Source organism: Aptenodytes patagonicus, chromosome 1 (assembly GCF_965638725.1).
Source record: "Aptenodytes patagonicus chromosome 1, bAptPat1.pri.cur, whole genome shotgun sequence".
NCBI classification, from domain to species: Eukaryota; Metazoa; Chordata; class Aves; order Sphenisciformes; family Spheniscidae; genus Aptenodytes; species Aptenodytes patagonicus.
Window position 1 is genome coordinate 126,938,367 of NC_134949.1, and position 137,027 is coordinate 127,075,393.

The 137,027-nt window shown below is 45.1% G+C and overlaps 2 protein-coding genes across 8 annotated transcripts; both read left to right on the forward strand.

The window, feature by feature from the left end:
* Positions 1 to 4,164: 4,164 nt before the first annotated feature.
* SLC37A1 (solute carrier family 37 member 1) lies at positions 4,165 to 42,353 on the forward strand. 3 transcript variants are annotated; one of them, XM_076354520.1, is made up of 20 exons: positions 4,165 to 4,247; positions 8,482 to 8,781; positions 10,516 to 10,597; positions 11,431 to 11,557; positions 13,419 to 13,497; positions 14,374 to 14,509; positions 16,056 to 16,132; positions 17,993 to 18,159; positions 18,913 to 18,950; positions 24,720 to 24,803; positions 28,482 to 28,613; positions 31,917 to 32,007; positions 33,497 to 33,559; positions 35,277 to 35,362; positions 36,023 to 36,071; positions 36,895 to 36,968; positions 38,475 to 38,553; positions 39,123 to 39,220; positions 41,594 to 41,646; positions 42,263 to 42,353. In XM_076354520.1, exons 2-20 carry the CDS (start codon positions 8,726 to 8,728, stop codon positions 42,276 to 42,278), a joined length of 1,587 nt encoding a protein of 528 aa, XP_076210635.1. In that variant the 5' UTR covers positions 4,165 to 4,247; positions 8,482 to 8,725; the 3' UTR covers positions 42,279 to 42,353. The 3 variants fall into 3 exon arrangements, with proteins under 3 accessions (XP_076210635.1, XP_076210627.1, XP_076210644.1); XM_076354512.1 differs by having other exon boundaries at positions 8,506 to 8,781; XM_076354529.1 differs by lacking the exon at positions 4,165 to 4,247 and adding an exon at positions 5,505 to 5,529 and having other exon boundaries at positions 8,485 to 8,781.
* Positions 42,354 to 45,386: 3,033 nt separating this feature from the next.
* On the forward strand, positions 45,387 to 115,927 carry PDE9A (phosphodiesterase 9A). 5 transcript variants are annotated; one of them, XM_076354554.1, is made up of 18 exons: positions 45,387 to 45,454; positions 79,812 to 79,882; positions 81,513 to 81,590; positions 81,913 to 81,956; positions 89,017 to 89,071; positions 89,902 to 89,972; positions 94,650 to 94,734; positions 98,813 to 98,894; positions 101,250 to 101,324; positions 104,463 to 104,549; positions 107,676 to 107,780; positions 108,919 to 109,001; positions 109,880 to 110,036; positions 111,220 to 111,333; positions 112,008 to 112,112; positions 112,873 to 113,001; positions 113,191 to 113,286; positions 114,942 to 115,927. In XM_076354554.1, exons 2-18 carry the CDS (start codon positions 79,848 to 79,850, stop codon positions 114,990 to 114,992), a joined length of 1,452 nt encoding a protein of 483 aa, XP_076210669.1. In that variant the 5' UTR covers positions 45,387 to 45,454; positions 79,812 to 79,847; the 3' UTR covers positions 114,993 to 115,927. The 5 variants fall into 5 exon arrangements, with proteins under 5 accessions (XP_076210669.1, XP_076210677.1, XP_076210660.1 ...); XM_076354562.1 differs by lacking the exon at positions 45,387 to 45,454 and adding an exon at positions 64,221 to 64,275; XM_076354545.1 differs by lacking the exon at positions 45,387 to 45,454 and adding an exon at positions 67,172 to 67,319.
* The last annotated feature ends 21,100 nt before the right edge of the window (positions 115,928 to 137,027 follow it).

Consider the following 137,027-nt stretch of genomic DNA (forward strand, 5'->3'; position numbering starts at 1 on the left):
GGAACAGGAGACTGATAGGCAACTCACAGGGTTCCAATAAACGCCATTATTCCTAATTGTCTCCTGCAGCCGTAGCAATATCTATCTTTATGTGGGAGGCCTGGAGGCAGTTTTACTGCCCCCCCGCCTCCATGTTCCACTTGCTGTAGGTTTTTTTCTTCATAAGTGGCCTGTAGCACTCGGGTACCGTCCTGCTCTGGCTGGGGAAAAGGCTGTGCTGGCACAGCGGTCTTGTCTGCTGGTCTCTTTTCCTAAAGATACCGACTGTGATTCTCACTGGCTTTCTGGCAAGCTAGATGCGATGAAAGTACCAGTCTGGAAACTATGTAGTCATATTAGTGTGGCGCTGTGCCGGCGCTAAAATTTCTCATCAACAGGCAGGATATACTGTGCTAACTCATAGAGATGGCTTCCAGACCGCAGCTGGCTTACCTCCAGCCCTTTCTGAGTATGGCCGCAGCAGGGCTACACCTGTCTATTCCCAGCCATACGGCCATATCCTTCACAGCCTCTTTCTGTTTTGGCTCTTTTGGATATTACTTTTTTTTTGCCTGCCAAAGCTCAACGGCAGGTTCTATTTGGACTGCACCCAGTGTTGATCTGAATTGCTTATACAATATCCCAGCTGCTCTGTTGGGAAAACAAAGCATGTAAAACTAATAAAGGCAACTAAAAGCCATGATTATATCAGTCCTGAGAATTCTCCTACTTGTGTGGAATAAAGTCGAAGTAAATATCCATTTTTATATAGTAAAATACTATTTAACAACCCCATTATTATGTAAAGAAGTTACGAACTTTTCTGATCCCCTAAGACAAAGAGATCACTCAGTGGCTAAACAGATTAGCCTTTTCCATCTGTGCAATTATGAATCATAAAATATACTCGTGCAATTTACTGGAAGGAAAATAAATACATTAATCAGCTAAAGGTTGCAATAGTCTGCATTCAGACCTCTGTTCAGCCAGCATGAAGGTTCAGCCTAGCAAAGGAAGGACTATGATGACATCCACTGACTTCAAAGCGTTTTGCTACATCAGGGCTTGAGGAGTTAAGAGCACCACTCTTGTTCAGTGGAAGTGAGATTTAACTGTCAACAAGGAAATTAGATTATCTTTTCTGAGAGAAGTGCCAGCAGAAGCATACGTAAGCATCTGTCAACTCATACATCTTTACTTCTGTTTGGTTTTGCAGACAAGAACACGCCCTTTTCTATTTCCTCTAGTGTGAACATTGCCAGAGGCTTAGAAAGCCAAGCTGCTGCCACGCTTGCTACCCAATACAACCATTTACTGGACCGTATCCAGCATCTCTATTTCCTTCTAGAAAGGAACTGGCAAAACGTCCTTTCTGCTGTTCTCTGTGAGGCTCTGGATTACATATGTTATTTTAAAAAATGGGGTTTTGTGTTATGTTCTTTAACCATTTACTCCTGGCTGCAGACCCCTTTTTATCTCCAACCGACCTCTGGCCCTCCTTTGACAGTCTGCGCCCGCAGGCTGTTGTGCCACCGGCAGCACAAGCTCACGCTGCTCCTCCTTCTCTCTGCCTTCTTACTTATTTGATGGCTTCTGGCAACTGCAGCTGCTGGTGGCCAGCACTGGCATAGCAGAGGGAGCAGCTGTGCCAAGTGTGGCAGCCAGCAGGTTTCTGCGATGTTAGAGGAATGGAGTAGGAGGGGCCTTTATTTTAATGGGAGATGCAGTTTCTACTTCAAATAGGAAAAATATCAGGGGGTTTTGTGGCTGCTTGGCTCGTGCTTTTTTGCAAGTTGCGTGTAACTGAAGACAGAAAGGTACTCAGGCAAGGTTACGTTCTTTAAGGCACTTCAAAAAGGCCAAGCCAACATCAATTTAAAAAATACGAGGATCCTGCATGATGACGATAGTTGTGATAATTTGGGATGGCTAATCGTGTATACAGACAAGTGCACTGTGATGGGTCTGACCTTTTCTGCTGTGAAGGGACAAATCTTCATTTGTGTGTGTGTGTGCGCACCGGCCAGAATAGATGGTGCCTGCCTGCCTTCCCGTGCTGGTGCAAAAGTGCAGCCACGATTCACGCAGATCCCTTTTCCTAGAGGAGCGTTCCCTGTCTAGTTTTGTCTCTGCTAAATGGTTGTTACAGGAGAAATTACAAACATCAACATACATAGATGCTCTGCTCTGGCTGTAGTTACCCCATCTATATCTGATGTTAGAGCGGGCTTTTCCACCCCAGGGAACAAATGCCCTCTCTGTAAGACAATGGCGTTTCCATGATACACATGCCCAGAATAACAAGGCTTGAAGTATTTCCTTGTCCGGTTCATGCACTGTCATACGGGGGACTGTAAACATGGAGAGCTGAAGCGGCTCTGGGACATGCCTGTTCGTGCTCCACCTCCAAGTGTTGAGCCGCTAAACTCACCCCTACTGCCCAGGGCACCAGCCATTTCAGCTGAGCTGATGGGGGCTTGGGGCAGATGATTTTTCTTTTGGATTCGCAACGGACATGGGACTGTATTGTCAAAAAGCCACTACGCGCTGTCCTTTCCCCGAGACACTGGATGAAACTGTGGTTTGTCTTACACTGCATGACAGTTCTGTAAAAGCTGTGCTAATGCGAGACCTTTTGATGCTGGGTAGCGGCTTTTGCTTTTATCTGTGAACCAAAATCATCTTCTTAGAAGGCAAGACTGATACTAATCAAGAGCAGTGCATTAGCTTTTCAAGTAGGAACTTTGTAGCATTTGGGGAGATGAAGTGAAGACTTTTTTTTAACCTCTGATTCACTACTTACAAATCTCAGCTAGAAGGATGTGAGCCTGAGCAGCAGTCATCACCTGCCACTGACAAGCTTAACGGCAGCAGATTGAGCAACACCCGTCTGCATTTGCAACGGTCTGGTGCAACTCCGAGACCCTGGTTCTGCAAACGTCATTGTAAGGGAGACAGGCTTGTGTAGCGACTGGGAGAAAGTGAAGGAAAGATGCCACTGGGATCGTGGAGCAAAGCCAAGCACGCATCTAAGCGTTTGAAATGTGGGGCCTAAGTAATATCCTACTGGGAGTCAGGGAGTTTCTGTTATTGGAATTACTGGCATAGGCAGTGCAAGAGGAGAGGGAAGAGACAAAATAAAACTGAACATTTTAGTGAGTGCCTTAAGCGGGTTGCTTGTGCCAGGCAGGTGATAAGACTCTACAAGGGACAAACAGTTATACAGATAAATTAAAACCTGCACAAGGTAACTGTAAGCAGCTATCCGGTTTTGGATGAAATAAACAGCGCAGTTACCAGCACTGGTGAGGTGGTCACGATAAAGAAATACACCTGCAGCTGAAAGTACGCATTTACATAACAGCTTTGAAATATATGTGGGTGCTGAAAATGGAAAAGCACTTGCAGGATCACGAAACCAGAAGGCAAATAATTAATTTATTTCTTCTTCAAAGAAGTGCCACCTAATTTTTCTGTCAGTTTTCAGATGACCTGGTGCGTGATTTCTTAACGTTTGCGGTTTGGCACCAGAAATACCTTCGCGTATTTCAGGCAGGCAGCCGACAGCGCTGCAGTGAAGCACCTGTGCACACCCACCCGGGCCGGGGCTAGCGGCCTGCCTGGGGGTCGCACTGGCGATGCCGGGCAACGCAGAGGGCGTCGGGCCGCCTGCGGGCCGCCACTCTGGAGCGCCTGGAGTGGGAGAGGAGAGGAGAGGCCGCCGGGGTGACAGGTGGGTCGGCGGGGACGGCAGGCAGCACCGGCTCAAGGAGCGGCTTTTCTCTCAGCGGCGGACCGGAGGGGGGGCGGTGTGGGCGCCGCCGAGGAGCCGCCGCCGCCGCCCCCTCAGCGGCGGGGCCCGGGGAGTCGCGGCCGGCGCGGGAGGCCGGGCCGGGGGCAGCGTTTCGCCTCGCAGGCTTCGCCGGCCGTTACAGAGGCGGCCCGGAGCCTCTGCGGAGCGCGCTGCCGGCACGGACCAGCTACCGGCCGCCGCGGCCCGGCCTGGCCGGCCCCGGAGGGGGTGCCCGGCAGCCCGCCGAGCCGAGCCGAGCCGAGCCGTGCGGAGCCCAGCCGCGGCCCGCCCCACCGCCGCGGGGCGCCCTCCTCCGCGGCGCGGCGGGGAGGGTCCCGGGCAGACCGGTCCGCCGCACAGCTCCCGCGGCCGGGCGGCGATCCGCAGCCGCGCCCGGCCGCTCGCTCGGTTCGGCGCAGGCCAGGCAGGAAGCAGGAAGCTACCGGCGGTGGGAGAGCGAGAGCAGCGGCAGCGGGTAGGCTCGGCGGGCGGGGGGCGGCCGTGCACCTGCCGTGCCCGCGGCGGGGGCGGAGCGGGGGCGTCGCCGCCGCTTCCCGCCTGTGTGGCGGCGGCCCCTTCCCCCGCGGGACTGCCCGGGGTCGGTGGCTGGGCGGGGGCTGCCCCGGGCGCGGTGGCCCCGGCTTTCCGCCGGAGGCGTTGGGAAGACGGCTGCAGTGCTGCCGGGGCTCAGGCGTTCGCCTCCCCTGCCACCGCCCCCGGCTCTCCGTTTTCTTTCCTTCACCTTTTGTCTTGCTTTCCCCCTTTTATTTCTTCGAGGCTGGGCTTGCTGTGGGACCCGCTTCCTCCGCCCCAGCCGGCAGGGTCAGGCCCCGGACCGGGGGAGGATTGTTTTGGGGGGACCCCTAGATTTTCTTGGTAGCGGAGGGAGTAATTCTATGCTTGTGCCCCGAAGGGTGCGCGGCTGCAGGCGGGAGCCCGCTGAGCAATTGTAAGCTAGAGGCAGAGACCAGCCCTAGGCTGACATTGAACTGCCTGAAACCTCCCCGTGGGGTGCGAGTGGGGACTCCCGGAGGCCACCGCACCTCGTACTGCTGGGGAACGCCCGCCGGCGGGGAGAGGCGTGTGCTTGCCACCTTGCCCTTGCTCAGCTCCTGGCCTGGCCCCGCAGGACCGCAGGGTGAGGGTGTGCTGTCCTTGGCCTGGCTAGACATTTAGGGAGGCTGGGTGGCTGCCCTGGCTTCCACTGGGTCATCTGGTGGTGTAGTAGCCCCTGGTTGCGGTGCAGTTGGTAATGCAGGGTGCTGGGATGCAGGTGTGGATTCATTGTGTATTCACAAGGACTCTTGTCCCCTGTTGTTAAGCTAGGATTAACTGTTTTCCACTTTCTGTATTAAATGGAAGGAATATGGCCATTTAAGGTCCAAAGCTGATGGATTTGGCAATTTATGGCTCAGGTGCTGAGCTGTTGGGTATTAAGCACAATATGCATTTGATCTGCATGTGTCTAAAGGCCCTTGGAGTCCTTAAGGACACCCTGATGAGGACTTGGTATTACCCACTGCCTCTGCATACACAGAATTAATGTCTGCCCTCCAGGGGAGCTGTGTACAGCGGGGCAGGGGCCAGGCAGGAGCTTCGTGCTCTGTCTCCAGCGTGCGGCACAGCTGAGCCAAGGTTTGCAGTATTTGCAGTGGTAAAGGCCAGTCATGAAAGACTATATTTTCCTGAAACAGCGAGGGAGCTATGTTTCAGCCAGTGCAGTGGGAAGCCTGAAGAAGCAATACAAAGTTTGGAAGGTAAATATGGATTCAAATTAAGTACCAGAATATTGCTTTATACGTTGCAGTACAATGAAGAGGAAGCGAGAGTATTTGTTTTCGTTGTCAGGTAAAATAGTTGCTGAAAATGAAAGAACAGAGAACCAGTTCGAGTGATTGAATTGGAGCTTGTCCTTGGGCTTCATTAGTAAAATGGAAATGTAAAGGATGTGTTGGTAGACTACCAGTTATGTGTTGTAGCCTGTTAGTGTCATTTCTGAATAATAGCTTGGTTTTAAAATCTGGTTTAATCTACAGCAGGATGCAGTCTTTATAACCTGTTACCACAAGTTTTACTGCCACAAGTTTCTTTGCTTTTGTGGGGGAAGTTTTATTTGTTTATTAAAAGCACATGAATGTCAGAGGAACTTATGGATATATGGGGACAGACATAAGCTGTTGAAGAGTAAGTCAGCCCCTATCAAATAGAGTCAGTTCTCTAAGCTAACAGAATCAGCAGTTCTCTAAACGCTGCTGATAGTCCAGTCGCCTTTGCTAGGGCCTTGTGACTCTGGATTTACAGCCAGGATATGCTGTTAGGAGGTGGTGATCTGTGCAGCAGGTGTGCAGATGTGCAACCTTATGTGGCCACTTAGCATTGAAACCTTTTTGTAAGACGCATGAAATCTTTTTCTGCTTACACTAAAGCTGTTAAATAGTATTTGCTAAACAATTATGCTTCTGTGATCACAATTGCCTTGTCCCATTATATCTTAAGGGAACTGTTTAAAGAGGTTTATGACCTCAGATTTTTGTTCTTTGCCAGCGTCTCAGTTTTTTCCCAGTAGGTATTTCTGTCACCTCACTTAAAGCGCGGTCAGTTAAATAATAGTTTCGGTGTTTGGGATAACTGTGAGAGAGGGGAGATGGGGCTTGGGATCACCCTGAAACAGATCTGTTACTGCTGGAAGAAAAGTTCGCTCTTCCTCTGGGCTGCTTGCGCCCACCTCTTCTTACCTTTCTTCTCCCACTGGAGCTATCCACACCTCATTTCAACCAAACACGAAATTACTGACAAGCAGTTCTTGGTTTGAAATTAGTTCAGCTGACCTAACTAGCTAGCTGTGGCTTTAAGGGGCAGTCCCACCTTTAGTCCCTGCCTTTATGCTCCTGCTGCTTTGGATTCATCCTACGTAGCAGTTTTGTGGCCACGGAGTGAGTTAGTATTCTCTGTTGGATCAGCTGTTTTTCAGGGCAGGTTTTCTGGTGGATCAGCCATCTGAACCATCACGGTATGACTATAAGGTCTGACACAGAGGGAGGCAGGGACCTGCAGCTGGGGGTGGGAGAGGGGAGGAGGGTGTAGGGTTGCACTTTCCCTAACCTCTGCAACCTCAGAGAGGAGGTAGGAAACTCATGTTGGGTGGGAATGATTATGGGGTTTGCTGATTAATTGCACAACCAGTTATCTGATTCAGGGCTGGGGGGGGGAGGAGGTGGAACATGCCAAACGAGATTAGCAAGTCAGTTCACTTTTAGGGGAGGAAGGTGTCAAGCTGAACCAGGACACTGTGGAAAAATTAAAGGTATGATAAAAATGTGTTAGCATAAAGGAGCAGACCCTTGATCTTTTGGTGGGATACTCTGTTATGTGAAGAGGTGGTAGTTTTCCTCCATTCCTGGGGAAAAAGCCTATGTGGATAGTGAAGCTTTCAAGTTGCCAGCTTTGACACAGCAGATACTGTTTGCTGTTGTCATTCAGCTGGCTGAGGAGGAGTAGTTTTGATTTCTGTAGTAAGATGGGGCAATAAAGATGAGAGGAGAGAGGCTCACACCTTTGCCTGCCCTGTGGCAGCCTCTAAAATTCCAAGGTTAAGATGAACCCTTGGTCTTAGCAGGTGTGTGTTTTCTTCAAAGGAGATTTTGCTTTAGCTCACCTCCTGTTGTTTACCAGGAGAGCTAGTCCCGATTCCTACCAGCTTCCTATCAGGAGCATGGCGGTGGCTGGTGCTGGCATTAAGCCCACTAGCTGGGCTACCGGGAGCATAGGGGTTATGTTGCAGACCCTGGTGTGTTATTTGGCATCCTGCTGGGGTGGCTCTGCTGTTAGCACCCAGGGAAGCTCGGCTTGCATGCCCGAGTTGTAGTCACGCCTTTTGCCTACAGTGTCTTTTGTCATCTTACTCAACAGTTGGCTCAGACTTGCTGCGAAATAACAGTGCGGCTAGTTCCTCTTGCAGTACCTGTAATAAAGGGTACTGTGCATCTTTTTCTGTTGAGGGGCTTCGGACCAAATTTGAAGAAACAGGAGGAACTCTGCAAGATTTTAAACCAAACTGAATTGATGCTGCCACAGTCTCACTCTTCCCTGAATGTCACATATGCATGTGAGCCTGCCTTCTCCCTTGTGCTGGATGAGCTGGTGCAGGGAGCTCAAGCGGTAAAAAAACTTTTTTTTTTTTCTTTTCCAAGTTTTGTGATGATGTGGTGCTTTGTGCAGCACTGATACTGGGATGGAGAAATCAGGCTGGAAGGGGGACTGGTGGCAGCATTGTTCAGCAGCACCCACTCTCAAGCTGGAGGAGTCTCTATTCTGGGCTGAAAACACTACAGTCATTTTTTGAACAAATTTCAATCTCATGAATGTTTCTGATGTGTTAAAATAGATCTTTGTAAGGTGGGGAATTGCCTATTTGTAGTCTTTCTGGGACAAAAGCAGAGTGTTTTGATGTCAGCTTGCTTTGGATCATGTTCTAAGTGCATCTTTCCCTTGTGTCCCGTCTTCTTTATACTGTGTTGACTTCTCAAAATAGATTATACGTGATAAAATTCAGAAAAGGCTGCAATTTATATTGGCTTAGAGGTCTCCGTTACATTTTTGATGTCTAGAAGGTTAGTTATGGTAATTACTTGTCTCTGAAATAGATAATTGCTTATTCAATTGTTGTGATTAGAAAATATTACAATAACTCAATAAGAATATTTACTTAGCAGCTTCTCTTATTTGAAGATCAGCAATTAACAAAGGCAGAGTGAAGAATTTGCCACGTCATGACTGAAGGAATAAGAAAAAAACCTACAGGGAGATAAACTCAGCAGCATATCTTCCAAGTTTGCTAACAGCCTACCATCGCACGGCTTTGGAAGGATCTTTGTTACGCTTTCTGAAGAGCCGATAACATTGTCACAAGTACGTAATTGTGTCGCCTAAAATTTGATACCAGCTGTAGAGTAGATGGCTCAGCTTCCTCCTGGAATTCGCTTCATCACTTCATTTTCACGAGATCAGTGGTAAGTCTTGAAGTATGGTGGTGATCTTTGTTTTGGACAATGTGAGTTTGTATCTGGGGAAGGTGATGCTGTTGCCTTGCTCTATTTTTGCTTTTTCGTTGCTTAATACATACAGCAAGAAAATATAGTCAGTTATAATAAATAAATATTGCTGACATTTAAAAAGTGAGATACTTTGTTGGGGGAAACCAGACAGACCCTTACTAGTCAAGTGTGCTAGAGAATAAAGCCTTTTGTCCTTTTCTTTGCAAGGTATGTATTTGGAGGGATAAATTTCAGATTTTTATTTTCAAACTCTTGGGTGGAGGGGTGCTTGAGGTTAGCTTTCCTTTCTTAACCAGAAATGTATTTTCTCCCCCATAATTTGATGTGTAATACAGACTTGTAGAATTACAGTTTTAGTTCTTGCTACTGTAATATTTAAAAAACACCAAACAAACAAAAAAGCAAAACAAAACCAAAACCTCTTTGCTTTAGGAAAACTAATCCTGGAAGTTGGATATCATCAGTTTTTGTGCTTTCTGAGATAGAATACCGAGTCAATTGTGTGTGAATAACAAAAAAATAACAAATGAAAGACCACGCATTTCCCATTTGAGCAGTTTTATCACATGCTTTCTCTAGTAGAGCAGCAAGGACAAAGTCATTTCAGTTCTATCATTTGTGAGGATGTTTTCAGCTGTGGGGATGAATAACTCAACTTGCAGGATAACTCACTTTTTTTTTTAATGTCTCTGTGAATATGCCAGAACTTCTTATAAAACAAGACCCTTGTTATGTAAAAGTTTCTAAGGCAGAAAATAATTGAAAAAGGTTAGTTAAAAATTAGGGACCATAGTAGGCTGTGTGATATCAGATCTTTGTATGTATGTACTTTTGTTTACAGATGTTAACGTTAAGATCAAGGCTAGAAGGAGCCAGTAGATACACTCTGATCTCTGTGTATTGTTAAAAGCACAAATCCACAAAACACTCTCCTTCTTAAACAACTGAAACGTGCTGCAGGTAGAGAATAGAATAGATCAGGTTGTTATCTTTGTTTAATGTTTGCAGTGGCAGGGAGTTTGAGATGCCCTTTTAATTCAGATGAACTGCAGAGAAAGACCCAAGGGTGCCAGTGAGGTACAAGGGAAAATTCCTTCCCAGTCCCAAAGCCGGTTCATTATGTTCATGTACTCCGGCTGCCAGTACACACAGTCAGCGTCAGTTCTCCCATCAATCTTTAGAAATGGCTGATTTCTGTTGTTAGAGGAAGGCAAAAGTAAAGAAAAATCCTAAAAGCACTAAGGAAAGAAAGAAGTAATAACCCACGGTAGCCAAACTGACAACTCACAGAGCCATCATTTATGTCCTAATCGTACCAGAAAACCGGATGAGTTAGTGAAATCTGATTATCAGTATGTTTAATGTTGAACTGCCTTTTAATAGCCCTCAAAGGAAGGTTGTAAACAAGGCAGATCGGCTCTGTGGACTCCAGAGCACTGCCACGTTGTTCCGCCTGTACCTGTGTGCTACCAAGCTCCCTCCCAAAGCCAGATCAGAGCAGGTGTTGTAAAGCAGCGTAACTGCTAGGGTGGTTCTTCAGGCTGTTAGACAACATGAAAAAAGTTGTCTTCGACTATTCCAAGATTACCAATGACTTGTGTGATGTTTTTATGTAACTTAGTGCTAAAAGTAAATCTGAATAAAATAATTTTCAAATACTCTTTTTTTTTTTTTTTTTTAATATTGTAGGTATAGAGCCTTCATTTTCTCTCTGACTTTCTTCTTGTATGCCAGCTTCCATTTATCAAGGAAACCTATTAGTATAGTTAAGGTAAGCGAGGTTGTGTCCTTGTTTAAACATTCTTCTACTCCTGTCAAACACAGAAGTAGTCATCTTTTTCAGTATTTCCTTTTGTGAAAGGCAGTGTTTAACTTAGAATGGTTTAAAAGATTAAAAACTGATAAAGCTAGTACGCAGTGACGTTTACTTGATAAACTTTAGTGAGGCCACACCTAGAACATTGCGTATATGTCTAATCTTTGGGCTTAAGACTTGAAACAGCTATGCCTACACTTAAGTCATGTGAATTAATCTAATTATAGATATTTACGAGTTTACAGGTTTACATTCATATGTGAGAAAAGTTGCTCGTAACTGATGAGTCAAATGTGATAAAATTCTACTGGCATTTACAAGACTTTTCCAAGTGCTGTTGAGCATCATAGTCATAGTTTTCTGTGCACTTGCGACTCTGTTCCCAGTGAAGCTGGTGGCAAAATATTACCTAATTCTAGGTTTGTTAGTTTAATCTTCGGCCTGTATAACTTGGCAAACACAAAACAAATCCCCCAGGGCTGTGTTGTATATAACTGATGAGTAACAATGGGCGAAGTAGCTTGATGATAGTGAAGAATTTTGAAATTCTGCAGTATCAGAAACACCAGTTCGCTATAGCATGTTGTTTCTAACCACGTAATTACTCTTTCACGTAATGGTGACTTCACCCAGCAAAATACCAAGCAATTAATAATGGCTAACAATTTTACTGATTTTGGTGGGTTTGACACAGGTTCATATAGAGCTAGAATTGTTAAATTTGTTGCTGTATGGGGATTAACAGTCACAAGTGAATTTTCTATTGTCAAATTTCCTTTCTGTATCAGGGAGAGCTGCATAAGCATTGCGCTGCTTCACATGAAGTTGAAGTCAACTCCTACAAAGAATATGCTCCCCAGATTCAGCCTGTCAAAAAGCCTTCTAATGTATCTCGGTGCGGTTGGGAGCCGTTTGGTAAGGGTTGTTTTTTTTCTTTCATAATACTGAGCTGATATTCATAATTAGATTATTCGCCTCCTGCTATTTCTTCTTCACGTGTGGAGGGATTCGGGAGATTTGTATGGGAGGGGTGTTTTGTTTTCCATGTTCTCACTGATTTTTCCAAAGGAAGTTAAGTTGTGACTTACCTTATGATGTCTTTCCTACTTAAAGTCACTTAAACAACTGACATTATTTTACCTGTTATAGCTATGAGATGGTTTCAGTAGATCGGTTTTCAGTCAAAAAATGGGGTTTGTCTTTAGAATGTCTATTAAGGAAAAAGAATAAAATAAATCATTATAATTTTCTGCTGTTTTAATTCAAGGTCCAACTATCACTTAAATGAAATTACTTGATGTTTATCAAACTGGAACTTTTCAGAGTCCTTATGTGCCAGAAAGAATATTTTTCTCCCCATTTTAATGGAGAAAAATGGGAGGCTTTATTGCAGAATAGAGTTGACAACTTACTGAATAGCTTATGTACCTGGCCTTTCACTTAAATAGAAAAAATATTTGCCTACTTACAATTAAATTTGAATTTAATTGTATTTTAATTTAATAGAGATTTTGTGTCGTTCCTTGACACTTTTATCACTACCAAGAACATCAGTGAAGTAGAATAGTCCATTCTGTCAATGTGTCAGTCCACTCCAGTCTATCTAGCCATCCATTCTAATTATTCTTTAATTACCAATTAAAAAAAAGTCCAGCTCTGTTCAAAGATAATTAAAGATCTGAGTTCTGGGTTTTCTGTGGACAAAATTCTGTGTATTAACTGCCTGCTGCAAGGTAATCCGTCTACTGAAATTAGTCCCATGGGTTTCCAATGTATTAGGATGCAGTTAAACTTGGTTGCTGTTTCTTGTCACTGGACCAATGGGAGACTGACAGTGCTTGTCTAAAACACTAGTTAGCTTTCTTAGTGGAGACTTCCGAGCTCCAGTGTCCTCCTTTTTCCATGAACACACAGGTTATTGCAAAGCTACCCCTTTGGGATGGCACTCTAGACTTTCAGCTCTGTTTTTGAGGCAACATAGCTGGTAAGCTGGGAGTAACACTGAAAGAAGGAATGCTTTAATAACTGTGACTTTATTCTCAAAGTCAATGGGAATTGTGGCTCTTTGAAAATAGACAAACTGTCTTTCTTGGTATGAGCTCAGGTCTCTTGAGACTAGTTTTGGTGTTTCTGGCTGGGCGGAGTCCCTCCTGCTCCCTCATCCTGCCTGCAAGTCCCATTTAGTTGCGATTATGGTCATTTGCTGTACAGAGCAGAACCCTGTTTGGTGTTTTTAAACAAAACTTCTATCTCTGTGCCTTATGAGTAGTTGGAAAATGAAATGCAAAAGGCTTTAACCATTTTAAAAGAAAGAAACTATATTAAGCAGATTCCTTAAAAGCCTACATGATGATGCATTTTTTTTTTAATCCATTTTGACTTTTAGGACCACAGACATTTGCAACACATCTTTCTGCTTTTAATAAAGTCTGTTAAAGTTTGGGTTTTCTTTTGTCTAAGGAGCTATAAGAAAAGGGCACCCTGTTAATAACTGATGTTTCTTCTCTTCCAAAATGCTGTTTTGAATAAGGTGTGATTAAGAATGGGCCTACCAATGTTTTCCTAATACGTTACGGACGACAGGGTCAGTTGTAGAGGGGGATTTTTTTTGGTTAACTAAAACGTGTTTTGCAAAATGGATACTTAAGTCTGAAAGTACCCACTGAAAATTAAATGTCAATGCATGTCCACTAACATTTTTCTTGTAATATGTAGAAATGTTTGGGAAGTTATTGGTACATTTAAACTGATAATTTGTTTTGAAAATGATTCTTAGATAAGAACAACTACAAACAGTTACTGGGAGCACTGGATTACTCATTTCTGTGTGCGTATGCAGTTGGAATGTATTTAAGGTAAACCTCACTCTCTTGGAAACCTGCTTTATCGCTTACCGTTAATACATGAGGTTATACTACTTCTGAGATACTGTCCTTTCCTACTGTAAAGTTTCTGGTGAAGAGAGTGAGAACTTGGATGTAATTATCCCACCTCTGTGCTAGTTGATGTGGAAGAAAATGCATCATCCTGAGTCCCCAGTGGTATCGTACCTGTTGGTATATAGGAAGCTTCCTACCCGCCCCCGCCCTGACTGCCCTGTGCAGGAACGCTTTCCAACTCGCAATCTAGCCTGTCTTTCCTTCATATGGAGTATGAAGGAATACATGCTGGAATACATGTCCCCAAACTTTATCAGTCTCCGACTTGCACATGTAGACTAAGCTGATTGTCCTGGCTTTCTCTGTAGTCAAAGGACAGAAGCAGGCACCTCCTAAAAATAATACTGCACATCTTAAGATGGTTCAGTATCAGCTGCCGTTTGGAGATGTCTCTTTTTATTGACTAAAACCAGAACCTTCATAACTAGAATCATTAGCAAGGGAGACAAGTCTCACTTTAAATGGCTGGAGACATGTCCCACCTTATGGGTCATTTGGAAAGTGACTATATAAGTAAATAGCTTCCAATGCGCTTCAGGGGAGTATCTCCCCAAAAGATGGTTGTGCAGATGTCAGCACTTGGCAATTAGTGAACAGGAAATGTTTGTTGCTTTTTCCTGTCAAGTGCTAAAAATTGCTCATGTGCTGCTGTGAAGAAAAACAGCAGTTACCAGTAAAGTTTCTCCTCAACCTGAATCAAACAACACAAAAATATTCTTTATTTGTGAAGGCTTGGGGTGTGATCTGATTTTTAATTATCACCTTTCTTTTTGTATCCTTCCGCATTCCAAGTGGAATAATAGGAGAACGGCTACCTATCCGGTACTATCTGACGGTTGGGATGCTTGCTAGTGGACTCTTCACTGCAATGTTTGGATTGGGTTATTTCTATAACATACATAATCTGTGGTTTTACATAATGGCCCAGGTAGGCACGATGTTATTTAACTACTCTGAGTTTCCATGGTGCTGTTTAGTGTTGTATTGGGGTTTCTTTCAGTTGCAAACAGTGATTAGTGGTTGGATGGGAGGATGTAAATGCTGGCATACATAGTCGTCGATGATAGGCAGAAATGATAGAGTGGATAGCCGCAGGTTTTATTTTTGAAAAATGTTTTCTTAGTGGAAGAAATCTTTCAAAACAAATTAAAGTGTTTCAGTCTGTGTCAAATCAGTGATCAAATCTTTGCAAGCTTAAGTATGGGTGAGTTTTAAAACAAATGTATTTACTTTTGTCAGTCTGCCAAGACCTGAGTGACGCATCCTGGCTTTCTCTGCAGGAGAATTACATTTATGCTGCTAATGATGAACAGTCTCCCACATTGGTGTGGCTGAGAACAGGCAACTTCTGTAACAAGATTCATTGTGTGGGATTTTTCAGAGCACTTGTAGATCTAATCAGGCGTCACAAGAATATTTACCATTGACCTGAAATGGAATTTAGGTCAGGACCAGGATATGGTTAGCACTCCTGAGTCATTTTTGACAGGTCTGCACCTTGCACTGCTGCTTTCTTTGTGTTATTGCAGTAGCACTTTCACTGCTGGCACGTTTGCATGGCATTGTGCAACATGGCATGCAGCGATACTAACTTGGGTACTGCAAGCTTTTATAACCGTTTCACCAAGTCATCCGTTTAACCATGTCACTGCCCCGGCGCTCTTGGCTTACGTGGCTTCCAAGACAGGAGATGGCTCCTTCAGGGTTCAGCTAACAATCTCTACCAATGCTGCACTGCGTGATGTGGTCAGTGAATCCTGTAATACCAAGGGTGGTCTCGCACCACCAGCCTAATTGTTTTTTGTTGGGTAGAGTGAGGTTGTTTCGTTGCATGTTCAAATGCTGATTGTACATGTGGATGATTGTATTGTGATCTCTGTGTTAATGTGTAATTCTAGATAGGGAGCTTTTTAGGAGTTCAGATGAGTTAGGGTTATGATCTGTGCAACATGGAGGCTGAAATAGTTCTTACTTCAGCCTGAATATAGTAAGTTAAGTTTCTCCTCTCAGTTTATTTACAGGTGTCTGTTAAGCATTTTAAAGGTAATGTTCAAAATTATCCAGTCTCCCCTAAAGTTTTCTTTTTTTCCGCTTTGTTTGATTGCAAACGTGCTTTGCCGTATGTTCAAATTGAGATAAGTATTATGTTGCTGTTTGAGCGTGGGGAATTCGTTTCTCTGTTCAGTTCAGTGCAATATGATTTTTTGGTAAGCATGTGATTGAATTACTTTTTTTTTTTTTTGGTTGAAATCATAAAATAATTGGAGAGATGTAGATAGAGGGAAGAATCTCTGCAAAACATCGTAACTTGTTTATTCTTGGAAAAGAATGCTTTTAAAACCCCCCACTAAATTTCTAAATTCAAAGCATTTGTGTAGGCTTCCTTTTCCCAATGCAGCACTCAGCAGGAATTGTGTAAGAACGTGACTTATTATAGGGTATGTTTATTTATTATTATTTTTATATACTTTCAGATAGCTAATGGGTTGGTGCAAACTACTGGCTGGCCGAGTGTCGTTACATGTATTGGCAACTGGTTTGGAAAAGGAAGGTAAATAATATGTAATCCAAAGTTTTGGAAATACAAATCGACACATTCTGCACTGTAATATTATAGTCAATTTAAATATCTTTCTTTTGCTTCAGTGTTTTTTTTGGGATGAAACAAGCAGTTAGGTAGATCTTTGAGAGGAGTTTCCTTTACTACGCTGATTAGTTTATATATTGGTTTGAAATAGTCTCTCTCATGTCAAAACTGTGTTCTGTGGTAGCTCTTTAGTCTGATGTTTAATTTTTCAGGTGAAATATTTCAGAATTGAATTAAGAATAATTTTTGCAAATGTTAACAGTGTGAAACCACTTCTAATAAAGGCTGTTGTTATGCCATTTTAATGTGGAATTTCCTGTGTTTTCATTTGTGTTTCAAAGCAGTTGTCAGGGTGTAACTCTAAAAGTATCTTTTTGTCTAATGTTTTTTTTCTAACACACTTACAGAATCTTGAAAATTTAATTAAAAAAAGAAAATACATATGGCAACTGATTTAACCTTTCTTTTTGTCACTTTCTTTAAATAATCTCTTTTTTTTTTTTTTTTTTTCCTTAATCCTGCATGGAGATCACTCATAATGTTTATTTTGTCATACTGTACAGGAGTTTTCCATAAATTTTGCACAAGCTGCATGCTAAATCCATTGGCTCTGGTAATAGTTGATGCATGTAGCATATAGTAATGCTACTGTAGTGCCATCCATTGTAGTTACATACCCTTGAATGATCATTATTGTCAATCGGTTCAAGAGAAGGGCATATGAAAATTAAGTATATGCTTTCTGTATAAAGTCACAGGATAGTTAAGAAGATGTAGGCTCAAACTAGTTTTCCATAGTCCCTGCAGCCTTTTTGGTGAATGTTACAAAATGCAGAGAATGATAACCGTCGTACAATACTGAACAGAATTGGCAAGTCTGTGTAAAACAAATATATTTATTTAGATTTTTCTTTGTGCAAAAGCAACAGCCTTTACTTTTAGGAGGCTGCATAGTGGACTGGTGGATAGGGCTCTGGTTTGAATGTCAGTGATCTGGTTCTTGTTTTCATTTTGTTACAAATTCTGTGAAACATGAGCAGACCTTTTAAGATTTGTCTTCAGCCAAAGGAAACCATTTAGTTCAGTTCAAATTAGGTTGCGCCAGGTAAACTCCTGCTGAGGGCAAGGCAGTTTTCCCATGACTTACCAGGAGGAAAAAAAAACCCTGCTAACTGTCATGACTTCAGTAGGATTTTTTGTGGTTTACATGAGCTCAGCTGGAGCTATTCTACAGCAGCTCTAATCTGGGATTTCCAGGCAGACAGCAGTTTGATGTGTCTGTTAGCCAAGCTTGTGCAGGTGTTACCTTCTACTAGCGTCTAGCAAGTCCAGAATGTGATCAGCAAATACTGAATTTGCTCTACCTATCCTGTACAGATTGTTTTCTTCTGCGTGATAAGTCTAACATATCCTGAAAGCATCAGATTATCAGTGCTATGTGTTTGCAGGAGGACTTTCATTCCCAGAAGCATTGGACTTAGTGTGCGCATGCTATGCAACGTCTGCATACTTGTTTTTATCGAAGAAACTCTATCCGGAAATATGCAAGCCCTAGTGGTGCCTTTAAATGCCATTAAGTGCAGGATGAGTTCTGTCATGCACAGAGAAGTATTTAGAACACTTCTATTAATATTTAGGTGCCTTGACATTGCCAGATGAAAGACTAGCATAATGAAGTGGTCAGTTAAAGAACAATAAGATTGCAAATATTTCACTAACACCACAGCTGAACAGTCATTTTTGATACACTTTTCTCAAGATAGCAATGCTTATTGTTGGAATAATAAGAAATGTTTGTGGTTTTGTTTTTTTTTTTAAATGCAGGAGAGGTTTGATCATGGGAATCTGGAATTCACACACTTCAGTGGGAAATATCTTGGGATCCTTAATTGCTGCTTATTGGGTGTCTACGTGCTGGGGTCTCTCCTTCGTGATGCCTGGTGTTATCATTGCTGTGATGGGGATTGTTTGTTTCCTGTTTCTTATTGAACGTAAGTGCTTTAATGGGATAGAACCATGGAAGGCTCATTATGGGTGAAGAACACCAGCTGTTTAAGCTAAATGACCCAGTGCAAAGTATATTCCTTAAGCTATGCCAATACTTAAAGAACTTCTTCCTAGAAAACTAGATGAAGAAGAACCTGTGTAAATCTAAAGAGTTTATACACTTAGACTCTGGCATACCTGGGAGAGTAACACTTCAGAATTCAGTCCACTGCCCTGTCATTACTTCCCTGTCTTTATAAATTGTTCAAGTGTATCTTAGCAGAATGTCCCACCTGGCTGCAATGTATGTTCTGTGCTACCGTTCAACCCATGCCATCCATATTCTGTGCTATGAAATACAGAAATCAGCCGATAGAGCAAGTTTTGACACTTTAAATTAGAAATTAAAAAGGCATGCCCTGTCTTGTCCCTATGTAGACTCAGAGATATTAGTATGAATGCTTATTTCACTGTATCTGTCCTATCTCGGGAAGTAAAAAGTTCTGCCGATATAACTAGAACGCTGTAATGAGCTGGACTGCCAGAATAGCACTTAATGTGGTCATAGGATGGGAAGGGTACCATGGAGCACCCTTTTCTTTTTCTCTAAAGCTACAGTTACACATTTCTACCAGGACTACTTCTGTGTTATCTGTACCGTTGGTTTATTGTCAGTAAATTACACTACTGCTAAGTGTTTTAAGAGATACTCATGATGCTTGTTTTCACTATTAACTATGTGTGGTATTGTATTTCAGATCCTAAAGATATAAGTTGCTCCTGCACACCATCCAGTGTAAGTGAATGCTTTTTCTATTTTAATTTTTCCTCCTAATACACATGTTTATTATGATAGTTCTGGAAATCACATAATCTGTGTGGCCCTTTTGTGCCAGGCTGTTATAACTGACCCTATACTTGAGGGAATGATTGGTCTTCTGTGCTTCACTGGTAAACCAGTAGCTTACTTTCTATCAAAGCAATATGAATCAAGACGTGAATGAGTTTGTTTTAATTAAAGTTTTGGAATAGATGATCTTACTACAGTAAAAATTGTTCTTTTTTTTTTTTTTTGAGTTTTCTTACTTTCCTCCAGTCTTCCTGGGCATCTTCAGAGCATTTTGACCTATCTCCTGGTGTTGCCTGCCTTGTTTAGGTATGGCATAATGGGATAGCTGCCAACCATATCCTGTGAAGGGTCTCGCTGTTGAGAACCCCATTACAGAAAGAGCAGATAGCCCTTTTCCTGGCATAGTGTAAATGAACCATGCATCTATGGGCTTGGGGATGGAAGGTGGGATCTTCCCTTGGATAGAGGTAAGGACGGTAGCAGCACATGGCTAGGGAAAAGAGGAAGCAAGGGGTGAGCTGAGTTGAAGAGGTTGGAGCAAACAGTGAGTCTGTGACAGTGAGTTTAGTCGTGATATAACATGGCCTTTATTTAACCAAAACTGACATTAATGAAGAGCTGTGAAAAGGAGAGAGAAATAATCTGTGCTTAGTGGTATGGGTCACATGACAAATCAATGCTTTAGTTTTTGTGGCGTCACAGAGTAATTTAGGTTGGAAGGGACGGGACCTCTGGACGTTGTATGGTCCTACCCTCTGCTTGTAGTAGGTCTAAATTTGACATAGGATCAAATTGCTTAGGGCTTGCCTGTCAAATTTTGAAATCCTCAAGGATGGAGATGCTGTTTATACATAGATGATGGGATTTTTTTAAATATACAGTGAGATTTTAGAACACATTGATTACATGTTTTACTGGCATCAAGGCAGTGGATCTTGCTATTGTATAAGAGCTTATACTTCAAGGGCTTCAATTTTGGCAAGGTAGTGAACTTCACTAAGCTGTAAATATACTCACACACACACACAAACTGTGGAACGCATACTGCCTGGATCACAAGGGTAAATGCGACTCTCTTGACACAAGAGTTTGAAAATCCAGCATCAGAGATTGACCACTTAAGGCATTGTTGAAGCAGGATTGAAGCGTGTGTGTGCAAATGTCTAAGCTTTCTTTGGGTTGCTGAACATTGCGTGTATACTTCCTTGTGCCATTGTGGCAGCAAAACTCATAACTTTTTTTATTGTTGCTAAAAGAAAAGCTTTCTCTTTAAGTATTAGTATAAGGTTGCTCAAACACTATTTTAAATGTAGGTTGGAAGTGATTAAGCTCTGGTACCAAGATGTTTGCCCAATGCTTTTGAAACAAAAGTTCGTAAGACGTTTTATGTACTCAAAATTAAGTAATGTAGAAAGCCATGTCAAAGGCGAAAAGGTGTGCCTTAGAAAGCTTTAGCTACTATGTGAGAAGATGATTCCTTTCTTGCCTCGTGTAGCTGTGACCCAAGAGGAGGGAGGCAATCAAAACAGAACGAGAGAAAAATAAAAAGCAAGGAAAGGGAACAAAAAAGAGAGCATTAGGAAGAGCAGCTGTGTATAACTTCTTGTAACAGAACGTCATTTGTAGCCCAGTTTTGTTTAGGAGTGTGTTTGCAGGTTCATCTCTGTTTCATGTTGCGTAAGACTCTGGTATGCGTTTGTCTCTACTGTAACCAAAACCTAGAGCAGCGTGTGGTTCCAGGCTGTTTGTCCTTTGGCTCCCAGGGACCTGTGGGCAATCAGGTCTGCCACATTTTCAGCTGGTTCTTTGGAAGAATAGTAGGGGGAGATTGGCAAAGAAGGTCTTAAGGTTTCCCGTGTGTGAGGGCAAATCAGGGCTGTTGGGGAAAGTGTCAGAGGGAAGGTCCCAAGGGAATCCCACATTTGTTTTCCAATGCTAGGGGATTATACATGGAGATTGTCTGCACATGTAGGTGTATGTGAACTATACCTTTTAGTTGCAAGTCTTGCAGGTAGATTGTATAGGGATGATTGCTGTTTTTTTACCACCCCCCCAATAGTTTCAGATAGATGGCTTTTTACATTTTAAATGCTCTCTTCTTGAATAGTAACTGAAGGCAACTTTTCTAGTCTGTGTTATCTCTTCTTTACCAGTTAATGGGTTTTTTTCTCCTCATATGAAGTAGTCCTGATAAAGCTTCTGAATACTTTTAATGGTCTGGAAATCCTAGTCTTAGTTTGTTACTGTGAGATAAGGTGTGGTCACAATATGCTCTGTATTTTTCATTTAATTCTCTTTCATTTCTTAAAGGTAACTTCTGTCAAGTATGCGAATATTTTAAGTGACCCTTAGAGACTCCTCACAGGAGGTGTTTTTTTCCTTAGCTTTTATGTAGTTCAGAAATGCTCCCATGAACATTTCAGCTGCTGTTTATAATACCTAGAGCATAATGTTTACAGAATTTGCTGTTAAGCTTTATGGAAGTAAATGTTTGTTATTTGTTTCAAATACACTTTTACTGGAAAGCATAAGTAAAGAGTTCTGCATAGTATGTTGCTCGTATGTCTCGAGGAGCTGGTATGGAAAAATTTGACATTCAATTTCTACTTGCCGTGATATTTTTAACAAAAATTTAGTATTTTAGGAGCTTTTTTTCCCCTTCCATTCACCACCCTTTCTCCCAGTCCCAGAAAAGGGCTAGCATTTGATCTAATCTTCTCTAGGACACCAGCAAGATCGCCGCTCCAGGCGCAGTCTCATTGTGTAGGGATGCATTTGACCTTGTTTCCTTGGAAACCTTGTTCTCCAGAGCAAAAGGCATCACTTCTTCCTGCCCTATTCCATATATTCATATCTGCAAGTCTTGTAGGAGGTTTATAAAAGTGCTTCCCCACCTGCCTTGGAGCCTTCTTAGATTAAGATTCGCCATTGTCTTGGGAAGCTGTATGCCATTTGAATTGCTCAGATACCTCTCTTCAGACCTGTATGGTCTGCAAAGTACAATGGATTCTAAATCCTTAATGAATAGGACTCACACTTTCCGTTTGCTGTGGGGAGGGTGGTTTTAGAAGTTAAGGAAATTAATAAGGTAAGAATAGAAGTTCAAGAAGATCTCCTACAAATGCAAATGTGCTAATGACAGTGTCTAACTGTAAAGAAAACTAATTGCTAATTGAGGGAAGGTTCATGTCGTAAAATAGACTGTGTTACTGCTGGGAACAAAAACTTTCAGCCGTCTTGTACAAGGGGTAGAATTTGCTGGCAGGCATAAAATGCTAGGTCTCCTTTTTTGCTCAGTCATTTCAGTGACAACCTGAACAACCTGTGTGCTTCTGCAAATATAAATGTTTTTTTGAAGACACTAAAGAAACATACGCGCTTGCTTTGCTCATAAGGCTGTAGTAGGTCACTATGGACAGATGTCTTGGCTAGGTGCAGGCAGCTCTGCCAGCTGGTGCCAAAAGCTGAACCTCACTGTGGAAGAATGAGGCCAGTTAAATTTAAGCACAACTAAAATAAATGCTGAACATGAGGGAAGGACTTAGGGTAGATGTATATTAAGATTTATAGATCAGATTCATCTCTGTGTGATATCACTATCTTGGATGAATTTGGTCTACTGTTTATTTGCAGCATGATTGTGAGCCGAATATTTCTACAGAGTTTGTAGTGGTGAGTAATCTGATTTCACTGAGTTGTCCAGAAGCACAGACGGAGAGCCAGGCACAGAGCCTTGAATGCGCGGTTCTTATTCTTTATTCACCGATTTCTTTGGCTGTGCTTCATTTGCCTATATTCACCTTGGCTCTGATTTACGAATCTGAAATTTGTTTCAAAACAAATATTTGAGTACAATAAAGTGCTTTTAAATGCTAGCATTGGAGGCTTAATCTATGACTTTCCAAAAGGCTATACCTATGACAAATGCAAGCGAGAAGTTAGTGTGCTTTATTAAGCATTAGTGCACTTTCGTAATGAAAGTTAAAGAGTAGATTTAACGGCATTTGTGAAATGTGATGATTTAGAACTGTTTTTATTGCTTCTCATCTTTTCTCCCTGTTCCTTTTTTTTTTTTTTTAAATAAGTAAACATGTTAGTTGCAGCGTGTTCATACAGACCTGTCTTTATGTTCTAGGAACTTTCTTTAACCTGACTTTGCATTTCCAGGAAACTTAGCTCTCTTAAACTCCTGTGGCAAAGTGGTTGTGCATTTAAAAGATACCAGGCTGCAATTTTTATCTTCTGAAAAGGAGAAAGAGGTCTAAGTATTAAACGTGCAGCCTCTCAGTCTAGTCCTTTTCCCCAGACATTTCCTCCTTACCACAGTAAATCTTATTTTTGACAGTCAAATGAAAAAGTCTTTCATTTTTTATCTGCTGAGCTGCTGAATAAAGATGTAGATGACTTGTCTCTAGATAATGGATTTTCTTCCCCACAGATTATTGTAAATCACTTTTCTGACAAGAGCCTAATTTTCTGTAAGATAAAATTGAAAAATCTGTTTTATCAGACCCTGGCAGTTTGAGTGTTGTTTGTTTATTTTGGGGAATGCGTGCCCAAGACTGCTTGTGCCTCAGCTCTGCACTGAGCAGCAGAAATACTTTAGTTTATCTTCAGAAGTTTTTTGCCTTTTTAGAAGGATTTGGTTGATGAATGGCAGTTTGTCTAAAGAATATTGCAATACATATCCTTGTATTTTTGTTGGGGAAGAATTACCTAGTGATTAATCTTGAATTAAAATGTTCAGTGAGGATGGGAATTCTTTTTTTTTATTTGCGGTGTGGGTTTTGGGGGGTTTATTTGGGGCAGGGTTTGGGTGTTTTGTTTTATTTTGTTCTTTTAATGTGGCAGCCAGAGTGTGATTAGGCATTTAAACAAACATCTTATCCCTGAGGAATGCACAGTGCCTCTTGTGGTCTTAGCAATAGGTTGTCCCTACCTGACTGCAAACCTACTTTGAAGCTGTATATTTAATTTGGCGGACAAACCTTAATGTCCCTGGCAAATCTCTTTAGACCAAGTATCTCAGAATGATGTTTTCCAGTGAATGCAATTTTGGTGTGAGCTGATACACTAATACACTTGTTAATAAGTAAGTATAAAAAGCAGGTCCATCTGGTGCCTAAAATATAGCTTGTTGCCTCAATTTCGGTACTGAGCATGCTGGAGGTGCTCAGACTCTTCATTAACCCTCCTCCCCACAAGAGCACAGTCCATTTCTGGGTTAGAAGAATATAGTGAGCATAAGCTAAAGGGATAAACTTTTATCGTAAAGGGATAGGGAAGAGAAGAATCAAGGTTTTCCTGAAACAAATCAACTTCTGTAATTGCTACTAGGATCATCTGCTTATGAGAAAAAACTAAGTTTGCAATGTCAATGAAAGTTCAGTAGAGGAAAAAGCAGCTAAAGATGTTAAGAATGGCATGACTGTGCTCTGAATTCAGTATGCTCTTTGTGTATAAAAACAGTATAAAAACAGTATGAAGTTAGCCTTCAAATAAATTTGTGATTGTATTTTATGTACATTGCCATAGGTGTGCATAAGAACTTTAAAAACAAAAAATACACAGTCATTAAATTAAAGATGCTTCATTTGGGGTTATGTTTATGTTACAATGCACAAAGACTTTTGTTGCAGAGAAATTATTAACACTAATGTAGTCCTTTAAAAAACAAGCAATAAAAGTATGGGGTTTTTGTTTTGTTTTTTTCAGAGTTCTAAAACCTTTCTGAATGGTGCATCTCGATTCAGGGTCCAGATGCCGACCTTAAATGCTAAGGAAACCAGCAAACCTCAGGTAAAATATAACATATTGTTGTAAAATAGTACAGAAGACTTCCTAATGCTCACATGGAATATTTACAGTAGATTTCATATTGGTAAAGATTGCTCTTCCTTTTATTATGCTGAAATCTACTTCCATCTTCATACACAAATGTAACTTCAGATGAGGGAACTAAGTGTTATCTAACGTAAATACTGCAAACCGAGCTGAATAAGATACCATGCTTTCTCAATTGGTCTTGTGATTTTCATACAATTCCAGCAAAAGTAATGCACTGCAAAATATTTTAAAGATAGCCCATTTGAAATCTTTAAACTACTTGTATCGTGTTTGTCCCCTCCTTGCAGTCTCACTTCTCTCCCTTTTTAATGTAATAGATGTACTTAGGAGATTATACAGTTTAGACAGTTCTAAATATGAGCAATTATTCACAGAAATCCTGCTTAAAATTGTACTGTAAGTGCTGGTAATTCTCACTGGAAACTGAATTCTGGATTTGCCCATTTGTGGGCAAAAAGACATTTTATCTTGTGATGGACATTAACTGAAAATTTCCATTTGAAATTTTGTATTTGTATTCAGTACACTTGGCACATCATATCCTGAGAGGATAACTTTTTTTTAAACTTATTTTAGACTTTTACAGAAAAATAGAAACTTCCTGTTCTTTTTATCCTTTGCCCATAGAATAATAATCAGCATTCACAGGGTATAATAATCAGTGTGGATGAAAAGGTTTTGAAATTTTTGTTAAGGATGCACTTTACTCATAATTTTTTATCAGTCCAGCTTAAACCCCCTCTGTACTGAGTTTATTCGTGTTCATTTTGAGCTGCCCAAGAACAGTCTCCAGCCTGGAAACCATTTGTCAATATTATTTCACAACCAGCTAGAAGATAAAGGGAGAAGATGTAAAAATATCAGTAGGTGTCTTTGGACAAGTCATGAAGACAATTAAAATATAGTCAGCAAATTAGTAGATAAATATTTCTCTTCTAACTCTGCTAGTAACTCTAATTGGCGCTCTCGCTGTCAGCCTGCGCAGGGAGTCTGCACAGCAAGTGGGCAAGGAAGACGTACCCCCTCTCAGACTGACTGGTGCTCCCTTGTGAGCAGGACAGAGAGACAACGCGGACAACAAAGCACGAGGGCACCTGCTGGCAATCCTGTCAATATTCCTTTTTTTCTTTTGTTCTCCACCCCGCCAGCTGGGTTCTATGTTTGTAGTGTGGAGTCCTAACAAGGCTTTAAGAAGAAATTAATAAAAAAATAAAAATCCTTGTCACTGTTTGGGACCCCCCCTCATTTTCTGCCAGTGACAAAAGATAATCTTTTTGCCGTCAAAGTGGAGTTGAACATCTTTCCTTTTTACAGTGGTTGTATGCTGAGCTGATTATCGCAGTCAGCTTTTGTGCCTGTACAAACAACAGATGTTTTGCATTTATGAGCTGGTCTCCTCCAGGCACACCGGAATGGCAGCTTTTACTGATTTTTCATTGACCTCCACAATTACTGTAAAAAGAAAGCAAATATTCAGGATATGCAATGATTGAAAGCAGAATGTGTTTTTGGCTGCGTGACCTGAATACCTCCGTGTGTTCATTACCGCTTATATCAGGTTGGCCTCTTAAAAATTACACAAAATCGAGGGATAATGAATCCTTCCCCAGAGATCAAGTCTGCCATATGCCTAATCACACTCTATGACAAGCTGGCAAGGCTGAACAATGTTATCTCTGCCAAACACAAACTGCTGGTTTTATTTATCATTTAGCTATGTGCAGTATAAAAATCCCATATTGTCGATAAAAGTTTCCAGCAACAGTTGCTAAATAAGTTATTTGGACTTCGGTCACTTCCACTTCAATATTTATATATTTATATATTTAACCCTCTCTTCTTAAATAAGCTTGGAGCTACCTGTCTGAGAAGTGAGCAGCATTACCTCAGACAATCCCGGTTAGGGTTGTGCAAATTGTGCAAGAGATATTCATTTAAGACACTATCTAGACATGTCTTTCATTGAATCTAGTGGGGAGCTTCACTGCTTAAGCCCTTTTTTTCCCCCTCTGTCCCTCCTTTTTTTTTTTTTTTTTGGTCCCTCTTTTTTTCTTTTATGTTAATAGCTGGTGGTTTGAATTGCTACTGTCAAAATAGTTCAAGTTTTGAAGTTGCTCCAGGAATTCAGAAGGTAAATACGATGATGATGGAGTGACTCATGTGCCATAGCATAGTTTACAGTGCTATGTCAGAGGTCTCTAGATGTTTTTCCTGTCTTCTAGTTAATGCTTCGTCAGGGTGCAGGGTCTCCTGTAAATCCTGCATCCTATCTAGCAATCCTGTGCAAACATTTTGGATGCTGCATGGTAGCTTCTAAAATTATGCTAAGTGGCTGGGCTCAGGTGCCCAGATGGTTCCCTAGCATCTTCTCCTAAATGAAGTTCTTTAAGAATGGAATTTATTTAGAATCACTGAGTGTAAAATAGCAGAATTGAATTTGTCCAGCACTTGATTATTTTTTTTTCTTTCTTCCTCCATCAGCTTACGAAATATTAATCAGAAAGTTTTCATCTTTGTAATAACTACTGGAAATGGAATGGCCTGCCGTTTTCTCCTTACTAACCTACAGCCAAATATATATTTGAGGCTTAATTCTTCACTAAGGCTTTATTGAAATGCACAAGAATTGGGAGAAAGAAGACAGTATGTAGAGTGCATCCATAGCTAGTAAAAGTACACAGCTAGGTAAGCTTCTCAGCGAGCAGGTGAAAGTGAGGATAGCTACATCCCATCCTTTTTCCAAGTTGGAAAAGAAGTACTGAGGGCTACTTATACCTGAAATTTCTTTTTCTGTGTACAGCTGTAAGATGTAAATTTCAGGTTCTATTCTGAGAGTTCACTTCAGTGTGGGGGATGGATAAAAATAACAAGATATCCTCATGGCTAGACTGGGATGGCTTGTTCTTGTTGAGTGATAACTTGCTCCACAAGTATTCTTAGCAGCCAGCGGAATTATTAGAGTAAAATCCTTCCTACTGCTAGAAAAGAACTCAAAATTCACAACTTGGGTAGTATCGGTAAACTCCAGGCTTTTATAATTTGTGAATTGCAATGCTCAAATGAAACAGATGTGAAAAAATAAGTGATTGTTTAACATAAAGCACTCAGTATCCATAATTCAATTGGAAAGATGGCCTGTATTTAAATTGGTGAATAAGATGATGTTACAGAGTCTGAAAAATGGGCTTAATATTTGTACAGAAAGAAGATAATACATGCTTTTATACAGAAATGTGTTGTAGTACTCAGTAGATTGTCAGTTTTAATTAGACCACATTTAGGTAGTGGGGTAAGGAAAGACTGGAAATTGTTTTATTCCATTGAATTGTACTATAATATGTGTTTTTTGCAGCTTGAAATTGTTCCACAATAGAACAGAATCTTGATTTCATAATGGAGCGTATGCACTCATACATAAACAGCCAGACTTGTTTCACCTGATAGTCTGTATATACTCTCTCTCTATGCTCTGTATATCCAAATCAAGAGATTTTTAAAAGCTGTAACTTTCTGTGATTAAAATAGATAAATTGTTTTAAAAATTATTTTGGAATTATTTGATTCCTTGATACGTGTTTTGATGCATTGTTCCTTTCTTTTTTCATATGGTGTTGCTGGGGGAAATTGCAGGATCCAGAGATGCAGCATTTACTTATTGACTCTGAAAATTGCAGTGTGTCACTCAACTCCAGCACTGTGGTCACTGGGGAAGATAAACATGGGACATCAGCTATCAGCTTCCTTGGGGCCTTGCGAATACCTGTGAGTACATTTGCTAGTCTTGCCTGTTCCTCTAAGAATTAAGTTTTGCCTCAGATTTCATATTTCCATGAAGTTCTAGATGGAGTGGTAGATGACATTAACTTTGCATCACAAGGTTTGATTGGCAACTCTGGTATACATAGGCTAAAGCGGATTCTGGTACACAAGACAAGGTGTGCCCCTCTCAGAGGAGGAGTGAAAATAGATACAAGAGTACTCTTTTCCCCAGTAAGCAGATGGCATAAGCTCATTTGTTGCATCTTAGAAACTACAAGCATCTAGGCTTCAGTATCCCTGTAAACTGTTTTGGGGTTTTTTTTCTTCACCTCATTATAACTAATACTAGAGCAGCCTATAATGTAAAATGCATTTCTTGCCTCAGTCTTTAATCATATTGATAGACCTTGGTCTGCATGGTCCCCTGAGTTGGAGGACCATGAGTGTAGGAACAGTGACTCTCCATTTGTGGACACTGAAATTGTAAGGGACCAGCTGTATCAGCTGAATGTTCAGAAGTCCGTGGGGCCTGATGGGATTCATCCCAGAGTACTGAAGGAGCTAGTGGATGTTATGGCAGGACCCCTCTCGATCATCTACCAAAGGTCTTGGGAGCCTGGGAAGGTCCCTGCTGACTGGAAGCTAGCCAATGTTATTCCGATCTACAAGAATGGCGTGAGGGAAGACCCAGGGAACTACAGACCTGTTAGTCTAACCTCAGCTCCTGGAAAAATTATGGAGAAGATTATACTGGGTACTATTGAAAGGCCTTTAAAGAATAATGCAGTCATCAGGCACAGTCAACATGGGTTCACAAAGGGAAAGTCCTGTTTAACTAATTTGATATCCTTCTATGATAAGATCGTCTGCCTAGTGGGTGAAGGGAAGGTGGTGGATGGAGTTGTTCTGGATTTTAGTAAGGCTTTTGATACTGTCCCTCACAGCATCCTTCTGGACGAGTTGTTCAGCTGTGGGATGAGCGGGTTCATGGTGCGCTGGGTGAAGAACTGGCTGAAGCTCAAAGGGTTGTGGTGAATGGGGCTACATCTGGCTGGTGACCGGTGACCAGCGGTGTTCCAAAGGGTTCAATTCTAGGGCCAGTTCTGTTCAATATATTTATTAACGATGTGGATGCAGGAGTTGAATGCACCATTAGCAAGTTTGCTGATGATACCAAACTGGGAGGTGCTGTTGACTCTCTTGAGGGACAAGAGGCCTTGCAGAGGGATCTAGATAGGTTGGAGCATTGGGCAATGATTAATGGGATGAAGTTTAACAAGTCAAAATGCCGGATTCTGTACCTAGTACGGAGTAACACTGGGCACAAGTATAAATTGGGAGAGGAGTGGCTGGAGAGCAGCCCTGCAGAAAGGGATCTGGGGGTGCTGGTCGACAGCAGGCTCAATAGGAGTCAGCAGCGTGCCCTGGCAGCCAAGAGGGCAAACTGCACCCTGGGGTGCATCAAACACAGCATAATCAGCTGGTCAAAAGCAGTGATTATCCCGCTGTATTCAGCGTTGGTGCGGCCTCACCTGGAGTACTGTGTGCAGGTCCGGGCCCCACAATTTAAGAAGGACATGAAGGTCCTTGAATGCGTCCAGAGGAGGGCAACAAAGCTGGTGAAGGGGCTGGAAGGAATGTCCTGTGAGGAGCGGCTAAGGGCTTTGGGCTTGTCTAGTTTGGAGAAAAGGAGGCTGAGGGGCGACCTCATTGCTCTGTACAGCTTCCTGAGGAGGGGAAGTGGAGAGGGAGGTGCTGAGCTCTTCTCCCCAGTATCCAGTGACAGGACGCGTGGGAATGATTCAAAACTGTGCCAGGGGAGGTTTAGACTGGACATTAGGAAGCATTTCTTTACCGAGAGGGTGGTCAAACACTGGAACAGGCTTCCTAGAGAGGTGGTCGATGCCCCAAGCCTGTCAGTGTTTAAGAGGCATTTGGACAATGCCCCTAACAACGTGCTTTAACTTGGTCAGCCCTGAATTGGTCAGGCAGTTGGACTAGATGATCGTTGTAGGGCCCTTCCAACTGAAATAGTCTATTCTCTTCTAAAGTCTATTCTAAAAGTTTACTGGTCTTAGTTAATGACACATGGGTATTAAGGATGGAATAGCAGGCTGAGTCTATAAGCACTTCTCTGTATCAGAACTTCCTTCCATGGCTTCCCTTTTACACTCCTCAACATTGGTTTTAAGAGCTTTAATTTTAAAATCTCTTGTATGGCTTATATTGAGAAGTTTCAGACATCCCAAACATTCGGACTGCTGGTAAAAGGAACGGAAGTTTCCTTTAGGTCAGGGACTACCATTCTTGGTTGTCCTCTCAGCTTGAAGCCTCGCAGCTTCAGTAGGTTGCACAGGTAGAATTATATGCAAATTGATTTGGACCAGGTGTAAAGGTAGGGGAGGAAATCCCCAGCACCCAACCACTGTATTCCTGCATCTTCTCATCCTGTCCAGTCTGATCCTCTGTCTCAACTGTTTTTCCTGTGGCAAGTGGAAGTAATGGGTAGAAAAAACTGCTGCTGCTGCCACCTGGAATCTCTGTAACTGTAGTATTTTTCCTGCCTGTTGTTGGGAATGGTCACAGCTGTATGTGAAGTAGAGCCAGCTGTGTATGTGTGGTGTCCATGCAGATAACTGCAGTGCTCTGTACCAGGGATTTAGGAAATCCGGTTTCAAACAAAAAGATATCAGATGGTGAGGGGAATGAAGATAGGTTAATTTGGCAGGTTAGTTGGAGCTCTGTGCAGTAAGTATACTTTTCATGTACCCAGCAGGAAAGAGGATGGAACAAATTAGTATTTTAAATAGGCATATGCCCTGTCTGTAGTGTGCTCTTGCCACATACTGATTCGAACTGTCATACTGGTTAACTGGCTTTTTGTAAACAGTTAAACAGTAAGGGAGAAATCTTAGACCCATCTGAAGGAAAGATCTAAAGAACACAAAAATATGCCAATTTCTCTGGAATACGTTCCAAACCTGCTATAATGCTATATAAAAACTCTTTACATGAGGAAAAGAAGTGATGCAGATGTCCCAAACAGTATCAAATCCTTCCTGTTCATTTTAGTGTTCTCTCTTTGGTCAATTCAGTACAATTAAGAGAAGAGAAAATACGTCAGTAAAATACCACAGTCTGCTCTGATCGTAAGCTTTGTGCTCTTGGGGAAGAATGCTTCTTGGGAATTCTTTAGAGAAAAAGAAAAGCCTAAATGCTTCTTAGAAACCATTTTCATAATGGTCTTTGAAAGCAAGTAGCAGCCTCTGTCAAGATACTAACTTCCTATTTTCTTTATTCTCTCAGGGAGTCATAGAGTTCTCTCTTTGTCTTCTGTTTGCAAAGCTGGTGAGCTATACTTTCCTCTTCTGGCTTCCCCTCTATATCACAAATGTAGGTAAGTATCACAGTAAGGGGATACAGAATTATGACTACAAAGTGTCTGGAAATATGAGCTTGAAATAAATAAGAAAATAAACATTACTGCTTCTGAAATAGGCTATCTTTGCTACAGTAGCAGGAGAGTTGTAAGTCACCAACTGACATATTTCTCAGTTTTATGAATTCAGTATTATGAGAGGGCATTTTCAAAACAAACAAAAAAAGAATCTGGCTTATCTTTAACAATTCCAAGCATAAATGCTGTGTCTTGGCTCTTGCAAACAAACGAAAAAGTTTACTGTCTAATAATGTTTTTACATGATTGAAGTGCCTTATTTAAATGTATACAAAAAAATCTAAATTAACTTCTTTATCTGTTCAGTGCTGCTTTTTTGTTTGTGCTGTAGAGAGCAGAGAAGGGAGTTCTCCCTAGCCGGACAAATTCATGTTCTTGTGAGTCACGATGTGACCTTTAAACCCCCAGCTAACAAAAAGGCTGTGCTGGACAAGTATGGCAGTAACAACCAGCAGAGAGAGACAGGTTGAACACCCTATGAAAACACATAGAGCTGCAGATCCTATGGCTAAAGGCTGTTGTGTGTGGACTCCAAATAACCAGTGCTCCTGCCGGACTGGGTACCTTGAAAGCAGTGTGCTTTTAATAGAAAGGTTAATGATACTTAGCACAGTGCTGCCATCTGTGCTGTGGCAGATGTTGGTGAGGTTATGGTAGTGCCACTGACACCACTGTTTTAGCACATACTGCTCTTTCAAATGTATTTCAGAGACTTTCAAAAAAAATACCAAAGGTGTTTAGAAGTCCAGCTCCTTTTGAAACTTCACACTTAACACAATAGGACTGGGTTTCCCCACTTTCTGATGTACTTTTGGAAATCTGACCCTGTAGCATATCAGTAACTACATTAGACTAAATGTAAGTATGTGCAAACAGTGGTCTTCACTGCCCATGCCAAACAGTGGAGTTAAGGAAATCACTGTCTCTTCATAGTACCCATAAACTGCACAGTGCATGTTGTGCCAAGCAGGGTTGCCAGACGTAATTTAATGATGACTGTTACTGGTCGTGTGATGGAGACCTCCAGGATGAGGCTCTATAAGTGATCCAAATGTACGCTAATCATGCTTTTAGAGCAAAGAGCCTCACGAGCATTTGTTAACGGCTTATGAATCTGTGGCTGTTCACAAATGGGAATATTGTTAGTCCAGACTTTAACAATCGACAGCTCTATTGCTTGGACTGTATCTATAGTTAAAGTGGTAAAATGTCCAGCCATGAGTGTCATTGCATTCAAAAGACTGTGTCCCTGAATACCCAGTTATGATACACTCTTATTTGTCATATACAATGACAGCTTATGGTAGCTTATTCCTGTGAACAAACAATAGTGCTGTAAGATGCCTTTACCCTAGCATGACAAGACTGTGTTGAGATTTCTACGTTTTGTAGTCTGGAAATGAGACAAATGTTTTTCTTCTCTCACTAGAACATCTTGATGCCAAAAGAGCTGGGGACCTTTCTACACTGTTTGATGTGGGTGGAATCTTCGGTAAGTTTTATATATTAATATTTCATCCTTAATCAGACCAGTTTAGGAAAAGCTGTGGTACGCACAGCTTACATATTTTTAGTCCTTGTGCCTTCCACCCACTGAAGAAGAGTGGCAGTAAAGGTACTAAGCTGAGAGCTGGGTTGGTTGTTGAAAACCTAGCAAAATATCTTTCAACTGAAAACTCAGAGCCAATGATATTGTCCAGTACAGATTGTTAGAGCCAAATATTATGGAATCTTTTAGCTCCATCAGCTCTGGCCCATGAGTTTTGGTCATGCCATCTGTCAAAATATCTTCCTTTTGTCACTCGAACATAACAGAACTATCCCAGCTTGTACAGTTGTGTATTTTTTGTGGGCACAGAGGCGAATGGCCGCAGGTGTTTTGTTTTTTTTTTTCTTGATGCCTCATACAACTGTATGTGATAAAATTGGGAAAATGTAATAAGGATGAGACTATTCCTTTGTAATTTGTGAGGTGACCACTGAATAATTAAATTTTTATGCCAGTGCAGACAGTATAGCTCACAATAAAACAAGCGTCATCATCTTGATGCCCAGCTGATTTTATGTGACCCGCTGTCCCCCTCCATTTCCCTCAGTTCCCTTATGGAGGTAAGCCTTGTATCAGTCTGTTGGAAAATGACGCTCATGCTGGACAAGTTTCACTAGATCAAGAGCTATGTAGGCCCTGGTAGTTCAAGATGCAGGTGTCAAGGTGTCTTTCAGTTACTGTTCCAGTCTTGTGCTGGATGTGACTTTTGCCATTTCTCATTGCTCATTTCATCCCAGATAGCTGGAAGCCAGAGTTAGTTACTACCTTAGAGATGTGGGTGACTTCTTTCAGCAGTATCTTATTCCACTGTGAATACAATCTTAACAAGGTGCTGGGTGCTGCTTAGACCTTTGGCATTTACATTTAAATTCAAGTGCGACGTGAGCACTTTGGAAATGGGCAGCTGGGAAGGGAGAGGCAGGCCCAGTGATATTTAGGAATCTGGAGAATCCGGAGAACATCCTTTCCTTCGCCCCATACCAAGTTCCCTTTATGTCACTTTGGCAGCTCTTTCCCTCAGGCCTTCCAGCCCCCTCCTGCCACACGCTCCGATTAGTACTTCTGTGTACAGTCGTTGGCAAACACAAGAAGTAGGGAACAGTAAAGAGCCTGGAGTGACTGCGTGGAGAGAAAAACAAATATTTCATTTGCCCCAAGATCTAGAATAGCTCATTCCCCCTGGTTGCAGTGCAACATGGACAGAGCAGTCGAGAGCCAAGTTTATTGGCGCATGTGAGGAGTTGAGACCCATGAGTAGCTGGGCACAGCTGGATTCCAGAGTGCCAGCAGTGGGGCCACATGGCACCTGGTGAAAAGGCTTTTTGCATTCAAAAGCAGCAGAACAATGATTTCTAAATATTTCTTCCATCTCTGTTCCGCCCCTGCTCCATCATCTTGGATATTTGGTTGGCATAAACAATGTGGAAGAACAACTGTCTGCTTCTGTTATCTTCCAAGTCAAAACCGGTCGGGTTAATAAGGATATTGCTAAGTGCGAATTATGTTGTCTGTCTCATGCTCTGTGCTGCTGTGTATAACTGTACATTAAAAGTCATATCCTATTGTTTTAATCTGGGTTGGGTTTCATTAAGTATAACTGATGTCTTTTGTGTAAAACATGCACTGAGTGTTTTCCTCACACACCTATCTCTTCTTTCAGGTGGAATTTTGGCAGGCCTTATTTCAGACAGGCTGGAGAAGAGGGCATCAACCTGCGGAATGATGTTGTTGCTTGCAGCACCCACAGTAAGAGTTTGCCCCTCTCTTACAGCTGCGGCTGAGACTTTGACAGCATTCCTTGGGAAATTCTGCAAACAGCATCTTCTAACTTGGATATAAAGAGTTCGGGCCAGGTTAAAAGCTGGCGTGAAAAGTTGAGCGTGTGAGCAAGTATAGACGTTGGGGCTGCCTTTACTAAACAAGCAAACAAGTCTAGTGCATTGCTTGTTACAGGACTATATAGAAATTTTATCACTGTTTGGTGTCTGTTCTGGCCAGAATTTTAGCTGCTCAAAGGCTAAAATTTCTGTGCTGTAACTATTGGTAAACTGGCAGTTGGACATACGAGGTGCTTTTTTTCTTTAAGTTTTGATTCTTTTGTGAACAGTATTCTGCGCTGTGTTGAAGCTGGCAATTTGAGAGTTTAAAACTGAGTGGTCTCATAACACAGCCCTTTCCTCTGGAAGGACATACTGAGGAACAGGAGCACATCCCTTACCTCCCTCCTCTGTCTAATCAAACAACCATCCTGCTGTCGTCTAAAAAGGTTTAGTAAAACCTCGGATGCTAGAACTAGTTTTCACGTAATCCCAACTAAGATATTTTTTAGTTAGCCTGGGGAACATGGGGAACCTAAGATTAGTACATATGTTGGTATTCAACATGTTTGTTTTTTCATCTTTACAGTTGTACATGTTCTCTGCAGTCAGTAAAATGGGCCTTGAGGCTACTGTAGGTGAGTGTTTTTAAGTTATTTTCTGCCTGGCTTTATGTGAACTTTTCATTTATGATCCTTTGATGCTCTTCCCTTTTCTTTTTATTTTATTTTTTCCCTGAGAGGAGGAAATATGGAATCAAATTCCCTAGACTTTGTCTTGCAGGCTTTTTATGGGGTAAGGAAGAGGCCAGGAAATAAGTAAGGGGTGGCATGAGAACAGTGATTTAGTTAATATCATTAGTCTTCTTTCTGGAACTTGTTGTGTCAGCACAGGCTTTATTATATTCTCTATTCCCAGTGTCAGAGGTATTTAAAGACTACTTGTAGTACTTTTGACAGCAACGTTAACTTTACTTGTTTAGTCTGAATTAACTTGTCTTTCTATCTGTTACCTGAAAACAGAAGTTGAAACACAACTGCTGACAGTAGTGTCTCATCTGCCTAAAGGCCTTGTTAAGTTTTAGGGCCCTCTGGTGCTCGGTGCTGTACAAGCAGAGAAGGGGCTTATGGGTGGGTGCCTGTGAGCATCCCCTGCTCTTAGGGCCAATTTGGTCAGACTTTCCCCTTTCTCTGACCTACCAGGATCAGTAAAGGCCCTGGGAAGTGTCTTTTGACTCAGCCCTGTCTCCTCTTAAATTTGAGAATTCACGTCATGGAGTAAGCATTGCAGGGAGATACAAATACGTGTTGCTTTTCCTCCTTTCCCAATTCTGTAATGGGGCCAGGGAAGCCAAGGAAGGATTAAACCATTTGAGAACCACAGGCTATGATGTTTCCTGTTGCTGTGGTTGACAGTCATGCAAACAACTCACATTTTCCATTTCTGTCCCACTTGCCACAGTGATGCTGCTTATCAGTGGTGCTCTGGTGAATGGCCCTTACGCGCTGATCACCACTGCTGTCTCTGCCGATTTGGTGAGTTTGGCTCCCCCTCTGCTTCCAGTGTAGTAGCTTTGGCCTCCAGAGAGAGCCCTTTGACTTCTGCAGGGTCATCAGTGAAGGGGCTGCGTTGTCCCAAAGGAAAGGGATAAGGAGCTGGGTAGGCAGTGCTGAACTCAGCCATTGAAATTGTTTTAGAGTTCGTGTATTAGTATGAATGAGTGTCGTGCTTGTGAGAGGCTTCTGAATTATTGTTGGCTACTAACAAGACAGCCCAAATCTTGTAGATGACAGCCCAAAGTGAATGTGAAGGTTGCATGCAAGGTCAAGTGTCTGTACAGGTGCCTTCTCCCCTTCTATACTTTGCATTTTTAAATGAGGGGAGGGGCTGAGTCTGCATGAGAGGTGAGTTGGAGACCTAATTCCCATCAGTGTGGAAAGCTATATATGGCACATACCCTTACTTTTGTCCATGCTACCCTCTGCCATTTCTTGTACTGTTATTCTGGTTGCTGGCACTTCCAGCTGGATCAGGTCGGTCAGTCACAAATGCCGTGTGAAAACATTGACCCTGGGTACCTTTCATTAGGTAGGCTTTGGAAGGTTGCTTTCAAAGGTCCTCATTCCTTAAAGCACCAAGCAAGAGGCAAAACTCCTCTAACAACAAATGTTCTAAATATAGGGAAAGGAGCAGGACAGAAATCTCTAGACGTCCTCTGGAGTCCTATCCTTGGCCTGGAGGTGACAAAGAAGGCCACCATGCATTGCCCATTTTATCCTTAGCCTTGTTGAAGGGGCTGCTAGCTAGAAAGTGGGGCCTGACATGCAAGATCCCTACCTGGCCCTTGGGAAGAGGGTTGAAACTGCCAACCAGTTCCTAGGATGTCAACCATCAAACATCTGACACAAGCAAATGTAAATTGCTGATTACTTGACTGTATTCTCCTCAGTGTACTGGAGATAAAGGACTGTCTGTCTTAGCAGTTCTCTGAACTATTCAGTTTTTCTATCTTTCTACTAAGTCACTCCCTTTATCAATTGGTTTTTTTCTGAAGACCCGGCTTCTAAAATTGGGACTGAACAGCTTCTTTTGGCTCAAGAATTCTCTGAATTAGCATTTTGGTATATATCCATAATTCCAGTACTCTAGTATTCCTATCACAGCAGTGGGTTTTTTTTTTTTTTTTTTGGTTCCACAAAGCTTTGCTGTATTAGCAGGGGAAAAAAGGGCCATGGAAACAGCCTTGCAGCATAATGCAAATCTGAAGTGCTGTCCTTATTGCTTGAATCCAGAGTGTGCAGAACAGAAAGCTTCTTGGCTCCTGTGGTTTAAGTAACATGATTTAATAGAGGAGAACACTGTAGGCAACAGGTTGATGGAGTAGACGGCTTCTTTAAGTTGTGATAAAAGGGTCTGAGCTAGGATTTTTAAGGCATCTTCACAATGTACATCTAATGTGGAGGGGTGTGAGCTAGATGACGCTCTAAGGACTTTTTCAGAGTTTAGCTCAGGATGGGTCTAAGCAGTCTTTGTCACTCTAGGGTACCCATAAAAGCCTGAAAGGGAATGCAAGAGCCTTGTCCACAGTGACAGCGATCATCGATGGAACAGGATCTGTAGGTAAGCCAGAGCTGTAAGGTAGCCTGCTTTAGCTGTGGTAGGTTAAAACAAAGGATCTTTGAGAAACTAGGCTGTCTCCAGTTCACATTTTGCCAGGACTCGGTACAGCTTTGGAAATGGAGAGTAGAGCAAACTTAGCCTTAAACCTCTCTAGTGGTCCCACTGAGGTGGGGGGGAAGGAGGAGGGTGGTAGACTGATACTGGGCACAGACAGCAAAAGTAAATGCCATTGGGCTGTTTCCGAGATCAGGGATATTTTATTCATGGCCTCCGCACTGGTATGTGGAAGGGAAAATTGAGTAGGATTCAGCTTAATATTGGACGGGCATTTTGTTGAGCCAAAGACAGGCGTTTCACAAACTTCTAGTCTCCCAGCTTCCCCTGTGTTAGGTTTCACATTGGCTTGCAGCTGTACCAGTAATGTTTTGCACTTTCTGCGACCTTTTAATACATAAGGTAATACTGAGTTAACTAGGTGGAGAAATTGATATTCTAACCCAGAATAACTATCTTTCGGCATAGTAAATCTTACGTTGCATCATTCTGACAATATCAATATTATATTTTAGGTGCGGCTTTGGGGCCTCTCTTAGCTGGTCTTATTTCCCCATCTGGTTGGAACAACGTGTTTTACATGCTCATGGTGGCAGATGCATGTGCCTTGCTAGTAAGTCTAAAAATACTATTTAGTTGCCGCGTATTTCCTTTGTGCTAAACTATCTTAAAATGCAAGTTTTCCTTTTGCAATTTCAATACTCCATCTTACAAGAAACTTCCAATTGTTTAGGAGATTTTCAATTAAAGAGCAAATTTGCTCATTTTGAAATTTTCATCTAATTTTAATCAAAAGTGCAGATTAGTTCTGATGCACTTCAATTCCTAAGCAAATACACATCTGTTAATTGCTGGCTGAGTAGATTACAGCGGGCATAATTGTAAGCAAACCTTCATATATAGACCTAGAAGATGCCTCAGATTCCACTCACGGAAGAATTACTTCCGTTTTCTTTAAAGCCAGTTAAGCAAAGCAGTAACAAATGTTTTGCTACATTGCTGTATCACCAAAAGCACCGTGGTAATGAAGCTGTTGAAAGTTAATACATCACATTCTCCAGATGGGCCCTAAAAATTCAGTACTAGGTTAGACGAAAAACTGGCATCCTAACTTTTGACAGTAACCGGGAGCAGATATTTAGGCAAAAGGAATGCAATGCACGTGGTGGCTTGGTACAAAGCCCGCCCATTTTCTTTTTTTCTCCTGTCTGAGATCCTGTATGATTGATAAGAAGATCTGAAAAGGTTGGGTTTGTTGTTTTGGGTTGTTTTTTTTTTTTCCACTTCTGACTTGCCCTGCTTTGCTTTTAAAGACCAAAGAAGACACAAGATGAGGCAAGGCGAGTCTTGCTGTACCTTTGAAGTCAGTCTTGCTGCACCCACCTGTAGGTTAGCCTGTAGGTTACGTTTTTGCATTTGCCACGGATTTCCCTGGCTGGCGTCTGTACCAGCTTTGTTCTCCAGCAGAGCAGAGTGCTGCTATGACCACCTCAGACATGTCCTGAAGTGTCACCCGCTTCTCCTCTCCTTTTGAAGTCCTGGGTAGAAGTGGTCATGAAAGGGTAGGGTGACTGTGAAACACTTCAGAAATACTCCTTTCTCCGTACTGGCTGTGCCCAGACAAAGCCCCGTGCCTGCACGGTGTTGCACTGAGCTCTCTGCTCCTGCAGAGGAGCTAATGCTGAGTGTGTCAGATCACTCTTTCCTGACACAAGAAAAGCAGAAAGTCTTGCTTTGAGTTACGATTGAGGCTTTTTTCCTAAATTCAAGTTAAACCCAAAATTTTGAAGTAAATTTTTCCACATTTAAGATATGAAATCTCTGGAAATTAAGTAAATAAATTAGGTAGGTTAATAATTGAAGTATGTTGCCACCGGTGGTCAGCAGCTCTATAAATCCTGATTTGTGCTGTTTTCAGTATTAGGTATTCCATGCTGCAGAGTGAGGTTTGGGAGATTGTCGTAGTTTTCCCAAGTAGACTTAAAGCTCTGCTTTTTTTCTTTTATAGTCATTTATTAAAACCAAATGAAAAAATCCCACATTTATTTGCTGCATCAGTTAAAATGCCTTTGTAAAGCTCTGTTTTTGGGAGGGTTGACTCTGTGCTGTTGTAATAAATCCTGGTGTTTGTAACTGTTGTTCTGCTTTTCCTGTTCTTTGCAGTACAGCGCTTAGATGTCTGTGTTCAAATGTTATTTCTTCAAAGATATCTGGAGGGGCTTTAGCCTCACGTGGCATTCAGTTCTGTCATTCTTGGCCACTCCCATACCTCTGAAATGTTAGATTTAGCTTCTTAAAACACCAATACTTGTAATAGTAAAGAAACTTCCATTTATAACAGTGAGACTCTGAGGATAAGGAAACCTGTAACAGTGGGGAACCCTGGAAGTTCTAATTCTGTCTTTAATGTACGTGGGAATCATCACAATTTATTTGTAAAATCACTTTCCTGGGTACTATCTTAGTACACTTTTTAAAGCGACTTGAAAGTCCTGATCCTGCACAGGCAAGTAAACGTGACTGACTTTACTCATCTTGACTAATTGTGTGATTAAAGCTTTTCACACACACAAGTGTTTGTCAGAATAGCAGCTAAAATACTTTTATGCTCCAAAGTTTTTATCTGCCATGTTTTCCTGAAGTCTTGGGTTCCCTCTGCTGGTTTCTTTACATGTCTGCTAGTTTCTTTACATGTCTGCTGGTAAAGTAACTTTGGAAAGCCATTCTGATTTTTACAAAGAAATCGATCTCTCGGTTGTGAAAAGGAAATAATTTTCCTCTTGCCTATTCATTGTGAAAACTCCTCTTCCAAACATTGAGCATCTGTAAATCTTCTAATTTTTTTTTTTTTTAAACTGAGTTCATCATTACAGGGTAATGTTTCAAATGAGGAGCTCTGAGTAACAGTGAACATCTTATCCTGAAACTGAGCTTATTTGTATATCTGTATAGATATTAACACAGATACTGTGACTGTTGTTTACAGTTCTTACTCCGTCTTATTCAGAAGGAACTTCGGTGTAATGCAGACCATACCCTGTAAGTGTTATGCATGGCTGTTGCTCTTTAATAACGGTTTAGAAACATGTTACTAAGCCTTTGCCCCGTAATACCTAGATGTAGACTGAACGTGTTAAGGTTTCTGTATGTCCATTTCTGTCTGTTTTAATTTTGCTTCAAAAGAGTAATCTCAGTTTGATGTTTTCAAATCATGAACATTTTTCTTTAGAACATCTCATTTTGAAAAGTATCTGAAAATACATCTCTGTCACGGTCTCTTAGTTATGGTTTGTTTTTTCCCCAGGATGTTATCTTCCTGGGTTTCATGATGGAGCGTGCACCTGGGGAATAAGAAGCTACTCAATTGCTTGCTCTGTGTTTATTAATAGTTTCAAATGTAACTTTTTCCAAAAGGTCTCCTTAAAGGAAAGGGTAACTCTGAATTTAGTGTTTTGAATCGAGGGGAAAAAATGCACTGAATCCATGGGGTTACACTTGCATATGCAAAATCTAAATTGAGACCCTTGGTTGTAGTTTTGGAGAAGTAAAATGGACAGAGAATAGCATGGCAAGGGATGGATCCTGCATTTTGAAGTTAGTGGCTGTTAATGCCTTACACCTCAATTTTTCCTGCCTGGTTGCTGTTCTCTCCCAGGTTTAAAGAACACTGAGCTACGAGACCAGATTTGGAATAAGGACTGCGTCAGTGATCAGAGCTCTTCCCTGGAAAACAAACTTCATAGAATGCATTATTCTATATTTAAGAGATTCTGTTTGGTGAAGAACTTTGCATGTTTACTGGAAGCAGTGTGAGAAATGCAACTGATAAATCCCTGAAGCTCTTATTTTTGCACATGAATAAGTACCTCAGGATGGCAACTATTCATCAGATGAAGAGACAGGAACTTTGGGAAGGTTTTAGCAGCACGCCTCAACTGAGCCAAAGAGAAATACCAAGTGCCTTTTTATTTCTTTTGATAGGATGTTTTTAATTAAAATGCTGAACTGTGTATTTTGCAAAAACAAGTCAAAACTAGAGCAGAAGGAAGTTGAAATCATAACAGTCTAGCAGTGAAATGTCCCAGTGTCAGTGAGCAAAGTATGTATCCCTTATGTCATGTTGCGCACATCAAGGACATCACTTCATAGAGGACAATACCAGCTGGTTATTAAGATGCACTGCTATTAGTATTTTATCATAGAATGGTTTGGGTTGGAAGCGACCTTAGAGATCATCTAGTTCCAACCCCCCTGCCATGGGCAGGGACACTTTCCACTAGACCAGGTTGCTCAAAGTCCCCTCCAACCTGGCCTTGAACACTTCCAGGGAGGGGGCATCCACAACTTCTCTGGGCAACCTGTTCCAGTGCCTCACCACCCTCACAGTGAAGAATTTCTTCCTTCTAGCTAATCTAAATCTGCCCTCTTTCATAGAATCATAAAATCATAGAATCATTTAGGTTGGAAAAGACCTTTAAGATCATCAAGTCCAACCGTTAACTTAGCACTGCCAAGTCCATCACTAAACCATGTCCCTAAGCACCACATCTACACGTCTTTTAAATACCTCCAGGGATGGGGACTCAACCACTTCCCTGGGCAGCCTGTTCCAACGCTTGACAACCCTTTTGGTGAAGAAATTTTTCCTCATATCCAATCTAAACCTTCCCTGGCGCAACTTGAGGCTGTTTCCTCTCCTCCTATCACTTATTACTTGGGAGAAGAGACCGACACCCACCTCGCTACAACCTCCTTTCAGGTAGTTGTAGGGAGCGATGAGGTCTCTTATCACTGAGCCTCCTTCTCTCCAGGCTAAACAACCCCCGTTCCCTCAGCTGCTCCTCATAAGACTTGTGCTCTAGACCCTTCACCCTTCAGTTTAAAGCCATTACCCCTTGTCCTATCACTACATGTCCTTGTAAAAAGTCCCTCTGCAGCTTTCTTGTAGGCCCCTTTCAGGTACTGGAAGGCTGCAATAAGGTCTCCCTGGAGCCTTCTCTTCTCCAGGCTGAACAACCCCAACTCTCTCAGCCTGTCTTCATAGGAGAGGTGCTCCAGCTCTCTGATCATCTTCGTGGCCCTCCTCTGGACTCGCTCCAACACGTCCATGTCCTTCTTGTGTTGGGGGCCCCAGAGCTGAACGCAGTACTCCAGGTGGGGTCTCACAAGAGCGGAGTAGAGGGGGAGAATCACCTCCCTCGACCTGCTGGCCACGCTGCTTTTGATGCAGCCCAGGATACGGTTGGCTGTCTGGGCTGCAAGCGCACATTGCCTGGTCAGACAATAATAACCTTGCCATATTATTAGTTTTTAACTACAGTACTACTTCTAATCCCAAGGACAACATCCAGCCTTTTGGTTGGTGATGAAATGGAATTTACTGTTGCGGTGTACCGCAGTTAGCAGTTTTCACAGACTCTCTGGATGGATGTTAGTCCTCAATTAGGATCGTTGAAAAGGGAGTCCTAAGCAACAAAAAGTAGATTGAGTCAGAATTTCCAGTGGGGGGCTCTAATGATTTTCAGGGCATTATAAACTGGTTATGCAAATGTCACATAATTGTTGTGCTGCTCCTCTAGGCTGGGTTGAAATGAGAGGTTGTTCCTTTGGGGTGGCAGAGAACTGTGAGCTGTCATACTTTAGCACTACAGGATTCAACAGATCAGCTGCTTTTGTGCCCACTGCCACAGTGATCTCTGTTGGGTACTCCCTGATTTCAGTGCTAGTGTGTGCATGTGGAAGTCATTGTCAGATCAGGGCTTTAATAACCAGGAATCTCTTTCAAGTAGCTAATTTCAAGTGGCTCTGAATTTCAGATTTGCAGCCAAAATATCAGAAAAGAAAAATGACCTAGGTGGTAGGTTGTAGAACATCTCAGTAACTGGTGTTACCCACCAAATAGATGGTTTAATGTCTTCAAAACATATCATTTCTTTGTATAGCTATCTCCTTTGCAAAACAGGTGTTTCTGTGATTTTTTTTTTTTTAAAGATGCACAAAGTAAAAAGGAATTTTTTTTGTATGAGGTGTTTATACTTAGATCACGAAGGCTAGATAATTTAAACTGTGTTATTCTTAACTGTATTTATTAAAGCTCTAGGTATATGTCTTGTTCTGAACTATACTCTGTTTTGTGAAACAATGTAGTAGTCTTTACACTTGAGTAACAAAACAGCACACTCTAAAATAGTCCTGCAAAACATGGAGAAATGTCTCATCAGCTGCTGGTGTTGTGTTCCATGTGCTGGCACAACACTTAATTTCCAGGGCTGTTTTGTAATTGTTCAGTCTTTGATGAGTTATTTCACTGGTTTGATTGAGCACATGCTTTATGCTTGACTTGAACAGTATAAGAACGTGTTCATTTTTAACTGTTTTGCTGAACAGAGGTACAGGAAAGACCTTGGTCCCCCAAAGACTTAAGGAAGGTACCAAAGTCCTTGCAAGTGAATGCTGTGCGTAGGCCCTGACCCTGCAGTCACCTAGATGAATGGTTAACTTCACACATTTTTGAATAAACCTGTTGAGACCCATGGGGATACTCAACATGTGAATTCATAAATCTGTGCTGCGTTTGGGCTTTAGGCTGTAATTAAACGCGACAGAACTCTGCAGCAATGTTACTTGAAAGGACTTCCATCCTGGTGGCGTGGCACACTGCCCCTCTCTCAGCCAGGCTGACTCTGGGGGACTGCTAGCCAGACCGAGGGACTGGTCTAGCCTCTGATGGGGGAAAAACAACATTGCGACCAAAACAGCTGTACTGGCACAACTTCAATGGCTGTGCGAGGAGGGAGGGATGGAGGACTTCTTTAGCTGAAGATGACAATCCCTTCCCCCAAAAAAGGTATGTAGAGCTGTATACTAGTTTATGGAAACAATTTCAACTCTGCTGCGCTCAGATTTTGAGAGGCTGTTCCCTATGGGCTGAAGTCTTAGGTTAAAATGCTTTCAGTTGTATTTAACAGTTACAGGTTGTAAAGATATTTAACTGTGTTTTGGGTTTTACTTTTTGAGGCTGCTGCTGTTATTTATTTATTTATTTGAATAGCTTTTGCACTGCAGTGGCTCGGGTATGGGATGACGACAATGTTGGAGGTGCCAGGCTGAGTCCTTCCTTCCATCGATTGTGGGAGGGAGTTTGTTACTCTTAGTGTGCTGATGTCTCCTTCTTTGCGAATGTGCAGCATTTCAGTTCCTTCCAGCTACGAATTTGTTGGACAAAAAGATTTGCTTTTCTTTCTTAACAACCCTAAAGGTCCCCCAAGTTGTGAATAAACTGTGTGGTTTGTTAGTATCGGGTGTCAATATCCATTAGTCTGGAAATGAGCAAGACTGACAAAATTTTGTATGTAGAAACGTGAGCGACCAGTAGGTAGAGCCAAATTTAAATATGACTGCAGGGTTGGTTTGGTTTTTAATGCTGGCTATTGTGAATTTTATCCATTTACCATCTTGTGTTGAATAAAAATAGATTCTGCTTTAAAGTGAAAAATGCTGATTGCTTCATCTTTTACATCTCCATGAAGAAATGCTCCATTTATTGGTTGAAAGGATAGACAGCCCTGCTGGGACAGCACTCCTATCTCTTGTGAGGGTAATGAAAATGGATCATTAGGAGAACAAATTAGAGCCTTTATTTTGAAAACAGTGCCCTTCTCAACTTGAACGTGTAATTTTTTTCTTTTCATGGGAATGTGGGTTGTACAACATCAGTATTTCCAATCAGCTGCATCAGATGGATATATTCTGCCTACTTTGGTCTAGTAGGGAAGGAGGACACTCATCTGAGTCAGGGACTGAGTCCAACTCCTACAGCATAGTTTTAAGGTGACTTTTTTGTTGTCTGCTTCACTGCTCTTCAATTTATACGGAATTGAAATTGAAAAGCTTCATCTTTTCTCTCAGGCTCTAATCATCTTGAACATTTATTGTCTTGATTCTGTTATCATAGAATCACAGAATTGTTTAGGTAGGAAAAGACCTTTAAGATCATCAAGTCCAGCCGTTAACATAGCACTGCCAAGTCCACCACTAAACCATGTCCCTAAGCACCACATCTACACGTCTTTTAAATACCTCCAGGGATGGGGACTCAACCACTTCCCTGGGCAGCCTGTTCCAATGCTTGACAACCCTTTTGGTGAAGAAATTTTTCCTCACGTCCAATCTAAACCTCCCCTGGCGCAACTTGAGGCCATTTCCTCTCGTCCTATCGCTACTTACTTGGGAGAAGAGACCGACACCCACCTCGCTACAACCTCCTTTCAGGTAGTTGTAGAGAGCGATGAGGTCTCCCCTCAGCCTCCTCCTCTCCAGGCTAAACAACCCCAGTTCCCTCAGCCGCTCCTCATAAGACTTGTTCTCCAGACCCTTCACCAGCCTCGTTGCCCTTCTCTGGACACGCCCCAGCACCTCGACGTCCTCCTTGTAGTGAGGGGCCCAAAACTGAACACAGTATTTGAGGTACGGCCTCACCAGTGCCGAGTACAGGGGGACGATCACTTCCCTACTCCTGCTGGCCACACTATTTCTGATACAGGCCAGGATGCTGTTGGCCTTCTTGGCCGCCTGGGCACACTGCCGGCTCATATTCAGCCGGCTGTCGACCAACACCCCCAGGTCCTTCTCTGCTGGGCAGCTTTCCAGCCACTCTTCCCCAAGCCTGTAGCGCTGCATGGGGTTGTTGTGACCCAAGTGCAGGACCCGGCACTTGGCCTTGTTGAACCTCGTACAGTTGGCCTCGGCCCATCGATCCAGCCTGTCCAGGTCCCTCTGCAGAGCCTTCCTACCCTCGAGCAGATCAACACTCCCACCCAACTTGGTGTTGTCTGCAAATTTACTGAGGGAGCACTTGATCCCCTTGTCCAGATCATTGATAAAGGTATTAAACAGTACTGGCCCCAGTACTGAGCCCTGGGGAACACCACTTGTGACTGGCCGCCAACTGGATTTAACTCCATTCACCACCACTCTTTGGGCCCAGCCATCCAGCCAGTTTTTTACCCAGCAAAGAGTACGCCCTTCCAAGCCACGAGCAGCCAGTTTCTCCAGGAGAATGCCGTGGGAAATGGCGTCAAAGACTTTACTAAAGTCTAGGTAGACAACATCCACAGCCTTTCCCTCACCCACTAAGCGGGTTACCTTGTCACAGAAGGAGATCAGGTTGGTCAAGCAGGACATGCCTTTCATAAACGCGTGCTGACTGGGCCTGGTCACCTGGTTGTCCTGTACGTGCCAAGTGATGGCACTCAGGATGATCTGTTCTACAACCTTCCCCGGCACCGAGGTCAGGCTGACAGGCCTGTAATTCCCCAGATCCTCCTCCGGCCCTTCTTGTAGGTGGGCGTCACATTTGCTAACTTCCAGTCAACTGGGACCTCCCCGGTTAGCCAGGACTGCTGATAAATGATGGGAAGTGGCTTGGTGAGCACTTCCACCAGCCCCCTCGGTACCCTTGGCTGGATCCCATCCGGCCCCATAGACTTGTGTGTGTCTAAGTGGTGGAGCAGGTCACTAACCTTTTCCCCTTGGATTATGGGGGCTTCATTCTGCTCCCCGTCCCTGTCTTCCAGCGCAGGGGGCTGGGTACCCGGAGAACAACTGGTCTTACTATTAAAGTCTGAGGCAAAGGCAGCATTAAGTACCTCAGCCTTTTCCTCATCCTTTGTCACTATGTTTCCCCCCGCATCCAATAAAGGATGGAGATTCTCCTTAGCCCTCCTTTTGTTGCTAATGTATTTCTAGAAACATTTTTTTATTGTCTTTTACGGCAGTAGCCAGATTAAGTTCTAGTTGGGCTTTGGCCCTTCTAATTTTCTCCCTGCATCACCTCACGACATCCTTGTAGTCCTCCTGAGTGGCCTGCCCCTTCTTCCAAAGGTCATAAACTCTCCTTTTTTTCCTGAGTTCCAGCCAAAGCTCTCTGTTCAGCCGGGCTGGTCTTCCCTGGTGGCTCGTCTTTTGGCACATGGGGACGGCCTGCTCTTGTGCCTTCAAGATTTTCTTCTTGAAGAATGTCCAGCCTTCCTGGACTCTTTACCCTTCAGGACTGCCTCCCAAGGGACTCTGTCAGCCAGGCTCCTAAACAGGCCAAAGTCTGCCCTCCGGAAGTCCAAGGTAGCAGTTCTGCTGACCCCCCTCCTTACTTCTCTGAGAATCAAAAACTCTTACCATTTCATGATCGCTATGCCCAAGACAGCCTCCAACCATCACATCACCCACAAGTCCTTCTCTGTTCACAAGCAACAGGTCCAGCCTGGTGCCTTCCCTAGTTGGGCCACTCACCAGCTGTGTCAGGAAGTTATCATCTTCCACACACTCCAGGAACCTCTCTGCTGGATTATATTTCCAGCAGATATCTGGTAAGTTGAAGTCCCCCACGAGAACAAGGGTAGCGATCGTGAGACTTCTCCCAGCTGCTTATAGAATATTTCATCCAACTCTTCATCCTGGTTGGGTGGTCTATAACAGTCTCCCACCATGATATCTGCTTTGTTGGCTTTCCCCCTGACTCTTACCCATAAACACTCGACCCTTTCATCACCATCATTAAGCTCATCATTAAGACAATCAAAACACTCCCTAATGTACAGGGCTACCCCTCCGCCTCTCCTTCCTTGCCTATCCCTTCTGAAGAGTTCATAGCCATCCATTGCAACACTCCAGTTGTGCGAGTCATCCCACCATGTTTCTGTGATTGCGACTGTATCATAGTTTTCCAGCTGCGCAATGGCTTCCAGCTCCTCCTGTTTGTTGCCCACGCTGCGTGCATTGGTGTAGATGCACTTCAGTTGGGCTATTGATCCTGCCACCTTTTTTGGGGGAGAAACCCTAATTCCTACATGACTGTTCTCAGGTGACCTGCTTCCGTGGTTTCTAACAAACACATCAATAACTCTTGTGTCTTTGCTGCTACGTGGATCTCCATCCCCTCCTTCCACTGAGATGGCAGAGTGAAGGTCCTCGCTAGCACACTGTCCCTCAAACATTGGCGTGCCGCCCCCAGGCTTATCTCTCGCGAGCCTGGTTTTATCCCCTTCCCCCTTCAAATCCAGTTTAAAGCTCTTTCAGTGAGCCCTGCTAAGTCCTGTGCAAAGATCCTTTTCCCCCTTTGAGACAGGTGTACCCCGTCTGTCGCCAGCAGACCTGGTGTCGTGTAGACCCACCCATGATCAAAACCCCCCAAATTCTGCCGGTGACACCAGGCTCGGAGCCAGGTATTGATCTGCTGGCTCCTCCTGTTTCTTCCCCCATCATTCCCTGCAACTGGAAGGACAGAGGAGAACACTGCTTGTGCTCCTGACCCCTTAACCGGTTGTCCCAAGGCCCTGAAGTGTCTCTTGATTGCCCTCGGACTTCTTGTTGCAACTTCATCGCTGCCCACCTGAAAAATCATGATGTTTGATGGGGTTTGTGTGCCTCTACCAGAGATACAATGTCCAAACGACAGATACGCTGGGGAAAAGCTGCTTGGAAAGGAAAACAATTTCTGGTTAGAAAAAGGTGTCTGAGGGTCTTGGACAGAATTTCTGATCAAAATGTGCCCAAAGTGCCTCCCAGGAATAGGCAAATAATAGCTGGGGCATCTTATAAAAGAAGGGAGACTCAGATCCAAGCTTCTGTTCTGCCTGATTCGGAGCAGGAGCCTCCAGCAGAGCACTTGTGCCCTCATGAGCACCCTGGCTGTTGCCGGACATGCTGCAGTGGAGGTTTGTCTCCGTTATGCGTAGGAAGGGTTTACAGGGCGGGAAAAAGATGAATAGGTAGCAGGGAAGCTGGTGTTGTATTCACAGGTCACTTTGAGACTTCTTTTGCCTCTAGGTTGAACTGCTAACCTGCTCCGTGCACTGATACACCTACTCCTATATGTTTTGCCAGTTAGGAAATTCCAGAAGAGATTCTGCCATCATCCGCTTCGGGAGGTTATTGCATGTGTTTCTGGCATAATATCCTTCAAATAACAATGGCAGTCCTCCATGTGTGTTTGTGTCAATGTCGCACTGCCTCAGGCTTTGGCTGACCTCATCATGTTTACACTTGGGAATCTGTTTGGTTGCTGCTGGTAGGTTTCTCCAGTGACTGATGTGTGGGGTTGTTTATATGAGAAGTGCTGCTCAAAATTAGGTAGACTTAAGATGGTATAAATGAAATCAGAGGATGTTTAGAGCTGTTGGAGGTGGCTGTGCTTCATATGGAATTAATTTGAGGAAGATTGTTTACAATCCCACCAAATGATGAGGCCCAGAATTGGTAACGGTGGTGTTGTCTGGTCTGAATGAAATTTTTTGGCCTGCATATTATATAGGAGGATAGATTAGGTTATTTCATGATTTTTCCCAACCTCAGAGTTTATCTGATATGATGTTCTGATTGCTGAACTATGTCACTTCACCTTACAAGTCTGTTTTGATTTTGTTTCGCTCTCTGCTAAACCAGCCACGCGAGGGTACAGACTCTTCCTCCTGCCCTCCTCTGGCAGCCTGCTGTGCCTGTGGAGGGACTGTAGACAGTTTGCTGGGAGGTTTGCCCCCGTGTGCTCTGGGGCTTTGGTAACCTTGAACTACATTTTCTACCATGCCGAGTGCCCTGGTTTCGGCAGGGATAGAGTTAATTTCTTTTCTAGTAGCTGGTACAGTGTTTTGGATTTAGGATGAGAACAAAGTTGATAACGCACCGATGTTTTAGTTGTTGCTAGGTAATGCTTACACTAGCCAAGGACTTTTCAGCTTCCCATGTTCTACCGACTGAGAAGGCTGGAGGTGCACAAGAAGCTGGGAGGGGGCACAGCCAAACTGGCCAAAGGGACATTCCATACCATGTGACGTCATGCTCAGTACATAAACTGGGGAAAGCTGGCCGGGGGGGCCGCTGCTCGGGGACTGGCTGGGCATCGGTCGGCGGGTGGTGAGCAATTGTACTGTGCATCACTTGCTTTGTGTATTATTATTATTATCATATTATTATTATTATTATTATCATTTTATTTCAATTATTAAACTGTTTTTATCTCAACCCACGAGTTTTTCTAACTTGTGCTCTTCCAATTCTCTCCCCCATCCCACCAGGTGGGGGGGAGTGAGCGAGCGGCTGCGTGGTGCTTAGTTGCCGACTGAAGTTAAACCACGACACCGAGTTAAAAATCTGACTGTCATTCTTAAAGCTGGGGAGGGGGAAGGAGAGGATTTAACTGCTGGTATGCTTCAGCCTCGTGTCCAGTGACCTTAACATTGTGTTATGTCGTGCTGCCTCAGAGTTTATTAAACTTGATTGCTATAAAATGTTGGTTGTTTCCTTCTTTGCCTCCCTTCTTTTGGTTAGTTTCCAGTTTGGAATAAGGAGAGAATTAGTTAACGTCACCGGCTGATGCTTGGGGTTTATTTTTATTTTTTCCTCTGTATTTCTCTTTTGGTGTGGTATACCAGTTGTCCTTCTGCCGCAGTGAAACTTTTGCAGCTCTGTAAACTATGAGTACAAGAGCCAAACTTTCTTTAGGCGTATTTCAGGGAGCCTGCTTGTCTCCTGCATCAGGAGATTAGCTGTCAAAAATGTGTTGAAAGTCTCTTTTGATGCTGTACTTAACTAGAGGATTCGAAGGATGTTTTCTTCACCTCCTGATGATACTGGGGGTAGGGTTTCTCTCCCTCCTTCTCTTATAAAAGCAGCTGACAAATATTTAGCCACATTTCCACAATACTCCCTTCGGTCCAGTTGTCTTTTTCAGGCAGAGGACACTACACTGACTTCACATGTACTGCCATGTAAGTCTAAACGTTGAAACACTGTTAAAAGGCTGATGCACCAGGTAATGTGTCTCACTTAGATGGGATTGCAAAAACATTTCATAGAATCACAGAATCATAGAATCGTAGAATAGTTTAGGTTGGAAAAGGCCTTTAAGATCAAAGATTTCCTTCCTGGTGGTTGATTGCAGTCTTCGCGCCAAGCTTTCCCAGCCATTCAGAAATGGAAGACAATTAAGAACTCTTTTCATGAATTATTTACGCTGAGACTGTACATCGTAAGGGACTGTCTTTCTGGTTGAGAGTTGTTGATATTTGTATTCTGTGCCATACAATAAGGGTACATACACACACATCCATAGAATATCCTTGCTTGTGACTGTTAAATAACTCCAGATGTAAAGAAATACAAATTAGTCTGGTTTTTTGTGTCGGTCCCTGCCCCCCTGAGGTATATCTGCATGTCAGTAAGGTTTTAAAACAAACAAAAAAAAAAAGCAAAGGGAAGTAAAGCACCCGTTAGCATAAGTCAGCAGAAGGCTGCAGTCTAGAGCTTGAACAGATTTCATCTGAAAAAGAGCAAGGGCCTTTGTGTATGAAAAATTGGCTACAGGTAAAGAAAGGAAGTGCAAAGACAGAAAGGTGGTTCAGTTTTGGAAATTAAAAGAAAGAGGAGGACATCAAGTGGTGATGCACAATTAAAATGCAGGGTGTAATTGGGGTGCTACAGAAATGTGAATGTGGGATGGGGTAATGGTAAAAATGCAAAGGCAAAGCGCAAAAGACTGAGCTGACTGGGAAACTAGGAAGAGAGGTGAAAATCTGGTGTTGGGATAAAAAAAGGGGGAGGGGAAGAGCCACCTCACCCCAAAGGTCCTGCGTGCCGAGCAGTGTTTGCAGGTGGGAACAAGGGGGCTGCTCTCCCCATCTGCCTCTGGTGGGCACCAGGCTTGGCCTCAGGAGGGCCTGGGACCCCCAAGGACATATCCTGAGAGTAGAGGGCTGCTGTGGCTGGATGTGGAGCTGGTCAGCTGCTGGGTCCCTTCCCACATGTTATTCAAGTGTACGTAACCTGTAAGATAAATAGATGCTTTGGCCTGAACAACAAATCAACTGATTTTTCAGTTGACAGAGGGTTCATGTGAAGTTTGGCATTTTTGTGCTCACATCTGTAATTTTTATTTTTATTTTTTTCTCTCCAGGAACCAGTTGGTTGCTGTGCTTGTAAGAAACGCCTGTGAGGGTTGAGGTGATGTCCTATCTCAGTGCTGTAGTGACTGAGGGCTTCTGCAGGTCCCTGTGGAGCCATCGCAGGACTTGCATCCAGTAGCGTTCAGTTGATTTTTCACTTGTTGGCATCAGCGTGCTCCTTTGCTCGTGTGATGGCAGGTTGGACCCAGGGTTGGATGAGCAGCTAGTGGAGAACCTGAGTGGGGCTGAAATTTTGGATGTCTTTTCCAGGCAAGGTGTAGGCCCGTCCCTGTGCAGCCCACTTCGAATTACTTCCATCATCTTCAGGTTACTGTAGTTATTTGAATCTAGGCTTGGGGCTAGAGTTAGCGCTTCGAAAATAAACATCTTAGAACCTGAATTACTCTGATATTTGCATTTATTTACAGTCATACTGATCGATTCTCCTGCTCTAATCACATTTATAGTGTGTTTTTAAAAATACAACAGAAAAATTTGAGCTAAAACTTAGTTCTCATTTTTCCTCACCCCTACAGGTCACTTTCTTGCATAAACCTGGCCTTGCATTTGTAGGGTTTCTCCCAATATTGCAGGGTGCAGATTTCATATTTGTTAGAAAATTGGCTCTTTGTGGCCTGCCATCTATGACTGAGTTAATTTTTTTGTTTGTTTCACATAAAGATTCACAGAAGGCAAAACCTTGGCGAGGTGGTACTGGATAGATGAACTGTGGCAGAGCGGGGTGAGGTAAGTTGCTTAACCTTTCCCAACTGTGAGTACTCACAGGCTGCAGCAAAGATGTAATCCCTCCCAGCCTTTACTCCTAGGAACTGCTTGCCCTTTGGCTTGTGCAGCTCAGGAGGAAGTGTTTGGAAAACCCAAAAACTTTATTTAAGTCCTTGCTGTCTTGGGCACTGAAGTTTTTTTAGTTTATCTGGTACCTAAATCCCTAACAGGTGGCCTGAATTTCTTAGGTTATTCAGAAACCAGAAGCAGCTCCTTGCATTGAGGTCAGAACTCAAAGCAGCAGCCTGAGTTCGTATGCTAAATCAAGAGGGATACAGATGTGTTGGTGTGTGTATGTGTATATACATGTATACACACGTGAGTTGCAGCACGAGTTGGGAACAAGCTGAAGGGGCTGGATTTCACTGCCCAATAGGTACGGGGAGTCTAGCTCAAAAGAGAAGCGACAAAACGATCGATAACTCCCGAGTTCTCACCTTCTCATTTTTGTGATACGAAGGGTAGTCGGTATAGGCAGCCCATCATAGCCGAGTGACGTACAGGCAAAATTTTTGAAGGAATGCGTTTCTTCTGAATCTTCTGCCAAACACAGTGATGTTATTTCTGCTGCAGAGGACGGAGTATTATATTTGAGTCTGAGTCACCCAATTTCGCCACAGGCCACGTGAGACTTCAGCTTAATAAGTACAGCAGGTTCTGAATCTATTATTAAATCGCTCTGATCATCTGGTAGGAAACAGCTGAATGTTGCATCGTTCTGTGGCAGGATCTGCAGGTTTGGTTTTATGCCGATAAATGTAACAACGGGATTCGATTTAGCCAGCCCTGTTAGAAGTCTTTATAAAGCTTCCTCCCCCTTTTCCTCTGGCTGCAGCTTTCCAGTTATGTGAAAGGAAGAAAGCACGTCAACAAAGAACGGAAAAGGTCACAAAAATGTATCAAAAGCATATTCTCTCTCCCAAATAGAAGAAAGAGCCGAAACGGCATGCAGGGTCACCCGTGCTGGGGTGACCATCACCCTACCCAAGCGTGCATGCATTCAGCTCGGCACCAGCTCTTTACTTTCCACTTGGCCGTGTTAGCGGTTGGAAGTAAGAAAGTTTGCAGCTTGCTTGGCACTGGGGGGAATCCACTACCACAGCTGGTCTGCGTGTCTGCTTGCAGAATGGTGCAGTTGCTGAAAGCGGAGAGAAATAGAGAGAAACCTTCTGGTTCCCTTGCTCTGATTTTTACACTGGCAGTTCTCAAAATAGGGGTCACCAGCCCAGAAAGGCAGAACTGGGCTGACGGACAAATCCGGGGTGCAGGCAGAGAAGCCTGAGAATGCGCGGTTTAGGGCTGGTATCTGTATTAGAGCTACATTAGACAGAGCTTCCCATACGCTTTGCTGTCAGGCAAACCACGAGACTCTAAACTTACCCCAGATTTCAGCATATAATTTTTTCAGGAGGATGAAATCCCACTCCAACAAAGCACCTAGAAATGGTGAATGGATTAAATCCCCTGAACATCTGAAGTAGAACTAACAAATCTAGTTCTCAGCACAATTTTCACCTTGTTGTCATTTGAAATGAGACCTCTTTGTAGAAAGGTTACAGATGATGTAAGTCATACAGTAACAGGGAAGGCAAAGCTCCTGTATTTGCCTGCTTGAAATCCTCTAATAAAATAATGCATCTGTTGAAGCAGCATCTAAATGTCATTTCTGTGTGTCATCAGAAAGGAAATGTTATTCCTAAGCGCAGACTGGTTCCTATACACAGTTTTTTCAGCCTTCCCAGGCCCATAAAAGCAGTCAAAATTAATGATTAGCAGCTCCAGTACGTTCACCTTATGCATCCCTGTAAACTGCCTTCCAAGTTGTTTTTCCTGTCTCTGTTTTTCAAGCACAGTTGAAATTGTCCATGTAAATGTGTTCTGCTGAGAACAACAACAACAAACCACCTCGTGGTAAACAGCTAGTCTTATATTTTAGGCCAAAAAATGGATCTAGCAAGCGCTCGGGTGCTGCGTGACTTTCCAGCAAGTTTAGTATTCTGTGGCATGAGTCTATTTTCAAGCAAGTTTGTCCAAGCAACTACTTTGTGAATTACAGTTCAACTCACCCAGAATCAAATCCTGGATCATTTCGGAGCGTGCAGCCTTTGCTGGGCTCTGCCCATACAGGTATCCAGACTGTCTGCGGCAGCTAATGCTCCCTGGGGGATGCGCTGGCTGGGGGAGGGGAGGCTGGGCCGGGATACCAAGGGCAGGATGCTTTCACAAAGTGATCCGTGGTAATGGATTTTGTGTCTCGGGAGGACTCAGCCGAGTTTAAACCTCCTCACCTTTAGAATATGAAGCAGAGCTGGTTGCTGAAGCTAGCAGGCTCTCAAGCGATCGTGTCAAAAGAAACACGGAGCAGATGCACCCAGAGACCAGCAGCGGCAGCACTGGGGAGAAATTGGACTCCAAAGGCACGAGAAGAGTGTGCAGCTCCTCTCAGGTAGCAGTGGGATGTCTCAATCTTGTAGGAGGTTTGGATATCCTCGTGGAGGACTCCATGTTCCTACAAAAAATATTCAGCAGTGCAGAAACAGCCATGTTCTGCATATCGCAATATGATGCTATGGCACGCTAGCAATATTTAATTCATGGTAGCCACCACATGTCTCAGGGGGGTGGGTGTGTTTGGGGGGGGGGGGCATGTTCATAACGCACGCCATACTTTAAAGATTTATAGAGACTCACACAGACATGCATGTGCACACAGGCATGTGCACACGAACCAGGCACACCTCTGAACAGCAGCTCTTCAGCAACAGGCACAGTTCTTCAAATAAAACTCTGGTTTCACTCGCTCACTCTGGGAACATGCTGTGATTGGGTTGGGGGAGGGGAGAGGGATGTGTAGAAGACAAATAGACCAAAAGCACCATTTTATTAAGAGAAACAAAGTGATGTGTTGCCTTTGGCCTTCTCCCTAGCAAGAGCGAGGGTCAAGCACTCATACGCTCCAAAGCAAGCAGGGCTTGGCGTGTCTAAAGGAGTCCTGTTTTGTTGGTAAGTGATTCTGGCTCTGTGGCTTTTCTGCTGCTTGTCAGCACCGTCCCTTGGGCAGAGGGAAGGCGGAGAGCTGGTTGCACTGCTGGCAGGAGAGCCAGATGGCAAACGGTGGGGACACTGCGCCCCTTGGATGAAATGGGGCAGGGGGAAAAGTGTGGAGCCCCTTCGGCCATGGCAGGTGAAGACACTGGGGCAGATAGTGGGGAGCAGACCACTGGTCAGAGATGATGATGGAAGAGCAGCAGCAGAAACAAAAAGTAAGAATAAAAGTGCAGGGAAAAGGTGTGGGGTTGGAGAGAAGAGCTGGGCACAACATTGTGCCCTTTTTAGTGGAGGGCTGCTGGGTCTTTACTTTATTTCTGTGTGTTTACTTCATTTCTGTATGTTCTTGATCTTCTCAGTCTCTTGTCCGAGAACTTGTTTGCTGCCTACAGGAAGCTTTTAGACAGTGGCTAAGAGCCAACAGTGCATTTTCATCAAATGCTTGGGCAGAGGGAGAGATCCAAGGAGGGGAAAACCTTCACATCCAGTCTCCAGGTTGTAGGGAAGCAGCTGAAGGTGGGAGGATAAGGATTAAAAAAAAAAACAAACGGGCGAATCCAGTGAAATCCATTCAAAGAAGGAGGAAAAAGAAGGAAGAAAGAAGGAAGAGGAGGATGAAAGACTAGGAAGGAGACATGGCTTCAGCTGTGTTGGAGTGTGACGGGAGAGGATCTAGCCACTAACAAAGCCCCTCTGGAAGAAGCTTCCCACTAAAAGCCAGCAGCTGTCACGCCAGGAGCCCTCGGTGATGGCCGCAAGGGTTGTCCCTGGTGATGGTCCCTGAGCTGCTCTCCTCAATTCTGGGGCTAAATTCAGGATGTAGACCTAACCTCAATGTGGTGACGTTGGGTCCTTCCCTGTGCAGGAGCTAGGAAGGTAAGCACTGGCTTGAGCTTGTTTTCTTTACCTTTTGCAGTATCTTGGACTTTAATGTTCACATCTCAAAACGTATGTTACTGGTCTCAGGGTTCACCTGGGGCCACTTCTAAGAAAGGGAGGGTGCAGGAGGAGAGGGGAGGTGTGGGCTGAGACCCAGCTCTGTGGTAAAAACTTGGGTTGTGCAGGGCAGAATCAAATGGAGGATGGAGAAAGGGTAGTGAAAAATATTTAAAAAAAAAAAAATCAGTTTTTGTGTGAGGCACTTCCTCCCTCCATAAGCTACTTCCATTTCATTTTCTGTAATACTTCAGTGCTGCCCTTTCTTCTGACCATACCATTAATTTATGATATTTACTGTTTTACTCGGGAAATGGAATCGTCTTATTGCGTGAAAATCTCAGTTCAATTTTGTTCCTTAGTGAAAGTTTCTGGCTTTCAAAGTTGTAGAGGAAAGCTCACGTGTGTGACCTGGATGAACAGTCAGGTTCAGAAAATAGGAGACAAGTAAAAAGCAGAGCCACAAATGTGTTCTTTGAAAGCAGATGCTAATGATTTCTCATCCAATCTTTTGAGTTCCTTTGGTCGTGACCTATGATTTTTAGAAAAGGTGATAATGCTAATAGAGAGACGTGTGACAGGTGATTGTCTAGGTAACGCTCCCAGGGAAAAGCGTCACTCAACTCAACGTAGTTTTGGAAACCGCAAGAATAGTTAAAAATTTCCCCATTTCATGCAGCCTTCAGTATTCTAGTGGAGCAGATCAGGTACTTCCAGTGCTATCTGAGGCTTTTGTCATCCTTTTCACACAGTGTCTATGGCTCTGTTCTGGCCTCCCACCCTAAAAGCTGAGACTCTTTAATCTCTTTTCTTGAGAAATTTTGCTTCTGCCCGTTAATGAAAACAGCACTGAATGATCTGTGCTAATAGAACAAATATGAGAAAATACGTACAATATAGAAAAATGTTATATATTTGAGGTATTATCTAGCTATTTATGAAGATCAGTATTTTTAAAATCATGTTAAAATAGAATGTCTAATTTTTTATGTGCTGCAAAGAACAGTGCAAAGTCCCTTTATGCCGACCCCCCCAGGAATTCACATGGATAGCTCCGATTCTTATGGGACGCAGGTGTGATGCAGTTGAGGTACAACCTCCCACCCCGGGTCCGAACTTTGCCAATGCACCCAGCTTGCTGAAAAGCAACCCCAAGTAGTGAAACATTTCACAGCCGTTCCTGCTGATGTGATGGTAGTTCGGTGTTGTAAGGAGGGGGTGATCGCCAGCGAGCAGACGAGGAGGCACCCGGGGATGAGTCAGGGATGCAGCAATGATTGCCTCCTGCTCTGCACATGTCAGGTCTTTAGCCCAGACACAAAAGTGCATGGACACCGCCATCCCTCAGGCCCCACATCTCGGAAGGCGTGAAATACATTACGCCAGGCTGGCACCAGTATTAGCAACCCTTTGTTAATCTTCGGGTTGCCAAGGCTGTAGGGTGTCTGAGGTCTGCTTGTCAGAAAGATGGAAACAGCTGATCTACAGTGAGTCACTGAGCTGCTCAGATGGCAGTCTCCCAAAACAGGCATCTGAAGTAACTTCACTTTCCTGCACCACATAAAATGCCAGGCAGTTTTCTCCAAGTCGAGCCATGTATCGCTTCCCTCCTGTTTGGGAGCACGGGCTGCGGCCCCCGCTCAGGCTTTCCCGCCAAGAGCATGAGCCAGCCTTGTCCAGTAGAGGGAACTGACTTTTCCATTTCTTGGCTATCATCCCTCTGAATGATCTAGCGGGTGACTCCGGACACAGTTAATTTCATTTACTGTTTTCTTATCAGCTCTTGAAAGTTCCAGTTGGGTCTGCTCGTTTCTTCCATGACCTTATGAAAATACAGCTTTTACAGCTGGGCTTTCCCAGAAGCCCTACACCAGGGATGCAGCAGGCTGGCTGCATGTGTCATTAGCAGCTAGTTAGGGTCTGTGTTTACATAGGTATTGCATGCTTCCTATCATATACAGCAGTGCCTAGGGCAAGATTGCAAGGCACTCAGGTACTCTTGGCTCCACCTCAGTACTTTAAATGAAGGGCTAGGAACAGATAGCTGGATTACAGAGATGGGAAGGGAGTGAGAAATGAAGGGAAGAGGTGGAAAATGAAAAGCAGAGAGGGAAGGGAGCCTGTAAATCAAGCTGCAGGGTTGCAGGATTGCTTAACGGAAGAGGGTGCAGCCAAGTCTCCCTGTAGGCAGCTAGCAGCACCCGGCACCGCGGCATGGGGATGCCCGAGGTCCTGCTCGCTCCTGGCAGGGAGAAGGAGGCCAGCAGAGGGGTCTCCTGGGGAGGTGATGCAAAGTGCTCTTAGCAAAATCAGGACCTAAGGTGGTCTGTGCCACTGCGTTGCAGAGCCTGTGTCAAGGACCTGATGCTAGTGCCGCAATGAAAAGAAACGCTTGTGGAGGCTGAGCTTCCTCCACACCCAGCAGGGAGCAGGGAAAGGCAATGGGTTTACACCGCTGGGAGACCTTCAGGAAATCAACCTGGGGAGCTGCCAGATATTGCAAGTGCTTTAGAAAACAGATTATTAAAAAAATTGCTAACATAGAGCTGGAGAAAGAAGTTTTTTTCCTCAGTAGACAAAAGAGGAAAGTCAAGAAATGCCAGATGCTGTAACGGACACACGCTTTCATTAAGTGGAAGGATCGCCCATGGCTTGAGACTGCTCCTCTTCTCCAAGCCAGTACTGTACACACGGACAAGTATTTGTGAGTTAACAGGGTTTGCTATTTTTACTTTCCCAAGATTTAAGCCTATTAACTGGCATGTGTGAGTGTTGAGACGCAAGCAAGAACTACTGTTACCAGAATTTTAACAATTGTAAACAGAATAAAGGCAGTATTATCACCGAGGTGGCCAGCATTGTTGGATTAAAGAGCAAGGCTGGTTCCCAAGTGGGTAATACTACATCTCCAGCCCACAGGGCTGTATATCTGCACCCTGCTGCCCTGGACCAGCCATGTCAGGAGATGCTGCAGCTCCCTTCCAGCCCATGTTCCTGGGGGTTTGCCATGGAAACCAGGATGCGGGCAATTACAGCTGCACCGCATGGATTAGGGCTGGGGCTGGGGTGAGCAACGGACTCAGAAATGGGGCTGGAGCCAAAAGCGAGGTGGAGAGCTGCGCTGCTGCGTGGTGAAGGGCCAAATGCAGGCTTTCAGGACGCATATAGACAAATCATATAAAGGTCCTGGTATTAATAATCAGTCGTTCTGTAATTAGCATTAAATATGATCATTTCCAGGACAGGTCCTGTGGAAACCTGGCAGTGTATAAAAGAAATGGGCAAAGAAGGGAGCTAAAATTTCTGTATACAGCAAGCCATACTCTTCCGTAAAATCATAGAATCGTAGAATCATTTAGGTTGGAAAAGACCTTTAAGATCATCAAGTCCAACCGTTAACCTAGCACTGCCAAGTCCACCACTAAACCATGTCCCTAAGCACCACATCTACACGTCTTTTAAATACCTCCAGGGATGGGGACTCAACCACTTCCCTGGGCAGCCTGTTCCAATGCTTGACAACCCTTTCGGTGAAGAAATTTTTCCTCACATCCAATCTAAACCTCCCCTGGCGCAACTTGAGGCCATTTCCTCTTGTCCTATCACTTGTTACCTGGGAGAAGAGACCGACCCCCACCTCGCTACAACCTCCTTTCAGGTAGTTGTAGAGAGCGATGAGGTCTCCCCTCAGCCTCCTTTTCTCCAGGCTAAACAACCCCAGTTCCCTCAGCCACTCCTCATAAGACTTGTTCTCCAGACAAGCCCAGCACCTCTGCCCCAGCACCTCGATGTCTTTCTTGTAGTGAGGGGCCCAAAACTGAACACAGTATTTGAGGTGCGGCCTCACCAGTGCCGAGTACAGGGGGACGATCACTTCCCTACTCCTGCTGGCCACACTATTTCTGATACAGGCCAGGATGCCATTGGCCTTCTTGGCCCCCTGGGCACACTGCCGGCTCATGTTCAGCCGGCTGTCGACCAACACCCCCAGGTCCTTTTCTGCTGGGCAGCTTTCCAGCCACTCTTCCCCAAGCCTGTAGCGCTGCATGGGGTTGTTGTGACCCAAGTGCAGGACCCGGCACTTGGCCTTGTTGAACCTCATACAGTTGGCCTGGGCCCATTGATCCAGCCTGTCCAGGTCCCTCTGTAGCCCTCCATAGGCTTATGGAAAGGAGTGAGAGCTGGACTGAAAAGGTTAGTCATGCTCTGCAACAGGCGTGATGGAGGAGCTTACGCTGGCATAGCCATCGGTTTAGGTATTAACAGCGTAACCACCAAGGAAAGTTAATTCCTGTACAGACTCAGCCCTGACTCACGGGTCTGTGGGGGAGAAAAATCTAGAAGCAAGAGTGGTGAAACACCAAAGGTGGTGAAAGGAGGGAGAGCAGACTGAGCGAAGCAGGGAGGTGAAGAGGAGCTGGGAGAGCGAAGGGGAAACCTTCCCAGCTCCAGGGGCTATCAGGCTTTTCGGTAGGTTTGAGGAAAACGGTGTGGAGAGGTAAAGCAGTAAGACGAGGCCCTGTGGGAATGTGGAGACAGACAGACACATGCAAGAGACCTACAGCTGATAGAGGGGACCTGCAAGAGAAGGGATTAGTGGGCAGAGGAGGCAGCTGAGAGGCTTAGATACGGAGTAGGTAAGGAAAAAAGTTGATTTTTAAAAACTACTATTCTCTGCTTTTTCTTCTAGGCAAACTTTATTCAAAATATATTATCGTCCTTACAGTACTTGGCTTGAGTCATGCTCCAGCTGCCCATACCTTCTCAGGCCAGGCTGTACCTTTGCAATCCCAATGGCCCAGGAAGCATTTCCAAATACAACCTTAGACCCTAATCAGCCCCCTCCATAGGCACCAAGGTACTTTCTGTGCTTCGCACAAAACCCAAGGTTTTCCCTTTCCAGCCTCAACCACAGGCACCTCTTCCTACCCTTCAGGTGGGGCGAGCTATTTGGTGTTGAGTCCAGCCCCACGCAGCCTCCCCGGGAGGGTGGCAGGACAGGGGCAGGCACAGCAGGCAGGGCACCGAGAGGTCTCGCTCCATCACGGACGACAAGGAGAGGCAAATTGTGGCAGAGAGTGAGGAAACAGGGTTCAGCGATGACTCGTGGAAGTGCCTTTCTCTGAGGAAAAGTGAATGGGAGATCTTTCACTGAAAGGTTTGACTTATCTGGCTTTTTTTTCTCATCTAAATCCCTTTGAAGATTACCGCCCTGCACTCCCCCAGTTTGGATGTGCAGCTGCTCACAGCAGGTTGCAAGGGGCACTTCATTTCTTGAGTGCTGCAGGAAAACTAGGTTTTAGAGAGGCTGGGGGTCATGTTCTGCAGTGGGTGCCACCATGTGAGCACAGCAACTTCAGGATTGGTGAAGCGAGCCCTGGAAACCCTGTCCCATGGCTGTAAATAGGTGACTGTGATTGATGAGGATGCTTCGGAGAAAGGACAGATTTTGGGAAACTATTGCAAAAGGATGTTGCCACCTCAAGGCATGTCTGACAGGGGCAGCTCCTCGGAGGGGCCACACAAGCTGGCAGTCCATGGGAAAGGCGAGCGGAGGCAGCGGAGGTGCTGTTCCTGCCTTGTCCTCAACGGCTCGCCACCTCGGTCCCTTCTGCATAGTTGCAGCTGTGGGCAGAGGGGACAGAGTGGACAGGGATGGTGCCATGCCACCCCATGCCAGCCCTGCATAGAGAGTGGCTGGGGCAGCCCTCTTCATCCCTAAAGCTTTACACTCACCCTTTAAGCAGGGTTTGCAGCAGTGGGGGATCTCGACCCGTGTAAAGACAGTGTGGATGTTTTGTGCCTTGACAGCAGTGAGTCCAAGTGCAAACCGTGTGTGATCTGAATATCCTACAGTTACACCTTGGAAACTCTAATAAAGCTGCCTCTGAACCGCATACATGGAGCAGACGCCGGGACTGGGAGACAGAGGCACCTTTTTTACTCCTTGGGAGCATCCGCCGGGGTAAGTGACATCTCGCTGGGGCACTGCCAAATTGTTGGGCCAAAGGCTCAAGCCCCGCAGCCCTCTGAACGCCACATCTGCTTATAAGGGTTGTGTGTACAAAGTGGTGTGTGTTGGCCTCAGTAAACAACTTAGCAGAGAAGGCAAAGCAGAGCTGTGCTACACTTGACATGCCTCCTGTGGTCTCGGGGATAATAGCTTAGTGCTCGTCAAAATGCTCCTTTAAGGCAAATGATGGAGAAACATTGTCTGGCGCTGTATTGCCAGGATTTGGCCCAGCTGATGAACAGTTGAAGGGTTCGAAAAGATAGGATAATTCTTCCAAGTCATTTTTGCCCCGCGTTGCACAGCGTATAATGAAATAAGGAGATTCGGGAGGGTTAAACTAGCTAAAGGACATCCTCTTTGATGAACACCATCTTTTGTCGCATTTCAGGCATGGGCCTGAGCTGTGCCTTAGATTGCATCAGGCTTTTACCATAATTTCTGAGAGTTCAGCTTTTGTATATTCACTTCTACAAGAAAAGTTCTTGAAAAGTGCAGTAGTCAGCAATTTCACAGCAAAGCAATTTTTCCAACAAGTATTAATGTAATTAAGGGGGGGTGGGATGTGTGCTGGAGCTTAAGAAACACAATTTAAATACACAGGGACAATAGATATGACAAGGAGGATGGAGAAGCAGGAACAGGATCATCACCTGGATTTCAGAGCCTGTCTTTTTGCTGGCTGGAGAAGCTAGTCACTTTTTTAAATAGAAATCAAAAGGTGGATGCTCACCGATGTGAGATTCTGATCATTAGATGTCTCAATGACATGCGATCAAATCCTGCAATGCACCAGTGACCTCGTCTGACCACTCTTGGAGTGGGTCATCACGGGGGGAGATCTGAGCCTCCCCCTCTACAAGACCCAACACCCCATGTGCATCTCCCAGCGTGAGTACTTTTGCTGCCTCTTTCTAAATGGCTGCATTTTTGTCATCATGGCCATCTTCCTCGGGTAGCTGCTGCTTGTCAAGGTCAATCAAGTCACTCAGGAGTGAATCATGGTAAAACAGGGTTAAGGCAATGCTTAGCAGAGCAGGGTATGAAATGATTGGTCACAGAAGTCCCGACTGATGTACAGAAGCAGAGTGGGGTTGGTGTGGAAGGGCTCTTGCAGTGGGAGAGGCTGCGCCCACCTCAGAATAGCCATGGGGATAGCCTACGGGATAGCCTCCAGGATAGCCTAGGGGATTAGCCTCCAGGATAGCTTACAGGATAGCCTATGGGATAGATTGCAAAATAGCCTAGAGAGGATAGCCTGGGCGGTAGCCTCCAGGACAGCTTACGGGATAGACTGGTACATAGCCGAGGGGATAGCTTACAGGATAGCCCATGGGATAGCCCTACAGTGGCAAGGGCTCCCTCCTGGAAGACTTAAATGCCTGCTCCAAGCTGGCAGAGGAAGGATATGAAGCAAAGGCTTGCACCCCCCCAGAAAAAGTCACCTTGCCGCTGACTCTGAGGGCATTAGGAGTACCGCTGGCTTCGGTTCGAAAGGCCAGCCTGGCTCTGGCTCCCAGACTGGCTCCAGGACACGCTCAGCCCCGCCGGCTCTTACGAATCCCCTTCTGACAGCGAACGAGCCCTGCCTGCGTGGTGCAGGGGGCAGCCGAGGCTGCACTTCATGCCGTGCTGTAGCCTGCAGGGCCACGTTGGCCTCCTCTGCACGTCAGTTGTGCCTCGCTTATGTTGCAGCAGGGGCCTGGGGGTGGGCAGGGAAGGCAGCACCGACCCTGCTTCCACAAGCCCAACTCTCCCAGAGTGCGGCGCAAAAGAGGCTGGGAAATTTTTTCGCAGCTCCTCTATCAGAAGCCTCACAAAAGACTGAGAACTAACGCTTGCAGGACTAACTGTTTCCAGTCGCTGTGCATGCTTGCAGCCCATCAGACAGCCTCTCACCTGCGAGGGCGGAGGAGATGCTGTCTCCAAAGCTCTCTCCCCTCTGTGACCGAGTGTCACCCGCCGCTGCTTCAGCTCCCCACAGGTGCAGGCACTACAGCACAGCACAGACATGCAGCAGATGGCATTTGGCATCCGCTCAGAGAATCGACCGTCGGATGCTTTGCTTCCTCCTGGTTTTTGGCTGTGCCTTCCCATGGGAGATGCCTTTGCCAGGATACTTCACGTTCCCGTAAATCACAAATTCCTTCGCTCCAGGGGCGGCACGGAGGGTGTTGGGTGAGAGCATGGGCTTTACGCTTTCTTCATGCTTCTGGAGCTTACAGAGAAAAAAAAGCTGCTGCTTTTTCTTTCCGTCCTTGTAATGATAACAGAAGGGATGTGGAAATTAAGCTGCCAAGTTTGGGCTGAGATGGTCCGAGCCCTGGCTGTGGCAGGTGTCTGAAAGGACACTCCCAGCGCAGGGCGCAGCTGGGAGCCTGTCACACCGCTTGCAGGGCGCGGGCAGCTCACCAGAAGGGTCATCACTAATTAATAATTACGGTCCTATTTCACCACAAAAACAAATGACATCTCTCACCACCCTAACGAAGGAGGTTTCCCCCCCACCCCAGCCCCCCCGGGGGATAAGTGCCACTTGGTCTTGTGTGTAAGAGGAGCTCATCAGCCCCAGGGTCAGAGCTACAATGCAGCTGCCCAGCAGCTCTCAGCCCTAAAGCCAAGAGGGGTTGTTGCTATGGGAATCGAGAGGGCACTTGCAGACAGCATCTGGAGCCTGTGTCTTTCCCTGTCCAAGGCAGCTGGGTTTGGAGGGAAGCAAAACTAAAAGGAGGTGGCAGAGAGAGACAGAGGCACAGCAAAATGCATGCATGTTAGAGGAGGGACCTTCCCAGAATGAGAGTACAGTGGGATACAGAAGAGTGGGGACACCAAACTGTCAGGCAGCGGTGGCTCGGCTTGGTAGGATAAACCTTATTTTCTGCTCTGTTTGACACTGGAAAAAGGTCCAGTGAAAGCCCAACTGTAACAAGATGGGATCTGCCTCCTCAACTTACCGGCCCAAGTGTATTTATTTGGATATTGATGGAAGAATTCAAAAGGTACTTTTGCTGTTTTTCACAACGTAGTGTTTCCGGACGCAGCAGCAGCTGCGGGCTGTGTTTGCTGCACAATCTATTTCTGTAACGCGAGTTAGACGCGTGTTTGCATTCAGCGCCGTTGCGGGCTTCAAATCTCTTTTTAAGGGGAGGGGGGGGATCTTGAGTGGCTTCTGCTTTGTACACGGATGTTTATTTAAAGGGGAAGGGGAGGCTGGCAGCAGGGGAGCGCTGGGCACTGCCAGCTCTCACTGCCTGTGTGGGGACCCTTGGTTTAGCAGCCGAGTAGGCTTCCTCTCCCGGAGCAGCGTCGCGACATGTTTACAAAGTTTTGCCTGCGGGGAGGTTTTCACCTAAGAAGTGGGAGCCGGAAAGCACAGTGTGCCGAGTTATTTGCAGATTGCCTGCCGGCGGGTTTTAGCGATGGGCATTTTCCTACCGCCAAGCTGAACGGCAGGCGGGTGCCCGGCTGTTGTGCGATGGGGTGTGCCGCTGCATCGGTGGGGGGCTGCGGGTCCCCGCCACCTTTGCCAAGTTGTTCGTAAATGGCGATAAACATTAATTAAAACTTCCACTTCCATTAGCCTGCCTTGTTTGCTTAACTACGGTTCACAGCACAGGGGAAACTGCGGGAGAAATGTGTTCTGGCTAAAAGGGAGAGCTTGCACGCTGTCGAGCTGACAGCCCACTGCTTTTAAACAGAAACAATGCCGCTGCATTTTTGTAAGTCGTCTTTTTCTTCTTTTTGTCAGCAACTCTTTGGCCACAAACCAAGTGCCTTTTTTGTAATAGAGTGAAAGCGGCTGCGAGGATCAAGAGCAACTAAACTCTGACTTGCAAAATTCAAATCTCTCTCTCTCGTCTTCCTGCTCTAAATCTTCATTTCACCCAGCCTCGCCTTTTGTTTCTCCTTTAAAAAGGAACAGCAAAGATACCCTTTCCCTTCCCTCCCCTTTGCTGTACGAGTGACCGCAGAAATGAGGCAAAGGGAAAGCTGATACTCACAGTCCCGTCCCACCGCACACGCCTCCGTTGCCTATGGTCCCCTCTGCCACTGCCCTGGAGACCCACCGTGACTGCCAGAGTCCTGTCCTCAGGAACAAGACCTCGGAGAATCCAAATCTGCGCCAGGTCCCCCACAGCAGGCTTCTCCTCTTCATCCATCTCGGGGCTTAGACGTGACAAAGGTCCCTCTGCTGCCACGGACTCCTCCACACCGGCGTGCGGGAGCGTGCCGGCTCTGCTGACCTGAAGGCGCCGCTTCTCTTTTGCCGGGGCTTAATGAGTTGGTCACCTGGCAGCCCCCAGAGGCAAGGCTTGTACGGAGCTCCCTGGCACCTTTACTGTTTCAGTATTTTGAAAGGGTGGCAAGTATTTCCATAGATGTTGGTAAAGCACATAGTCTGTTGTCTACTCTGGTTTTAAAAAAAATAGCATTTCTCAGAATCAGTCTCTGGAGAGTAACTTTGACATTAAAAACGCAGAAGAGGCACAATCGCATGAGCAAGCTAATACAAACTCAGGCAGCATTAAGTTTTTTTTGCTCGATAAATGTTATCTGTTTCTTTTGTCAGATGTGAAATTCCATCTGTGCAATGTTTGGAAGGATTCCTGCAGTAAAAATGCTGCGTAAATGGGGTTCACCCAGGGGTAAGCAGGGCATATCTCAGATTCTCGTGCCTCCTCAGTAACAACATCATTAGAAAGGAAAAAAAAAAAGCAACCCTTAATCTTCCAAGGAATGCAGTATTGGAGGCTTCTAAAGCGAACTCATTAAATCAATGCTAAGCTACTCGTCAACCCAGTAACGAGGTATGAGTTTCATTATAACAGCACTTGTTGAGTTAGAAAGGGCTCAGCTCCAACTTGTAACTGGCTTGCTGGACACAGCAGAGTCATGCAATAGAACTGAGCATCCTACGATAGCGCTAAGCTGTGATGGCAATTATTCACAGGTAATTCTGTGTTTCTGCGACCTCCTTCAGAATTTCCACCGGTGCGGCCACAGGGCATGCTGCTGACTTTGGGAGAAGTTGTTTCGCCTCGGCACTGGGGTGAATGAAGGGACACACCAGGCTCAGAGAGCCGCATGTTGCCTCCCCCAGGAACCTGCGCATTGCAGATGAGCACTTGAAAGTGCTCTGCAACAGCAGTGTTGAATTAAGCTAAGTAGGACCGTGTATTGGCAGGTCCAGGGGGGCACAGCGGGGAGGGCAAAGGGACGCGGCAATTGTTGGAGGAGAGTTTTCTGGCTTTGAAACCCTTCTCGGTGGTTGTTGAAATAAAGGAGGCACCATCAGCAGGGGTCGAACGCAGGACCACGCCTGAGGCCAGCACGTCCCAGAGGAAGGGCTGAGGTCCATACCTGCAAGGCCAGCGTCATGAACACCCAGGAGTCCAGTAGCCTCCTGCGGGAGGGCGGTGGGAGGCTGAGAGCAGAGGGGAGCCCAGCCCAGTGCTGCAGTGCATCACTCCTACATCACACTGGGGAAGCCTAGCCCTCGTCTCAGTAACTTCCTCAGCTCCTGCCCTTTCCCCTCGGACCCATCCTGCCTGCACCCACAAAGGCTCCCGGTCATTTGTCAGTTTGATAAACTGACCTTTCAGAGGCACGGGAAGGCACAAAATGGTCTTCACCAAAGCTGACCACGAGGACAGGCTCTCCTCCAGTGGGCAGAGTTGACTGAGCGTCTCCCCATGCTGGGGCAGCAAGGGCTCTGCTTTGGGAGGGACATGGGATGACCCACCCCGGCCCAGCAGACACCAACTGTGGAACCCTCCACAGGCACCTGAGCTCAAGATCCCCAAAGGGGTGGCTTTTGTGTCCACCAGGGGGAGGCTTTGGGCTGCTGGTAGCTGTGTCCTGGCCAAGGGGCAGAGGATGGGGGTCTCCCATGGGGCGGCCGCCTGCCGAGCTGGTGGAGGTAGAGCCGAACACAAAGCAGGAGGTGGAGGGGACAGCCGTGCCAGGGCTGCTGGAGAGGGAAGATCAAAGGCTTTGCAGCGTTACAGCCACATGCTGAACTAGGGCTGTGTGCAAACCGGCTTCAAAAAGGTCACTTGTTCTTGGAGCTGGTTGAAAAATGAAGTTACAGTGTAATGTGCTTCCTATCCAGTGCCTATGTAAAGGGGATGCACGCCTGGGGGAAACAAGCGCTGCTTGGTTTATTTATTTTTAAAGGATCGTCTTGCCCAGAGACACCCAGCAGTTCATTACCCGCTTGCCTGGACACACACCTCCCTCTGCGCTTCGCACGTGTGCCCAGGGCTTAGCACACCCGTGAAACACATCTGTGTCCCACCCTGCCACAGCCTGGTCTGCTGCCACGCAAAGGAGAAGATGGCAGGCCAGGGGGAAGCCATGGCCGTGTTTCATATAGTGTAAGGTGATCTTGCAGTGCCACCGTGGATGGGGATTTCTCGTTGTTCCTGGAGTGCCAACTAGATGGGGTCGAGCACCCAAGCCCCCAACCTGCCAGCGGAGAAGTGAGGTTTGCTCTGCCAAACTTAAGCCGGATCTAGAGTCTTATTTTCCTTCATAATGTTATTAACCCTTTGGCTGCGTTTTTAAGAAAAATTCCTATTGAGTCTTTCGAATTAGAAATCCACCAGCAAGAAAATGTTCCCCAGCCCATGCCCAAATTTTCTTCATGAAGAAACTACTGGGGAACACTTTCTTTTGACCTTCGAGATTTAAATGGTAGCAGAGCCAAACCAGCCAGTGGCCATATTCCCAGATGGGTGGCTTCATGGCTCTCGTTTTCAAATGTCACAGGTAGTGGCTTTGCTCACAGAGTTGTAAGGAGTTCCTCTGAGAAAAATGCTTAATTCAAGAGGATTTCTGTTTCCAGTGTCTTAATCAGCATCACATTTGTAACAAGGATGGAAAGTCAGAGGGGTACAGAGCCTGAGCTAACTGGAAAAAAGAAAAGGACCACCGCCTTTGTCAAGGATTCAAGGAAATCACTCAGGATGGTATTTTCTTCCTCTTCAGAAAGCAAGTAAAGAATTTTGGAGCCGTTTTGCTGGTTGACTGGGTCATTCTGGATGCCAAACAGAGAAATGACCTTTTTTTTTCTCAAAGAAATGTATTGAATTCAACCTTTCTGGGTGTCTACTGTGCTGACCTGTGGAGCAGGACACTGATCCATCCACAGCCATTGTTCTTCTTTGCCCGAGGTCCACGATGAACAGAACAAAGCTAAGATTGCATTTTGGTGCTGTGGTTATTGCACTGAAACATCAGTGCATAGGAATCATTTCTGTCATGTGAGATTTTCTTTTTAATTAGAGCAACAGCAACTGTGGTATAAATGCCTAGACTCTAGCAAACCCAACAGATACTTCCAAAGCTTGCCGTGCTATTTTTAACACGCCAAACTAGATTCAGATTCAAAACAAAACACAGCAGAAAAATAATGGTATGATGATCAGTTCAATATTTTTGCATCCCCGTGACACTCTCAGCATAGCAGGGCAAGCATGCTCTGTGGTGCCCATGGACCCAATTCCCTGTCTGTTTGGACCGGGGATTTAGGGCAATACCCTTTCAGCTGCCGACCATCAGAGGGGTGCACAGAGGTGGGGTTCCCAGGCAGTCAGGACATGGAGACCTCCAGGGGCTGCTCTGCCTGGCCGGTGTTCGCAGGTTCCTCCCGCACATGGACAAGCCGATGCCAAAACCCTCTTTAGCATGGTGAGGCATAAGTATGGTTTTGTGGGAGCGAGGCCATTTTCTTAGTGCTGGCAGATCTCTGTGGGCAAGGGAGGGTGCAGGGCAGCACAGCCTGAGTCTGGCCAGTGGTCTCGGCTCACCTCGGCTCTCTGATTTTAGCTGGCCCTGGTGAATTCAAGGCGGCTGCTAGATGTTCTTGTTGTAAAGCAGCAAGAAATGAACAGCGGGTTTCTAAAACTGCATCACATTACAGCACATAAACATTTTAAAGAGTAAAAATGGCTTAAAACCAGGCTTTTAAAACAGTGAGAGAAAATGTCATACTTGAGGCCTCTCTCTCCCTTCTCTTTCCTCCCCAGCGAGGGATCCTCAGAGCATTTAGAGAGCCAAACCATAATCCTAGCACAGCTCCGTAATTCCAGCATAGCTCCATCACTCTTCTGTACCCATCACCCAAAAAGGCTCGTTTACTGCTGTTTATCTTTCTGAAGTCACATGCAGTCTATCATAGTTATTACAGTTTATGCTCACGTTAGCCAAGGCAAAGTGTAGGTCTTAACTCTCCCGCTAGCCTTACCTATGGATTCAGACAAGCCAACCGTAGCAACTTATGCTACTCGCAAACAAACTCTTTTGGCTTAATACAAACAAGACAAAACCATTCTGTTTCTATCGCCTTTCTAGTGAACTTACTTCTACAGCTGCAAATTGGCCTTTCACTGGCCTCTCACCATACCTGTTTTTCCTTACTCCGTTAACTAACATTACCCTTCTGACAGTCCTGTATTATCAAGCGTGTTGTAATGTCAGACGTTAATTGTGTGAGCAGTTTTGAAACAAGCAGCCTAGCTTCACTCACATTTAGTGAGGACATTTGGTGCTAAAGCATGCTTATTATTCAGTTTACGAAACATTTCAAACTTAATGCATTAATGTGCTACAGGGTTAATTGCACTTAGTACTCCATTAGCAGCAACCGCGTGTCCTTTTTACGTTAAGTAAAGCCAGAGTATAGACATTTCTGTCATTTGTCAAAGGTTGAAATACTTTTATGTCTGCTGCAGAAAATAAGAAACTTTCAGCTCAGCCTCTCACGACCAGCCTTGCTGGATCCTGGTTACATTCTGCCATTAATCATTAGCACCGAAAGATTGAATAGTAGCAATATGTCCCTTAGTATAGTCAGCAGGTTGCACAAGGCTCTCTTTAATGTAACCTGGCTTCCTCTACGAGCCCCAGAGACTCTAAAAAGTAATGAGATCCTTCCTTGCTCATAGTGACAGAGCCAACCCCCGCCATGCCATCCCTCTCAATGGACGTCCAAGATTGCCCTGGGGGTCACACGTATAAGTGTATCTCAGACAATTTCTCTTGCCTGAAAAGATAAAAATCTCTTTTCCCATAGCGCTCTGTTCAGGGATGTTATAAGGATGGGAATTGCGACTTACCATATAGCCACGTGCCTCAGGATCCTGATATGTCAGCTCTGTCTGGCGGCTCCTGTTTCTCATTTTAAGGTAACGTATATAATTAGGAAACTAATGGGATTCACCCCACTTAACCGTTAACCATAGCCATCTAAAAGTTAGTGATGACTGCTCCAAGCTAGTCACACAGGTTCCCCCGTAGTCACTGGGGAGGTGGGTGGTACCTCCAGAGGATGATTCATCCCATCTTAAACCGGGTTTTGGGGACGTGTGGGCTGATTTACCCTTTGGAAGTTGTCCTCTTTCTCTGCTGGCAAGAGAGGGAGTCTAGCAGAGCAACATGCATGAGATGCCAAACTTGTAGATGTTTGAAGTTACGTCAGACGAATCCCACCCGTACATTTCACTTAGGTGTCGTGTTGAAATGAATGTTGTCAAGCCGCGTCACTGCCCGAAAGTAAGTGTGAATCAGCAGGACTGCAGAGCTCCAGTTGTTGGAAGTAAAACATCTACCACGCCTCTCATCCTCTAACAGAAGCAGTGTTTGAAGAGCCCGGGGGAGCCTTCATTTTCGCTTGGTCTCTCAGCTGAGGGCTCTTGCGCTTTCTTCCCCACACACGCACATGCACACACACACTTATTCTCTGTTCCTCTCTTAGAGAAGCTCCTACTGCATCAAACAGATGGCAAATCTAGCATACTATTTTTAATACTGCCTAACATTTGAAGCTCAGATAAATGGAGTGGTTTTCCGAACATCGACTGTTAATTAGTGCGAGAAATAAAAACCAGGTATTTTGGATATAGCTGGGCTCATGCTATGCCCGTATCTGAATTCAAAGAATGAGAAACCTGGGTGATGTTTAGATGTGGGGTTTTAGTTAAGGCTTCTGTTGGATATTGGGAACTATGACTGATAAGGTCATTTATCACCATTTTTTGAGGAAGACTTACTTGCTTATGTGTTTAGAAATATGAACTCCTTCCAATGATTTCTACAGAGTGGTATCTAAAAGTTCTGGATCCTGCTTCATTTTGATATGAACAACAAAGACCGCTGGAGAGATGGGGAAAATCACAACGAAAAATTTCACGTCAGCCTTCTGCCTTAGCAATTCAGAAATCCTCCGTGAAACCTGCTGTTACAGAAGCAACAACAATTTTCACAGTCCCTGCAAGATACATAACTGAGTTTTACCAGACTTTTTCCTGACACACTCTCCTCCAATCTCATTAATGAAAGATTGTCATTTTAGATTGTTTCAACTCCGCACTTTCAGCCCTGACTCTGAACATTGCTCACTGAGCTGAATGAAAGACATCACCACGTGCTAAAAGTCTTGAACAGAGCAGGTTGAGACCAGCAAAAGGAAGTAGGACTGGAAACTGAGGATAGGCGGCTTTGAAAATATGTCTGCATTATTTATTTAGGAATTTTACTAGGGTAAAAAAAACAAACGAGTTAAATTCTTGGAAGAAAACTCAATTACCAACAACAGATCAGAACAGGATAACATTCTGGATACATTTTACAGTTTACAGAGAGGATTAGCTGTTCTGAGGATCAAATATAAAACAGAAATTGGATTTGTAGGCTGTGTTTTTACACATCCTATCTGAAAGCAAAATATAATGTGATTAGTTGTAAGCTGGTGGGTTGCAGAGTATATGCACTATGGTTCCTTAGTAATATCTCCATTACAATCCTTAATATGGAACTGCTCCTCTGCGTGGGAAAGCCAGCCAGCGTAGCAGGGCTCTTAATCCCTACTCTTTCTGATAGGGCTTTTAAAATCCTTGTCCTCGACCAGAGGTGGATACTATGGATTAAGAGACAATGGCCCCTTATTTCAGAGGAAGATGTTTCCAAAAATGCAGAACTGTCACCAGGAAAGAAACCAGTCCCACAGAAGTGAGCTCTGGGCCAGGAACCAGGCATCCCCATCTAGTCACGCTGTCATACTTCACAGTCACTGCATGCTTCATCAAAATATTATTTCCACTCCAAAAAGCCTCAGTTATTATTCATTCTGCTTTTCCCCCCTTTGCTTCATGTTACTTTCCAGGGCAGGCAGACAACGTTCCCCACTTAGATCAAATGGCTACTTCTTCGTCTTGATGAAGAATTACTGAAATGATCAAGCTGAGCATTCAGGGAAGACTAGTTTTCCTGTCTTTTTTTTCTACACATGGTAGAAGTTTTGCTAACAGTAACAAGGACAGAAATATGAAATAATTTTAACTCTCAAACAATTAATTGGTTTGCAGATTGCCGCATCATTTTTGAGGAATACATTCTTTTTCCTCCTGGCACAAATTCAAGGGAGATGCAATTTACAGGGTTTATATGTGGCTGATTTTCTTAATGGCATTTAGTCATCAATCTGCAGGCTGAAGCAGAGGCCTCTGTTTCCCTTTCCCATGCGGCGTATAACCTCTGTGACTCTGCTTACATGATTTTGGATCTGCCTTTGCTTTCAGAAATCACACTGGCAAATGAGTGTCTTGTGTTGTCCAGTCTTGCAGGAGACTCTCATGTCACCAGGCAATATTGGAGTCCCTGTGTACACTCTTTCTCGTAGGAGGTGCATCAGGAGCTGCATCCCTGGCTTTTTTGGGCTGTGCTGACTTGTGTGACTATGCACTTTTTTGACACGTATTATGGGGAAACTTGTGTGTGCCTATACATGTATGACCTTAGCCCACTACCACAGCTGTAGAAACTGCTGTGGCCTCCTGCCTTTGGCTTCTGTTATGCTCCATAGCAAGGTCTCAGTCCTGTCCTAACCAGTGATTTCTTCCATCGCTGGGCACTAATGCAGAGCGCGAGGTGCTGTGAGACACGTCGTAGCAGTGGCTTGCCACCCAGGGATAGGAACTGGGACCTAAGCAAGATGATGACTGTGGGTCAGAGACAGCTGAGACAGGTTTGAAGGGAGATGAAGTCCCTCACTGCTGACTGTGGGATAAGACCCACAAACAGTTCCAGAAAGGTATCGTCATGGAGGCCTGGGTTGAAGAGCAATGGCTTCAGGACATCTGCCCAAGTAAGGACATCTTCACAGGACTGGGTAAGATGCTCACTTCTCCACCCAGTGCCAACAGGGCTGCCTATCCTCAAAGCTGCAGGTCAACCATCTTCCATGGTCACAGGAGAAACCATGTGTCCCATCTGGCTGAAGCATGGCTGCAAGCCAAATGTCACTGTATTGCCTTCATGTTGCTAATGTCCCTGCAATGATAATGGACTTTAGGGAAATAGGATTCCTATACTGTGCTGGAGCCATCAATCATACAGAGTACTGTCCTCCTGTCTCTCCAAAATACATTCCAGTCATATTCCATCAGCACAACTGACATTGACTTTATTGGGAACACAAACCTGCAGGCAATAACAGGAACAATTGCATATTGCCGGGACACGTCTGAGGCTGGCTGCTTTGCTTTAGAACAGAAGGAAGTTGGTCAGAAAAGCTCAGCAGGTTGCAATAGAAGAAAACTTTAGTAGCATATGCTCTTTGATTAAAAAAAAACAACCAGCTGAGGACAACCACCCTGAGATGAGTATCGAAGTGTGGTGGGTGATTCACAAATCCACTTTTAGCCAACTTAAGTAAAAATACCAAGTATGGAAAGCTAAAAAGCATGTATAGAGATAGCTCATAAGCTAGAAAATAGCACTTACAGTCTCTCTTTTGCTTCCCACTCTTTCGCTATTACATGGAGTAAAGGAGCATTAAAATTCATCCTCAATGCATTGAAAGCTCCTGCTGTTTTCTGTGAGTCAGGCCGGCTTTCTTACCTTTAATGTTTTTTAATTTTTTTTTTGCTAATCCTCTCCTCTCTTATCTGTCCCGGTCAATAATAATTGATTTCCAGAATAAGAAACCTCAATACCTGAAATAGCACTCCCAGCACATCACAAGCCTTTACCCTCTGTTCAGGGTAAATTAACATCATCTCCTCAGTTACTGCGTGTACCAGTTGTTGTACCCTCCAATACTCTGTCAGCCGATTTTAGCAGCTGTCACTCCAGTAGGATGCTGTGTTCTGCTGGGAGTGGGGTTTCAGCCCTATCTGAACTTGACTGGCTGTTTTTTATTGCTTTGATTGCTGCTATTTTAATAACCAAGGGTCCGATCACTGGGCAAAGCAGGCTTTCAAAACACACCTGGGCATTAATCCCACCCATTGCCCCGGTAGGAGTTACTAACTACCTCAGCAATCAAGTGCCTTGATGTTTTGTAAAGTAAAAGATATTGCCTGGTGTAATCTCATCTGGGTTGGAAAACGGGGAAGGTGGGTGTGCACGCACGTATCAGTCACAGCCACCTCTTGAGGTGACCAATATTGCTCTCTTCTCTACCACAAAACCCCTGACGCTTCTCTCAAGAGTAAGAGGGCTCCTCACCACCCATGAAAACTGAGGTCTGAAGCCTTGCTTCAGCATCACCTCGAGTGTCGGTGCGTCACACCCCAGGAACAACAGGACTCAGCCAGGCTGACCAGATCTTGCCATTTTGTCCTGACTCTCCCAATACTTCAGGCTCGCGATGTCCTGAGCATTAGCAGCTCCTCGCTGGCAGAACGTCCCGCGGGCTCTCCCATGGCTTCACCATTGCCAGTGGCAGAGGTCCGGGTCAGCGCCACACGACACCTCTGGGTGAGAGATTTCCCCTGGTGTCTGAAAGCACCTTAGAAAAGGCACATGGGAACTGTGTTTTTGCAACGCTATTATGATTTAGGAATTAAAGCACTCAAAGACCAAGACTGCTGGAGTAAGGCTGCAGGCTTAACTAACTCCTGGCACCTACACCTTTCAGAAGGGTCTTTAATTAGATGATGACACGCTATTTTTCCAGCATGGTCCTCACCTTGCAGAACACATGGGGCCTGCTCGACCGACCAGATCCGGGGAGGGCGGCGGCAGCCCCTGCTGCCTGCAGCCCCCGCTGCCCACAGCCCCTGCCTCCTCCTGGCAGCATGAGGCAAGGCAGTGAAAAAAAACCATTGGAAGGCTATCCAGGGTGGATGTTCCTCATTTTCTGGGTCACCAGCCCCGAAGCTGATCTGTGGGCGTGCACATCCCCTGTGCCTGCGATGGACAGCAATGGGAACTGTGCCTGAGGATATGGGATGCTACAGGTGGTCATGAGGGGTGGAAAATAGCGTTTCCAGCAAGGCACCCGCAAGGAGAAGAGACTTTTGACCTTGCTCTCCCTGTGCCTCAGACCTCCTCTGTAAAATATCACTTTCTTGCTCCTCCTGAGTTTTGCCATTAGGTCTCCACAAGTCCCTTTGAGCTGCTGCATCCTGAACCCAGTTGCTCTGTGGCTATTTCTTCTTTGGGGGCACGAGGCAGCTGAGCTCCAGCGCTGGCCAGGGAAGCTGCCCTGCTCCACACCACCGCTGGCCCCCGCAGCCTGCAGCCACCCTGTTAACACCAGCAGCCCCCAGACAAATCAGCCCTGCCACTCGCTGTTGTTCCTGGCTTTGAAAAGATGAGCCAGACCTGACTGCAATGAGGCATTTTATTTCCATGGCAGGTTCAAAGCCTCCACCATAGTCAATCAAAGGCACACAGAGAGGCTTTCTGCCCCCAACCCCAGCTGCAGAAGAGCTTCTCAACCAGGGAGCACCATCACCCACATGTCCTGGGGGACACAGGAGTCTTGGGGAAAATCGTGGCATGGGATCGCGTCATTGAAGGCTGTATCACAACGGGATCAAGGGGATGTTGTGTTCCCAGACCCACCGCTCGAACAGTCTTCTCCACATAGGGGCTGCCTGGTGTGTGTGGAAGGGCAGGGTGATGAAGAGGTGTTTGGGGGCATGGGAAGGTAACAGTGGCAAATCTTGTAATTCAAGGTCTGAGCTCTGACCTAACAGCAGGAACGATACAGCCTGACGGCAGGAAATTTGGCACAACCTGGGGGGAAAAAAAACTCTGTTCTGTTTCAAGTAAGCTTAAGCTGGTGTAGTCCAAAAAGCAGTGCCCTTTTATACCATCCAAGGACCTCCCCAAATCTGGGCTGTTTTCTTCCTAAATCTGGGCTCTTACATCCTTAAATTTGCAGTTGTTATCATCTTGCAGCAATACTGCATTATGAGATACCTTTTGCTCTCAGTTCACATACGTTATTGCTCTACTTCTGAACAGCGCAATTAGGTCTCCAGAGCCTGCTTGCTTTATCGAAAAAAGCACAGGTATTAAACAGGAGTAGAGAAATATTCCAGCTCACAAGTCAAATCAGATAATTGAAGTGGTAGGATGAGCCTTAAAATTAGCCCAGTTCACCCCTGAATAGAGTTCATATCGCACTGGGAACTAACCGTCCTTTCTCTTCTTTGTCTTTCCTTTTTTTTTTCCCCTGCTGCTGTTCGGTTTGGAAGGTGATCTTTAGTAAATATTGCAACTCCAAAGATATCATGGACCTCTTCTGCATTGCAACAGGGTTACCAAGGTAGGTCTCTCTTTTAATTTGCCCAGCCCTGAGTGCACACGGTTGAGTGCACCTACCAGTTATACCTCAGCACTACATTTTTGCCCATATCGAGTGAAATGCAACCATATGCTTAGAACCTGTTTTTTAGGGAAAAATTTGGGGCCAATGAGAAGCATTGCCACTAGGTGATAAGCTTTCTATTTAGATACAGTACAGTCTAATCCCAGGTATGGAACAGTCAAACACAAAGTACCCCAGCAGAACCATTTTATAGAACATGAATATCCCCAAATCCGTTGCCCAGGCCAAGTATTTCCTAATTTATAGAATCATAGAATCATAGAATCATTAAGGTTGGAAAAGACCTCTAAGATCATCAAGTCCAACTGTCAACCCAACACCACCATGTTGTCCTGCAAAAGTCCATGCATCTTTCCTGCTGTGATTTCCTGTAGGGTTTGTTTCTCTTACCTTCAACCTAGAGAGCAGCATCCAACTTAAATCTCTGTGTTGAGAGGGATCCAGGATCAGGCGTTCGTGTGTGTCAGGGTGGGAGAGGCCGGCGTGTGGTGGAGGGTGGCACGGTGTAGCACCCAACCACTTCTGCACCACCTGTTCAGGGCGGTGGTGCAGGGGGAGGGAACCCCCCTAGTCACATCTAGAAGGGGGCATCTGCTGTCTGCATACGGGCCTTGAGCAGCACAGGCCAGACGCACAGCAGCATGCAAAAAGCCATAGTCTTTACCTTTGTACAAACAGGTTTACAATACAGAAAAAGCACAGGAAAATATAAGCCAATCCTTTAATCATGGGTTTATTGCAATGGCTCCAGCTCTGGGGATTGAAAGAGAAAATTGTCTATATTGACTCAGCATTTGCATAAACTGCTGGACAGAATTAATGCCCTTTGCTGTTTATCCTGGCTATTTCCTCTCATTTGACATTACAGAGGTTAATAACTCTCATTTGCCTATGATGTCAAATACTTCCACTCCATCACCCAGGAAACTTTGTTTAGCAGTTTTAGTCATTCATGAACAGGGTGTTCACTGCGTAGTTGTAATTTTATTTTTATCAGAAGACTTCCAAAGAACTGTTCATTGAAATAAACCAGGGTCCTGGAGCCAGAGTAAACCTCCAAGGTTTACATCTAAGCCTATGAGATCACACCTAGCACAGTATAAAAAAGCAAAGGCCTCATATTCAGCATTTGTTTTGTTTGTTTTGGTAAAGGAGTAACTAGACAATTTTAAGACATTCATAGCACCGGTAGTCATTTGTATAGTGTGAGTCAATACATAGCTGCCGAGTCAATGTATAACAAAACATAGCTTTTTAATAGAAATTATTAGTTGATGAGTCAACAGAATACATGACTTACAGGGAGCAAAGTCTGCTCTGAGATCAAAGATGATCACACTTAACATTTTGCCAGAAACATCTCTGGTAATTGAAATGGGTGAAGCATCAAGCCTACCCCATCCTGTGCTTTCACCCTTTCTGCACCAAGGTAAAATGGGTCCAAGACAGTGCCAGGCCAGGCCAGGAGTACTGCAGGAGGGAAGATGGCTGTGCACCGTATGCAGCAGCACAAAATTTCAGCCAGCATTTCTAGGTCAAATAAACCTCCTTGAAACTTACTTTTCAGGAACACAACAATCTCCCTTTTGACGGCAGACAATTGTATGGTATCCATTGATCCGACAATGCCTGCAAACTCAGAGAGGTAAGCCTTCAAAAATGGGGTCAAGCCCAAAGGAAGGGGTGGTGGTTGCCTGCAGATGCCTTTTGTGTGCAGGGAGGTGAGCAACTCCCTGGAGGGAGGGAGATGACAGCAAGAATTGCATGCTGGCTTATAACACTAATGCCTGCTGGTTTTGAAGATTTTTGCTTGTTATTAAAGTAGGAGTAATTGTCTGAGGAAAAAATACTGCTTTTAAGTGTTTAATGTAGAACATCTGTTCCCATCCCACCCTCTTTGCTGTCAAATATGAAATACAAACTTCTTTCTGAGTGTTGCTAACATCAACCCGCTCTGACTCTTCCAGGTCTCCATACAAAGTGATACCTGTTGCCACTGAGCAGCTCTCAGGTAAAACGACGCTTTTGAACTCAATTTACTAAAGCTGAATTTGCAAACATTTGCACGTGGAAATTATGTGGCTATGATGCAAGAAAGAAAGATGATGCTGTCATGGTTGTAGCTATGGCAGAATAAGAAGTGTTTGATCACAGTGTTCTGGAGGAAAGCTAAAAAAAGTCCCCAGATTTCAAAGTATTTGAGGGTGAGGTGGAATGGCTGGGGTCCAGGGGACTTTCACAGTGCTTAACTCTGGTCTGACTCAGCACCACTGATGTCTTGGGGAAAGTTTTGCATGGAGCAGTGGTTTTTTTCAGGCAACGCAGACGATGTTTGAAAGCCTGTCCTGCAGTGTTTTGTTAAACTTTTTCACCTCTCAGCAAAGCTCTGCTGGAAAGCTGAGCACAACATTTGAACCTCATGTTATTTCCAAATGGCTGAGGCGAGAGCACAATTTCTGTTGTGGGCATGGTAGCTCTAAGTGTAATAAATATTTAAATACACCTGAAAAGATTAAAGAAGGCCTGGTTGAAAGAACACATCTGGAACACCTTCCCCAGTGCACAGTGCTGTTGTACTCCACAGGCAGGACTGCAGTGGCACTTCTACCATTTCTCTTCGCCTGCCAGTATCATGCTCAGGCCAGTAGCTCTCAGACACCGGAGCAGAGCATTTGCTTGGAGAAATTCCTGTAGGGCATCTGGCTCACGGTCTCTCTCAGCAGTGCAACTGCAGTATCTCCTGCCACTCGCTCCAAGGCAGCCTGAGCAAGAGCCCTAGCCTGTACACTGTGGAGCTATAGGGAGAGGCTGGCCACTGAGGCAGGGGCTGCGGACGGGTAGGAGACATCAGCTGGAGACACAGTTTGGAGCAGTAAAATGAGAAGATAGGAGAGACAAGGGGCAAGAGGTTAAGGTTATCTTGGAAACGTAGACTGCACAGAAAGAACAGGAGGGAGCCAGAAAGTCTTGGGCTGGAAAAAGTAGTTTGCAGGAATGGGTGAGGCTCTTAGATTAGGGGCAAGGCAATTTTGCTGGTCACACCTCGTCTTCTTGCTAATGCTAATTGCAGGTCCCACCTCTTCTTGCTTAGGCTCCTGTGCGACACAAGAAAACGTAGTGTCTCACAGCACCACCTTTTTTTAGATGGGGAGACGGAGGGAACCAAAGCTACTCTCTGAGGTACCCGTGTCTGCTGCGGCAGAAACATCTGTAGGAAAAGGGCACAGCAAGGCAGTGTAGGAGGATGTGCGGGGGGGACAGAGAGGCAGCAGCGGGGAGCTTGTGCATGCAGAGAGCAAAGGCGAATTGAGAGCAAAAAGAACAAAGAAGCTGGGAAACAGGGAAGAACTTTATCACAGTAAGATTTGTTACAAGCCATAAACAGGTCCCATGTCAGTGATTGCCGCTGTTACCAGAAGGAAGTAGTCAAAGCTGAGGGACGCACATGACTGCTAAGGGAAAAGAAGCTGTCTCCTTATTGTAACAAACTCTGCTGGAACAGCATCACTCTTCTGGTCCAGGAGTACACTATTTGCATTATCAGATCAGAAAAGGTGGGGTCTTAACTGGAGCGTGTGTCCCTGTGTACCAGCTGGCATGGGTAATCAATAGCCATTTGCCCCAAGACGGAGAAAGACCAGCAAACAGGGCCAGCGGGGCTGGAAAATGGCAAGAAAAAATCTGGTGGTAGGTTGCCAAAACATAAGATAGTCTGCTACAGAAAGAGGACGAAAGTTGAACGGAGTGTGATGGAACTAATATTCCTTGGTATCTGTTTCTCTTTCACGTGGGTTGCCATTAATCTTAAGCATTCCTGACATTTTGCTGAGAGTAGGAAGAATAAACAGAGTGGGAAATTGTTCCTCTTCATTAAAAGAAAAAAACCAGCTCTGTTCTAGTCTTCACTTCTTAAACAAACAACTCTGCGTGATTCTGCTTCCCAAAGCAACTTGTCCAAATACATGCCAAAAAAGGGGTCACCCCAATTTTTACAGCAGTGGGAGGTAATGCACCTCTTTTCAGCAGTATCCCAGGCAGCTGGAAAGGAGTGATGCATGCTTCAGCAGAACAAAGACTGTAAAAGGTGGGACTGGAAAATATGATCCTTTGGGAGGAAAATATAAGCAGTGGCTTTCATCCAGCAGAGGAGATATCCACCAGAGTCCTGCTAAGAAACCATTCTTCATTTCCTGGCCATAGTCATGGGAGAGCGTTGGAATAAAAAAAAAATTATTATTCCAGTGAGCATCCGTTGGATGCAGTGGTGATCGCCGTATCACTACGGGGTCAGCTGTCTGCAAGGCAAAGGCGGGGGCCCAGCTGGCCGGCTCTGAGCCTGTGGGACCGTTGCATCACGTGCTGTCCCTCCTCCCGTGGCCCTGGACCAGAAGGCGCGCGGCTGTCCGAGCAGAGCATCAAACACCCGGTGCCAAACCCTTCCTTCTCTCTGGGTTGTTTAAACTCCCAAGCCCATCGAACGGGTATCTTCTCTCTCCCGACAGCGGAAAGGCTCTGGTCTGCGTCCTCGTGGCGGAACAAACTGATGGCTGTGTTGTGGTTGTAATTAGTAGGGTTCAGGCACTCTGCAATATTGCTGGAGATGTCAATTAAATGAACAAACCCTACTAGCAGCGTACTCTTGAGAAATAAAATTGCTGTCTGTTACATTTCTGATAGTGCAGAGAAAGGAGCTATTGTGAAGCTCAAGTGAGCCTGATCCACCACGGTCCTAAACGGGGGGGCAAACATGTGCAGGGGCTTTCCTAGTGCTCCAAAGTTAGGGCAGCAAAGCACACAGGCAGCTGAAGGAGCCCTTAAAGATGTCACCAGCGATGTGACCTGAAAGAGCATGACATGTGCCGAGCTCAGCCCCAGCTCTCTCTGCACGTCTGTCTCCAGCTTGTTCTGGTGGGTCCTTCAACACAAGCATCCCCTCATCCCTGGGGAAATAGGTGAGGAAACCCAAAGAGAGTAGTGCCCGATCGGGATGGAGGCCAGCACGCGGGGAGAGCTCGCCACCTGCCACTCCTTGCTCAACAGCCTCAGCGCCGGGGAACCCTGCCAGCATCAGAGGCGCTTGGCCAGGCTGAGGCTGTAGGCAGCGCCTTTGCCTCCCGCTTCACTTGCTGTTCAGTTATTTGCCTTTTCAACTAACAAGCTATCTAGCACTTGCACAGAGGAAAACCCACAGTCTCTCCCCAGGGATATCGGCTTGCAGCGGGAGAGCTAGCTCGACCAAGACCTGTGTAGCTGCCTGCTAGAAGGCCCACATCTGAATTGGTGCTAGCCCTGCCTTGCCCACCGCTGAGCCCACAAATGATGTGTACAGCTGCACCAGAGGTCTCCGGGACTGCTTTTTTCCCCGGAATGATTAAATACACAAGATCTGGTGCAGATTGCTATTGGTAAAGTGACAGAAGCTTGTCACTGTGTCTAAATCTTCTTATTCTGGGATGTCTCTCTTCTCCTTTTGGAGGCATATTCATGCTCGCAGCTCAGGCAAGAGGGAAAAGGCAGAGACTGAGAGAGAAAAAAACCCTCCTGCCTGCTGCTTCTTACGCGCATCCCACGTGGATGCGTGCATTGGGATGGGGGCAACTGCTCAACTGCTTCAGGATTACTCACATAAGCAGGGACTTGCATGCGGTAGCCCGAATTAACCTGAGTTGTCAATCGAATTTGGCACTCAGTATGACGTGATTCACAGACGTGGGCTTGGACTTGAAGCACACCCTTTCCTGAGGCTTTTGTCTACCTGGCTGTTTGTTTTTTTAAATCCCTCTGACTGCCCAGATCCAAACAAACCACAGAAAGGGAAATACAGACGGGAGCCAGAGGTACAGGCACACGTGAGAAAGAGACCGTGTGGCAGGAATTTGCCAGCCTGACACTGGCAGGGAAAGGTAGATACCCACATCCTTGCAGCCTTGCTTGGCCACAAGCAGAAAAGACGGGGGGAACCAACCCACCCCCACAACCCCGTGCACTCCCCGCTTGCACCTCGTTGAGGCTGGCAGGATGGCGAGGGGAGCCGGGGAGGGCGGGAGGATGGAGGTGGCTCCCCGGCCATGGTCCCGGCGTGTAAGACGGGAAAGGAACAGCCACTGCCAAGCAGAGTGGTGAGGAGCAGAGGGTGCATGCCAGTGGGTTATAAGCCATCTGTGTCAGTGCACGCGTAACCTGAGCTGCCCCAGCGTGTACCTAGTCCCCGTCTGGCAGGGAAGGTGCGTGCTTGCTGCCAGCCCTCCGACCCGGCCGCAGTGGGAGCCGCAGGAAAAACTGCTGCTGCCATATTCCCCCGCACCTGCTTTCTGCCCAGACCTGCTGAAGACGGGGCTGGCGGGAGGGAGGGAAAAATGGCTCCTTGCTCTGTGATGCCCTGGCCAAGCTCCCTGCTGAGCTTGGCAGGGGCCAGCAGGCGAGGAGCCAAAGTCCCTGTGCCCGCAGCGAGCACGGGACTGAGCTGTGGGAAGCCCGGGGAGGCCTGAGCTGGCCTGTCCCCTGCCCAGCATTACGCTATTGCAGCATCTTCTGGAGGGGATTTTTCTAATTTTCATTTGTCAGCTCCAAAACGCCGTGCGTATTGTGCAAAAATCTGACTTGCTGAACACCTGCATTTGCAAACGTTGCACATTCACAGTGCCGGCGGGGGGTGAGCTGAGAAGAGGGTTGCTGTTGGCTTTTGGGTTACTGCAGGCAGGAGCTGGCAACCCTTGGCAAGGTGCACGGATTGCATCTGCCCATGCTACGTGCAGTCGAATTTCCTTTTCCCAGAGGGAATCGCAGCAAAACCAATGAAGCAACTGAGGGAAAAGGTAGCTGCGCGCACCTGGGGTGTCAGCCCTGCCCAGAGGTGTAAAAAAAAAAGAAGACAGAGGGTAATGAAGGGAGTAAAAGGACACCTAGCCTTCTTGTTTTACAAAGGAGTGGGCAAGCGAGGCTGAATGATGTCGGTGCGATGTCTCATTTTCTTCAGAATCAGGGGTTAGCAGAGGTCTTCCCCTCGGAAAGGAACAGGGCAAAGAAATGGATCTTTGTCTCTTTAAGATGAGACGAACTGCCACTCTTAGTCATATATCTTTACTGCACCCTAGGGTTATAAAAACATACATCTTCATTTTGAAAGTCTTTTATTACATCCATAAACATCAGATTGCAGCTGACTGTTCCCTGGATGAGAATGTCCTAGTACTCCAAGTGAGTTTTGACAGGGGGAGGGAGTGAAAGTAAGATTGTTGGTTTTTTTTACTGGAACGGTGTTTATAGGGAACTTGTCAGTCTCTGGCATGCTACAGCCACTGTCAGAGAGCTGAGCGGCACCGAAGTGAGAGGACACAGGTTTCTCTGCTTATTCTCACTGTTGGATTCTGGTACCATCCCAGGTGCTGCATACGGTAAGCTTTCCTCCCGTCTTAAATAGGACGCAGCATTTGCTTTGTTTCAGCGCTTGGGTTTTCAAATGGGTTTTGTGAGAAAACTGAAAAATGGGTCTCTGTGAAAAGAACTAATCTCTTCATTTGCTCTGCTAGCCACTCCGCTGGGAGTCGGATGGCAGCAAAAAAAAAAAAAGAGGGAATTAGATCTGAGATTTTCAGAGCACAGAGTGCTTGCTCCAGTTTAGAGACATGGGGGTGACAGCCAAATTGTTTTGACCAGAAAAGTTAATGCTCTTGACAAATATTCCTGACATCTGTAATACCTGAGGAATTGCAAATCCTTTCAACAGGTACAAGAGCTATTATTTAGAAATACATTGTAAATGCTGGGCTGTATTTCTGTCTGCTGTTTTTTGCCTGGGTGATTGCACTCGTGAGGCATCGTGCTCCCTCAGGCAAGTGCAAGAAGTAGCTTCAGAAACGGCATCAGGGTATTTCTACGTAGGGTATAAATGGATGTTCTGTAATCTGCAGCACATATATGAGAGCATGCGATGTTTCTTTTTCCTTGGTTTTTCCTGAGAAACCAAGAGTACATCCACATTGCAGGCATGAGAACGACTGCAGCACAGTGCAGTTTAAATTAGCTGGTGGGGGAAAGTGGAAGCAATCTCAAAACAGCAGCTCACAGCTCAGCAAAGGTGATTTATGCTTCCCCTGTCTGCATGACTACAGTGTGGACAGACTGAAAGATGGGAAAACATTGCTCTCGTACTTCTTCCTTCCGAAAGTGTACTGTTCCTCGAAATCTAGGGTCTTGTTTTAAGGACTCGTTTGCTTTTCCCTGCGTTAGTGATTGCAATCCTGTGATGGTCCCAGGAAGGGGCTGAGGCTTCACCAGGCTGACTTTCCCGAGCTGGCTGAAGCACCTGGGTGCTGGAGTTGGCAGTGGGAGGCAGGGAGCTACCGGTGCGAGTGCTCCCAGTGCGGCCACTGCCGCAGCAGCTCAGGCAGCGATGGGATCCCCACGGGATCCCCGCGGCGGCTCTGTCCAAGTTATGTTCTCAAGGGAAAAGGGGTTGGGAAACTCGTGCCCCGCTGTGTCCATCCCATGAACCAGGAAGGGTGGACCTCATTCTGCAAGGACAGTCACTTTGGCATCTCATGTTTGCCTGAAGTTTATGCATAGCAGTACGAGCCTTATGAATTTGCACCAAAAAATTGGTCTCCAGGATAATGTCCCAGTGTAAATCTGAAAGGCAAGCTGGGTTTTCTTGTGTTCATAAGCTATTGTGTTGTTCGTGGGCACTCTGGCACAGTGTGCTGATGGTGCAGAGGCAGTCCTTGTGAGCCAGACCTTTCAAAAGCGGATGGCGATTCTGGTTGTCCCACACAAGGAATGCGAAAGGGGTCTCCTTTCCAGAGAGTGCTGCCTTAAAACAAGCCACCTCTCAGACACCCAGCACCCCCAAAAAAAACTTCTGAGCAACCTTACTGTAATCTGCAGGCAGAGAAAGGCAGGTGAGACAAGGAGTCATTCCCAAACGCTGTCACTGTTCAAAGGGCCAGAACAACTTTTTGGCTAAATGCCTCATCATCAGAGCTGGAAGTCTGAGGACGCCGCTTTGCAGCGGGGTTGAGGGTGTCTTCTTTCCTCTGCCATTTTCTGTTATGTCTCTCTCCTATTTTTTTCAGAGAAAGAAGAATTGTTCCAGAATTTATTGGGACAGATTGCCGAGCAATTCTCGAGGTAAGAAGCTTAACATCATTATTAATTTAAAATGCTATTTCTTTTATCAGCCTGAAGTGACATTTTCACAAGAGGCAGAGGGGCATTTAAGATCTCTTTCAAATCCCACTCTTCCTGCCAAATTTAGGTCTGGTACACACGTTATTTCCTGCTGACAGCAATAAGGTATCTTAAACCAAAAGTGATTTGGGCGATTATCTTTGATCTAAAAAGAAGATCAAGTATTAAATATAAATGTTCTTATTGTGCTCCTGCCCTCTTAGGAAGCAAAAGAAATACTTCTTCACCGAACAGTCAAATCATGTGATTTGTTTCGTTTTTCCCTTTATCACCCATACATGTCTCTCCTCTGAGAGGGTTTCTGAACATCTGTATAGCTGTTTAATTTATTCCAGCTGTTTTCAGTAAGACAGCTAATCCCACCACAGCTGAGCAAATCACCAGCAAAACTCAAAAGGAGGAGGGTTTCAGGGTGCGCAGACACCAAGATGCTGCTGTTAGGCAAAGCATTATCAATTTCACTTTGCTTCCCTAGGGGGTACAATAACAAGTCACTGCGGAGAGAGGGGGTGATGAAGTGTTGCAGAGCCACAGTACATTCCAAGGGCCATAACAAAATCATTTGTTGTTAATTTTTCTGAAAATTAAACTTGGGTGTATTTTCTGCCCAAATTTTAGCACTTCCATGGAAAATTTTCTTTTCCTTATGGCAACCACCATCGGACTGATCAGTCCTCTGAAAAATGTAGACATTTCTAGCAAAAGTCCTTTGCACCTAGGGTAGATATGGCACTAAATGTATAACATTAATACGAGGGTTTTCTTTTCAGGGTTTTTAAAATCAATGAGCTGAAAACGGAAGTAGCTAATCACTTGGCAATGCTGGAGAAAAAGGTTGAATGTGAGTGTCCCTTTACTCGTATCACAGTGGGAACCGGTGCCTCAGAAACCCCCCGCCTCGCTGCCCCCATTGTACCCCCACTCCATCCCGCTCCTCACAGCCCCTCTGCTTTCTCCAGTCGCTCATAATTTAGCTGGCCTTGAGCCCGAAAAGCCGCAGGCCAGCCCGGGGTTAGGCGCGGGGAAGGCGGGAGCCCGTGGTGGCACTGACTGGTGGGGTGAGGCTGGGGAAGGATGCCTGGCTTTGTAGGCATCCGGAGCGCCCCGGCAGGCTCCCCTTCGAGGGGCCGTCGAGCCCCCACCGAGCTTTGAGCCTGGGGCCATGTCCTCCTGCTACCATGTCCCCATGGCAGAGGGTCTCCACCGCCCACCTGCCCGTCCCCCACCTCCAAGCCCTCCGGCCTGCCCTCCCACGGGCCCCCATGCCCCAGACCCATCCCCCTGTCACTTCCCCTGCACCCAGCGGTGACCACCATGACTCTGCACGGGCATTCCCTGCAAAACACCTGGACACTAGCGCTGGCTGCTGCACTTTGTAATTAATTAAAGGAGGGTAACGCAGCTGCCTTCCTTCTACTTTAAGTCAGATATTTGCACAGGTCAAACATGTTGTCTTGCAGAGACACTTTCTCCTTTCAAAAATGCATTTACTGCGTATTAAGCAGTCAGGTCTGTCCTTACCGCTGACCTAGGCCCAGCGCCAGCACTGAGACCTGACAGTATTTCTGCTAAGTGTCATGTCGCACACCTCCCTCTGCCGGGAAAGGGCCCGAAATGGCACAAGGCCTTTCCCCGCGGCACGCGTGCATGCTACACGTGCAGCACGAATACAGCATGAACACCGAAGCATCCATAAACGGGCGGCGTAGCATGTGCTGAGATAACAGCCGGAGGGTACATCTCGTCATCTCGCGAGGCAGTAATTTCTGGGCCGCAAACACGGGGGTTCACCCCTCGCTGGCCATATTGCCTGGCAGACTACTAGGCAGCATCAATTTCCTCGCTTGTTCAATGTGTTAACAATAATACAACAGTTTTCAGTTGCTGTGCAACAACCAAGTTAAGTTCATCTGGTCAAAGAGCTCCTTTTCTGGTTTTTGTGGTTTTTTTTTTTTTCCCCATGCAGCATCTGACTTGTTGTTTTTCAGTATATTATGCAGAACACAGACCCCAGAAAGGCAGAGAAGGGGTATGAATAAGGCACTGTCACACAGCACTGTTTTGACACCAAAGGCCACATCCTCGCTGATAGGCAGCATTTAAGTCAGGCGTGGGCAGAGTCTTCCCCGGCATCACAGCTGCAGCAAGCACTTTCTCATTAGAGCTGGCTGGAAAAAAAAAGTTTCTGGTTCATGGAAGCAGTTGTTTCCTTGAAATTTTCCCCCGACCAGAAGCTACCTTGACCCTGCAGCTGCTCAGTGAGACATGCCTTCGTCAGCAGGGAGAGGAAAAAATGTCCTTATTCAAAGAGCAGCTGCAGGGGGACTTCTCCCAGAGGCCACCCCCGCCGCAGGCTGCCGGTGTGTTGGAAGCCCTCTGGCGACGTCCATGGAGGGGGGCACCCTGCGGCATGCCTACCCCCAGCACAGACCTCTGCAAGGAGCCCGGGTAGCAATCCCTCCCAGTCTGCTTGGCTGCAGTTTACCCAAGGCTCCACTGATTTATTCTTTTGTCCAAAAGAAAAAAAAGAAAGGAAAAGAAAAAGAAAAATTAGCTCAGTCACTCCACATTGTCTGTGAAACTTCTGACCGACTCCAGTCTTCAGGGCTAAGTGCCATGGACTAGAGCAAATGAGGCAAGCGTTCCTGTGGGTCTTCCTATCCTCTTGGCAGCCCAGGCGAGAAACTACCCCAGCCAGCTAGGGGCTGCTTTCAGCCACTGGCTCTCCCCGATGACCCCCTGGGACCCTCGGCTGCACCCTGCACACACGCTGCCTTTCAGCACCGGCAGCCAGCGGCAGTGGAGGGAGATAACAAAGATTTGCATGCCGCTGCCGGCGGGGAAGAGCTGTGCGTTTGCACTCTCCGGCGCTTTATCGGTGGTTTAGGGAAGGCAGCATACCCAGAGCTGCCGTGCCGTGCAGGTGAACTGAATTCACTGGTCCCCAGATGAGGCTTCTTTCTGTAAGTGGGTCTCTCCGCTGATGGAAATAGCAGCAGATGTAGCAATCTGCTGCCATTCCGCCTGAGCGCTCGCGATCGCATCTCCAGCAGCCTCAGCCTGTGGGAAGGAGCTCCCTGGGTTGCCTGTCTACAAGTGCACCCATCTGCTCGAAATTGGACTTCCAGAATTTGCAACAGAGCCAAATCCGCATCATTTTGAAATAATCCCAGGCTTTCATGTTTAAAAAGCAAAACTGTGAGGGGAAGGGAGCGTCCAACCTCCCTACTCGAGCTGGGCTCCCAGAGGTTTCTTTAAGAGCCGTGTTTCAGTGCTGGATTCAGCCCAAGGATTTCTTTAGACAGCACAGGGTCTTTTCAGGAGGTATTTCTTGCTGCAGAATAATATAATGGGCCCTTAATCAGTGCACATGACAAGGCCATTTATCATTTGTGAGCCAAATGTGAAAAGAATTGTGCTTTTGTTTTGCCGTTTCTCCTACCTCCCTCAGAGATCCCTTTTCCACCACTTTCACATGTGATCTCCAGGATTTCTTCCCCAGAGGGGATATGTGTGTGTGGGGATAAGTGCTCATGACAGCGCTACATCTGCACCTCACATAAAATGTTCTCAGTGTCCTTCCCATTGCTGTCTAGAGACCACATCACAGACATATGTTTTCAAGGAGCCAAATCTTCTAACTGATTTTTACATCCCATCTAAAGCTTGTGACTTCCCCTTGGAAAATGCATCCACGCAGAGCAAGCACTGGGAATGCTTTGTCCTGTGGCTTGACTTACTCTGCTCCAGTGTTCGCACAGCAGCCCACACATGAATAAGGAAGCTGGCAAAAACCCTTTACAATTTGTAAGCATCTCACATCTACCTTAAGAAAATAATTATGTAAATCCTCTGCTCCCTGGAGAGGTTTTGGAAGAAAAATAAAGAGATGCAATACGAAAAAATGCTCAGGGCTGCCATTTTGCACCATAACTCCTCTTCTCTCTGCAGTTGCCTGCCCCACTACCCTGTCAGTCCAATAACTCTGCTTTGTTCCTACTGCTTCAAATAGGCACTGGCCACCATTTAGACAGCTTGGCAAATGGGCTACCCACAAACTTCTCCTGGATGAATGCACCGAGGTGGCACATAGCAGCACAGGGCCTGCAGGTCAGCTGCAGCTGATCATCGGCAGCTGAACCAAGTACCGAAAAAAGTGCAGCCAGATATCCAGAATGAAGATATTGAATAAGCAGGACAGCATCTTGCCTCTATCATCACATTGTGATCACCCAAAGAAATTACTTGTAACAATGCTAGACAAAAAAAAATTAATCTGGAAATGGGATTTTTAAGTGGAGGGTGTCCCTGTAATCAAGCATAAATCAAAACCCTTTCCCTTTCCTCTCCTACTATGTGGCATTTTGGACTCGGTTCATACACCTCTCTGTTTTTCCCTTTTCCCAGTTCCAACAGCAATCTTTGTTGTTACTAGCATAAAGAAAACAAAACTGAGGTCTCTGCTTATCTACAGAGTTGTGCCCTTCCAAGGCAGTTTTTTATCACTTACATGCTACCCTCCAGATAAGTATGATTTTGACTATTATTTTCTAAGAAAGTGACTGAATACTGATTGTACGATTGCACATTCCCTTGAGTTCCCTGAACCACAGCTTGTCCATGCAAACAATGAGTTCAGTAAACAAATGAGCTGTGAAATGATTGCATATGAATGACATGTACTTAATAAATGGTGCTGCATTATGTCCTTGAGCACGCTGATAGTTCAACAAGAGGGAAAGAAAAGGGAGAATATTCTCATACTTGCGCTGCATTAGGTTCTCACAGCTACGTGGAATGAAGTGCATCGCTGCATAAACAGGCAATCAAACTTTTTGCCTTGTGGCTCTCATAATTACATACAGAAGGGGAATATAGGATTTTTTGTGCCACATACAGAAATAACTTTTGATCACAAAATTGATTGGCAAAAAGTGACAGATCTTCAATACCTAAAAAAAATGAAATCAATCATTAGAGCAAAACTTTTCAACATTTGTCTCTCTCTCCTGCAGTCTCACTTTGGTTTTTCTGTATCTAGCAATGCCTCTCAGAGCTCCTTAATGCTATGCGTGAACTTTCAAATTAAAACCTTTTATCCTAAAGGGAATTCTAATCCTACCGGGACGTGTTTGCCTAGCTGCGCTTATCATCCCATCACGGGAGGGTTTTTTTTGCTCAGGATTTCCTTTGATTCGTGTTCTATAGCAGAGAAGTGAAGGCACCAGAACAGCTGACTGCTGCTAACAATCGTGGAAAAGCTGAGACGTTACAGCCATTCTGTGAATTAAAATACTGTAGCTATTATCTAAAATTGGCAGCAGAGAATTCCTATGGGTTTTCAAGATATATCGCTTTGGCAGCACCTGCATATGTGAGAACCGGGGCAGACTGTAAGCGCTTGCTGGCTCACTGGATAACCCCACTGTTAAAGCCCTTTGAAATTTTGTACAATTGTGAAACGAGATCCTTCGACTTTCGCCATGGTAACACCCCTGTTGTTTTCCTTTGTTGACAGTGGAAGGCCTGAAAGTAGTGGAGATTGAGAAATGCAAGAGCGACATTAAAAAGATGAGGGAGGAAATGGCAGCAAGAAGCAGCAGGTAAGTTCTGCTTTGGACCTAACCAAAGAAATAAGCATCTGGTTTCAAACCCTAATGCGACGTTTCCGCAGAATTGAGTTACCTTCTGGGCTTAGAAGTAAAGGAGCAAGGAAACCAATAACCATTAAGGACAGTGGCTTTAATTTAACATTTGAAGATCTATAGCCATTCGACTGTTAAAATAGCTCAGGCCACGGGAATAGAGAAGAAGGTCTTGCCACAGAGAGTTATTTTTCACCATACAGACTGGGAATTCTTCAACCAGATTTACTAGGAGAGGGGGAAAGGGAAAAGAACTTCTGCAAAGTGCGGTGTTTGGTTGGGAACCAGCTAACGCTCGAATCAGCTCCAATATATTCTGGGAAAATATCAAATAAATATGTAGCAGCTCTTCTAATTATGATCTCATGCTATTATAAAACATCCATTTCAATTTCAACAAGAAATTGGGAATTTACTTTCTAATTCAAGGGCTCACTGTGATTGTGAAGCTTGGTTTCGCTGTAATTAAAACAACAGCAGAAAAAAATTGCATTTTGTACGGTATGCGGTCTCAGCTGGAAACCCTGCCCCCTGTGTCACTGAAATACCCCATTAGGACAAACAAATCATCACTGTGAGATTATGAATACTTCTGGGAAGGTTGCTCAAAGTGTGGGTGAAGGGGATTTTTCTCAGCAAATGTAACTATGCTATCTTGACAGCCTCTCTCTTTTTCTTCATTTGGGGTCAAATTCTCTGACCTTTAATCAAAGCTATTTCCTATTGAGGGCAATGGGAGATTTGCTAAAAGAATCAGGCTTTATAATCACTCGCTTTTATAAATTTTGCTTTCCAGATAGGTCGGGAGGCACAGCGTTAATACATTCCTTTTAAGTCTAAGGCCAAATTCAGCTGTCATACTAGCATAAATGCAGAGTAACATTATTAACCTCAGATCTGCTCCAGATTTATACCAGTAGGATGGATTGCAGTTTGCCCTGGGGCTTGCATCATTTCTTGTTCAGGTGTGTGAGGAATTCTCATTAGAAAAATCAGAGCTCAGATTGGCAGCAAACGCAAAAACACGTATGCTGATTTGTGCCGGGTGTGATGTGAATAACATGTGTGCCCGTGCATGTGTCTTTACTTTTCCTCGACTGTTATGGGGAGCTGGGAGAGCTGCGTTTATGAGCATAGTGACGCACAGGCAGGTATGGAATTAAAACCAAAAAAAGAAGTTGTGGCAACTTCACGTTCACCCAGTTGCCGCCACACACATCAGGAAGTACAAGACTGTCCCAGCAGCAGCCATGACTCATTCCTGTCCCAGACCTTATCACCTTACAATCTATATTTCGTAGTATAAACAGCAATCTGTTAACAAGAAAAACAATGGGGAGTGCTGCATCTGCCCAGTGCAGCTGGCTCCAGCTGAGGTGTAGTCTTTGCCGAGGGCTTCTAGTGGGATATGACAGCTGCCAAAAGTCAGAGACCAGCATGGAGTGTGATGCTGGAAAGCTGTGGTAAAAATGGGTGCGGTGCTCAGCAGCAGGTAGTGCTGGGCACAGACACCCAAGCTAGCTTGCGCTGAGCTTGCACTGCATAGCTGCTTTAGCTGAAGCAGGAGCCTATCTCACTCTGCTCAGCATCGCTTTGTGCTGTATCGATGTGGCAGCTACCTGTCACAGCTCTTCTTGGTTGCCTTGAGCTGGGTCTTCCTCCTCCCGGCTGCACAAAAGCTCCTCCTCCTTGCACAAAATCCTCCCCATGGTTAACTGTTCCCTGAGTGCTTGGGTCTCAAAGCAGCAGCTAGATGTGGCCAGGTTCAGCATATAACCAGGGGTGGCTACAAGTCACCTCTTTTTGCTATAAGAGTGAGGAGAGGATGCTCCTTGGTGGCTGGCCATTAAGAGGGACCCCATCGGGAGCTGCTGAGGAGTGAGCTGTGGTTCCCTATTCCTGAGCGACCACGGCTCCGCAGGGGCCATGCCACTAGCCCGCGGTGACCCCAGCCTAGGGGTGCTTCACCCCAGAGTGGCTGAGCAAGCTCTCTCCCATTCGCGTGAGATACGTGCATGCTGTGGGGGGGACAGAGGCATCCCAGGGCAAATGGAAATGGTTTTGCTCCTAGTTAGACTTGTCATCCCTTGCGCAACGTCATTTGCTAGATAATGCGTTACAGTTGCAATTAGAGATCACACCTAAATTTAATTAATATATAAGTATGTGTGAGTGCGTATATTCCTTCAATAATATCAGTGTACACAGCCGTATTCTTTTATGTTTACATATTCTTACATTTGCTGTTACATTAGCAAACAACAGAGTAAGGATGAACAGCTAAGTTTATAAAAGCAATCACGCACAGTGAATCGTGCATCCCTCCTTTTCAGAAGAGCAAAGCAGCCCCACTTGCATCCCCTCAAATTGCTTTTTTTGCTAGTCTGCTTTTTGCGCTCATGACTGGCAGATGCTAATAACATTATAGCGTCATTTAAAATCATGATCATTTGCAGATACAGTTTTACATTTGTAAAGGTCTGATGCATCCTGGCTCTGGTGTGTTCCCCAGTGCGGTAGGATGAAGGCTTCAATGTCTTAATACAGCTGAGGATTACAGATAGTTGGCTGACCCTCAGCTAACCCTGGCAGCCAGTTCCAATTAGGGCAAGGAATGCCCCAATCTCACTATTTTTATCCTACTAATACCCCTCACAGTGGTGTTTTGAGGAAACAGCTTTAGAAATTATTAAGACAGCTTTCCACCAACTGAGAATCTCCTTAAACAGGGCAGGAAAAGGCAGCTGGCTGAAGCCAGATGGCCACCATGAACTATAAGATGACATAACTTTCACAGGATTCAGACAACACCATCAGAAATGATAGCAGACAGCAATGTTAAGAGGAGAAAAGAAAAGAGACCCGGACCAATTCCCAACAGAGACGAGAAGCACTAAAAAGAGACACAATACAGAACACGTGAAATAATTTAAAAAGGGACAAATGAAGTTAATGGAATACTTTGGTTGGCTTCTTTGGAGGGTTTCTTTTAGCTTCATTTGGCAGGAGGCTTTAAAAATGGGAAAGGATAATCCAAACGTTAGGACTACAGGGATAAATGCAAAATGCAAGCAGATCAACATCACATGAGAGTTATTAAATTCCCTGTGACCAACTACCTGGGAAACACATGTTGAATTAAAGTATCACAATTGCCATGGGTGATACCACAGAGCTCTCAGTTTTGTTGTGCCCCCCGTGGCTGTAAGGCAAGAAATTGCTCTCGCACTGCAATGCAGCAACCTAGATGTTCTGCAAAGGCTGTAAGGCTGGTGTGCACCTCCTGCTGTCATGGTCCTCTGCTCAGATGGGATAGCGTCAGCTTGGCTCTTCCACATGCAGCGGAAGGAAGAGTAGATAACTGGCAGTGGGTGCTGGTGTTAATAACCAGACAAGTGTTAATTACCTGTAATTGCTGGCAGCGGCTCGCTTCCTCCAGGACTGGGGAGCCAAGCAGACTCTGTCTGCCGAGCCTGTGCCTCACTGCTGTTGTCCTGCCTGAAGGGCAGCAGGCAAGATGGTCATGCCAGCAAAATGGATGGTCTTACCCAAGCTTTTACCGAGGCCTGGAGCTGGGCTGCAATAAGCCATGGGCTCAGTAGGTGCCTACACTAGTAAATAAGCACAGGCATGCCAGTGTCCATACTCAACGTGGCCCCAGGCAGGGCTCTGCCATCCTCTGCCATAGGACGACTATGCCTGCCACAGACAGCAAGCTGCTCGCTGAAAGGAAAGTTACTTGGTTTAAATAGGAGTGATTGGGTATCCATGGATACTTGTCTGAAGAAGACAGACGCTCTTCGCTTGAATTCAAAGAGATGGAGAATGGGCGACAGGAGTGGTGCACAAGGAGAGAAAATCCTAAAGAGGATCACACTTTTAAAACATTTGAGCAACACCACATTAGAAAGGGAGAGACTGGGGAGTGGGGTAATTCTCCGAGTGATGCCTACCGAGAGAGCAGAGTACTTCTGGCATTTTTTGAGGCACTGTGTTTCTGTTCCCACAATGTTAAGAGCTGAATATTTCATTTCAGGACGAACTGTCCCTGCAAGTACAGCTTTTTGGATGAAAACAAGAGGCCGACTCCCCGGCGGGATGTACCATCCTACCCAAAGGTACCACGCAATGCTTGCTCTTCCCAGAATCCTACCACGTGCTTGCCATCCTGACAAGTGCTGGTTTACAATGCATGACTCCCTAGCCATCTACCTCCTAGTTATTCTAAACCCAGGGCCTGATCCAAAATCCCTGGAAGCTGATGGAAAAAGCTGTCATTGCCTGCGGTGACTTAAAGTTGGATCCTCAGTAGTCTTTAATACTTGAAAATTCATTAGTGTTTGAAATGTTAATGAACATTTTGCATTTGTCAACATTTAATGCTCTTTTGTCTAATTATATTTGTTTATTCTCCATGCTCGTAGCAAACAATCAAAAATAGCCTATAATGTTGTACTCTAATTGAAAATAGTGCTGCTGCCTGTTTTCTCCTAATGGATTATTTTTTAATTTAAAAAGTAATTTATGGAGATGCTTCACCTAGGGAAACAGAGAAAATGAGACATTGGATTCTCTCCAGAATGATTCATTGTCCCTGCGAAAATGAGTTAGTGTATTTGCTAGAGAAAACAGTAATGCTTGAAGAAAAATGTCTGCTGGGCAAGTACAAGTACAAATCCACAGTGATGAATGAGGCTGAAACCATGAAGCACATAGGATCTTTGGTCCTAGCACCGACAGTCTTTGCCCACAGGAATTACTCAAAGCTACCAGGTTATGTCTGCTCAGTGCCCGGCTCACACCTTGACAAAACACCAGCTCACACACGTGCAAATCATAGTTTAACAGTGGGCATTTGCCTGCACACATCACAGCTGGCTGAGCCGCTCTCAAGTTCACGCGGTCCGGTGTGATGCAGGTGTATGATATGGACATGCATCCTGGCATATTTGTCTTCAGGGCCTTACAGAGCAACAAATTGTAAGTTCTGCTGTTTATTCTGCTCTGCCTAGCAAAAGTGACCTCTAGGTCTCTGAAGCAGACATCATGAGATTTACATTTCTTTTAATTAACCTTTGCCCAAGAGGCTTGTGCTCCTGACACTAACACATTTTTGCAAAACGTATCAGTTCTAAAAATTATTTTTTCCCTTGATAAGTATATATGTCAGCTCAACCTTTGATCTACTGCTATGATATTAGGATCTTGAATTAACAACAAGTACAACAAAGAGTTGTACTGACTGACTGCAGAGTAAACTGGTAGTCTGTGTTGTCCCTAGACCAAAGCTCATCGGAGTTTTGGTTTCAGAAGTTTGGGTTCTGTTTGACAGATTTGCAAAATTTGTTATCAGTTGTCAAGTGCTGGATTTGTCCAATGTCAGTGAGGCTAGGAAGTGATGAGTACACTGAAAGAAGATGTCATTACAACACTGTTATCAAATAACAAATCTGTACTGCTAATTCACGGATTTCTTGCAGAACATCATATTAAATGTACATTATGTAGGCAAATGCAAAAATCATTGCCTTCTCAAGAAGGAAAATTAATCTTCAGTGTTATTCTTCTTTGGATTAAGTATCAATAATTTGATGGCTTGGAAAATTTCATTCACCTGCTCAGTACAGTAAGCCCAAACTAATTAGAGACAGCCATGGTAAATGGGCCAATTAAAGCTACAAGGGTTTTGTGTCCCAGAAAGACTCTGATCAATAGTCTCAAAAATAGGATTCGGTAGAGTCCAGATCTCCCCTGGTCTTTTAACCCTCCACATTCCTTTTTTTTTATTTTGTATACAAATCATAACTGGCCAATGAGCTTGATTTTGTTTTAAGCCTCTGAGCATAATGATAAAAAATCATTTGAATCTGGCAGGCTAACAACCAATTGGGAAATGTAGGCATTCTTGAAAAAATACTCAAAATGAGAGCATAAGTCGTCTGAAAGTAAATATATCATACCCACCAGCTAATTTAACACTATAAGCATAGACACTTCACACTACCCAGCCATGACTGGCTGCACTGAGTGTCGCTGATGCTCTGCAGGCAGCAGAACCAGTGCAGCCAGGGATGGATCTGTGCCCTGCGCCCCCTACATCCCCTTGCTGGATCTACCCACAACCCCATCCATAACACCTCCACTCTCCTCCCTTTTCTCCCAAACCCTCCACCTCCCTGCTCCATAAGGATCTCCACCGATCAGTGGACTGCTGGCTGGTGCCGTGGCAGGCAGTGAGCTGCCTGGGGGCTTGCTGCCTGCCAGGCGTGGGCATCCTGGCGTGACCATGAGCAGCCGGTGGGGAGGGAAGGAAGAGTTGGGCAGGCAGAGGGAGAGCTCTGTTGCTCTATCCTTGGGAAATACGGCTAAACTCCGCATGAATGGGACCCCAGGAGTCCCAGGGACATGCTGATGGCAGGTCCCACGCCAGGGCAGGGGACCCTCACTGACACCGACTGCCATTTTGTCTGCAGTACATGCTGTCCCAGGAGACCATAGAAGCGCTTCGGAAACCAACCTTTGACGTCTGGCTGTGGGAGCCCAATGAGGTAAGGATGCCATGTTAGCTGGGTTAGCACTCTTTCTGAGAGCCAACAAGGCCAGAAGAGCCCTTTGAGATGGTCTGCAGGGCTTTTCCCCTTTTCTGCCCCTTAATCTCTATATTTTTTTAATTTTCATATCACACCAGAATACGGTACTTTTTCCCTACAGATGCCAGATAGATTATGCTGATTGTCATAACCTGATCCCTTTTTATTTTTTCTTTAATCTCTTCCTAGAAATGTCCCACAACAACCAGAGCACTATCATTACTGCCACATGAGTTCTCTTGTGCCATTTTATCTGAACAAATCGATCCCTAGCAAAATGTATGCTTAAGCACATCATCAATAACCCTGCTCAAGTCAATGAAGCTGTGTGCTTCTGTGTGAAGCCAGGCAGAGGTGCATGCATTGATTCACAGCCTTTTAGGCAAGGGTTTTTCTGCTGTGTATTCTGAAGAGGTTGCAAAGCTGCGTGCATGGCCTATTAGTATTTTCTTATTGCTTCATTTTCTTATTTTTCTTATAGCTATTAGTATTATTCTTTGTTTGTCACTTGTATTGCAGAAGGTTCTGGAAAGCCCATATGTAAACCTCTGCAGAAACATGAAGGAGAAGGATGTTTCTGTAATGGCCAGCTTATAATATAATGTAAAACTAGATTAAGCAAATAGGAGCAAATCTCATCTAGGAAAAACGTAAGGGAGGGCAGGACTAAACTAGGGTTTTAGTGTTGGGTTTTTCCCAAGGGAAGGGTTGGGTGGTTCTAGCAGCACCCCCAGCAGCAATCACCTTAATTACCTTCTCAATCAGATGTTGTGCATACAAGAGTCATTCTGGCTCAGCACCTGCAGATCAACATGACAAGGAAAAATACCCCATACCGCACGCACGGGAACAGCATATTCCCTTCAGGAAATTTTATCTGGCTGGTAGAATAACAGAAGGACTTTCTGGTGGCTTTAGGTCCATCTCCTATTCACAGAGGCTGGCAGAGCTTCCCTTGTGCAGTCCATGCCAAGCTGAGGCTGGTGCTCTGCGGTTACTGTTCCCTCTTCAGCCCCTTTTCTCTGTACCACAGCCATACAACTGCTCAGGCAAAATGGCTCCCCCCCAACTTTTGAATGCCTGTCAGGTCTTTACAGCAAGAGAGAATTACGACCTGCCAGGTGGACCATAACACTGTTGGGTCATTGTTGTTCTGACTGTTAAGAAAGAATAGGGAGAGACAAAAACCATTATCCACGGATTCTTGTGTGCTGAGGCATAGTATTTTAGCACAGTAACTCATTCAGAGTCCTAGGAATCACTATACGGTGGCATGAAGGAGGCTAACAAGAGGGTGCGGAGATTAGACATGCCTTGCAAGGAGGAGTGCTGCTCAGACATAAGATACCACACAAGCTCTAGTGAGCCGAGCACCATATGGGTTTATCTCACCCTTTTAGCTCTGGTTTATGTTTACAGAGAATATTTCAATTCTGTCGATGCTTGTTTAGCAATAAGCATTTGCCCACATGCTCAATGTGGGGCAGGCAGGTTATAAACCGTAGACTTCTGCAAGCAAATTAATAATGTGCTCTGCAGCATCTCAGTAAACAGAGGTATGCAGCAAGCTTGCGTTCTCTTTCTCAAACGCCCACTCATTTTCAAGCCTTAGGAGAGTCCAATATTCAAGCTTTTGCTGTTGACCAAGAAAGCTAAAAAAGAAAACTGAGATTCTCATGTGTTCAGGGGCAGGAGCTTTGGGACTCAGAGTCACCCTGCCACTCACCCAAAACTCTCTTGGCAACAGCTGGAGGGAGATAGGCATTTCTGAGGGTAATACAGCCCTTCTGGATCGAGTTCATTGTCTCGGAAAGTCTTTTCTGAAACTATTGCAAAACACATATTCTACCTCAGGGACTAGGAACAAGACAAGGTGGTCTACAGCAAAATGCTCTCCATGTGATGTGGGCACAATTCAGCTCGTGACATTGTCCCTCAAGTCTTTCAGGAAAGTCTCTTTCTTCCTGTTCAGATGACTCAAGACCGGCCCCCTTGTTACTGCATGAACTATGTATATTCCCTGGGTAAATATAAAGTTTCATTAGATGAAATCATTCTTCTGGAGAGTTTTTAAGAGCCTAAATAACAGAAACCTAACTAAAAAGGTCTCCAAGGCTATATTTGTGACATTACACTCATCATGTTAAAATCCCTGGATCAGTCTACAGTCTAAAAACTGCATCTGCTAATATAATGGCTACATTTCATCCCCTGCAGATTTTGCCTTCAGAAGTGGGAATGCAGATATATAAACTCCTGAACTCCTGGAATGCTGTTCATTTCTGACTGGTGGCAGCTGTTAAGTGCCCAGACGCATCAGATTATCAATACCTTTCTTTTGCAATATTTTCAAACCCAGAAGATTAACTGGGAGTGGTAGTGCTAAACTGTCTGCATCCCCCTTCCTACCTCAGAGCAGATGTTGTCTCAAAAGAGCAGCCTGCCTTTGCATTTCAGCTATTAGGATTCATAGTTATAGTTTATGGGAGTGGATGGTCACAAACCTGCTGCAATTTTCTAGGGTTATAATGGGAGATCTTTTGTTAAACAAGAAATACGAGTTAAGACAGTGGAGTTAGGAACTCACGAGAAGTCATAAAGAAAGAAGATATTGACACATATCTAGAATAAATGTTTCTTTAAGGATCTCTTATTTTCTGCTGCCATTTTCTACACAGCTAGGACCTCATCCATTTCTGTACAGCTAGGGCCTTTGGAGTCAGTGGAAAAACTCCCACTGATTTCATTGAGCATTAGAACATATCCCAGCTGAATTAGAAAAATGGCAATACTTTTTTTGTGAGAAGGAATTGCTATGATACGCATGAATTACAATTACTAAAGAGAGCTGGTGTGATTCAAATCCCTGCACAAAACCTATGAAGTCAACAGCAATCTGTCTACTTCAAAAAGCTTTCAGAACCTCTCTGTCTCCCCTCTTGCACTGTCTTTAATCATGCAATCTTTGAACATCTTTCTTTCATCTTAACAAGAGGGCTCTGCAATTATTCGATGCTTGCAAGGAGGAAATTCATTCTGCAATGTATCATAAAGTGCTATTTACCAAGCCAATAACCTCTCTGTTCCTGGCTGCAGATGCTGAGTTGTTTGGAACACATGTACCATGATCTTGGGTTGGTAAAAGACTTCAACATCAATCCTATCACGTTAAAGAGGTGGTTGGTAAGTATTTGAAATTCCTGATATTTGCAATTTTTCAAATTCAAAAATCAATAAACAAAACATTTACTCATGGAATTGCCTTGACTCACATGAGTAATCCCACTGAAAATAGTCCATCTATACAAATTCTTAAAATTTAAGTACTTCAGCAAATGTTTGCATTCCTGTGGTAACAGATGACTTTTTTTTAACTGTTTCACATTTGTTTGCTGAGCTTTCTATTACTAAAAGCAGTTCATTTCTGGTGAATTCTCTTGGTACCTACTGTAAATAGGGACAACGCAAGTGTCTTCAGATATGGCCAAAAAAAGCCAGTATGTGCAATAATCATTAGATGTTCTAAATCACAGGGAGTAAAAGAGCAAGGCAGGAAGGAAAAGGAATTGCTGAGAAGATAAGTAACTTTCTTTGCCTTGGTCTTTAATGTTGAGAACGTTGCAGAGATGCAAGAAATGATAAAGATGAGATCATACCAAAACTAAGATGTCTAAAGAAGAAACACTGGAGTATTTAAAAATCAGTAAGTTATCAGGTCCAAGGGAGAGCATAAGAAAGAATTTGCTAAAAAGCTGAAGAATATATTGGCTTTCTCAGAAAAACCCATTGTGTTCCCAGAGGACCATAGAACAGTAAATATTTTACCCATTGTTTAAAAAGGATCTAGGGATACCCTGAAGAATTATGGTTAGTAAAACTTACATCTCACCTGACAAATTGATTGAAACTAATTAAAAACACCATGATGTGAAATCCATTATACAGATGTTTCATGTGATTCCTGTAGCGAAGAATTATATCTCACTAATCTCTTCTAATTACCTGAAGAGTATGGACAGAATAGAAGGAACTGTTTTACATGACTGATGTAGACTCCCAGAAAGGCCTGAACAAATTCCACAAATTCAGAAGGTGGATGGAAAACACAAATCAAAACACTGGATTCATCATATCACGAAGTAAAGCAAGAGCAAAAAGCACCTGGGCACCAGCGTACACAGGGCAGTGACTGTCACTGCTTGGTGTGCTGCTGCCGGCTGAAGCTAACAAGGCATTAGGCTGATCAGAGACTGGAATAAGGGACAAAATGAACCAATGTTAACATGTGTCCATAGAAGGCATAAGGCTTACCTGGAATTTATGCCTAGGACTGGTTAAGTCTTTTTAGAAAAATGGTATGACTACATTAAAGGAGATACAAAAAATGATCGAGACCTAGGAAATCTCTCCCCAAAGAAGGCAAATGAAAAGCTCAGTATTGTTGACCTTAGAAAGCAGCTGAACAGAAGGGGTGGGGTGAAACCAAATACAATCAAGGCTAGCACAGAGTAGATAAAACAGAAAATTTCCTCCTCCTGTCTCACAGCCTGAAAACATGGGAAACAAGGTGATATGTCAACACACATCAACATGCCACCCACACGCATTACTGCAGGCAGCTTCCTGTTAGCTTGCATCTCCAAGTAATTTGTTACCACTAGCATTTAAGACAGCCTCGTTCTGGACAACGAGGGGAGTTTATTATGTATTTTCTACAAAGGTAAGACAGCGTGAGATTTCCTTCCTTAAACACTAGCTTCACAGAAAGAAAGATGATTAAAAAAAGCCCCGAGGACTCTGCTTCAAACTGTGATACTTCCCCAGGCACAGTATGGGCACCAGTTTGAACTTAAGTGGGTGAGAAAAAGCCACCTCATGCATATGCTTGCTTTCTTGCTCCCGCATCCACTGGCTACAGAAATGTTCCAGAAAGGGGAGGAAAGGATGACTAATACAACCCAGCCACTCCAGCCCTTCAGTGCTCTGAGTCAGGAGTCCCCTGGGATGCTCTGGGCTCCACTGCTGGATGTATACATTAAATCCGTGCAGAGGTGTACGGTGCCTGGACGTGACCGCGGTGTCCCTGTGGAGGCTGTGAGATACTGCCCACCACCTGTGAGCCTGGCTGTCAACCATATTGTGCCATTAGTTATTCATTTTAAAATCATGTAATATATTTCTAAAGTCCTTGCTGCAGAATAATCTGAACAACTTTTGCAATGAAGCCCCCAAATACTGACTAAGCATTGAAAACCCACAGTTCTCTTGACCTCATCCAGGGCTTTGAGGCTTCCTAGAAGTCAGGTCCCAGGTTGAAGGGTTTGATCCTGATGGGGCTTGAGGACTCTTTAAGTAAATTCACTATTTAGCTGGAGAAGGGGACACGAATTCTATCCATGTCATTAACTGAAGCATGTGCATAAGGGCTCTCTAGAATCCAGGCTGCAGAGGGTTCAGGAGAAGGGGTCCAGCAGTGCTGCTGATTCTTGGCTGTTTTGTGCAGGACAGGATACCAAAGGCTACCCAGTGCATTGGAAGAATGACTGGCATGTGTTAACCCAGCTGTGCCAGCTTCACTCAGCTAGCCCGGCTGACAGTAGCGGGGACACATGGAAAGACAAGCTTTAGCTTGCATTTGTAATGAGGGCACATAGCCAGGATCTGTAGAAAGTTAAAACACACAGAAATCAGTCCCATGTGCCTGTATGGCTAAATCTCTCCCATACTGCCTAGCGCAGGAAATCCACACAGGTATGCTAGTGCATGTGCATTCACATCTTCACTTTGCCAAGCAACACATCCCAAAGTGCCACCTCTGAGCATTTGCAAATGAAATAACAACTACATTTCAGCCTTGAAGATTTCAAAGCTGCAATTTGCATTCAGCGAGAGAGGGGAACAGGGATGTACTTTGAGTTCTTTACACACCCCAAAGTCACCGTTTAACCACCGCATGGTTTGAAATACAAATTCAGGATGGGAGCACAGAGTCCTATCTCAAGACTGAGATGCACTTGCAGCTGTGCTGGGATGTTTACCCATTGCTAGCTGGTATGAGAGAGAAGTTGCTATGAGCTTTACCTGCTGACAAATTCTTGAAAGGCAGTAATCTCTCACCCTCCCCCAGGAAGGCAGAGAGTGTCAGAGGGCCTTGAGCTGTCACTCTGTCCTAGCAGAAAATAATACTGGGCTCCATAGAACTCCTGTAGGGATGTACAGTGCTTCCAGGGAGGCTGGGAAGCGTATGGAATCATGTTTTTATAAAGAAAGAGCTCTCCTGTCTCTGACTGCTTCATTCCCTCCCTGCAGCTGTGTATTCATGACAATTACAGAAACAACCCCTTTCATAATTTCCGGCACTGCTTCTGTGTGACCCAGATGATGTACAGCATGATCTCGCTCTGCAGCCTCCAGGTATGCCCCCCACCTCCATAGTATCACTCCATTTCCATCATGGGGCACACTGAGCACCACGACACCTGTGCCACTTTTCTTGCAAAACAGGCCACCAGCTTGCTAGCAAGTGATGAGCTTTGCAGTAGCTGCACTTGTTCAGTCCCTGGGGAGAGGAGGAGAGGTGTTGCATTTCCACCTCTGGCTGCCCGCTCAGCCATCCCATCCCAGACCCCAAGCACCTACACAGCTTTCTGAGGCTGCTGGGAAGCTACCTTCACCTCCTAGATATCCCCAATTTGTACACTGAAGATCTTTTGACACTTTGATAGCATGAAACATCTATGAATCAGATCCCAAAGCCTACTGAATTATGGTCTGTGGATATGGTCTTCATCTGTGACACAAAATGTTCCCACAAGAGGTTTTCTCCAAACGTGTGCTTGCGCCTGGGTGAGCTACTGCAAATAATGCCTTGCATGTACTGTATGCAAGATTCACATTCGACCTGTACTTTGTCCAAAACTATAGGCATCATTTATTTTCATTGACTGGATAATCTGTGTTTATATATTAATTTCATTTCTGTACAAACCAGATTTTATTCTGTTAAAAAAACCCTTTCTTCTCCATAGTTAAACATCTCAGTTACTGGCCTAAGTCTATTTCCTTGTCAATAAGAATATGAAGAAAAAGTTGCTTTAATGGAAGTTCATCCTATTCAGAAGCTGTGGGAATGCAACACTTAATTTTTCTCACTCTTTTCATAACTTTAGTTAATGCAGAATGCAATGGCAACTAAGCTATCTTCCAGCCCTCCCTGAACTAATCAGGATGCTCAAATGACTTGTAAGAGGCTGTACTAATATCTCAGTGCTTTTATATGATCTCTGCAGTAATAGCAAGTTTCAAGCAAATTGCTTCCTCTGAGCTGCTGTTATTTAATGCAACAAAGGCAAGTCTGGGCCATTTTTACTGGAAGGGAAGGCAGAATTCTCTTTCTTGACTGAAGTAAATTGATCTATGGAAAAATACTTCGTTTTGCTCAGATTTGCATTTCTCTAAGAAGTAAATGTGGGTGATTTTTTCACTTAGTTTCATTTATGGGGATAGGGGAAGTAGAAAACGTAATACTACCTTAATGTTTTGTATTTTACAGGAGAAATTTTCCCAAATTGACATCTTGATTCTCATGACTGCAGCAGTATGCCATGACTTGGACCATCCAGGCTATAACAATACGTGAGTCTGTCTCTTGCTTTCTCTTCCCTTAAAATTTATTGGGAAGGTATACCAGCTGGCATTTTTGGTAGATCAGGTTTTCCTTCTCACAGCTTGAGCTGGCCACAACCTTCCCCCAAGGCCCCGCTGTTCACTCACACGTGGGCCAAGGCAGAGCTTCATGCAGAAAACTCGGGTCTGGGTTGGGGTTGCCAGCTGTCCTTGGCTCTGTAAGGAAAATGCTTTTTCAGATTTCTATTCCAACGCTTTCCCCCACTCCTGAGAAAACAAGGTAAAATGTTTTACAGCTGAGAGAGAGGGCATAAATAATTATAGCTCCGTTGACTGAAATGGAATAATTACACTAAAATGCAAAGGGTGATTTAACTTACACGTTATTTCATAATTATAAATCATGAAGTACATATTATTCTATTTATTATCACGTGAGGAAATTAGAATTGTTGACCCATGGACACTTTTGTGTGCATGTATGTGTGTGTGAAAAAGAGACAGAGAGAGAGAGAATCTAATTTATTTGTAGCCATTCATTAAATAAGGGCAGAACCCAATTCCGACTGGGATCAGTGAGAATCTCTCCGTTGACATTAGTGGGGCTTGAATGAAGCCCAGACAGTTCCTTCTGTATTTGTTCTATGTCATTTTAAGCTACAGAGACTTGGTACAATTTTTAAAAAAAACCTACAGGGGAATAGTGCCTGAGATGATATTAAAGTAATATCTTTCTTCTCTAAAAATCTGATTTAGTATTAACAATCAAAAAACAAACTGCAGCTAATTCAATAAGTATTGAAAAGAATGTAAATAAAAGTAAGCAGCATGGTTTAGAGCAGCTGATGTGTGTCTGCAGGAGTTCTCATTGTTTTTCTTCACATCAGCTATCAGATAAATGCACGAACTGAGCTTGCGGTACGCTACAATGACATCTCCCCACTGGAGAACCACCACTGTGCTGTGGCTTTCCAGATCATTTCCCAGCCAGAATACAACATTTTCTCCAACGTCGACCAGGACCAATTCAAACAGATAAGACAGGTATGAATGCTGCTCCCATCTGTGTCGTAGAAACCGTTCCTGAAGATGTAAGCACGCGCAGACTTCCCTGCTGTACGATGCGAGTGAATCATTCTCCCTAGAGGGTAGGACTGAAAAAGCCCCTCACACTGGAAGGATCCAAGAGGAGTTCTTGGAAAATTTCCACAGCAGCACTCCCTGGAATGTCTTGCTGAGAAATAATGAGTACATCCTGACTATTAAAGCCTATGACATTTTGGGGGTAGATATTTATATTATTGAAGGAGCCAATTAGCTCTGACTGGGAAAGGATTAAGCTCTCATGGCAGAAGTTTATGCTTTAAGAGAACATTGTATTAATTTTAAGAGGGGTTTCAAAATGGGAAAAGGTTTACAACAGCAGAGCACTTGTACTGCTGGAAGAGGCTCTGGTGGACTGGGAGTCATCACAGTTATCTCTGAGGCAGTGAACAATGCTACAATTCCAATTAGAGCACTAAGGGCCAAAATTTGGTCTTAGTTTCCACGTTACACCTTCCTTACACACCAAATGAAAAAGCAGACTAATGTAAGGGCTCAGATACCAGTCTGGTTGGAGTTACTGATTCTGCCAGTGCGTGGGAAGCAGGCATGGGCCCAAAATGGATAGATCTGTATGAAAACCCGCAACTTTAAATTAACGTTTTCCCATCATAAACTCTGCCTACCAGGAGAATACAGAGCTCCTAACACATAGGCTGCATCTGGGTATTTCAAAGCCCTTAATCCAAGGAAGATGAGCACAGAGGACATCCACGTCTACTGATCTTTGTCTCCTCCTAGGGCCACTAAGGGTCAGCAGCAAAACCTATAGTGCTTTCCAAGGAGCCAAAACTGGATCTTGGCAAACAGAGTGTGGCTTTTAACATCCTGTTGTACAGTTTGTTTTTCTACAATTAGTCAATCAGAAAGGAAAATCCTCAATGCCTCTGGAATGTCACACCAGTGTTACCGATCAATCCAACCATGATCTTCATATACCATGAACTCTTTATAACCCTCTTCCAGTTTGCTTGGCAGTTTCAAGTCAGAAACTTCCCCTTTCATTGTTAACAATGTAATGCATCTGAGGCTTTTTGTGTGTAAGAAAGACCCTACTTTGCTCTGCAATAGTAGACTTTGTAAAGAATGTCAAGTTAAAATGTGAACATGTTTTCTTTGCTAGGGGATAATTACGTTAATCCTGGCTACAGACATGGCGAGACATGCAGAAATACTGGACTCTTTCAAGGAAAAAATGGAAAATTTTGATTACTCAAACGAAGAACACATGACCTGTGTAAGGAGGTTTTGTACATTATTATTTTTCTGTGCATAGTGTGAAAGCTTGTAGATTAATATCCATTTGTTTAAAAACCAAGATTCAATATACATTATCAAAACCTAATCCTTCCTACATCCTCTGCCCCACCAAAAAGAATTGAAATTTGGAAGTGCTCTGTATAAAATAGATTATTCCAGCTTTAGAAATCCTGCAGTCCCATCAAGAAAAAAAAAAATATTTACTCTGTTAGGATACAAATTCTTACTGTCCATTACTGTGGGGCAAAAAGTATCCACAAGAGTACGAACTCTAGTCTCCTCTACTTCCTAATCCAGTCATCTTTGATGTCCAGGGAAGCATCTCCCCAGCTGCCTCTGAGTGCTCCACGAACAATTTCATGGTCATTTGTGGCTGAATCTCTTTATGCAGCAGATAAGTACACGTTCCACTGTGGCCCATCCCAGTGCTACAGACAGGGAAATTGAGGCAGAGAGGGGATAAGTGATTTACACAGGGTAAGTGAGAGAGTGGAAAAGAATCCAGATCATTTAAGACCTCTGATTTAATCCTAAAACTGTCCTTTCTGTTTGAAAACGTTGCCTCCCGTTGCATTGTAATGACACAGGTTCTGGATAGGGGAAAAAGGGCTGGCAATAAGACTGCAGTATTAAAGCATTATGCTCTTTCAGCTGAAGATGGTACTGATAAAATGCTGTGATATCTCCAATGAAGTCCGCCCGATGGAAGTAGCGGAGCCCTGGGTAGATCGCTTACTAGAGGAATATTTTATGCAGGTAAGAATGAGGGAGAGATGCAGCTGAACAAATTGCTGCTCTTCCTGAATCCCACCTCGGCTACAGGTGCTCTGCTGTCTGACAGCCCAGTCTAGCTCTAGGATGGAAAGGCTTCTTACCCAATAATTAAGAGAGAAAGTCTGCTACAGGATATCTTTTTTGCACACATAGTCTGTGACCTCCTTGCACATGGACCCATATAGAAACAGTGAGTTATGTAGTCAAGTAGGTAGCTTGGTAAACTCATTGCAGTCAGTGGAACTGTCCTCCATTGACCCAGCTAGCCAGAACTAGTTTTAATCATTAGTAAAGAAGGATGTGTAATATCTGGTTGAATACCTGAAAATAATCACTCTCTGGAGAATGATGAGGAAATCAAAGACCTATTCCTTCTCTTCCAGAGCGGCAAAAGCCATTACCATCTTTCTGAATGCTCAGAAATATTTTACCTCACAAGTCCCATGGGTTTGCAAAGGGAACCAGGTGGCCTCATTGTCCTGTAAGCCTGGAGGTGAACGCTTTCATGCCAGTACTGTGCAGGTGTAACTGAACAGAGTTCTCTTTATTCAGATGCTTGCTCTCAACAAAGCAGGATACATTGGCCCCAGGGAAGCATATTGCTATTCTGTGCTAATCTCAGACACCACTGAGATCTGTATCTGAAGGCTACTGCTCTTCAGCTAGTGATCTACTTGGTACATTACTCTCCTCACAGGCTTTTAGCCGAGATTAATATTTGTTAACTCTGGATTTTTTCCAGAGCGACCGAGAAAAATCGGAGGGGCTTCCAGTGGCACCGTTCATGGACCGCGATAAAGTGACCAAGCCGACAGCACAGATAGGTTTCCTGAAGTTCGTTCTCATCCCCATGTTCGAAACAGTAACAAAGGTAAGTCACCCAAGGCCAGAAGCAGAGGTGGGGGTGTGCAGAGCTTCAGCGTTTGCTCTGACAGGTGTTTAGTCAGCCAGGGAAGTGGGGATGTACAGTTCACACCCTGTCCTTCACCCCATTTCTAGCATGTACAAGTTAATGAATACAAAAGGAAATGCTGATATTCTCTCTCTTGTTTTCACCTAGCTATTCCCAGAAGTGGAGGAGGTGATGCTCCAGCCCCTTTGGGAATCCAGGGACCGCTACGAGGAATTAAAACAGATAGATGATGCTATGAAAGAGGTAAGCTCTAAATATGTCTTTGATAAAGCAAACGTTATGATTGAATAAGTCAAACTTTATCATTTAATAGCAGCTTAATTCTGAAACAGTAGGAATGCTTATGGCATAATCATAATCATGAGAAACACATTCATTACACCTGGCTGGAGAAAGTCATGTGCCATGAGCAGTAAGTGTGCACAAAAGCATGCCCTTGCAGAGTCGACCAGGCACCACACAAGTACGGCCGTGGGAAGGGAGCTGCTTGCAAGAGAGGGACCTCGAGACAAAACCCAGAGATTACCACCTGAGGGGAGTGTGTTAGCAAACAGCTCTTCCTGGAGGGAGCTGCCATTCCCTGGGAAGGAGTTAGGCTGGGCTAGATCGCAGCAAAATGTCTTGCTGTTGGACAGGCACTGCACCACCAATGCATAAGTTTATTTTCTGGGAAAAAAATTCCACTCACGTGTCTATCATCAAGGATGTGCTTGAAATTTTATGAGGAATTACCCTCTAATACACAGCACCCAGTAGGATTAAACACACAACCAATGAAGCCATTTTGTGGCCCAGGCTGAGAGGGGACCTCCATTTACAGTGTCTCTCATTTTGACATGTAAGGCTTAGGGGAGGTAGGTAACCACGTTCACTGTCTCCGACCACGTCTGCATTGCCTCAGGAGCCTGACAGGGCAGAGACCGAGGCCAGGCCCCGGGAGCGTTTGCCCCACGCCCGCAGTGCAGCAGCCGGTGTGCTGGCCTGGCTCCTGCAGCACCCTGCAGCCTGTGACACTGGGCCTGCACGCCTTCCTTGCATGCCTCTTCAAGTGCTTCTTTTCCCTGCCAAGGCAGATGACAAAACCAGCCCAAATGGCATCGCAGCATAGGGGTTTTCTGACATGAACAAATTTATCATGTAGACAGGATACTATCAGTCACTCTGTCATTAAAATAAATTGGGAAGTACCCTAGAGCACTAGTTGTGCTGGTATTGTTTGATATGTGGGAAATGAAGGTTGATTCACTTGATCATTCTTGGCTGGATGAGGGGAATAGTAGCTTTCTGGTGTAGCTCCCACCTCCTCCCAAGTGGGAAGGAAAAGCCCCTCAGCAGCACAAATACTAAGGCTGGTTAATCAAAGAGCACATGCTTTGACAGCTCTAAGTTATAAAGGTGAAGAAAGTCTTTTAGGCATTCTTCAGTTTAGAGTGGAGCATTTCTCAAAGCGGGGAAGAAGAATTCAAATATGACTGCCAGGCTTTCTGAGTCCTATTCATCTTTCAAGTTGAGCTGAGATTTTACTTCTGGTTTACAGAAGCTGTCAAAACAGAAATTTTATACAAACTGATGGAGCTTTAATTATGGTGTATTGGCACAAAAAGACTTAGGAAAATAGCTGCCTGAATTCAGAAACATCCTGAAACAAGAGGAGCTAGTTAATAATCCTAGAGCCTAGCATGGCAGATGATGAGAAACACCAAGTGCTGTTTACTCAGGACATACATCCAGAGCTGTTTGGATTAAACGCTGCCTGTGATATATCATGCTGCTGCCTATTATTTCCCAAGAAACATCTCACATGCCTTGTGGAGAGACGAGTGTTCGACTCACAGCAGCAGTGGAAAACGGCACTGTGTGAGCCAAGGGTATTAATCCTGCTTTGCTCTTCATTTCAGTTGCAGAAGAAGAAAAGTGAAAGTTTGACCACCGGCAGTGCCGAAAAGTGAGACGAAAAAGACTTTGAGCAAAACATAAGCCCTAAGGTTATTCTGGTTTTGAGAAATACTGAATTTGCCAAACAGACATAGTGGCTATGTCAAAATCCAACTGGGACGATGTATGCGGAGAGGTGGCAGGCACGGATGTCCTGCCTGCCTGTCTGCCCGCCCAGGTGCCTTGTCTACAGCCTGCAGCCTGCTCACACAGGCGCTGCTGCCGTCGGGCACCAAGGGCTCCCCTCACTCCGGCATGCCCACCGCAGCCCCCCCGGCAGGACTTCCCCTGCGGACATTGCACAGGTTGCAGCATGGCTCAAATCTTCAGCAGATTTGCCTTTTTGGTGACCACACTGACCACAGCCTGTAGAGACAAAGCGGAGTTTAGCTAAGGAGCCTATTCTGGAAAATGATCCACTGGCATCCAAAAGACAAAGCGGAGTTTAGCTAAGGAGCCTATTCTGGAAAATGATCCACTGGCATCCAAAAACAAAAGAAAAAGTTGTTTTAGTCAAGATACTATATATACGTGTACAGCAGTATGCTAATTACAGCATAGCTTAACAGATGCTTATATTCTGACAGGGGTCCTGGCATATATTTTTGTTTGCCTAGCAGGCCCTAATGACACATTTCTCTGTATTATTCTCTGAATTTTATAGTGTTCACAGTACATTCAGAAGCCCAGCATAGTGGATGCAATTTTTTTTTGTTTTCTACACTAGAAGAAATCAGAAGAAACCTTAGTGAGTTTGCAGGTTCGCTTTGTGGCCTGGTACAGCTAGACGTCACGGGATCCTTCAGCACGAGCAAAGAAGGGAGCACAAAGCTGAAACCACTGTGCAAGCATATTTTTATCCTCGTGGATGAAAAAAGCAACAACAAGAAAAACCTTCAAAGATGTACAGATTTTTTTTTTTTTTACTTTTAAACTGATCTGCCAAATAATATATTCTTCTACAGAAATGGGTGTTGTACTTGTTTTCTTTTGCGTACACGTTCACGTGAGAACTGTCTCTGTTCCTAAAGACAAATGCTTTCATAATGAATACAAGGTAAGGGGCTGTAAAGGAGAGGGTCAGGTCGGTTCTCCTTAAGAGGAGAAGCTTTAGAAACATTTTTTGTGGTATACTTGCATCATAAGCACAATACCAAAAGAGCTTCACTTCCCTTGATGACTTTATAAAGATTGGGAGCCAAGCTCTGCCTGGAGTTGCAGTCATGCAAATGGACAGCAGGCAATACTGTGATCGACTCCTGTGTAGTGCCTCGCCAAAGGCAAGGCCAGAAGAAATCCCCCTTCCTTGTGGCCATGAGAGGTGAGCCACGGCCACGCTGCTCGCCCACTCCTGATTTCTCCCACCGGGGAAATGGTTGCCCTCCCTGGGGGTCTCAGCGGTTTCAGTTCCTATCACGGCATGGCTGCTGAGACCAGTGATTTGCATGCACCCTGGCTTGCTGGCATCCCCCCCGGCAGCCGTAGGCATGCAGCCAGCGAAGAAGCATGCGTGTTGCTCTGCTCCTCCTTGGCTCAGTTCCCGAGGCTGCCCCATCAACTTTGCTAGGTGTGTTAGCAATAAAGGTAACACTAGTGCTATGCCTCTGCAAAGTCCAAAGCCGCATGCGTTGTCTTAGCTTGTTTTTCAAAAAGAGGTGAGCAGGTGGGGGCCAATCTTTCCCCCCAAGACCCAGGAAACACCTTAGGAAGCTCAGCCTCTCTGGCAGGTGTCTAGTACCAAGCTCACCGCTGAACAACAAACCCTGCCTCCTGCTCCGGAAATTCAGATTTATTCTCCTGTTCCTTCTGCACGTTAATTCTGAGCTTAACTCTTGTTTCTCCCCCAGTGCCATTTCCCATGTTTGGTCTCTTTCTTTTGCACAAAACCGTATTACTTCAGCTACTCTCCAATCTCTCAGGGAGATCAATATTACCTTGAAACATCCCCCCCTCTACCCTATTCCTGCTCGCACATTTCCAGAGACGCAGGACAGACCCACAGCTAGTTCTCTCTGCTGGGCCTCTTTCTGCCCAAGCTGCCTTCTCCTTTAAACAGCTTTTTGTGTGTGTGGTTTTGGCCTTTCTGCTGCAAACTGGAAAAGGGTCTGATCCCTGGCTTTGAACAGTCCTGGGGGACCCCAAGGGAGATGGAAAGATCCAAGCACAGGGTCAGCTCCAAGCTACACAGACATCTTCATGAATGGATGAACTAAACCCTAGTTTTGATTAACCTCAAACTTTTGATGCTTGAAAGTTGGATCTGAATTATGTGGTTTGGGCCTTTTTTCTGTACTAAATCTTATAATCCAAAGTACATTGTGACCTAGATTGTTGTGCTGTGGAATTCTTCACTTCTTTTTCACAAGCAAATCAAATTTACCATCTCCATTCAAGCGGATTTCCGTCACAAATCATCTCCCAAAGCAGATGTGCTGTGCAGGAGCTATAAACAATTGCTTAGGATATGCCAAGTCTTGCATCGAGCTAGTTCCATTAGATGAGAAAACCTGCTGTAGGAACTTGACTGCACCCTCCTCCCGCTAAAACTGTTTAAGAGTTAGATCCTGATAGGAAGTTTTGTTTCAGTTGGAAGGATTTTCTCTAACCATAAACGCTAATCCAACAAGTATATATGCGTGCGCTTAACTCCCACAAGCCTAGTCATGGACCCTGGCATACAGTAGCTAACTGCACAGTGCAGGCTCCTTAGCTTTCTCTAATTGAGGCACATGGGAGTTTGAGAATTGATGGTCCTTGGTGCTTGTTTTGGCTCCATCATTTTTAAGAGCAACTTGAAAACTGTTTACTGGAGAGAGATGATCAGAAGACGTTGGTGAAATCCCACTGCCTTCATTGGAGCTGCATCAGAAACGTGGAGAAGGGAATGCAACTCATCCTCAGGGCTGCACTAGTGACTGTCATGATGCTGTAACACGCTGTGCGGCTTATTGAAAGAACAGGCAACGTCCAGGCTGCTATTCATAGCTGTAAAAAAGACCAGATGTAATCGCAACCAGCTATTGGTATAAATGGGAATACCACAGCATTTTTTAATCTCATTTGCCTTCGTAACATTAGATTTCTAAGAGACAATCCTCCCAACATATGTTTAACCAAGGGGAATGCAAGGCATTCTCTCATAATTGTGGTGTCTTATACTTTTTCCATAATATTTGACGCTGTGATTCATATACAAATTAACAGATTTGAGAATCTTGGCAATCAGCCCATTAAAATGTCACACATTTTCGGGATGACATTTTAAAACTACACTTAGCATGAAAATGAAGTTTTCTGAGGCAGCCAGACAGATGTCTCAAGTGTGATTTAATCTTTTCTCTCCCTAATCCAATGAATAAGAGTGAATATTTTATCTCAGCGGTGGTGTTTCATCTTATGGTAGGTGCCTTACAAAGAACTTTCTATGACCTGTCGCATGCATCTTTTCAGCATCGTGACAGTGCCACATGCATCCCAGCCTTACATTGCTACTCCTATACTTGTGATCAAAGATGAACATGAAACAGGTTGTAACTATTCCACACCATTTAACTTGGAAAACTAACAACGAGCCCTGGGATTTTACTTCTTATTTTTTTTTAAAACGATGAGATCCCATAGCCCCATACTCACTTCATTTTTTAGTATGGCTCTCATAATCGGATCAAACGAAGGCTATAGTATAACTGCATGTCTTGGGAAGGAAACGGCTTTTTTCAAATGTGAATACCCCCACAGCAGCCAATTTGCAATGAAAATTTAGTGTGTGTTAAATACATGGGTTATGTAATGTCAAAGAAGTACCTGTACATGGAAATTGTTAATCTCAGTGCTGCCTCTGAGCAGCAATAATAACAGCATCTGTTCCATATGGCAGCGAAGCAGAGTGCTGGTGCGGAGTATGATCCCGTCAGGAGGAGCACTGTCAAGGAGGATTCAATTTTCCTGTTTAAACAGTGGGCTTTTACTGCAAACTGTCCCTTCTATCTGGAAACATCTGAAGAACAAGTCTTACCTTTCTGTCCAGTTTGCGGTATTAAAAGCATACACACACTTATTTTATCCTCCTAGCATATTGTTCTGTTTTGTTGTGAAGGTTTCTGTGAGAGAGCAGACACAGTGGGGCAAATCACCTACCCTACTAAGGTAAAATCTCCCCATATTTACCTCTTTCCCACACTGTCATCTCCTTGATTTCTCTGTGGCAAGGCAGGGTATAAAACACAGCAACATGCCTGTTAGTGACAAGGAGCGCTCAGCCCCAGCCTGCAGGAAGGATGTATGCGAAAGGACAGCTCTGATGTAGAGCCATCCAGCTGCTGCTCTGACGCCCAATGTGAAAAAATCACTTTCCAAGAGGTTGCTCTGGAATCAGGCACATCCCAGCTCCAGGCTGTGGTCCAGAGGACACCAGGCAGGTCCTGCCCTCCTGAGCCACCCCTCTGTATGCACAACCCTCTGCCATGCAGCAGCCTTGCGATTAAGGCTGTTCAGCGCCAGCAAAGTGAAGCAAAGACTTTCTAAAGTGTGTGTAAAACTGCTTGGATGCTGCTTTTCTAGGCAACATGGCAGTGCAGCAGGAGATCTCTCCTTTCTCTCAGCTCTCCAGGGGAGTGCCTAGGCAGAGGTAAAGTTTATACTCTGAAAAACTGGCACATTGGAGTCCTGGTCTGTGTGTGGGTGCTGTGATAGCACAAGAAACCAGTAAGTCTTAATAATAAACTGCCATTGGCTTCAAATACCACCTGGGGCGAGTCACCAAGCCAGGGCTTCTCTCTCCTTTCAAACAGAGACCCACCTCTGTAAAGCACCTTGTGGTATTCGGATGTAAAATGCTCCTCATTGCAAGAACCAAGAGTTACTGTTTTCAGAAAATATTACTTCATAGAAACTTCTAGCCAAAAAACTTATTAGATGTTCTCGTAAATGAAGAAGCTATAACTGACAAGTCAAAAATCTCTTTCTTTGTGATCATGTTGTAGTAGATCTGACTCTTTGCTAGTGAGAAGCCATACTTCTCACTATCTCACACACACAAAAAAAAGCTTTCTGACTTTTTTGGCATGTAATCAGGAATTACAGGTTGTTGTGGTTTAACCCAGCAGGCAGCTAAACACCACACAGCCGTTTGCTCACTACCCCCTCCCCCCAGTGGGATGGGGGAGAGAATTGGGGAGAAAAAAAAAAAAAGTAAAATTTGTGGGTTGAGATAAAGACAGTTTAATAGGACAGAAAAGGAAGGGAAAATAATAATAATCATAATGATAAAAGAATATACAAAGCAAGTGATGCACAGTGCAATTGCTCACCACCCACCGACCGATGCCCAGCCAGGCCCCGAGCAGCGGCCCCCCCGGCCAGCTTTCCCCAGTTTATGTACTGAGCGTGACATCACATGGTATGGAATGTCCCTGGGGCCAGTTTGGGTCAGCTGTCCTGGCTGTGCTCCCTCCCGGCTTCTTGTGCCCCTCCAGCCTTCTCAGTCGGCAGAGCATGGGAAGCTGGAAAGTCCTTGACTAGTGTAAGCACCACTTAGCAACAACTAAAACATGGGTGTGTTATCAACATTGTTCTCCTCCTAAATCCAACACACAGCACTGTACCAGCTACTAGGAAGGAAATTAACTCTATCCCAGCCAAAACCAGGACACAGGTGTACTCAGGTACATGCACACACACAAAATGGCTATCTGTAGACATTTTTATAATACCACTCTTGGCTCTGTTGTTGCAAGACAAACTTAGAACCAGGAGTGTTTGGAAAGTGTAAACTAGTCTTGTCACAGCCAACATTTGCTATAATGTCTCTGAGGAAAAAAAAAATTTCTCTTTTCCAAACTGTGTGGAAACTGCCTGGCTGACAGACCTGGCAGATCCTTTGCCCTAAAGGAAACTCCAAGGTGACAGGAGTTGCCCACTGATGGTGTTCTGGGCACAGGACACCTGGGACACGCTCCAGGCTGAAAAATGCAACAAGAAAATCCACATGAAAATGTATAAATCCCCCTCAAATCTGTGTGCCCAAGCCATGCCTTCTAGCATGCTGAGTTAATAGCTTCCCTGGATAACCCCTGCAAGCCAGATGCCTCTCCAGCTTGTCCCACAGCACTCATGCCACTGGAGAGTTGCCAGGCTCTGCAGCCACCCCATAGCACACAAGAATGTTCTAAAGCACCCATAACTAATGGGCTTGTGTACAGACAGCTAAGCTATAAACCATTAGATACACATGCATCTCAGTGGAAAGGCAGACCCAGACCTGTCCCTGGCCTGGCCTAAAACAAGAGAGCACGCCGAGTCAGAGGGATGGAGCAGCCAGGTCACCGCATGGTATGGGGACATAGCATCACCTTATAATTTTTCAGCCTCAGATATTATGAGGTTTTTTTCAGGCTTTCCCAGCTAGGTTTAGTGTTTAGCTGTGTATGGCTCGCTCCTGGCGTGGTGTCTCTGGCTGTTCTTCTGCTGCCTGACCTCCCCTGTTCCCCACATCCGAGAGATGAAAACGTCCCCCCACAAAGGACTGTTGGTGACGGACACATTGGGCTCTGACCACTGTGGCTCTTGTGCCCAGCCACAACTGCCCTCAGCAGCCAGCACTGCAAGGGCTTCAACGTAAATGCAAGTGACTGGCAAAGTGAAGGCCACATGAACGGGACGCTGGCGCTGAGGCTGTTCTGCTCCTTCCAGCTTCGTATCAGGGAAGCTGGTTGAGGTTGCTTTTTGAAGGGGACCTTCTTTTTAGGGCTGGATGGGGTTTTTTCAAGCACTTTTCCATCTGGCCCTGCAGCGCTTGGTCTGCTTTTCAAATCAACGTGCTGGAAACATAGCAGCCATGTTTGCGTACCGACTGCAGTCAGTGCTGGGGATCAGCCAGGCTTTCTGTCACACAGAAGCCACCTTGTCAGGCCTTCACATTTGGGGCCACGTAAAATGGCACTGGAGGCTGAAATCCCCTCTTGTAGTTTAATTATAAACGTAGCCTACAAGTGGGCCTGTGGCTCTGGAAAGCACACGGTGAGGCAGAGCCGGCGCCCACGCCATGCGGGGTGGCTCAGCAGCAGCTTAGACAGCACGGGGGCGGTGGCAGCACACTTCTCACCATGGGTACCGAACCCCCCGGGGGACTGCATGGAGCAGGCCGCTGGCCTCAGTGCATCAGTGCACCCCAGCAGCCCCCACGAGATGAAGTGGTGGGGAAAGAGGGAGCAGAGCATCTCTAGGCCGCCATGGCACCTCTCGGCTGCTGGCCCCAGCCTTCCCCCTCAGCCAAGTCTGCCCCTGCAGCCACCCGGGTTCACAAACAAAGGAGGGGAGCAGCGGGGAAAAGCCTCTGACAGCTTCACAGCTTCGGGAATAGAAGTTACAGGAATAACAGATTTTCTGGTTTGATGAGCAAATTCTTCCCTCCCCCTCCCAAATTTCTGCACTAACTTGAAAGCTTGAAATTTCATTTTCTTTACTAAAAAATCCTCAGCTAAATGAAATGAACATTCAAAGTAATGCTTACGTGTTGCTTCTTTCTTGAGCTATTATTTCTCTTTCAAAAAATGTTAATTTCAGGCAAAGTTATCCTTGAAACAAACAAGCCCACAACGTCCCTATTAGAAATGTTTTCCACCATGTTTCCTTGCCCTGCTTTGAAACAACCTGCCCAATTTGACTTCAACCCACAGGCGACACCGTGGTGGCTCGCGGCCGTGGCTGGGATCCCTCCTCGGGCGCCCTCGGGCCCTGCGGAGGATGGCGGGGGGCAGAGCACGGGGGTCAGGCTGGGGGAGCTGTGCAGGGAGTAAGTAAGCGCCTTGCACCCAAGAGGAGGCCGGCGCACACCAGAAAGCGGGGAAGAGCCTGGGACGGGCACTGGTGGGCCCAAACCCCACTTGCACCAGGAGTTTGGTGCCTCCTTCCCCACCGGCAGCTGTCCCCCAACTGCTTCCCGGCACCGCCCAGGGCACCCGGACTCGCACGGTGCCGCTGGGGCAGGCCGGCAGGGTTTGGCTGCAGGGAGATAGCTGCTTATCTTGGGGAAGAGCTGAAGAAATACATTCCTAAAGTTTATAGCATAACAAATCTAAAACACCGTGTACTTCAGAAAGTTCACCAGGGTGATGTGCGTGTCATAAATGACAATTTCAGTTCTTCCAGGCAGTATTTTTTTTCCCCTCATGCAAGACTTTGATCCTCCTCATCATGCTGACTACTGCGTGTGTTGCCAAGGGCACATCTCCTGGTGCAGTGACTTGTCCCAGCTCCTTCGCTTGCAGAGGACACGCCACTCACTTTAGGGAAGGTGAGCCAAAGTTGCCTCATCCAGAGCTGGCAGACGTTGGCCACGTTCTGCCAGAGAAGGGCAACGAGTTTCGTCTCTGTCTGGAAGGCAGCCTGAGTCCAGGGATATCCTGGTTTGTAGGACTTCGGTGAACAAAAAGTACAAGAATCTCCCCTTTATTTATAGTGTTTCATTTTATCCTACCAGCTGTTTCATTTATTCATCCTGTCTGGTGATTTATTCTTTGACCTGTGTTTCATGTTGCCATTTCCACCCATGCAGAAAGCATCAGCTGTTGCCCAATCACTGCACGGTGCTAAGCACCTTCATGAGAGACAGGGCTATGACAGGTCATCAAGCTTTGTCCCCTGGCAAGTACATTTAAAAAGCAGCAAAAATGCATTCCTATGCCTACATCTTATTTTATTTATGTATTTCTTTAGCTATTTTGGCTAAGGAGAAAATTGTGAACACTCAGATAGTGGCACCCACAGTTTTGAACTGCACTGAACTATAGGCATTCATATAGCTTCATTTAGGTGTTCTGCAGAATCAAGGCTCAACATGTGTCCTTTGCATGAAAATACATAAAATTAAATTGAAAAGGCTACAAGCTGATTAATATAAAAAGTTTGTACCAATTAGTACGGTAGAGCTCTTCCTTTTAAACATCAACTATGCAGGCTAACTCAGGAGGCTGACTTTTTTCAAAACTGAGATTAAATCCATTATTTCCAGTGTAATAACCTTATAACACCTCTGAATTTATCTCTAGGACAAAGGTCTTTTCTCATCCCAGTTGTTAAAATTTAACTAGGGAGACAATTATCATCCTGAAAGACGCATTGCACACGGAGGGGGATTCGGTGGCATGACTTACAAGAGGAACTCAAAGTCTGCAGAGTAAGATTGGTGTTTGCAGACTGTAAAAGAGAATAACAACCCCTGGGACATTCTTTCAAAAAGAGGTGAATCCTGCACTGTGCTGCACGGGAGGATTTGCTCTCCATACAGTGGGGTCAAAACCAAAGCCTGTTTCCCAGATGGGGTTTGCTTGACTTTTTAAATTTTTTTTTTTGAGCCCTGCCTTGTTTAGAGCTCCGTAAAAAGTTAAGTTTCACCACTGTAAGTTATATCAGAATTTGCCTTCTGAATGCACGTTTACACAGTGCAGTCTTCCTGAGGCTGCAGGCAGGTGCCTCCAACTAGTTGCCTGGAAAATCAGCTTCCCTGTAAACAAGCTAGATAATCAAGAGCAGATAAAAGTGCCTGGATTAGCCCTGGGTATGTGTGCACATGCTGCCCTCACTCTACTATCCCAACTGTTGCTGTATTTTTACCGCCAGGTGACTGGCAGCATAGCCACGGATGCTCTGTGCTGGGGGGCTCCCCACTCCTTCCTTGCCCAGAGAAGGAGGAGGAGGCATCACAGTAGGCATTAGAAGGAGATCAGCAGCCAAACCCTTTTACCGTTTCCCTCAGTGCACAGCAGGAGCATTTTGGTCTGCAACAAGGGGAGCTCATGCTCCAGCCTGCACTCCCAGCAAGGCCAGCCCCCTTAAAGCACCATAATAGCACAGCTCACCCTTTTTTGGGTGGTAGACATGGCAATGACCAAGGCACGATACCGATAAGGATGGCAGCATGGCTGTGACCTTGCTGTCAACACTAACACGTAGGGAAGCTGCCAGCTGCCAGGGCAGGATTAGCCCCTGCAGCAGGGATGCAGCTATAGCAAAAGGAAACGCAAACTTGGCACCCCCAAAATCCACATCCCATGGCCCCAGCTTCACCCTCAGCCTTCCTGGGAGGGGAACGGGTCCCAGGTTTGAGGCTGCACACGTCTGCTCTGCCGGTGCTGCTGAGACCCTCCGGAGGTATCAGGCTTGGGAAGGACAGTGGAGTCCCTGCTGAGGACCTCTCATTGCATGGGGTCCCCGCAACACGCACCTCCCACGGCAGTGGAGGTAAGAGCTGGCACTGCAAAGCCGGAGGGAGACAGGACATTGGCACCCCTTACCTGGGCTTTGCGTGTAAAGAAGAAAACTGAGGACTGTGCTGGCCCTAACTGAGGAACAAAGTGCCGGACACTACTGCCAAGTAACCGACACAGAAAATAAGAAGCACTCGTCACCTGGACACAAGAGTTAAATGCCTTCATGCTGTTGGTGTGTTTTTCAAGTTGCAATACAGCATTTAACAAAGTAGGTTTGGCAGTTAGATTTGCATACAAATTTGCATACTGGCCTCATTAGACAAAATTCCAATTAAGCATTCAGTGCATGCAAGAATGGCAGATGCGCAGGCCTAACAGGTGTACCGTTTTATGCTATGTGATGGCTGTGGTGTTTACATCAGACACGATTATACCCTCTTCTGCCCAAGTACGGATTCATTAGCTTGCATCAGCTCCATCCATTTCCCACATTCTCCAAATCTGAAACCGTTTATCTTCTCCAGTTTCTCATCTTTTTCAGAATTATATTATCTACCCTGCTCCATTAAGAACCCCTTTTTAGCCCATCTAAATGTATTCTCATGTACGTAATAGCAGCATAATAACAAGGAAACGTATAGGAGCCTGAAGTTTCTTTTCATGCTGGTACTTACTGCTCAAAATGTTCTAGAAGAATATTAATGATGTCTGTCTTTTCACAGGTGAAGGGGACTAATCATTTGAAAGGACTCTCCATCTTTGGAAGCGTGCTGCACCAAGCAGGCCATTTCATTATCCTTTCGCAAAACACATCGAAACCACTTGGATGACACCCACATCAGTCTCCTCACTCCAAACAGCACAAACATTGTGTTACAGAACTGCCAAGGGAGGATCAGAGAAGAAAATTAGACAGAATTTTTACATTTTCTGATTCTTAAAGAGTTAGCCGGGTGGGGAGAATAATAGCCACTATTCTCAGCGACTACGCGGTGCTGGCAATAAACAACTTTTGTAACTATCATGTGTCTGTAAAAGCCCCTGATCACTTCAATCGTCTCTGCCAGGAATACAATTCCCTAAGTAATGTGCATCAGCCACCCGTAGGCTCCAGCTTTGAGTGGCCCCACAGGCGCAGTTCCCCAGAAAGACAAGCAAGCTGCACGCCCACTAAAACCACAACAGTTAAAAGATGGAGCCAATGCTTACCCTCTCAACACTGAGACTACCATGAATTTTTTCCAATATTTTCTTCCTCTAGATCAAGTTGAGATTAACCAGTCGGCAATTTTACAGTAATCACAGATTCTAGTGAGGATGTCCAATGCGAATCGTCCCAAATGGGTTTGGCTCAGTTGCAACCCTGACCTCAAATCTTAGACTATATCTACCAAATTTAAACACTGCTTCTTCGCTCTAGCTTTAATAAGGGCACTTCTACAGTGGTTTTCCACATGGGTACGTAAAACAGTAACATTCCACTAGAAGCCTCTCTCAGTTTAAAATTCATCCAGCTTTCTCCAGGGACAACCATGTTCCACCAGGAAACAGACATCTCTAAGGATAAAATGGAAACGGGCATCTCCCCTTCCTAGGAGAAGTTAGAGTAGATGTCATTAATTCTCTTTTCACTTCTAATCCCACATATTACTTTCTGCTGGAAGAAGACTTCGTACCATGGTAGCCCCAAATTGCTGGGCAGTCTCCAAATGTTCATAGAAGCATGGTTTCTACCTCAAGGAGTTGACCGCATAATCTGAAATGGGACATAAATGAACTCAAATGGTAAGAGGAACACGCATACACACCCTAAGATGAGTGAGCAGATGACAGCAGCGCCCTGATGATGCTGAATGTTCTGCAGCAACAGCAGACTCCTCCTCCCACCCTCGTTCCTCATGTAGGTCCTACTCATTAACCTCTGTGTGAACACAGCGCTTGTGCCATCTTTGGTCACCAAGAGATCTGAGAGAGAAGTCGGGAAAGTCATAGGGATGCAGAATCCAATCAGCAAAACACTAATTACATTTCTCCAAAATGAAGTTGCCAGTGCAAACCCGTTTGCATTTTTTCAGCTGAAGTTTCTTGCTCAGCTTGTGGCAGTGACGGTCACAGCATGTTTCTTCTGCTGTAGTTCAGGAAAGATTTGCTGGTTGCGCCAATCCAAGGCAGAGCATGCAGGGGCTGATGCAGCTCCTTTGCACCTGGACAGAAGCCTGCTAGGTAACTCTGTATAGAGGTGATCTGTTCAATTCTCAGAGGAGCTTGGCTGAAAGCTCAGATCCAGAGAGACTTTCTCTTCCTCCCCTAGATCTTGCTGGGCCTCATGTTACCTCTGCATGTTCAGCTTATCTGTTGATTTTAAATAAGGATAATTTAGATATGCTTTCCTCCTGAACTACATAATTTTAGTGGATGAGATGGGAACACTGTGCTCAGCTAAGTGCAAAGAGCCCATTAAACTCACAAACGGGACAAAGCAAAAGCACACTGGGGCAAAAACCAGGCTGCCTTTACCCTCCCCAGGAAAGACTTTTCCTGTAAATGGGGGTGTACTTGACTAACCATGAGCACGTGAGCTGGAAATCAGTGACTACTACTGCCCGGGGAGCCGGGCAGAAATGTCATCGCAGGGTCACGCTCACACACTTTACCACCTCCTGGGTGAGTAAGGGCTCATTAAAGCACCACCCGCTGCAGGGGTGGTGCAGCCGTGTCTCTTCCAAAAGGAGCTGCCTTTCCTCCTGCCAGGGCTAAAAACAAGCGGTCAGTGCTCACTAGGACTAAACTCCCTTCGGTTTGAGGCCCTGAGGGACCTCGTTCAGCCAGAGCAGACTGGGTTGAGTCTACGTGATACTTTGCAGGAAGATAGGAGCTTGCTCAGTCCCGACAGGGAGCCCGCCCAGTGTAAGCTGGGTGTGGGTAGTGGCTGCGCAGCTTTAGATAGCACTGTGCTGCGAACTGGGTGGGCCAGCTCAGGAGCAGCGCTGCCGGTAAAGCCTGAGTGCAGGTTGGCTTTTCCGGCATCTACTTTCACGGAAGTCCTCCGTGGCTTAGAGGTGGCCAGGGTGGGATCACCTCCCAGCCTCCGTGACACTATCTGCCCACCTGCCTCCCCTGCCCGCAGCTCAGCAGCAGGAGAAGACGGCAAAAGCAAGCTAGAAACACAGTCACAACACTTCCTTCTCTCTGTCCTCCTGATGGCCAGCCGCAGCCAGCTCCCTCAGCCTGTTGGCATGTCTCGGTGCATTTGCATTTGCCAGGCTCACTCCCGCAGGCCTGCTGTTACGAAGGGGAGCTGATCAGCAAGGGCAGCGGGTAGCCCTCTCACCACCCCCCCGTTCCCCAGGGCAGCAGAAAGGACTGAACATCCGAGTGGTGAAATACCTTCTCAGGCCTAACGTCTCCCACTCAGGAATAAAGTGGCAGCCACACTTGCAATGCCGCTCATTGCTTACCAGGGAACACCATTTCCTGACCCCTTTATTCATCTCTTGCAACTTTGATGTGATCTATTTTAAAAAATAGTTTATTTTATTTTTTAAAAAATCACAGTTTTTACATAGGGTGACCAGTAGGCTTTGCGCATGTTAATTGTTCTCAGGCAAGTAAGATCAACTGGATTCTCAGTGACAATTACAGAAAGAGCCGAGACGCACACAAGGTATGCAGGCCTGGCTATGCCTGCAGAAGAAAGATGTGGCATCTCTCACCGAGCAATGAAGGATGAGTGTGGGAACGGGAAGGCAACGGTACTTCCCAGAGAGCCCTAACAGGAGAGTGAATTCTCTGTTTCTCATTAGTGAACTGTTTGGTGCAATTGCATACCTTGCTCAGCGAGACGTATTATGCCAGTGACATCTGTGGGGAGAGCCCGATACCTGTCACTTCTGTTCGCCTGATATGGGACGTCAGAACCCAGACCAGAGCAGGAGCACCGGGCGCTGCACCAAAGCACAAGCGGCATACACGAAGGGGAATTGAGCAGAGGAGAAGACACATCAGGCCAGAGGGGGAGCTGGAAATAGGGCTCTGATGGCTCATGCAGTCCTGCATCCCCCAGCAGGCACACCAGCCTCCTTCCCATGCCCAGGAGGCAAGAAGCAGCTCTTGCTGTGCCGCATGTTCCCAGAAGGGGATGTAGCGGGAGGCCCAGCCACAGACTGGGTCCCCCAACTTTGCCATCTCTGTACCAGCGTGGGGAAAGACGGGTGCCAGGGCAGGGTGGCATGGGGCAGGCAAGGAGGGAGACGGGGCATTCCCTACACGCTGCCAGCAAAGCCCCTCGTGAGGCCACAGGGCAGTAAGTGAACTGGGAACCTCCTAAGAATTACAGTAGTTGTTATTAATTCACGCACGGATTTCCCCTGTGCTATCTAGGTAATGCTTCAGTCTGTTGGGCTTCCCAGCAAGCATAAAAGAGGCAGACAGGGTGAAAAAGCCTCTTGCTTTTTGATTTATTCAACACATTTTCAGTGCCTCCCTAAACATACCCATTGCTTATTAACAGGGAGCAAAAATGCAGCAGCAGCTTTTCCTTGCTGGTACCTGACACGTCCAAATGGAGCTGCTATACCCAACTGTTACCCAAGCTGCTGCATCTGACCCAACAAGCGCTTTGAGTTTTAAGCCATTAACCTTTTATGCAGAGGACTCTCTCTATAGCTGCAAAGGTGAAATAGTCAGGAGAACTGTTTTATTTTTATTTCTTTTTACGGTAGATCCTACCTGTGCTGGGTTACAAACCCAAAACAAAGAGTGGCTGAAACTTCCTCCTGGCTGTACCACGCAGTGTAGAGAAGGGACAGAGCCTGATTTGATATGACTATTTTTAACAAGCAATTTAAAATCGTATATAGCTGGCTTTACACTGAGCAGAGGGGGGTCCCTGGGGTCTTTTGTCCTAATTTGGCTACGGGTTTTTTGGTTGTTTGGTTTTTGGAGAGCTTTTTTGTTTTTTAATGAAGGCAGTGGCAAGAGTGGGAAAAGGCTGAAAACTCAGTCTTATGACATAATGACAAAAGTTCCTATGTCTTTGTATTAAAACAAGCAGGTAGAAACTACCTTTCTGTCTGAAGACACTCTCTTAAGAAATTTCAGGAAAACTGAGGACAGTCCAACCAAGATTTTTATTGTTCTTACTAGAAGTTGCCTGACACAAAACAGTTCTGGTATTCAGGAAACGCAGTACATGCAAATCTTAAGACAGTGACTAATTACTACAATTATTATTTCCTTGAAGATAAGAAGCCTTCACTTTCTAATGGCTAGTTTACTTGCTGAATACTGTTGGCCTTAGATATGATGATGAATTATTATTTCAGGTAAATCTAAATGGTACATAGATAATATGAATTCTTGCATAGGCCAGAAATAGGAAAAAAAATCAGACCGATGTTGTTTCTTATTTAAATAGCTGGTGTGTCTTATCCTACCTTTCTTGAGCTTTGGAATATTAGAGAGCAAAGGAAGCACTGCAATGTGAAATACTGCAGTTATAAAGGGGAAAAGTCAATGGAGAAATTCAAAACGCCCAGCATTGCAGAAAACTAACTAGAATTTATAGCAGATGCTGCCATCTTGACAACATGCTGATGAGAAAATATAGTAACACAGTTCTTAGTTAAAAGCACAAAACCCTGGTGGGCTACAACACAGCTGTAAAGGCAGTTAATCAAGCTACGCGCCTAAAAACCTGCAGAGACGGAATGCCAAAATGGATGTTTTAATTGGTGTTTTTCACATTGAGTACTGTGTTTCATAACTGCCTTTCCCCAGTAGCCACTTCAGAAAGGATTAACAGCAACAGCTACTTGCTTACACTGTACTCTTCTTTAACATAAGGCATAGAAAACTCAACAGTGCCAGCATATACTGCTCCCTGGCTATCGCGCAGGATTTAGGCTGCCCCCTTCTCCTCCCACCGCGACTGAGAGGGGCGAGGGCCACAAGCTGTTTAATGGGTATTGTTCTCTTCCCATGTACAAGTGAAGTTTAAGCCAAAGATGACAGCAAGATACAGTACAAGGTGAGGGTCTCCTTACTTTGTGTTAGGAAGCACTTTGAGTGTCCTACTAATGGTTGGGGTTTTTTTTAATATATATATATGAGACTAGGTTTGACGGTCCTAAATTAAAATTTCCATTCCAGATGAGACTACTAAATTATTTTTTGTATCCCTACGGACAGCATGCAGAAGTTCTATATCATGCTTGCAGGTGTAAATCTGATTGATCTCAGACAAGTGAACAAGCATACAAAGCTTTTCCGTCGAGAGCTCGAACCTTGCTGTTAATAGGGGGGGCTCCATGACTGCGTTAATGTCATATTTGCTTCTACCCATATTTGCTTCGTGCTGATTCTCTGGAGTTAATACATCCACCTAGCTATCATGTACTGTTTGAATTAAAAGTTGAATTAAACAACCAACAGTACCTAACTTCCATATCCAATGAACAGCACAAACAACATAAACTCTTACCAAAAGTCATTGAGACTCAAGGCTGTAAGTACCAATTAGAAAATGGAGGGTAGCTGCTCCCAGATGTTCAAGTTATGCACTCAGGAACACCTGCCTTATGCATGCGCAAACGCATCCATTATCCCTACTCACAGAAGAGGGATGGGGGGAAAAAACCATAGTATTAAAAGAAATACATTGCTGGTGCTGTGATCTGTCTTGAAGACAAAACATCAGGTCACACAACACATTCTTCATCTGCATAATGGTTAGTCACAGCTGTGGTCCAGCCTCCGAGGCACCCATAGCCAGGGTAGCTCAATTTGGAGATGAGCTCTGATGGATTTTAGCTGTTAATCCCTGCAGGATGCGGTGGCCTTACACCACAGGCTTGCCGAGCGTCACACGCTACACATGAGACTTGTGCAATCATCATTGGTGGCGAGGTGCATTTGCCCACGTGCTGGCCATGGCATCCCCAGCGCTGGCCACAAGCCATGACACTGCTGCTTGAGGACCTCAGCACTGAAATGGGGCTTGTGCTCAAAGGTGCCCAGGAGAAGAACCGCCACTGCCGCAGCCCCTGCTGGGGTGGGTGACAGCCCGAAGCGAAGGATGATGCCGGGGAGAAAAGCAAAGACAAAAACAGTCACAGTGCAGAGCAAAAAGCCTGAGCATTCTTGTTTTGAGTAGCAGGGGTGGAGATCAGCGCACCTGCGGGCCGCTGCCGGGCTGTGCTCCGTGCCCTGCTCCTCTGCTCAAAGCAGCCATGTGCCAGGTCAGTTGGCACCGACCTGCGAGAGCTCGCTGCCCGCACGTGCATACAGGTGCGGCCTTCACGTGCAGGTCCCTGCCTTCTGCAGGGACATTTCACCTCCTTGCAGCCCTTGGTTTATCCCTCAGCTGCTCCTTTGCCTTCCAGAGTCACGTTAGTCCCAGAGAGGGTTTTTTTCACAGAATTTCTACTCCAACCTTGACCTGACTGAGGGAAGGGGATGTGCAGAAGGTGGCTGGGTTAAAGAGTGCTGATGTGGGTTATCAAGCAATGACCCACTTCAGGATTGGAAGAGCCTTTACTTCTAGTTCTTGCAGGACTTTCCAGAACCCCGTTTTCAGAGGTGCACAGTAACTTACACAAACACATTGGAAATGGAGATCTGTCAGCCTCTACAGCCATTCAATTCTCTAGCCATTTTTCTTTCCAGCCTCTGCATCTACAACTTGACAAATCATGTCCCGCCTGTTTTTTCTCTCCTTTGCGAACTACCACACTCAGCTGAGTCATCCCAGCCTCCTTCACACCACATCACCAGGACTGATGGCAGCAGGGACAACCAGTAAGAGTTAAGCCCACAGGGCTTTTCCTTTTCAGATCAAAGCACTTCATACAAAATATTTCAGCAAAGAGCAAAGAAAGCTGAAGCAGACTTTGGAGTGTATCAAAATTGGCAGCAACTTTTTATTAGCCTGAAGGTAAAGCAACTGCATTGTATTAGGATGCTTTTTTTTTTTTTTTAAGAAAGGAACATTTTTCTTTACAGACATTTCTGTTTATAGAGTAAATATGCTTTCAAAGTTTTGTTAAAAATGTAAGGACTGTTCTAAAGCATGCTACTGGGCTGCATTTGATTAGGATTCCTTCCTGCTAGGACGGATAAAAGGTCACTGTTCAACAATGTGTTGCTGAAGGGGTTTCAGTGAAATCCCAGCAATGGGGGTAGAAAGCCTATGTTTCGGTTTAAAATGCTGAGGAAAAGAAACTCAGTATTGTTTCAACTTTCTCCTTACCAGAATTTTTAAAGGCTCCTTGGATTGTCAGTGCTCAGGAGAGAAGAAGGGGAGTCGCACAATCACCACAAAAAAGTCTAGCGCAGCGTGGGGTGAACTTACGTGGCCTACAAATACCCCTCGCAACAGTTTGAAGGTTCCCGGTTCGGCTATAAAACTACACCCTAGTTGACACATCCCCTTTTTGCTAGGCACACATACACGCTTCGGTTCAAGTTCAGAAAATAAACACAAGCAAGCGACAGCAGGTTTAACCACTAGAAATAAACAGTTCAAATACCAGGGAGAGAAGTGTTGTCTCACTCTCTGTAGCAGTGGTATTCACTCCTTTCCAATGATTTGCATGTGTCTAACCGTTTTCCATTCAAGGTGTAGGCACGCTACAGTGGATTTAGACCTTCCAGCAAGTTTCCTTCCTCTAATCGCTTTTCACAGACCCCTTCAAAGCAGTCCACAGACACGCATGGCCTCCCAACTTAAGCTCAGGAACTGTTGCGTGCAGAACAGGAAACATGAAATGGAATAGGAAAGGAAAGGAAAATTTGCACGAAAAAGAACAAAAAGGTCTGAATCGTCTGCCAGATATCACATCCCACATCACTCCCACACGCCGCGATCTGTCACGAGTTCGAGCGTTGGAAAGAAATTTTGGGTTTCTTCCAGGACAGCAGGCAGGGTGGGGATCACAAGAGCACGCCACAGCCAGCGAAGATCACTGCCGAGGTCTACCGGGCGCTGAGAAAACAGCTGGGGAAAAATATCCCTCAGGGACAGGAATTGCCAACGTGGCAGACTCCTACCCTTTAGAAGTGTAACAATACGGACGTTCATGCCGAAACCCCATATAGGATCTGCAATCAACCCAAAGAAAGCAGTTATCAGTGTCCTCCTCAAAAGATTTTCCTCCTCTGTGAGTAAATGGTTTTGTTTATGCACATGGACTCGTACCACTCGACATCAAAGCTGCTAAAGAGAAGGTAGGGTTCAGCAGAAACCTCTGCAGTGAGCAGGAGTGTCACAGAGAACAGGTGACCTGCCCTGTCAGCCCCTGCAGGAAAACCCCACAAGCTCACAGACTCCAGCATCCCTGCAACTCTTCCATGCTCAGATAAGAGCATCAGCAGCAATTCTTGGGACCAGCCCACATTATCTCAGATGACCTGTCTAAAATAATGGTTTGATGACACAAAAAAAAAAAAAAGACCTGCCTTTGGCTCATGCCACCACTTCAGAAACAGTATTACCTCGTGACATGCAGAAACGGTCCAATACAGACTCCTGCTACAGATTCGAATTCGTTCAAAAATTTTGCAGTTTGCTACATGTATCAGCAGGCTTCATGCCGAGTAAAGAATCATTTCTTCACCAACAGCCGGCAAAAAGGCACATTGGAGCTTTTTCCTCCTGCCCTGCCTAGTTCACAAGCAGTGTGAGTACTGGCCTGTTTTTGGTAAGATCATACTACTGAATCTGTGCACGACCAATCTCCTCACCTGAACAATCACAAAGCTACACCCTGGGGCTGGAGTTTCCTTAATTGCTTCCACAACTGCTTTCCCTAGAGCCCCCTCTTAAATTAGATGAACACCAGAACTACAAAGTTTCAATAGCCACCATCACACAGCAGGTATCTCGGTCTCCAAGTCACCATCCTCAATCGTAATATCAAGTGCTTCAGATGGCAATTTCTCATCCTTTCTTGAGGACCAAGAAAAAAAAATGTGCATCACCAGTGTTGTACTGATGCATTTACTGCTCCAGATACAGTCGAACGGTTTCATCTCACACATGCAACTGTCCTTCAGCAGACTGACATTACAGGGTTTCGTAATCCTAGCTTCTATTCAACGTGGGATGTAGGCAAAATACCGGGAAGTTTGCCTACCTGCCGTTGAGCTCCATTACTGACATTCAGCATCTTCCACTGGAGAAGGGGAGGCTACAAATTGTCAGCAAACCAAGCAGCTGGGCCTCACGTCTGCATTTGAGCTCTAAGTTTAAGCCTTTTACCACATTCCCAACCTAAATATAGGAAAGCATTTGCTCCTTTTATATGACATCACATATGTACACATACACAATGATGCACTGCAGAAATAATTACTTCTAATACAGCGAAGGACAGACACCACCTTCCCAGAGCAGAGAGGGCAAAGCATGCATGAGAACGGGACCCTCACCAGTCAACAGTACAAATCAAGGAACTACCCAAGCCATCTCCGAGGAAACGGCAAGGACTCCAGGTAGCACAAGCGCCTTCAGGCACTCGGGGTGCTCAGACAGTAGCCCCCTCCTAGGACTGGGTCTCCAAGCCAGGCCACCTCTTTGCCATGAAAGCCAGCGAGCCACTCCATCGGGCCAGCCTGGTGGTTCAGGCACTCTCTTGAAAGACAGAAAAACACATCAGCTCAGAAGTCTTTGCTCCAGATTATGTAAAGTCAGGTCCGTTTATCTCAGCTGACTCTCTAATAAAAGGGTTATTGTACCTGAGGGGGTAAAAACTCCTCGTCAGGCCCAAACATACCTACCTCCCACCTTCTCCTTCGTCCAAGACCCAGCATAAATCCAGGAGCACTCAATTGATTTGGTGATACCCAAACAAGATGCTTCAGATCCCTGGTACGCAGGTATTGGACAGAGGGGGCTGAATCGCTACGCGAGACCATAATCTTTGTGGACATGACACTGCATACTTATGTCATGTAACTGTACACGTAGTAGAAACTACTTCACATTTTATTCATGCCAAGGCAGCTCCTGCCAGAATTGAGGCTTTTAACCAGGACAGACAATACCACTCCTGACACTTCACAATTTTTGTCCAAAGAGACCTCTGCCAGGCAGAAGGTTCTTTACTTAAAAGTAATCACCGAAAGAAATCAGACCCTGGAGGTGAAGGACTGGCTCTGTGTTAATGCATGCAACGCTCTATCCTTCAGGAGGCACTTCCAGACAGAAGGAATATGAAAATCCATGTGACATCCTACAGCACGAGAAAGGCTCATGGCCTCCGGGACACACAATAAGGACAAGACTGCAATTCTGAGCAGACATAAGCAGCAAGTTCTGCTTCACTGCTGAATACCTGATATTCTCAAAACGAGCTACATCTCAACAATGTCATGTGTGTAACTAGAATTTGAGTGCAAATTTTTTAAGCATCCAGATACTCCAAAGATGACAGCTATGTAAAGAGACCTAGAGAACTATTCATGGTTCATAGGCTAATTCTGAATACTTTTAACGGATTGTATGGATTTCTACACCTGATTTTATGAAATACATTATATTCCATACAGACATGATGCCATCTGGTAGATGAATGCATACCTTCTGCCCCGTGATGAAGCAACAAGTGATCCCATACGGCTCTTACCGATAACTTTTCAAACAGATGTATTTCTTGGCTAATTGCACCATGAAAGAGTCCTTGTTGAAAGAAGCAGAATGCACTCCAAGTTTTGCTCACAGGCCTCTCAAATCATTCTCACAGACACACTAGGATCATATTGCAATAGAAGGATCTAACACAAAGTTGACTGACACATTTTACTTTTACTTTCCAGTGCATAACATCTATTTTTGCACTTCTT

Coding starts and splice junctions, on each gene's coding strand:
- SLC37A1 (XM_076354520.1), top strand. CDS start 8,726: ATGGCTCAGCTTCCTCCTGGAATTCGCTTCATCACTTCATTTTCACGA. Junction 36,969..38,474: donor CTGCTGTCTCTGCCGATTTG/GTGAGTTTGGCT, acceptor TTGTCACTCTAG/GGTACCCATAAAAGCCTGAA. Junction 38,554..39,122: donor CGATGGAACAGGATCTGTAG/GTAAGCCAGAGC, acceptor ATTATATTTTAG/GTGCGGCTTTGGGGCCTCTC.
- PDE9A (XM_076354545.1), top strand. CDS start 67,251: ATGGGATCTGCCTCCTCAACTTACCGGCCCAAGTGTATTTATTTGGAT. Junction 81,591..81,912: donor ATGCCTGCAAACTCAGAGAG/GTAAGCCTTCAA, acceptor TGACTCTTCCAG/GTCTCCATACAAAGTGATAC. Junction 110,037..111,219: donor AATTCAAACAGATAAGACAG/GTATGAATGCTG, acceptor TTTCTTTGCTAG/GGGATAATTACGTTAATCCT.